Source organism: Lynx rufus, unplaced genomic scaffold (assembly GCF_022079265.1).
Source record: "Lynx rufus isolate CCGP_SWC_20201006 ecotype Redwood Valley unplaced genomic scaffold, mLynRuf1.p SCAF_9, whole genome shotgun sequence".
Lineage (NCBI taxonomy): Eukaryota > Metazoa > Chordata > Mammalia > Carnivora > Felidae > Lynx > Lynx rufus.
In genome coordinates this window covers 16,350,154-16,484,201 of record NW_025814897.1, presented here as the reverse complement: position 1 = coordinate 16,484,201, position 134,048 = coordinate 16,350,154, and the positions used below count along the sequence as shown (strand labels likewise).

Here is a 134,048-nt window from a genome sequence, read left to right as displayed (position 1 = left end):
GCCCGCAAAGAGAGGACTCTTAGGGCCGGGCGGTGGGGAGAGAGAGTGGCTGGGGAGGTGCCACCGGAGAGGGAAGAAGGAGCCCCAAACTAGCCTACACCAATTTCCATGCACCCAGTTTTGCCTCTGAGGTGAGCAGAGTGGGGAGTTGGCTATCAGGCGGTCGGATATTCGGACGTAGAGTTCAGAGGAAAGGAAGGAGCTTGAGACATAAATTTGGAACCAGTCAGGTGACATTTACAGCCCGGGAAGAGTGCAGACAGAGACGAGACGGACCGTGTGGCCCAAGACGCACCGGGGCTCAGAGGTTAGGGAAAGGTACTCACCCATGCAACCCTCACAACAACCTTCTGAGGAAATTACTTTTATCATCGTCATCTTACAAGTGATGAAGTTGAGGCACAAAGAAGTTTAAATAACTCGCCAAAAGCCACACAGCCGACAAGCGGCAGAACTGGGATTTGAACCAGCCAGTCTGGCTTCAACTGTCACATGCTTCGCCTCTGGGTTCTACGGGTGGGTCCTGTTGATGCCCACGTCTTACAGGTGGGGAAACTGAGGTTGAGGCGAAGTAATTTGCTAACACTGGTGGCGGAGCGGGGATATGAATTCTCTCGCGGGCTCTTTGAGAGATCTCTGCTTTTTAAATCACTCTGCCGTGTGATTTTTTTTTGAAAGCTGGGGAGAAAGCCTTCCACATCTCTCAGATTACAGCCTTTAAACAACTGCCTTTCCTGCTCGCACACAAGACTTTCTTGGCCTGGCGCTATGCTTGGAGAAATGGGATGCCAGGTCTGGATGCCAAGTCACCCTCACCCTCTGTCACCCTTCCCCCTCCCCTCTCCTAGTCAGGAAGCCCATGATTAGACATGGTTCCTAACTTCTGGAAGCTCAGGTCTCAAGGAAGTCCTATGGAATGGTGCTGCGTGGCCATCAGTCAGCTGCTGCGGTTTAGTGAAACAAAGAGATCGGGTCCAGACGGCGGTTCTCGAAGCCGGCTGTGTATCTGATTCACCCACCTGGGGATCGTTTGGATCCTGTCGTGCCCACAGCAGACCTATTGAATCAGACTCTTCTGGGGTGAGGCCCAGGCGTGTAAACAGTGGTTCTGACACACACCTTGGTTAAGAAACCCTGGATAATGTGATCTTAAGGTCTCCTCCTGGGTCTAGTGCTGTGAGGTTCTGGAGCCTTCCTCAAGTGAGACCACACCCCTTCGATGACTCTCTCCAGGCATAGCGCGAGGAGCACCACTGCATAGAAGGCAGGAAACCTGAGTTCTCTTTCCAGCCAGACCCATAACTCAGCTCCAAAAATTTGCTTCCGCTCTCTGGGCCTCAGTTTCCCTATCTGCCAGAACGATTTGTCGGGGGGAGTTTGCTCTAGATTAATTTATCCAGCAAGTGTTCATTGAGCAGATACTCTAGGCTAAGATGCACAATACACTGGGTCTAAGTCATGCGGAAAGGTAACATCACGGGGCGCCTGGGTGGCTCAGTTGGTTAAGCATCTGACTTTCGATCTCAGCTCAGGTCATGATCTCACCGTTTGTGAGACGGAGCCTGCTTGGGATTCTCTCTCTCTCTCTCTCTCTCTCTCTCTCTGTTCTGCTCGTGCTCATGCTCTCTCCCTTTCTCTCAAAATAAATAAGTAAACTTAAAAACAAAAAAGAAAGGTGACATCGCAAGGGTGAGGGTGGGAAGGGCGTTACTGCCTGGTTGCCCAGACTTCCAGGCAGGGGATGCCAGGGGACTGTTTTAGCACCTGCATGCGGTCCCCTCTCCCCAGACCCTGGCCCTGACCCTGGCTGCTCCAGCCGGCCTCCACAGTCACAAGGAAACCTGCTGGGTTCAGGAAGGAAACGGTATGCAAAACTGGTCAAATAAAAATCAGTAGCTTTTCTGGATAATCACAGTAGCCAGTTCTGAAATATTAGACTAAACCGTCTCGTTCAGAACAGCACGAACACAACCTTACTTTTCCAAGTACGGTCCCTAGCACGCCCGCAGCCGCGTCTGGGAGCTTGTTGGAAATGCAGGAACCCAGGCTCACCCCAGGCTGCTGCGTCTGCTGTTTAAGAAGATCCCCAGGGGACCGCATGTACATTAAAACTTGAGAAGCACTAAGCTCAAAGAAATCGTCTCAGAAAACCCTTAATAAGAAGAAACGTACGTGAGACGCGGATGAGGAGAAGCAGGTGACTCCCCTCACCTGTTGCTGAGACAGCACTCAGTCTGTTCCCGGATGCAGCGATGTGTTGGTATATAGACATCGGTTCTTTCCAACGCGGAACGTGTCGAGGTGATGTGTGAAATTCATCTGAAAGAATTCATGGATAAGGATGCTTCGGTTTGTTTCGTTTTGTTTTGGGTTTTCTCTGGTTTTCAAGAAAGTAAGTGTAATTAGATGGGATTTCCCCCTATTAGACAGAAACGGCGTTGAATAAGAATTCAGGCCTGGAGGAAGTTTGAATGCGGGGCCACTACTTCCTGGACGTGTCGCTCTTACAGACTGAATTGGGCCCCCCCCCCAAATTTACACACCGAAGCCTTCACCTTCGGTGCGACTGTACTTGGAGATGGGTTCTCCCCACTTGCCACGAGACCGCAGAGGAAAGGCCATGTGAGAACACAGTCAGGGAGAGCGATCAGTCATCTGCAAACCGAGGATAGACCTCTCACCAGAAACCAAACCCTTCTGGGACCTCAGAACCCTGATCTTGGATTTTCCAGGCTCCAGAACTGTGAGAAAAGAATTTTGCTTGTTTACGCCACACAGTCTGTGGTCTTTGGTTATTTATGGCGGCTGGAGTGGACTAGTATAGTCGCCTTGGGAAAGATCCTCAGTTTCTGAGTTCAGTAGAGTGGGGGAAAGAATACCATTTGTAGAACTGTTATGAATGTTTGATGAAACACTGTGTGTAAAGCACCCAGCACAGTGCTTGGCCCTTATGAGCTGTTCAACAAATGGCAAGTACGATGATAACGACCGAGGCCCTGGGACGAAAAGTCATAGAGATACCAGTGGAACCAAATAGATAACCTGGAAATGTACGTCAGTGTTTGTATAAAGCTCCAGGCGTCAAGAGAGGGACTATGTTTTTACTCACCATGTGTCATTTTTCCCCATGCCTACCATAGTATGGCCCATAGTCAAGGCTTACAAGTACTTGTTCACTGCCCGAACTAGAATTTAATACGTGCTAAAGAAGGACTCATGGGGCGCCTGGGTGGCTCAGTCGGTTGAGCATCCCACTTCGGCTCAGGTCACGATCTCGCGGTCCGTGAGCTCGAGCCCCGCGTCAGACTCTGGGCTGATGGCTCAGAGCCTGGAGCCTGCTTCCGATTCTGTGTCTCCCTCTCTCTCTGCCCCTCCCCGTTCATGCTCTGTCTCTCTCTGTCTCAAAAATAAATAAATGTTAAAAAAAAAATTAAAAAAAAAAAAAAGAAGGACTCATAAGTCAGTGGTGAAAGAAAAGACTATTTGAAGGATAGTCTTGGAATAAAACAATTAGATTTTATCATTTCATCCTATAAAGGGGCTTTCAAGCATAATTCAGTAAGAATTACGTGAGTTGTTGGGGCATCTGGGTGGCTCAGTCGGTTAAGCGTCCGACTTCGGCTCAGGTCACGATCTCACGGTTTGTGAGTTCGAGCCCCGCGTCGGGCTCTGTGCTGACAGCTCGGAGCCTGGAGCCTGCTTCGGATTCTGTGTCTCCCCCTCTCTCTGCCCCTCCCCTGCTCGCGCTCTGTGTCTGTCTCTCTCTCTCTCCTTCAAAAATAAACATTAAAAAAATTAAGGAAAAAAGAATTACGTGAGTTGTCTTAGCTCAGTAAATATGCTCAGAAACATAAATTCATAATTAAAGCAAAAGTTTGTGAAACAACTGTCATTTCAAAGCAAACGTTAATCCATCTTCCTTCTAGGAAAGCCGCTGGAGAGGACTTCTGGTGCTGCAAATGTGGAACAGAGCTCCTCTTCTGAAACGGGGCCGCCTGTGGCCCGTGGGCACGAACACCACTCCTCCGGTCAAAGCAAGTCAGCAGCCTGTGTGTAGGCAGAAAGGCATGTCTCCAGATTCTGTTTCCCTTTAAAAATACCTGATATAAAATATACTTTATGCAATAATGTTTAATGAACAATTACCATGTGCCACATACTAAGATAAGCACTTTACATGGATTTTCTCACTCAATCTTCCTAATATACACGATATTATCATTTTGATTCTATAAATGGGGAAACCGAGGTTCAGAGAGTTTAACAGAGGCAGCGCATTTAGCAAGTGGCAGAGCTGGGATCTGAGCCTCCCACAGACTCCAGACTGTGCCGAGCCTGCTTGGGATTCTCTCTCTCTCCCTCTCTCTCTGCCCCTCCCCCACTCACGTGTGCTCTCGTTCCCTCAAAATAAGTAAACGTTAAGAAAAAAACCCCACAGGGGCGCCTGGGTGGCGCAGTCGGTTAAGCGTCCGACTTCAGCCAGGTCACGATCTCGCGGTCCGGGAGTTCGAGCCCCGCGTCGGGCTCTGGGCTGATGGCTCGGAGCCTGGAGCCTGTTTCCGATTCTGTGTCTCCCTCTCTCTCTGCCCCTCCCCCGTTCATGCTCTGTCTCTCTCTGTCCCAAAAATAAATAAACGTTGAAAAAAAAAATTAAAAAAAAAAAAAAAAGAAAAAAAAAAAAAAAGAAAAAAACCCCACATTGTTAGCAGAGCACAAATGCTGCACGCGTCCTATCCCCTCCCCTTTGTGCTTTCTGAGAATCCAGGTGGGGACTCCCCCACCTCTCCTCCAAGTCAATAACACTACCTGTCTGCCCCAGCTCAGTGGTTACACTTCTATTGATGCTTCTTTTTTTTTAATTAATTAATTTATTTATTTTAAGTAATTGCTCCACGCAACGAGGGGCTCGAACTCATGACCCTGAAGTCAAGAGTCGCATGCTCCGCCGACTAAGCCAGCCAGGTGCTCCTACGGATGCTTCTTAACGTTATGTTTAAACTGTTGGTTCATATTTAGCTTGTGGTTGACACGAGCTGCCAGGTCTTTTTCATACGAGCTGCTGTCAGGCCGGTTCTTCCCAGCCTATGCTGCCAGTACTCGTGCAACCAATTAAAAACAAAGCAAAATGTTAAGACAGGTCATTCCGCCTTTAATTCTGTTTGATCCTGGTCTGCTGAAATCATGTCAGCTTGTATTCTTGTCACCTTTTACAATAATCCCCTCCCCTTCCATCCTTGTAACATCTGCAAAGCTGATGAGCATTAATGACTTTGTAGTTAATGAAAAATAGCTACAAAAATTCATTAGTGGTGAAAGAAAATGCAAAATAGAGCAAAAACCTTGTGGCACAATGCTATATATAACAGGGGTTCTCAGGGTGTGGTCTGGGAATCGTAGAGTCCCCTCAGACCCTTTCAGAGGGTCTGTGAGATGAAAACTATTTTCGAAATAATGCCAAACTATCTCTTTCACTCTTGTTTTATCAAGAATGAACTGTGGAGTCATCCAGAGGCTCTGTGATACGGGATATTGCAATAGACTATGCCGAATCAGTTATGAGAATCTAGCTGTCTTCTATGAGCCAGACGTTAAAGGGATTTACGAAAATAGAAAACAGAGCCATGCTTTCCCCCACTCGTCTTATCGTTTTGGAAAATAGTTACTCTTCATAAAAAGGTTATGTTCACATGCAAAAGTTTATTACTGGTATCTTAAAAGCAATTAGTAACTAAAGCATTGAACATTTTTTATTAATTTTAATTTCTTTTAAAAAAATTTTAAAAAGCTATTTATTTTGAGAGAGAGAGAGAGAGACAGAGCACAAGCAGGGGAGGGGCAGAGAATGAGTGGGGGAGGGGCAGAGAAAGAGGGGCGACACAGAATCCGAAGCAGCCTCCAGGCTCTGAGCTGTCAGCACAGAGCCCGACACGGGGCTCGAACCCACCAACTGCGAGGTCATGACCTGAGCCCAAGTCGAACGCTTAACCAACTGAGCCACCCAGGCGCCCCACCCTTGAATCTTTCAAGAACTCGTTGGTGCCACTAAGCTTCTCAATCCTTCCAGAAATGTGATACTGGCTTTAGTTTACTATTTTAGTATGTGGACACGGTTCTAGTGACTTGTACTTGGCCTTTTCTATCATCATCGTCTTTACTCCCTTGGTCAGAGGACCAATGTGGGGAGTCTACCAGTTGTTCAGGGTATACAGTCAGATACCTCCTGAGTATATCTGAGCTGCAATTCATACCCACCTGTACCTTCTGGAGCTGAGGAAATAACAATCGGATGGTTCTGGGAACCACTGGGCTTGCTGAGAGAGGGAGCCAAGCCGTAACTTTCGAAGATCATTTAACTTCCATAAGCCGCTACTCTGACAGATCACAGTGGCATTTTGAGTCTCCAGGGATTAGCATCAGTTCAGAGCCACGGTTCAGTAATCTCCCCCACATCTGGTGGTTTTCCCTTCCTAACGTCACCTGGTAAATGGCAGTACGGGAAGGGGCAGGAGGAACATTAACAGTGACTTTTCAGCAGTAGAGCAGGGGGTTGGGGTTTATGAACTGGGCCGAATCTAAGAATTGTGGAAGGACTCTCACTCTATTTTCAGAAGTCAGACTTCTGTTCACCGCGAGTACAGGTTCTGCGCTTATTCAAACCAAGGAAAGACTTTCAGTAGGCTGCCCAGGCATTTCTGCCCGAGGGACATGGGAGCCCCCAGCCAGTGCCGATGCTCTGCAGGCCAAATCACTCCGATGCCTGCTTTGGCCCTGCTGTCCTTTACAGCCGCCACGCTGACTTTGTCTTAGTTACTAAATGCCTGCACTTGACTCCCAACACCCTGGTATCCCATCGTCCCCGTTGGATCAATTCAGAGAGCCCATTTTGATGACTGCATTTCCCATGATTATGCTTTGCTTTTAGAGAAGAGCCACCACAGAGCCCTTCAGTGACGCTGGTGTTCTCACTAATGCAATTTCTCTGCTGAAGGGAGTGTCCTCGGGATCTTACCGAGGAGTACGTGAAGCTGGCTTCACATAAATCCATTCTCACATTCTGGATGCCTTTCTCTTCCATATTGGATGTTCTGATTCTGTGCTTCCGATTCTGTGTCCTCTCTCTCTGCCTGCCCCTCCTCTGCTCATGCTCTGTCTCTCTCTCTCTCTCTGGAAAATAAATATTAAAAATTTAAAAAAGCAAATGATTAGAGTCATTCCCAGCCAACCTGAACAAATATATTAAATTTAGAATCTCTGCTTAGTGCACCCATATTAATACGTTCAGCCCAATCCAAAACTATATTCCTTTCATCCTGATCCAACACCTTTAGGATCTATTCTCATACATATTCCCTAGGTTTCTGTCAATATAAATTGGCATTTGAGGGGTCTTGATTCAAGGTAAAGAGAATCATATGTGGTGCCTGGGTGGCTCCAGTCAGTTTAGCATCTGCCTCTTAATCTCAACTCAGGTATTGATCTCACCTGATCTCAGCTCAGGTCTTGATCTCAGGTTCGTGAGTTTAAGCCCCAGGGTGGGCTTTGCACTGGGCGTGAAGCCTACTTTAAAAAAAGGTGGGGCAGTGCCTGGTTGGCTCAGTCAGTTAAGCACCCGACTCTTGATTTTGGCTCAAGCTGTGATCTCACAGTTGTGAGATCAAGGCCCTAGTTGGGCTCCGTGCTGGGAGCCTGCTTAGTATTCTCTCTCTCTCTCCCTCTCTCTCTCTCCCTCTGCCCCATCCCCCCTCAAAATAAGTAAATAAACATTTTTAAAAATCTTATTTTTAATTTTAAGATTTTAAACGTTTAGTTATTTTTGAGAGAGAGAGAGAGAGAGCGCGAGCAGGGGAGGGGCAGAGAGAGAGAGGGAGACACAGAATCCGAAGCAGGGTCCGAGCTCTGAGCTGTCGGCACAGAGCCCAACGCGGGGCTCAAACCTACGAACCGTGGGATCGTGACCTGAGCCGAGGTCGGATGCTTAATGGACTGAGCCACCCAGGCGCCCTAAAAGGTTTCTTTTTAAGGTAAAGAGAATTGTTGTACTACTTGTGTGACTTTTCAGTAAGGCTGAAGTTACGTCAAAACAAAAAGTGAAACACCAAAGAAACTGACAAGCTCTCAATATTCTTGTGATGTGTGTGGTGTTTTCTCCTGGGCCACACTACAGCCTGCTGTCACTTGAATCTGGTTACATATCTAAAAGAGGTGGTAGGGTTACGTTCCAGGGGGATCAGCAGTCCCCTGGAAGGCAACTACCTTGGGGAAGCCATTATAGCTTTTTCAGATAAGGGAGGATTAACTATACTTTCACTGCTGAAGGAAGGTGAGCAGAATGTGGAGTTTAAGGTCTCCAGCTTCATCAGAATCTGTCCATATGTCCCCTAAGATTCAGGTTCTTATTCCTTCCAAGTAAATGTCTTATTTTTAACATGAGACCCTACTAGGTTATTCAATATTTATTGGAGGTCAGTTCTCTGAAAGTAGAAATTTAGAGTTTGGTTACGAGAAATCTTTACCCTAAGGCTACAAGAGATAAGAGTTTCTTTTAGGGTAGTCAAAGGATTTTTTTTTTTTTTTTTTTGGTCCTTTTCCCAGATCTTAAGCTGGGAATTTAAAGCCCTAAGCTCATCATTTTCTTTCTCCAAACTCTCCAGCATACTTAGAAGCAACCAACAAGGCTAGTTATGCTATTTCAACTGAAATGTTCTATGGCAGCAAATATTTGGTTACACAAAGGCTTGGCTTCTGTAAGTATTTATCATAGATGACTACAGGTAAGAATTTAAGTGACTGTTTTGCCACCAAATGCCATGGAATACCAATGTCCCCTTTACCACTGGCGATCGTCATTAATACATTTAAATTTAATCAGATCAGGGTGTCTGGGTGGGTCAGTTGGTCGAGCGTCTGACTCAGGCCATGATCTCACAGTTTCTTGGGCTCAAGCCCCGTGTCTGACTCTGTGCTGGCAATTCGGAGCCTGCTTGGGATTCTCTCTCTCCCTCTCCCTCTCTCTCCCTCTGCCCCTCCCCTGCTTGCACTGTCTCTCTCAAAATAAATAAACTTAAAATTAAAAAAAAAAAAATCAGATCAGAGAACCAATTCCAGACTCCCATCTTGAAGATTCTGTTTCCCTGAGACCACAGCCCGTACCAATAGGCATAGCAGTCAAGGAGGCAGAGACACTATGAATTGTGAGAGGAGTTGTTTCTATCAGAAACACCGTTGCGGAAGGAGCAGGGGAAGTGAAGGACAAGCAGAGAAGTCAGGGAATCAGGAGTCACCCATATGGGACGTCAGGCACATCTCCCTGACATGGGACCGTGATGAGAAAGCTCATGCAGCCACCACCTTTGCAGACCCACCAGCAAATACGTGGAAGTGGGCCTGGGCCACTGTTGGCTAACGGGGTCAGCGGCTGGGAAGACTTTCTGCACACTAATCAGAGCAAAACAGGACAAGCTTGAGCTCACTAACACTTGTGTTTGCAACTGTCACCACAGCTAACCACAATGACCTTCAGAAATAATACTTACTGCTTCATTTCTGCCTTGCAAATCTCATGCACATTCCTCTTTTGACCTACTCTGACCTGAAACCGTCCAGGGGAGGAGCTTCTGGCAAACAGAATTCCAGCTTCACCAAGTTCTCCTAGCACAAACCGATGCCGCCATGTGCAGTGTGTGAGTCTGGCCTGGACCCTGGGTTGGAAGAGAAAACAACCCTCGAAAGATGTCTTGGCGAAATCGGGATGATTTTTTCACTTTCGTCTTTTTTTTTTTTTTTTAAGTTTATTTATTTATTTTGAGAGAGAAGGGAAGTGTGTGCACACGCGCGGGGAAGGGGCAGACAGCGGGAGAGAGAGAATCGCGAGCAGGCTCCACGCTGTCAGCACGCAGCCCGCCATGGGGCCCGATCTCACGAACCGTGAGATCACAACCTGAGCCGGAATCAGGAGTCAGACGCTCAACCGACTGAGCCATCCAGGCACGCCTGGGATGATTTTTTTATATGGATTAGCTGTTAGGTAATCAAAAGGAGTGAATGTTAATTTTTATGCTTGAAAATGGCGTCATGGTTATGCAAAATGTCATGTTTAGGAGTTGGGTACTTAAACATTTAGGGGTGAAGTTTCAGAGGGTTTAGCATTTGCGTATCTGGTTGTTTTTGCTTGCTAAGTGAATATGGCAAAATGTTAACAGCTGTTGAATCTAGGTGGTAGATCATTTCAACCTAGGGAAAATAGGGAAAATGAAAGACTGCTGTTGAATCTGACCTCTAGAGGCTTTTCCTGCCTGCCTCTTCTCTCCTCCTACCACTTATATTTAACCTGTTGCTCTCCACACATCCCCAGGTATACCTCTGAGGCATTTATCATACTGCACTTTAATTGCTTTGTGTTCTGGTCTCTCTCCCCCTCTAAACTTCAAAGTCTTTGATTTTTTATTTTTACTTTTACATTTATTTATTTTTGAGAGACAGAGCACAAGTGGGGGAGGGGCAGAGAGAGAGGGAGACATAGAGTCCGAAGCAGGCTCCAGGCTCTGAGCTGTCAGCACAGAGCCCAACGCGGGGCTCGAACTCATGAACTGCGAGATCATGGCCTGAGCCGAAATCAGGTGTTTAACCGACTGAGCCACCCAGGCACCCCCGCCCCCCTTTTTTTAATGCATCATTTTTATACAGGCTACATAGTAATTCATTGCATGGATACATAAAACCAGTAACTTGAACAAAAAAGAGATTTGACACATCCAGTGATCAAGGGAGTAAGAAGAGCTCAGCCTTAGGACACCTGGGTGGCTCAGTAGGTTAAGCGTCCAACTTCAGCTCAGGTCATGATCTCACAGTTCGTAGGTTCGAGCCCGGCGTCGGGATCTGTGATGACAGCTCAGAGCCTGGAGCCTGCTTGGGATTGTGTCTCCTTCTCTCTCTGCCCTTGCCCCTCCCCAACTTGTTCTCTCTTTCTCTGTCAAAAATAAATAAATAAACATTAAAAAAAAAAAAAGAGCTCAGCCTTGAACTATGGGAAGAAGTCAGAGTACAGTGGCAAGTAAGGGACTCTACCAAAGAAGGGACTTTACTTCTGGCCTATTTATAGCATAGAAAACAGTGACCCAAGAGTGAAATCGAGTTGAGCCAACTGATAAATGTGAGACCTTCCCACTAGATTAACTTAGTCAGAGAGCCCTGAAGCAGCCAATGCAGATTGCATACAGCCACAACCACCAGGAACAAGTGAAAGCAGCAAGTGCATGGGCCACATTGATCTTGGAGGAGAAAGTCCCACAGGTTTCCCAGTGACAAGAGAAAGTTACCCAACCAAGTGCTGATGAAATCCTACCAGAAGATGTTTCGAGGTCCATCACGGCTCATCCTCAGCACCCCAGCCGCTTTCGCTTTCCCTATCCTCTTCTCCTATACAGAGACAAGACTGTTTTGCCCTGTTGCCCTATCTCCTTTCTGAGAGTCCTCACCCAGCCTAACAATTCCATCTTATTTCCTTCTTAATTTCTCATAACCCCCATGTGTTCCACTCAGACCGCCAGTGTCAACAGAAAGATGATGTTCTGCATAGAAACTATTAAAATGGGCTGTACTGTCTTGATGGCCTCTACCGATTCCAAAACACAGCAAGAACCTGTCCATGCCCATTTATCTTCACCGCCATGTGAGAAGTGGGTGTTCGTGGCTCTGTCTGCTGCTCAGGCCAAGTATTCTTGTAAATAAAATAAATATAAATAAGCTTAGAGGCACAACTTGCTTGACAGAAATCCAGTGAGTGGTGATTCAAGAAGTAACAAGGTTTGTAGTCAAAGTTAAGTCCTTCAACTGGCAACTTCAATCTGGGATTCTGTGTGGTGCCAGGAAATCTGAACGTTGCGTTATTTGAATACTACTCAATAACGTTCATTGGTGCTTTTTTTTTTTTTTTGCTCATTGGTGCTTTTTAAAACGTTTGAATATTCGCTGTGGGTTATGGTCGTTTGTAAATACTTGCACAGAAGAAATGCAAAGAGAGGAGATGTGAATGTTGCAGAATAAATACACTGACACGAAATCAGAAACTGATCTAAAACCAGAATTTGCAAAAGTAATACCAATTTCAACACTAAAACCAAATTGTTATAAATGGAAATGAGCTTGTATGAAGCAACATGAACCCTAATGCCTAACTTACAAATGCTTTTGGGTGCGTTTTTAGCAATTCAACTGATATCAGTGCAAACACAAGCAATTTCTTTTCTACCTGGAATATCTGTCATTAAACAAAAATTGCGACTATTAGGGCAATTAATGCTTTGTGTGTTTAAAATTTTCGTTTTAAGAATGCTATCTTATTTATTTTTTAATAATTTTTTAAAAGTTTTTATTTATTTATTATTGAGAGAGAGAGAGCACAAGCTGCGGAGAAGCAGAGAGAGGGGACACAGAATCCAAAGCAGGCTCCAGGCTCTAAGCTGTCAGCACAGAGCCGCACATGGGCTCAAACCCACAGACGTGAAATCATGACCTGAACCGAAGTTCAGACACTTAACTGACTGAGCCACCCACGTGCCCCAAGAATGCTACCTTTTAAATACTAAATATTTGTAGCATCCTCCTTCAATTTTTTACACAGTTTTTATTTGGCATTTCTTTTGTGTTAACTTTTTAGATTGTCTCTTAGGACTTTCTATCAACAAATGACTATATCAAGTACAGATCATGTTTCCATGTTATTGAAATATATAATATTTTTGGGGCGCCTGGGTGGCTCAGTCGGTTAAGCGTCCGACTTCAGCTCAGGTCACGATCTCGCGGTCCGTGAGTTCGAGCCCCGCGTCGGGCTCTGGGCTGATGGCTCAGGGACTGGAGCCTGCTTCCGATTCTGTGTCTCCCTCTCTCTCTCTGCCCCCCGCCCCCCCGTTCATGCTCTGTCTCTCTCTGTCTCAAAAATAAACGTTAAAAAAAATTAAAAAAAAAGAAATATATAATATTTTTTTAAAAAGACTTTTAAATTCTATTTATTTATTTATTTAAGGCTCCACGACCAATGTGGGGCTTGAACTCACAACTCTAAGATCAAGAAGCACATGCTGTACTGACTGAGCCAGCTAGGCGCCCCGAAATATAGAATCTTGTCACAATTTGTTGGTTTACGATAATGATAAATGTGCATTTATTACATTGCTTTTTTTTTTTTTTTAAGTTTATTTGAGAGAGAGAGAGAGAAAGACAGCACTCAAGTGGGGGAGAGAGAGAATCCTAAGCAGGCTCCAGGCTCTGCTCGGAGCTCCATGTGGCCCAATCCTGGGATCCTAAGCCTGGGATCATGACCTGAATGGAAATCAAGAGTCGGACGCTCAGCTGACTGAGACATCCACGTACCCCTACATTGCTTTTTTAAGTTTTAATTTATTTTAATTAATTAATTTTTTAAATATTTATTTTTGAGTGAGTGCAAGCAGGGGAGGGGCAGAGAGAGAGAGGGAGGGAGGATCCAAAGTGGGCTCTGCGCTGACAGCAGAGAGGCTGATGTGGGGCTTGAACTCACGAACCCTGAGATCATTACCTGAGCCGAAGTCGGACGCTTAACCGACTGAGCCACCCAGGCACCCGGTACATTGTTTTTTTTTTATAGCAAGCCTCTGAAACTTTTAGTAGACACCTATCACAGAAAACTGGTGCACTGTTTATTATCATGATCACTTATTATTGTTGTTACTTAAGATTTTTTTTTGTTTTTTTAAGTAATGTCTACACCCAACATGGAGCTCAAACTCACAACCCTGAGATCAAGAATCACATGCTCTACTGACTGAGTCAGCCAGGCGCCCCAATCATTCACTATTACTTAAAACATGCAAAGGGCTCCTGTGTGGCTCAGTCACTTTAGTGTCCAATTTCTGCTCAGGTCATGACCTTGTGGTTCATGGGTCAAACCCCACGTTGGGCTCTGTTCTGACAGCTCAGAGCCTGGAGCCTGCTTCAGATTCTACGTCTCCCTCTCTCTCTGCCCCTCTGCCACTTGAGCTCTGTCTGTCTCTCTCTCTCAAATGAATAAAATTTTTTAAAAAATTTTAAAGAATATAAACCATGTAAATAAAGTGTTATAAAAAATACAGAATTGCTGGGGTGCTGGGTGGCTCTGTTGGTTAAGCGCCTAACTTCGGCTCAGGTCATGATCTCACGGTTTGTGGGTTCGAGTCCCATGCCGGGCTCTGTGCTGACAGCCCAGAGCCTGAAACCTGCTTTGGATTCTGTGTCTCCCTCTCTCTCTGTCCCTCCCCCACTCACGCTCTGTCTCTCAAAAATGAATAAACGTTAAAACAAAACACAGAATTGCTTATAATATCAAGAATTTCTAGGAATTTCTATTCCTTTTTTTTTTAATTTTTTAATGTTTACTTATTTAATTTGAGAGACACAGAGACAGCACGAGTGGGGGAGGGGCAGAGAGAGAGGGAGAGAGAGAATCCCAAGCAGGCTACGCAGCACTGTCAGCGCAGAGCCCAATACGGGGCTCGAACACTGGAAATCGCGAGATCATGACCTAACCCAAAACCAAGAGTTGGATGCTTAACTGACTGAGACATCCAGGCACCCCAGGAATTTCTATTTCTTATTCCGGAATCCTGAGGATCGGCTCTAAGGTAATTTTTTTTTTTCCCCTAGGGGAAAGTGCGAACGCAGTCCCCCACTACCACAAATTATGCGGTAGAGTTTCCCACATTTGGGGAAATCGCAGAGGTCAGCACACCCGGAGTGCAATGGATAAGCCTTGCCCTGGGAAAACCACCTTCGTGATGATCATGGTATCTCCCCTGCCAGGTAAGTATCTAAGATAATTTTTGAAGCTGGTCATGGGCACGTAGTAGGTCCTAATACTATTGTATCTGTTGTCATATGTGTTTACATTTTTCCGTAATGAGTAAAACAAAACTGGATCATGCTACATTCCTGCCCAAACTCTACCAATGGCTTTCTAGTGCCCTTAGGATAAAAGGCAACCGTGTAATCGCCCTTTAAAGCTTTCATAGTTTTTGACCCTCCCACCTCCCTGGCTCCAGAGCGTCTCACTTTCCCACTACTTTCCAGCAACACTTGCCTGCTCTCAGTTCCTCAAACTCAGCAAACACTTTCCTAACTCAAGCCCATGCTGCTCACCTCGAATAGTCTTCCTGTCATTATTTCCTAGGCTAACTCTTACTCGTCTTTCAATGGGAGTTCCTCTTGGAGGCCTCCTTGGATGGCTTCCTCCCCCCTTCCACCACCCAATCTAAATTAAGAATCTGGCACAATTCCTTCATAGCGCTTCCCACAGTTTGTAGTTATATTCATGCACTTACTGGTTTAGTGACTATCACCCTCACTATATGGTAAAGGCAGGGAGTTTTTCTCACCCTCTGTTTTGTCTGCACCTAGTACACATGGTCCAAAATAGGGCCACAGTAAATACTAGTTTGAACAATCCCAGCTGTCAAGGGAGGTAGATAGATAGCCATTAGGAATTACAGCCAAATTCTTCTTAGTGAATATATGACTCTCAGTGATCACCAATTTTTTTTTTTTTTTTTTTTTTTTGTATCACTCACAAACCTACCTAAGAATCTCACCCAAGATCAACAATGAGCTTGCTACTTGCTGTTTCTGGAGGCTACCTTTCTTCCTAGCAGCTTTCATTAAATCTAAAATGGATCCTCCAAGGTTGGCAATGGAAGGAAAATAAGCATAGGAGATGTAAGAGACATAGTAACCAACTGCAATTTGCCTAGACTTTCACATCTGACTCTGGTCCCAAGATTTAGGGTTTGTCTGTTTGTTTTTTCCATATTACTATAGTTTATTGTTTACCTTGGGTCAAGATTTAGTTTTTGGTGCAAATACAAGGGAGGATTTCACTACAGACCCTACAGATATTAAAAAGACAACAATGGAACATTATGAAAAATTTTACACCAATAAAAATTTAAAAACTTGATGAAATGGATACATTCCTTGAAGGACACTAATGATCACAACTGACTCAAGAAGAAATGAAATACCTAAAGAGTCCTATATCAATTAAATAAATTGGATTGGTAATGAAAAATCTTCCCTTAGGCCCAGATGGCTTCATTGTTAACAATATACTAGCAAACTGAATTCAGCAGTACATAAAAAGGATAACATGGCCTTCCCAAGTGGGTTTATCCTAGGAATGAAAGATGGTTTAACATTGGAAAATCAATTAATGTAATTTATCATATTAACAGAATAAAGGAGAAAAACCATATGATTATTTCGATAGATACAGAAAAAGCATTTGGCCAAATCTGAAACCATTTTATAACAACAACAACAAAACTCTCTCTAAGGTTTCTTTTGTCCAAGATTCATTTTGTGTATAGCCTAGCTTCCATGCTTTTCACTGTGTACCCAGGTTCTCCCCCACTGCCTATCCTGAAGAAGTCAACACTCAACCTTAAGCAAATATTTGGGTGCCTATGATGGGTTAGGCAATGTTCTAGGAGCTAAAGATACAGTTATGCACAAGCAGATGAAGTCCCTGCCATACAGAGCTTGCATTCTTTGAAACAGGTTTCATTTTATTAAAGGTTCTGGGAGAACTTCCATTCTCACCTTCCCCATGTCGCTTATGATAAATCTGTATGTGTGCCTATCTTCAAAACTTCTCTTCGGGGCACCTGGGTGGCTCAGTTGGTTGGGTGTCCGACTTGGGCTCAGGTCATGATCTCACGGTCTGTGAGTTCGAGCCCCGTGTTGGGCTCTGGGCTGTCAGTTCAGAGCCTGGAGCCTGCTTCAGATTCTGTGTCTCCCTCTCTCTCTGCCCCTCCCCCACTCACGCTCTGTCTCTATCAAAAAATGAATAAACATTAAGAAATTTAAAAAAAACCTTCTCTTCCCCAATTCTCCATAATTCTCACAGATTATAGGATAAATAATGACTACACCTACAAGTTCTTTCAGGGCCCTAAGACGTAACTTATCTGGGCTCTGGAGTCTTGGACTCCTTTAAAATACGCAGAGGCTCGCTTATGATCTTTCCCACATCTTGGACTTCACACTGAACTCCATTCTCCTTGAGGGAACCCTAAATAGGAGAGGCACCCTTTTCTCTCGGTCACTTGTAAATCTGGCATCCTATGTCCAAGTGCTAAATTAACAATTATCTTCTTGCTCTAAACATTAAAAAAAAAAAAAACAACCTTATTGAAATATGATTCACTTACCATTTAAGGTGTATAATTTAGTGTTTTTTAATTATATTTACAGGGCTGTGAAGCCATCACAACAATCTTATTTTAGAACATTTATCACTGTCCTTAGCTGTTTTTCTCAAGCCTCAGTCTGGCACACGACTCCCTCACTAGCTTCAGCCTGATGCGCACAGCCTCTAAGATGTAACTTTAAAAAAATTTTTTTGTTTGTTTTTGAGAGACAGAGAGAGAGAGAAAGCATGAATGCGGGAGGGGCAGAGAGAGAGAGAGAGAGAGAGAGAGAGAGAGGGAGACACAGAATCAGAAGCAAGCTCCAGGCTCCAAGATTGTCAGCACAGAAGCTGGACTTGAACTCATGAACTGTGAGATCATGATTCCTAACCGTCTGAGTCACCCAGGCACCCCACTAAGATGTATCTTTGAACTTGACCTTCTTCTGTTTTCTTCTCTCTGCCCTTAGTGGGTGATATTTCTACAACATCCATCCCACCTTCCCCACCTTGGATACCGGCATGCACATTTGGGGCTCTAGCTCCTGGGGAGGGGTGCTCCAGACTACACTGCACTTGAAGTCCTTACTTCCTTTGTACTTTTCAGGTAAATGAGCTAATAAATTTCCTTAACTCTTTAAGCCAGTTTGCATTGGATTTATTGTTAAACTGATTTGGGATCCTACTAGGATTCATTTATTATTTTTTCACAGTTTATTGAGATATAATTTACATATATACAACCCATATATTTAAAGTATATACACAAATCAATGTTTTTTAGTATATTCAGAGTTGTGCAACCATCACCAAAATCAATTTTAAAATATTTTCATCATCCCCAAAAGATATCCTGTACCCAGGAACAGTTAGTCTCTATTTCTCCCCATATTAGACTTCTGAGCTCCAGAACTGTAAGACAATACATTGTTTTGTTTTTTAAAGATTTTATTTTTAAGTAATCTCTGTACCCAACATGGGGCTTGAACTCACAACTTCATGATCAACAGTCACACGCTCCACTGACTGAGTCAGCCAGGTGCTCTGATAAATTGGTATTGTTTTAACCCACTAAGTTTGTGGTATTTTAATTATGGCAGCAATAAGAAATGAATAAAGAAGTTCTTATTAGACATCTGTATATCTTCTTTGGAGAAATGTTTACACGAATCTTTGTCCATTTTTCATCTGAATTATTAATCTTTTTGTTGAGTTGTAAGAGTTCTTTGTATATTTTGGGTACAATTCCCTTATCAGATATATGATTTGCAAATATTTCCCCACATTATGTGTGTTGTCTTTTCACTTTCTAGGTCATGTTCTTTGAAGTACAAAAAATATTTAATTTTGATGAAGTCTAATCTGTCCCTTTTTCTTTTGTTGTCTGTGCTTTTGGTGTCTTATTTAAGAAGGTTTCGGGGCGCCTGGGTGGCGCAGTCGGTTAAGCGTCCGACTTCAGCCAGGTCACGATCTCGCGGTCCGTGAGTTCGAGCCCCGCGTCAGGCTCTGGGCTGATGGCTCAGAGCCTGGAGCCTGTTTCCAGTTCTGTGTCTCCCTCTCTCTCTGCCCCTCCCCCGTTCATGCTCTGTCTCTCTCTGTCCCAAAAATAAATAAACATTGAAAAAAAAGAAGGTTTCGCCTAACGTAAGGTCGTGAAGATTTACTTCTATGTTTTCTTGCAAGAATTTTATAGTTTTAGCTTTTACAATTAGGTCCATGATCGAGTTTAGTTAATTTTTATGCATGATGTGAGGAAGGGGTCCAGCTTCACTCTTTTGCATGTGGATATCCAGTTGTCCCAGTACCATTTATTGAATAGACCATTATTCCCCCTTGAATTTTCTTAATGCCCTATTGAAAATCAATTGACCATAAATGGAACAATTTATTTCTGGCCTTTCTAATCTCTTCTGCCAATAGGTCTATTCTCATGCCAAGACTGCACGTCTTGATTTCTGTAGCCAATTATTTTCAAATAAAAATTTTATTATAAAGACAATATATTATCAGTATAGAACATTAGAGGGAAAAGGGAAGAAGAAGGAAAAGGAAAAATTGCCAGTGATTCCAATACCCCAAGACAACCACTGTTAATAAGTCAGTATATTTTATCCCCTTCCTTGCTTCTGTGTTTTGGGGTTTTCTTTTTTAACGTATTTGAGATTATAACATATATATGATTTGGTATTTTTCTCTTTTTACTTAACACCGCAATAAGAGCATTTCCCCATGTTACTAGAAACTTGACTAAAGCTCTCATCTGATGGCTGCATTAATGTTCTATTGTGGGAGGATACTGAAATGTATTCAACCCATCTCTTCTTTTTTGACATCTAAGTTGTTTCCAGCTTCTTTTTCAGTCTTATAAACAACACTGGATCTTTGTGAATAAAGTTTTTAATCTATTTTGGATCATTTTCTTGGGATAATTGGAAAGGAACGGAGTGATGCGCATCACTAGATTGTCCCTCTCAAAGTAGTATCAATGTATACAATCCCTAGCAGAGCATGGCGGTGGCCCCTCCACTGCATACTTGTCGGCTCTGGATATTCTTGTTTTTCTTTTCTTTTTTTAACTTTGCAAGTTCGATAGATAAAAAATGGTACCTGGTTTTTAAAATTTGCATTTCTTTTGTTATTAGTGAACTTGAACATTTTCCCACGTGTCTTTTAGCCCTGTATATTTCCTCTTTTGTGAACTGTTCAAGTTCGTTTACTTTTCATTGGGGTGCTTGTCTAATTCTGACTGATTGCTGTGGATCCTGACTTTCCTATCAGTAACCAGTTCTTACCACACCTGGGTCGTTTGTTCAGAACATCCAGAAAGGGGCTTTCTGAATAAAGGGGATATTAAAGAATATATAGATGTCTGGAAAGGGACTCTTCTTTTTTTTTTTTTTTAATTTTTTTTTCAACGTTTTTTATTTATTTTTGGGACAGAGAGAGACAGAGCATGAACGGGGGAGGGGCAGAGAGAGAGGGAGACACAGAATCGGAAACAGGCTCCAGGCTCTGAGCCGTCAGCCCAGAGCCCGACGCGGGGCTCAAACTCACCGGCCGCGAGATCGTGACCTGGCTGAAGTCGGACGCTTAACCGACTGCGCCACCCAGGCGCCCCGGGACTCTTCTTTAGAATGTGGAGGGATGAAAAAATGGGGTCAGAGGAGAAGCATCATTTCTGAAAGGGATGACCAGCTCCAATGGCCAGAAAAGTCAACAAAGGTAGCCCTGAGCAAAGCACTAAGGTCTTGAGAATTTCCATACGGGCACTTGGCTAGCACAGTAGGTGGAGCATGTGGCTCTTAATCTTGGGTTGTGAGTTCAAGCCCCATATTTGGGTGTAGTGATTGCTTAAATAAATAAACTTAAAAAAAAATCTCCAAGTTTAAGTTCCCAATGTCTTACATATAACCTTGAACTTAAGCTTCTCAGGGCTTTCATAAGAGCTAAGTGGTCTTATATGTGGGAAAAACTTCCAGGGGGTATGTTGGGGACATTGCAGAAGTTATGGGAAGCCATTATCTATCCATGTCCAACACAGGAAAACACAGTCTAACCTTAAGCGGTCTCAGGACAGCTGTGGGTTCGTATCAGTAAGGACTAGCCAACTGTCAGAGGTGGGGGTCTGGGGAACAGACCATTGTAAAAATCTGTACAAGTCCCTTTGGTTACTTTGTAGGAGGAAGATTATAATGCCTTGATAACTCTTTGTCTGTAATAGATATGTCCTAATAGAGAATGGGATGGGCTAAGTAATTTGGATTCCAGCTAGTCCATGGAAGGTGATGTAAGGTGAAAATGTATGATCTCATGGGGCCATGACATCATCCAGCCATTTCTGAATTAGACAAGCCCATTAACATGCAGGGATTCTGGGTATGAGTGGGAATCCCATAAAAGTCACACTACAGGCCTGAAGGTACGTGGGGGAATACCAGACCGGAACTTGACATTTCATACAGCATCCCAGGCAGGACCTTTTCAAAGAAACAAGAACTGAAATGTATCTTGAACGAGCATGCAAAGCAGGCCGCTATTTCAGTCTGAATCATGAGCAGAGGCCACAGTGGGCCATCTGAAACTGAGTGGCAAAAGAAAACTGAACGCTAAGGCATAAGCTGCATGTAATAAAGAATTGAAACTCTCCAGGCAACTGGTCAGTTCCAGGCATTAGCTGTGCTGGGAACCAGGCCAGGAAGCTGAATTTTAAAGCATTTTCTTCCTGGCTAGGGCCCTGCAACAGTGATATTCTACCTCCTCACCCCACCCCCACCCTTGGATTCCTGCAGTCCCCTGGCCTGTCAAAGGACTACAGGACAACGCGGCTCTTCCCACGGCTTTGCCTTGTACTGCAGTGTCCTCCTGTCACCTGCTGCTCTGCCCCTCCCCCGCAGCCCAGGGTCACAGCAGCCTGCAGCGCTGACAAGGAGCCAGCATCACCGGGACCCAGACGGCAGAGGTGTGGGTGAGGTGGCCGGCCACATCATCTGTGACCGGAGGGTTTGTGTTCTCTGCAGTCCGGCAATGCGAGGACCTGCCAGTGACCCTCAAGTATGTCCTGCGTTCTTTGGCCTTTGGGAAGTCAACGGCTGTCGTGAAAACAAAGCAAAGCCATTTCTGATGGGAAATCATTTCCGGCTTCCTTCTCTCCTGCCTTGTTTCTACCTGGTCATCTTCCTCCCGTCCCTCATAACTCCTGTGTGTCTCTGCTTCTGGAAAGGCCTTTCTGAACCCTTAAGACCCACTTCTTCAGGCTTCAGGTCATCTCTGCTATGATCGCCAAATAATTTTCCCTCAGGGCTCAGCTTTCTCCTAACCAGGGAAGCCGAAGGAGTGTTTAGAGAAAGTAAATAGAATTTAATATTAGCTTAAGTCACACATAGGTCTTCCGTACATGGTAGATGCTCTGTACAGAATGTATTTAACTTAATTGAAAGCAAATATAAAACGCCACCACACTTGAGAGCCAAAGCAACTTTAATTCTTTTCTAAGATTTATTTATTTTGAGAGAGAGAGAACATGAGCGGTGGAGGGGCAGAGAACTGAGAGAGAGAGAGAGAGAGAGAGAGAGAGAGAAAATCCCAAGCAGGCTCCAGGCTCCGCACTGTGGGTGCAGAGCCTGGCTTGGGGCTCAGTCTCACGAAACGTGAGATCGTGATCTGAGCCCAAATCAAGAGTTGGACACTTAACTGACTGAGCCACCCAGGCGCCCCTAATTTTTTTTTTTTTAAATTTTTTTTTTTTCAACGTTTATTTATTTTTGGGACAGAGAGAGACAGAGCATGAACGGGGGAGGGGCAGAGAGAGGGAGACACAGAATCGGAAACAGGCTCCAGGCTCTGAGCCATCAGCCCAGAGCCCGACGCGGGGCTCGAACTCACGGACCGCGAGATCGTGACCTGGCTGAAGTCGGACGCTTAACCGACTGCGCCACCCAGGCGCCCCCTTAATTTTCAAATGATGTATGCACACATAACTGACAACATCTCAGGATCTTGGTTTAGACAGATCTAAGCGGAAGGCGGCCTTTACCACTTACTAGTTGTGACCATGGACAAGTCACCGCGCTTCTCTGAATTGCCTTATTTTCTAAAATGAAGACAACAATAACAACACGTCCCACAGGGCTTTTGAGCGGATTAAATGTGACGCTCTGTGTAAATGAGCCCTTTGTTCGTGCTCATGAACAGTGAAGAGAGGGCAGCATTCTGCGTGTGCATGTTCTTTCCTAGGCTCTCTCTCTGAGCCTCTGCTTTTTGACCATGATCTCCGTGAGGGTGGGGCCAGGATGCACCCCCTGAAGGAGAGTGGTTGGCCAGCTGACTGATCCTATGTGCATAATCCCAAGAGAGCTCAGATACCGTCCCATGGTGTTTAGGACAGACTTGCGAGAAGGGCCTGGATCCTTAATTCTGAGTCAGAGGATTAATATCTGCGGAATGAACCAAGCATGATACGTCAGGCCATGATGCGTAGTTGTGAAGCTTTAGGAAACTCGTTCATTTATTTATTTGTTTATTCACCCTAACATTTACGGCACCTCCGTTGCGTCTGAGGCTACAGTGTTGAAACACAGGCGTGGTCTCTTTCCACCTAAGCTTACGGTTTAATGATTTAACCTAATCACTAATGGGCGATCAATAATGAGGCAATTAATTAGCATTCATTGAAAAACCATTCAATTCAACTGTGCGAAGGAACATCGTATTTTATGAAGCAAAACCACGACCCCTAAAGCTTAGCTCTTGGAGGAGAAGATCTAGAGAGGAAGAACTGGCTGACCACACATGCCTGCACCTGTCCTAGGTTCCCCTGTCTTCAGGTTTCCTGTCTTTGCTGTCCCGTCGCCAATCCTCTAGCCTAAACATAGATTTTAAAACGTTTGTTTGTAGATGAAATGGGATGGAGTCCTCAGCAAAAGATTTGACTAAAAATAAGGGAGACATCGTTGAAAGCAGTATGAAGCAATGCTGTGGCTTGGGAAATTGATAGTACCTACTAAAGCTCATCATAGACACATATATATGGGATGACCCAGCAACGCTGTTCCCAGGAGCACACCCCATGTGCATTTTTTTGTATACATCTGTTCACTAAAACCATATGCTAGGGTGTTAATAGCAGAGGTATCTGTAACAGCCAAATATTAGAAACAACCTAAACGTCCATTTGCAATAGAATAGACAAATTAGGGTATCTTCACGTGAGGGAACACTTAGTATACAGCACAAAGATGGGTAGTACATGCAGCAAGTGGGTGCATCTCAGCAACACAATGTTCAGCGAGGGAAAACCAGACACAGTAGGGGATATACTGTATGGTTCTACTCATCGAAAGTTCCAAATTAGGCGACACCAATCAGTGGTGTTTGAAATCAAGATAATAACTGTCTTTGAGGCTAGCGACTAGAAGGGGCGCAGGGACTCCTGGGGTACTCGTGGTATTCTATTTCTTTGATTTGGATGCTGGTTGCGTGGATGGAAATTCATCAAGGTATACACTTAGGATTTGTGCACTCTTCTATACGTATACTATGCTTCAACAAAATGTTTTTAAGAAAATAGTACAGAAAGGTCTGATCTCCTGATTGTCCTATAGCTGACTTACTCACAAGCTTGGTTTGAATGCTCTATAGCCCACTCTTGGACTGGACAAGTGCCCAAGCACTTTGCATATATATGTCCTGTTTTCTCAAGCCTTTGAACACATATTGGGAGCAGGCGTGGTCTTATCTTCCACCACCCAAGAGCTAATGTCTAGACAGCTTTCTCCTCTTGGTGGCTAAGCTTACTGTCTCCCTGGGTCTTCCAACCAGTTCCTGTGTCCCAACCGAGAGATATTCCAGAGCCCAGAAGATTGGTAAGACTGGTGAATAGGCGTATCTTTTGGGTGAGACCCCAGCCTCTGTAACTAAGAGAGGCACTGCCCCCAGCATAAACCCAATAATTAAATAATACGTTAGTAAAACAATAGTGATTGCGTTCATTCCGTAAGTTCTCTTCCCCTCCCCACCCCACCCCCACCCGCCCCTGAGAAAATAAGCTTCACGAGAACAGGGATTTGGTTTTATCCATAGTTTAATTGTGTTTGACTCATGGTGTTTAGGACAGACTCACTGCTGTAGTCCCAGCACCCAGAACAGTCCCTGGCACATAACAGGCACTCAATAAATATTTCTTGAATGAAATAACTATTTTCAAAGAAAAGCAGCATAGCACAGAGGATAAAAGCGTGTATTCTAGAATTAGATTGCTTAGGTCCAAATTCCAGCTCTGCCACTTGCTAGCTGTGAGGTGTTGGACAAACGATTTAATCTAGCCATGCCTCAGTTTCCTCACCTGTAAAATGGAAATAATGCTAATGTCTTCCTCTTAGGGTTACTGTGAAGTCCAAAGAACACATGTAAAGATAAATATGGAACAGTTTGGTGAACAGTATGTCGACAGTGGGCTTGTCTTATCTACACAGGAAAATTGAAGTCTTCTGTGACATACAATAGATTAAGTAACAAGAAGAGATGTTAAGAAAAACAAAATACATTAAATGAAGAAGACATTTTTTAAATGTTTACTTATTCTTGAGAGAGAGAGAGAGAGAGAGAAACAGAGTGTTAGTGGGGTAGTGGCAGAGAGAGAGGGAGAGAGAGAATCCCAAGCAGGCTCTGTACTGTCAGCACAGAGCCTGACACAGGGCTTGAACTCATGAACTCATGACCTGAGCCGAAATCAAGATTGCTTAACTGACTGAGCCACCCAGGTGCCCCTAAATGAAGAAGACTTATAAAATTATTAAAATTTGAGATCCCAGAAAGATGTTTTGTAGGTATAGACAGGCTGATTCTAAAACCGTATGAAAAGGCAAAGGAGTTAGAATCGCTAAAACATTTTGAAAAAAGAAGAAAGTGGGAGGAATCATTCTATCTCATGTTAAAGCTTATAGTATAGCTACAGATTCACTGCAAAGCTACAGTAATCAACACAGCGTGGACTGATAGACACATAGATCAATGGAACAGATGAGAGAACCCAGGAAGAGACTCCTACAAATATGGCCATATGAGTTTTCACAAAGAGACAAAAGCAATTCAAAAGAGGAATGACGGATGGGGCACCTGGGCAGCTCAGTCAGTTAAGCATCTGACTCTTGATTTCGGCTCACGTCATGATCTCATGGCTCATGAGTTTGAGCCCCCTGCCGGGCTCTGAGCTGACAGTGCGGAGCCTGCTTCGGGGGTTCTATCTCTCTTCCTCTCTCTTTGCCCCTTACCTGCTCTCACTCTCTCTCAAAATAAATATAAAGAAACTTAAAAGAAAAAGAAGAATGATTTTTTTTTTTTAACAAATGGCACTGGAGAAATTAGACATCCATAAGCACCAGAAGAAAAAAAAAACTTGACCTAAACCTCACATCGTGTGCAAAAAAGGTAATTCAAAATGGATCGTGAATTTATAATACGTGAGAAAAGTCAACCACTGAATGATGCCATTTGCATGACATTCTCAAAATGACCAAACTATAGAGATGGAGAAGTGGCGTTAGAGGACAGAGACTCTGTGTGTGTGTGTGTGTGTGCACGCGTGCATGTGTTGCTCACAAATGTAAGGGATAGCACAAGGGAATTCTGTTATGATAGAATAGTGCTTGGTCCTGATTGTGGTAGTGGTTCCACGAATCTGTACATGATTTAAAATTACATGGGACCTCACACACACAAGTGAATGCATGCAAAAAATGGCAAAAAAATGAGTAAGGTCTGTGGTCTAGTTAAAAATATTGTTCCAGACCTGGGTAGCTCAGTCAGTTAAGCGTCTGACTTCGGCTCAGGTCAGGATCTCACAACTCAGGAGTTCCAGCCCCATGTCGGGCTCTGTGCTGACAGCTGAGAGCCTGGAGCCTGCTTCAGATTCTGTCTCTCCCCTCTCTCTGCCCCTCTCCTGCTCACACTCTGTCTCTCTCCCTCTCAAAAATAAACATTAAAAAAGTTTTTAAAAAGTATTGTTCCAATGTCAATTTCTTGGCCACGTATTGCACTACAATTAGATAAGATGTTACTATTAGGGGAGGTTGGATGAAGGGCAAACAGAACTCTGTGAACTGTTGTTTCAGCTTTCTGTGAGTCTGTAACTATTTCAAAATAAAAAGTTTTTTTAAAATGTAGATCATTTCTCATAGCACTTGATACATAGTAAGTGCTCAGTAAACATTAACCATTATTCTTTTTCTTTTTTTTTTAATGTTTTATTTATTTTTGATACAGAGAGAGACAGAGCGTGAGCAGGGGAGGGGCAGAGAGAGAGAGAGAGCGAGACACAGAATCCGAAGCAGGCTCCAGGCTCTGAGCTGTCAGCACAGAGCCCGATGCGGGGCTCGAACCCACAAACCGGGAGATCATGACCTGAGCTGAAGTTGGACGCTTAACCGACTGAGCCACCCAGGTGCCCCTGAAACATTAAATCTACAAGTGATGCCTGGGGTGCCTGGGTGGCTCAGTTGACTGTTGATTTCAGCTAAGGTCACGATCTCATGGTTGTGAGTTGGAGCCCCGTGTCCGCTCTGTGCTGGGCATGGAGCCTGCTTAAGATTCTCTCTCTGCCCCCTCCCCCTTCTTTCTCTCAAAAAAAAAAAAAAAAAAAAAAAAAGAAAGAAAGAAAGAAAGAAAAAAAACCACAAAAAAACAAGTGATTTCTATAAAGCTAGTTCAAAGAAACTCTGTAACAGCCCCCCTAAAGTCCAGTAAAGGATGTTATAATTCAGAGATTTGCACTTCTCTTTATTTCTCCACCTGGCCTATTTCCTGTTTCTAAGGTACTTTGGTTGCCATGAAGACATAAACACAGCTAGTTTCCTCTAGATGGACTGCTGAATCCCACCCTGGGCTCTACCCCTCTGGTTTCCCTCATGACCATTCCCCCCTACATCACGGTTAGCCAATTGCCTTTGCCACTAACCTGCCCGCTTCCTCCACTCCCAACTTTCTCTCCCAATCTCCCCGTCCTGGTGAGTCGCACACTTTAGTGTGTGTATAGCTATGGGTATTTGCCCTCCCAATTTATAAATTCTGTGCGCAAACTCACCTCTCGCCACCGGGATTGACTCCTGCAAAGACTGTTTTTACTGAAGTATATTGATAAATGATAGATATAATAGATATTGATCTAAATTGGCCCAGTGTATATTGACTGGAGTTAGGAACACCTCAGATGTTGACCTTTTGTTTCCTATTAAATAGCTGCGTAAGGAAATAGTAATAAATTTTTATGAGTAGGAATATAAATAACACAGAGCATCAAGGAAGTGGTAAGATGTTTACAAGTTGGTACAAAATAATGATCCAAAACAATGAGTGACTTGGGTAAAATTAAGAATTGGGCTACTCTTGGGGTACCTGGGTGGCTCTGTAGGTTAAGCGTCCAGCTCTTGGTTCTGGCTCAGGTCACCATCTCACAGTTCATGGTTTCGAGCCCGCATCATGCTCTGCGCTGACAGCAAGGAGCCTGCTTGGGATTCTCTCTCTCTCCTTCTCTCTCTGCCCTCTGCTGCTCCCACTCTCCTCTGCCTCTTAAAATAAATAAATTTTAAAAACTTAAAAAAAAAAGAATTAGGTTACTCTGTAGCCCAAATACAAAGGAAATAGATTGAAGGGAACAGCCATAGTCTGGAAAACTCAGAAATGAGCTATGTAGTAACCATTCATTTTCTTTCTTTCTCCTTCTCTCTCTTCTTCTTCAGCTAGTCATAACTTGGGGACGATAGGTGATCACACACACTGCATGAAGTGCGGCATTCCTAATGGTATTCAGCAGCAGTACAGATCAACTGGGGAAGAGATTTCATTCTCTGTGCAGAAGCTCCTGGAATGTCCTGAAGCAGCAGGTGGATCTAATGTCAGAGCCATTTGTGAAGTGGGAAAAGGGGTAAAACGTTTCATCGACCGTGATAAGCATTATCAGCATGAAAATCCCTGTGTGGAGCACCTGCTTCTGCCTTGTGCTGCCAGGAGCAAATTCCACCAACAGGTGCCCTACGAATGATGAAATGGCAGACGAGAACTCAAAAGATTAAGCACAGATCTGCAGTGAGATGTGTTTACATCCTATATATAGGTAGAGCGAGTATATTTTTAGGGTAGCAAGTTCTGGCCAAATGAGCTGAACATGAAAACATGAGTATTGCTCTACTTCAGCAGACCCACCCAATGTAATATTTCATCTCTGAGAGTGGAACTGAAAACTTAATTATTATGTAGAGCTTTCTACATAAAGCTCTAATGTATGACTAATTTAATTTTCATTGTATGCTGTCTTGTAATAAATCTACACCATCTTCCCTACTGGATTGACTTTCCACTAGGACAGAGTCCCTGTTAAATCACCAGCTATCTGGGAACTTTGGGAAAAGTCACATTGGAGAGACAAGCTAAACACGGAGGCAAGCACTAACTTTTGTAAGTACGTAAAATTTTTCTAAATGGCCAAAAACATAATAAAATGTGTCAAACTATTTGTACACTAAATGTCTCAGAATGCTGCACTTCTCAAGTTTTTTATGTAGGATTTTTCCAGTTTTTCCTGTTAGTTTCCCTGTTACCGGCTCCCACTCTCTTTGCTCTTAGGATAGAGCTTACTTAGCACAGACCCTCTTCTCTTCTAACAGTTTCTTTCTTCTTTTTTTTAATGTTTATTTTATTTTTGAGAGGAAAAGAGAGAGAGAGAGAGAGAGAGATGGAGCACCAGCTGGAGAGGGGCAGAGAGAGAGGGAGACACAGAATCCAAAGCAGGCTCCAGGCTCCCAGCTGTCAGCTCAGAGCCTGACTCCAGGCTTGAACTCACGAACCTTGAGATCATGCCCTGAGCCAAAGTCAAATGCTTAACCAACCGAGCCTCCCAGATGCCCCCCCCAACAGTTTTTAATTGGCTTTGGGCAGATGATAAGTATTACTTACATGTGTACCACATTTCACCAATTATAAAGTGCTCATCCGGGGGCACCTCAGTCAGTTGAACGCTGACTCTTGCTTTTGGCTCAGGTCATGATCTCACTGTTCATGGCTTTGAGCCCCTTGTCGAGCTCTGCACTGACATCGAGGAGCCTGCTTGGGATTCTCTCTCTCAGCCCGCTCTCTCTCTGCCCCTCCCCCACTCACGTGCACATGCACACACGCTCTCTGTCTTTCTCTCAAAATAAACACACACACAAAATAAAATCTTAAAATAGTTTCAGTTGAATGTCTGTCATTTGTAACCGAAAGAGCTCTGCCAAATATAAACTTCACATCAACACTTTGAAGTAATAGGAATATTGTTACTGGCTTTACAGGTTGAAAAACTAATGACTGACTCCATAAATGAATATACTTCATTATATACAGAAAAAGAACTTCAACTCAGGCCTCACATTTCTTTTTTTTTTTTTTTAATTTTTTTTTTCAACGTTTATTTATTTTTGGGACAGAGAGAGACAGAGCATGAACGGGGGAGGGGCAGAGAGAGAGGGAGACACAGAATGGGAAACAGGCTCCAGGCTCTGAGCCATCAGCCCAGAGCCTGACGCGGGGCTCGAACTCACGGACCGCGAGATCGTGACCTGGCTGAAGTCGGACACTTAACCGACTGCGCCACCCAGGCACCCCAGGCCTCACATTTCTTAATCTAGAGCTTTTTTGGCTGCAATTCATTGTTTTTCTTTCTTTTTTCTTTTTCGTTCTTTTCTTTTCTTCCTTTCTTTTTTCTTTTCTTTCTTTCTTTCTTTTTTTTTTTTTTTTTGAGAAACAGGGAGACGGAGCATGAGCAGGGGAAGGGCAGAGAGAGATAGAGGGAGACACAGAATCCGAAGCAGGCTCCAGGCTCCGAGCTGTCAGCACAGAGCTCAGCCCCAGGAACTGTGAGACCATGACCTGAGCCAAAGTTGGACACCCAACCGACTGAGCCACCCAGGTACCTGTCTATAATTCATTGCTTTTCAAATAACCAAATGTATTAAAATGGCATATAAAGCAAGGGCTCTGAGAAAGGGCCCGCAGGTAAGACGTCGTGTCTAAATAAATATTCAATGCTTCATGAGCATTTGGGGAACAGATTTGCTGAGGTCAGACTCCGCCCTCTGCACCCACAGCATGCCAGAAAGTTTCAACATTCAATGAAAGATTCCAGCCAGCAGGGGCCCCAAGAGTGCACTGGGGGACAGATTTTCTAAAACAAAGACCTTCAAAACAAGTTTCAACAGTTTCAATTTGAACATCTTTGCTCCAACGGGTAAAGGTTTGTCTTTTCTTCTTTCCTTCCTTCCTTCCTTCCTTCCTTCCTTCCTTCCTTCCCTCCTTCCTTCCTTAATTCTTTCTTCCCTTTTTTCTATGTTTAAAAAGTCTACAAGACCTTACAAAAAACCAAAAATAGTAGTCTCTTGCTTCCTCTGCATTTTACTGCCTCATTTTCTACTCTTTTAATTGATTCCTTTATGTTTTCCAGCAGACCTTGAAAACACACTTCTGTTACTTACTAACTTTTCCGTTTTGGATATTATCTATTGGCTTCTCCATTACAGAAGATGAAAATGTATCTCTCTTTCATACACATCACCACCACCCATTTGTATGTCTCATCTCCCATTCCCCAATATAATTATATCCTAATTTTGGTTATTTAGTCTTAGGAAGGTCATTACGTCATTAAGACCATGTAAACGCTATTCACAACTGAGTCATGGTGAACTAGAATGCACTGTGATTGCTTTTCCTTTCTTGGAGAACTGACAGCTTCCCCAAAGTTTACACTCAGTTTGTTTGAATGCTTAGTTGTCTATGTACTCATTAATTCAGCCCCAAACTCTCCTCCAACTATGAAATCCTGACTCAAAACACTAGGTACTTTGGGTGTCCTCTTGCTTTCATTCTGGAGACATCTCTCCAGGAGCCATCTGACCCACTCTGGTCTGGACTGGCTGCTCTGGCCCTGATGCACAGCTGTCTTCCTGGGACCTCCATCCACTGTCACGCGGAGATTCCCTCCCACCACCTCTCCCTGTGTTGCATAGTCTCATCCCATGTTGTTCTCCTTGGTCTACTTCTTCATATCTAGTGAAAGATGGCCCTCAGCAGCTTCCTGAATAAAACATAGTTGGGAAATAAATTTTTACAGAACTTGCATGCTTGGAAATGCCTTTGCTTTTTTTTTTTTTTTTTAAGACTTTATTTTTAAGTAATCTCTACATCCAACATGGGGCTCGAACTTAGGACCCCAAGATCAACAGTCACATGTTCCACCAACTGAAGCCAGCCCAGTGCCCCCAAAATGTCTTTTCTTTCATACCTCATTGACAGTTTGGTTATATTGGGGTTTCATTGACAGTTTGGTTATATTGGGCAGAGAGAGAAGGAGACACAGAATCTGAAGCAGGCTCCAGATGGGGTTTCCATCAGAATCTTTTTTTTTAGTTTATTTATTTTGAGAGAGAGTGCTCATGCACAAGTGGGGGAAGGGCAGAGAGAGAGAGAGAGAGAGAGAGAGAGAATCCCAAGAAGGTTCTGTGCTGCCAACTGCTAACGCAGAGCCGGACATGAGGCTCGAACCCACAAACCATGAGATCATGACCTGAGTCCGAGATCAAGAGTCAAGACATCTAACCCACTGAGCCACCCAGGATCAGAATCTCAAAGGTTAAAGGTGTCCCTTCATTGTTTTTATAGCTTCCAGTGTGGCTGCTAACTGATCTAAAGTCATTTTGATTCAGGGTGCCTGAGTGGCTCCGTCGATTGGGCGTCAGACTTCAGCTCAGGTCATGATCTCACGGTCCGTGAGTTCAAGCCCCGCATCGGGCTCTGTGCTGACATCTCAGGGCCTGGAGCCTGCTTCGGATTCTGTGTCTCCCTCTCTCTGCCCCTCCCCTGCTCACACACACACTCTCTCTCTCTCTCTCTCTCAAAAATAAACATTAAAAAATTTTTTTTTAAAAACTCATTTTGATTCTTAAGCCTCTCTTTGTGGCCTACTTTAGATTAGTTTTGTTTTTCCCTTTCCAGGACCTCTTCTCTCTGCCGGTTTTCTTCCTTGATGATGTGCCTTCTTGTGAGCCTGTTTTCATTCACTGTTGTTGGCATACTAGATGGGACGTTTCAGTCTGAAAACTCACATCCTTTAATTGTAGGGAATGTTCTTTAATTATTCATTTGGTGATTTCCTCCCCTCTGATTTTTCTGTTCCTTTTTTTTCTTGAGTACCTTTTATTTACATGCTGGATCTCCTGGTCCAATCTAATTATCTTAGGACTTAGTTTGTTTTGTTTTCCCCCTCTATTTTCTATCTTTGCCTTTTCTCGCTGTAAGAGTTCCTCAGCTTTATCCTGCAAACTTTTCTCTTGAAAAGTTTTTTTTTTCAAGGTCTATTTTTTTTCAAGGTCTCCCCTACTGGGGCCTTTCTTCACGAGGATCTCCCAGATCCCTCTAAATTCCCACTCGAGGCTCAGCCCCCAGCGCCCCACCACTTGGCCTCCCGCAGGCTCTTAACTGGGGATGTCTGGAACAATCCGAATTAGCAGCCCCCCCCCCCCCTTCTCTGCATCTCCGGACAAAGGTTGTCACTCTGGGGAGGGCTCTGTATTTTTCCTCATCGGCTCCAACATCTCCAGTGGTCTTGGCCTCTGGAGTAGGTTGAGGGCGGGGGGGTGGTTGCCAGGAACTGCCATTTCCCCCTGGCAGCTGTCCCTGTCTTGCTGATGCCGCATCTGTTCCTGGATGGCTTGTTCTAACAAGTGTGGGTTCATTCCTTCCACACAAGTCGGCTGTCACCCCAGAGCCATAGTCCTTCTGGTGCCGGAGCTCCCCAAGGACAAGGTACGGGGAGTGTACCTGGGCTTGGAAGGGCTCCACCAACTTGGCACAGACCAGGATCTGGGACTCGTCAGATCAGATCCACGCTGAGTCCTCAGAGTCACTCCAGACTGAGTCATGTCATAGAGGACAACCTGCCCAACATTCTCAGCGTGCCTCAGAATTTGGTGGCACTGACTTCCCAGAAGTAAGAGATCCCACCTGGGCAGCATCCCAAATAATTGAGATGGATTTTTGAAGATCCCTGTCCGGGCGCAGTGTCGGCCTTGGGTCCCTGCTTTCTACCCGGCGGGATCACGTGTCGAGGGAGGGACAGGTTACTGATGGCCTTATTCCCCACTCCTACCTTCCCCACCCCCCCCACCCCCACCAAATCACCCTTATGCCTACCTGCTGTAGTCTTTGAAATCTTTATCATGTTTTTGTTTTTAATTTTTATTTATTTAAAAAAAATTTTTTTTACATTGATTTATTTTTGAGAAACAGGGTGAGATAAAGAGTGAGCGGGGGAGGGGCAGAGAGAAGGAGACACAGAATCTGAAGCAGGCTCCAGGCTCTGAGCAAGCGGTCAGCACAGAGCCTGATGCGGGGCTCGAACTCACGAACTGTGAGATCATGACCTGAGCCGAAGTCGGACCCTCAACCGACTGAGCCACCCAGGCGCCCCTCATTTTTATTTATTTTGAGACAGAGAGAGCGAGCGGGGGAGGGGCAGATAGAGAGGGAGACAGAATCCCAAGCAGGCTCCATGATGTCAGCACAGAGCTCCATGTGGGGCTTGAACCCACGAACAGTGAGATCACAACTTGAGGCGAAATCAAGAGTTGGAACTTAACCGACCGAGCCCCCAGGTGCCCCTATCCTGTTTCCAGTTTGTAAGAGTTCTTTCTTGTTTGCAAGTGTTTCTTTTTATAGTGCCTTGTTCTTGTTTCATTAATTTGATGGTTTCTCTTATCTCTGAGGTTATTGGTGGTACATTTTTTTTTTTTTTTGAGGGAGAGAGAGTGTGACTAGGCTGGGTGAGAGGGACAGAAAGAGAGAGAGAGAGAGAGAGAGAGAGAATCTTAAGGATACACAGGGCTCGATTCCACAACTCTGGGATCATGACCTGAACCAAAATAAAGAGTCAAATGCTCAACCGACTGAGCCACCCAGGTGTCCCATTAATGATAGATTTTTAATTTTTCTTTTTATTATGAAAGAAGTTTAAATTTCCAGATGATTCCAAGAAAAGTGAACTTTTTTCCATAATCATTTGAGAGTAAATTGCCAACACAATACCCATCATCTCCAGGACTAGTGCGTGTTTTCTCAAAAAGGGGCATTCTTCTACCTAATAAAATCACTAAAATTGACAAATTAATACTGACACATGACTGCCATCTAATCCACAGACCCCAGTCACATTTCTCCAATTGTCCCAATACTGTCCTTCATAATAACAGGATCCAATCCAGGACCATACTTCGCATTTGTTGTCATGTCTCTTTAGCCTCTTTCTTTTTTTTTTTTTTTTAATTTTTTTTTTTAACATTTATTTATTTTTGAGACAGAGAGAGACAGAGCATGAACGGGGGAGGGTCAGAGAGAGGGAGACACAGAATCGGAAACAGGCTCCGGGCTCTGAGCTGTCAGCACAGGGGCCCGATGCGGGGCTCGAACTCACCGACCGCGAGATCGTGACCTGAGCCGAAGTCGGCGCTCAACCGACTGAGCCACCCAGGCGCCCCTCTTTAGCCTCTTTCAATCTGGAACAATTATTCCTGTGTTTCTTCAACTTTCGTGACCTTGACACTTTTTTTTACAGGCCAATTATTTTGTAGAATGTCCCTCAGTTTGAGTTTCCTCGTGACTGAATTCAGGTTATGCAATTTTTAAAATTTTATTTATGTATTTTGAGAGAGAGAGCGCGCGAGCAGGGGAAGGGCAGAGAGAAAGAGAGAGGGAATCCGAAGCAGGCTCCTCATTGTCAGTGCAGAGCTTGATGCGGGGCTCGAACCCACGAACCAGGAGATCATGATCTGAGCTGAAGTCCAGAGTCAGCCGCTTAACGTACTGAGCCACCCAGGCGCCCCAGGTTATGCAATTTTTTTGTGAGGAATAGCAGAGAAGTGATGCTGTGTGTTTTTTATGGCCTCCTCTCAAGTGGTAACTGATTTCAATTTGCCCCATCATTGAGAATGTTAACTTTGATCACATGACTAAAGTGGTATTTGCTAGGTTTTTCCATTGTGAGGTCACTTTTTTGCCCTTTGTAATTAGTAAGAATTTTGCGGGGAGGTACTTTGAGACTATGCTTATATCCTGTTCCTCATCAAACTTTTACTCATTAATCTTAGTTTTTCTTGACTGAATGAATTTTTACCATGATGGTTGCCAAATGGTGATTTGTATTAGTTGTCATTCTACCGTAAGGAAACGATTTTCTCCCCATTTGTGTATTCATTTATTTATATAAGTATGGAATACAGTTTCCTATTTTGTTCAATGGATTATAAGCATTGACTATCATTCTTTATTTTGATGCTCAGATTTGGTTAGTGGTTAGCCCCTTCTGCATCATTTTGACATGTCTCCGCCATTCTTTAAGCACATCTTTACTTTCTGGCACAGAAAGATGGTCCGGGTTTATTTTGCACTTTCCCCATCTCAGTCCTGGAATCCATTATTTCTCCAAGGATCCCTGGTTCCTTTTGTGGAGAATGGTATTTAGAGACCAAGGTTTGGACACTAGGGGTGTTTAATCACTGGTGGAGTATTGCTATCTCCAAGTTCTCTTGGCAGATAAACCTAGAGAATATGTGTACATGTGCACATAGTACGTACAAGCATATACACACATTTGCATCTCTATTTATTTCTCTGCCCAACACTACAGTTTTTTACCTTTCCATGTTGGCAAATTTCTTCCTGTTCAGTGAAGGGAGGAAGGAAGACAGAGGGGAGGTGTTGGCTTATTGTTTGGTCACTTTACCGATCCGGCGAGGCTGTTTTGTGGAGGAAATGTCTAAAAGCAGTAACTTTAGGTCTCCTCTGTTCTACTTGCTCGGGAAACTAGACTTCCAGCTTTCTGCTGGGCTGAGGGAGGAGAGAGGTTCTGGGCACCTACATGCATAGTAAGCAGACTTCGAACCAATCTCTTGTTTGCAGTCCCTTCACCCCATGACTTCCCAAGGTTCCTGTGCCCTCAGCTCCTGAGCCTTTGGGAGTTCTGTGGTGAAAATCAAGTTGCTTCTTGGTTTTCTCTCGGACAGTTTGGGATACAGATTCCCTGGTTCTGCTAACACAGTTAACATTCATCCCCTCTCCTGTTCCCTTTGTCCTTTTTCTGTCATCTCAGTGGAGCTTTGAAAGGGTGGGGAGTTAAATGCCCATTTAATCTGGCAATTTACAGGAACTCCCATTCAAACTTCCAGGCTTCTAATGGCCTCCACGACTCTCTGCATCCAGGGCCAAAGACCCAGATGCAATTCTTTTCAGTCGCATATTCTTTTAATCCCTCACCCTTTCCTTCCCTTTGGCTCCTCTTATTCATTGACCTCCGGGCCATCTCTTTCACGGGGTCCTGTGGAATCCTCCTTGTAATAACAGCAATAACAATCATAATAAGGAAATCTTGACTTCTCCCTTGGCCTCACATCAAATTTATGCCCCAGGCCTATCGACCCTCCCTCTGGAAACTCTCGAGAATCTGCCACTGTCCCTCCACATCTGACCCCAGCTCACACCTTCACTTCTCACCCGGATCCCCTTCTGGTCGTCCTGCCTCTAGTCTAGCTCCATTCCACACATTCCAGTTTCTTTTTATGAATGTGACCATGGCTCTCTGCTGCATAAAATCCTTTCCCAAGTTCACGGTTTTAAAATTCGGATTGAATCCTTTCAGGTGAGTGAGTACTCTTGAAGTCTTTGCAGGTCCGCCACACCCTCTTGTCTCACATTCTTTTAGGGCACCTGCCCTCCCCTGAAGGCATCGGGGCTTTTAAACCCTGCTTTAATGACTTCCCACTGGTCTGGGGGAAAGTACAAACTCTTTAGCTGTCCCTTAAGACCCTTCAGGATCTGGCCCCTGCGTCCTCTATTCTCCAGCCAACCTATTCAACTCCATCATACCTCAGGTTTTTTTGTGTGTGCTCTTCTCACTCTCCCCTCCCATTCATCTGGCTATTTCTGACCCAGGTCTCAACTTAGGCATAATTGCCTTTGGGAAACCATGCCAGTTCTATGCCCCTCCTGCTGGCTCTCCTTGGGGACTCTATCTGTTTCCTCTGTAAGTGCACTTTATCACACGATATTATAATTATTTATTTATTGTTTTATTGTCGTAAGCCCAGAACGTATTTGACACCTACAGACCTTCGATAAATATTTCTTTTAAATATTTTCTAATTAATAAGTGCATCTGGGGTGCCGGGGTGGCTCAGTCAGTTGAGCATCTGACTTCGGCTCAGGTCATGATCTCACAGTTTGTGGGTTCGAGCCCCGTGTCAGGCTCTGCGCGGGCAGCTCAGAGCCTGGAGCCTGCTTCGGATTCCGTGTCTCCCTGTCTCTCTCTGCCCCTCCCCCACTCGTGCTCTATCTCCCTCTCTTTCTGAAAATAAATAGACGTTAAAAAAGTAAAAATAAATAAATAAATGCATTTTTTTTAATGTGGCTTACGACGAGTTAACCCTGGGGTAAGTTTTTATATATACATTAACTTGTCTTCACAACAGCTTAAGACATAGGTACTGTTGTCATAACCCTACTTGTCAATGTGAGGAATCAAATCTCAGAAATATAAAGTGGGGGCACCTGACTGGCCCAGTTGGTAGAGCATGCGATTCTTAGGGTCGTGAGTTCGAACCTCACGTTGGGCATGGAACCTACTTAAAAAGAATAAATACATTTTTAGAAATTAAAAAAAAAAAGAAATACGAAGCAACTTGCCCCAAAACATATAATTATTAAATGATCCAGGTCAAATACAGGTCTGTCTAACCCTGAAATCTGTGCTACCAATTATTTAGGTCACTACTACTTTAACCTAGTTCAGGAAGCAACCATCCTGTCCTTCTGGACTGAGACCTGGCCCCCCCCAGGCTCTTGTTCTCTCATAGTGCCCATGCCAGACCATTCGTTCTTTATTCTTTTTCATTTTAAGTAGGCTCCAAGCCCAACATGGGACTCAAACTCACAATCCTGAGATTAAGAGTCACGTGCTCTACCAACTGAGACAGACAGGTGTCCCAAAGACCATTCGTTCTTTAATGCCCAGGTGTGCACATGTTCAGAGGCTGGACAGCATTCTTGTGGTACCCCACAGCTTCTCCTTGGTAGGATTGGCAGATTTAGCAAACAGGGGTGCCTGGGTGGCTCAGTTGGTTAAGTGTCCAACTCTTTTTTTTTTTTTTTACATTTTTTTAAATGTTTATTTTTTCCTGAGACAGAGACAGAGCGTGAACAGGGGAGGGGCAGAGACAGAGGGAGACACAGAATCTGAAACAGGCTCCAGGCTCCGAGCCGTCAGCACAGAGCCCGACGCGGGGCTCAAACCCACGAACTGTGAGATCACGACCTGAGCCGAAGTCGGACGCCTAACCGACTGGGCCACCCAGGTGCCCAAGTGTCCAACTCTTGGTTTCAGCCGAAGTCATAATCTCACAGTTTGTGGGTTCGAGCCCGATGGTCAGCATGGAGCCTGCTTGGGATTTCTCTCTGCCCCTCCCCTGCTCATGCTCTCTCTCTCTCTTTCTCTTAAAGAAACATTTAAAAAGAGATTTAGGAAATAAAAATACAGGGAAGCCCATTAAACTTGAATTTCAGGTACACAACAAATTATTTTCTTGTACAAGTATGTCCCAATGCAATATTTTGAGGCATATGTATGCTAAACATTATTCTTTGTTTATCTAAAAGTCTACTTTAGTTGTGTATCATGTATTTTATTTGGCAACCCTGCACCACTGCTATTCCACCTCCTTTGAAAGGTCCCCTACTTTCAAAACATCCTACTTAGTGTCATCTGTTGATTCATTCATTCAACACATACCGAAAAGCCAGAGACTACGGGATGTGCTGTGATACAACACATTCCCTACAGGAAAGACAGAAATCGCTTCCTTACAGGTTGTTAGTCCTCTTGCTACTTTTTTTATGCATACTACCCTGAGCACATAAGCACACTCTAGCCTTTCATGCCTTTAAAATAATTGTCAACCCTGCTCTCCCTTCTCTGAATCACCCTATTTTTCTCCTCTACTCAGCCAAAATTCTTCTGTCTCCGCTCCCTCGCTTGCCATTCATTCGAAGGATGGGGTAAAGCTTAGTGATTAAGAGTACAGATTTTGTTGTCAGAACGCCTAGGTTTACATCCAAGCTGACTCTTGCTATTAGTAACCCAAAGTGCTTCATTTCTTTAAGCATCAATTTCCTTTCCTGTAAAAAGAGACAATTGCCTACCTCACTTCAGAGGGTTGCTGTGAGCATTAAATTAGATTATTCGCATGAAACACTTTGCACGTGCCTGGCACATAATAAGCATTCAATAAACATTCATATTATGCCACTAAAATCTATATTCTGCCTGGTTTGCTACTGGAAATGCCCTGGCCAAGGTTAGCGATGATCTTGAAGTTGCCACACCCAAAGGGTAGTTTTCGGTCTGCATCTTACTGGACTCTTGTGACTCTTGACACGACTTCTTCCTTGACATTCCCTCTCCCTGTGGCTGCTGGATCCCCACTTTCTCCTTGCTGTCCCCGACCTGTCTCTTCTAGGCCTTCTTTGCCGCATCCTCTTCCTCTGCCTGACTCCCCCAGCGTGCTCTTCCTTGAGTTTATCTTTTCTCCTCCTGCCTCAATTCCACTCACCTTTGCTGGGAGGTGATGTCCATCCTGTTGTTGAACTGCCATTTCTGTGAAGAATACATCTTTCCTATCTCCACTTCTGACCTCTCCCCTGACCTCCAGTTCCACATCTCCAGGTGGATGCCTACAATATACTGAATATTTGTGTCCCCCCCCCAAATTCATATGTTGCAACTCCCAATGTGATGGTATTTGGGTGGGGGGACCTTTGGAAGGTCATTAGGTCTTGGGGTTAGAGCTTCATGAATGGGGTTAGTGCCCTTCCTTAGAAAAAGATGCTAGGGAGCTAGATGGCTTTCTTTCCACCATGTGAGAAGTCAATGAGAAGTCAACTGTTGTCACAGCCAGGAGGAGAGCTCTCACCAAAACCTGACTATGCTGGTACCCTGATCTCAGACTTCTGGCCTCCAGACTGTGAGAAAGAAATTTCTGTGGCTGATGAGTCACCCAGTCTATGGCATTTTGTATTATAGCAGCCTGAACTGATTAAGACAATGCCCAAGAGGTACCTCAAATTCAGCACTCAACTTAACCATCTCTGAAGGTATTACTTACCATCTCCACCATGCAATTTGATCTGCTTCTTAGATTCCAACAGTGGCCGTCGCCTCGAACCTCATCAAGTCCACAGACCTAGAAACCTAGACATCATTCTTTCTCCTTTGTTCACCCTTCTTTCCCAAATCCAACCCATCTCCATGTTTTGTCGCTTAAGTTACTACTGATCTCCCAAACCTGCCTTCTCTTCCTAAGCCCTCATGCTTGGGTGGAGGATGGGTTAGAGGGACCAAGGAGAGGGTTAGGAGGTGTTTTCAACCATCTAAGTGAGAGACGATGTGGAACTTCCTAAGTGATCTTCTTGGTGCCTCCAAAATCCATCCCTATTTGGTTATCAGAGTAATATTCCTAATCTCCCCATAAGTCACCTTCATCTTCAAAATCTTCAATGGCTCCCCTTCACGTATAGGATAATGTAAACACTTCAATGCCTAATATAAGGACTGTTTATAGAGTGACTCCCGACCGGCTCTCCAGCCTCAGCTATTGCCACGTCTTTCCCCCCTACACATGTATACACCGAGGCTACTTGGGGTTTCCCACTCCCCACCCTAGTTCACTTGCTATTGACGGTGCCAGTAACCCTCTTCCATCTTGGCCCCTCTGACCAATCCCTACTCAACCTTCAAAATCCTGCTCTGAATTTCATCTTGAAACCTTTTCTGAAATACCGCACTCCTGCCTGCTTGTAGAGTTCATTATTCCCTCCTCAGTACTCCTTCCAGACTTAGTACATTTCTTCTTCTCCTTCTCCTCCTCCTCCTCCTCCCCCTCTTCCTCCTCCTTCTTCTTCTTCTTCTTCTTCTTCTTCTTCTTCTTCTTCTTCTTCACAGAAGCTTCGTACATTTTTTCATTAGAGCGCATCATTATATTATTCTTCATATGTCTATATGAAGAATATGTCTATATGTCTATATTTGCTACTACTAGAGTGTAAACTCCTTGAGGTCAGCTATCTGCCTTCATTCATATTCACTCCCCAGAGTCAAGTATAACTACTAGCACATGGTGGATGTCCAGTTAATGTTTATTAAACCAAGTTGCAATTCTTCATCGGTGAGGCATGAAGGAGGAGGAAGAGAGGATATGAAGAGAGAAGGAAGGTGGGAGCTAAGTCTGGAGAGGTTGGGAGAAGAAGGCACCTTGTGTGCCGATCTATGAAATTTAGATTTCACTCTGTGGAAAACCAGAACTAGCAGGGTCTTCAGGCTGGGGAGGGATTTGGACTTAAGAAGCCATTTCTAAGAGCATTGTGAAGGGGGGAGGACTGGCATATGAGAGGACTTTCTGAGGGCTACTGCAGTAATGCAGGCAATAGGTAATAAATGTGTACATCAAGATAATGGCAGTGGGTATAGACAAAAGAGCTAAGTTATAAATGGTATTTCTGAAGTAAGGTCATCGATTTAATTCAGAGGAGTAAGATAATGTGAGGAATGAGGGATAAGACCTCTAAGTTTCTGGCTTAGATGACTGGTGATACCGTTAAAAAAAAATATACGAGACAACAGGGGCAAAAGGGTTTGGGCAAAAGGGTTCAGACAGAATGAAGGGCTAGTGAGACAACCAGAATAATACATAGTCACCAAACGGTGGCACAAGGCTAGGGGCCACGTATCTGAGTGATTGCCAACACACTACAGCCTGGGGACCTCATGATTACGGGTGAGATAGTCTTCAAAGGAAGAAAGAGAATTAGGAAAAGTACAGTCCTGGGGGCCAAGAAAGGAAAATATGGAGAAATAGTGGGTATGCGACAATATCAAACGCCAAAAAGCAACATGTGCTAGTGTGTGTTTTGTAAAATCCCTCAGGAGGTTGGGTGGTATTCTGCTGGGAGTGAGAGAACAAAGAGAGGTATGGGCGATCCAGTTGGAAAGACCGCGTGTTAAACAAATTTGAATAAATTTCTTCTGTTCAGGATTTTACATTTAATGTGTGAATCCACCTTGTAATTTCCCAAAGGGAAACATTTTCATTTATTCACTTTGGTAAAAATGAAACATCTTTCATGTGCTGGAATTATGGGGCTGCTACAGTAACAGAACAGACAGGATTCCTGTCCTCCAGAACTTACATTCCTGGGGTGCCTGGGTGGCTTAGTCAGTTTAGCTGACGGCTCTTGATTTCGGCTCAGGTCACGACCTCACGGTTCGAGAGGTTGAGCCCCACAGTCGGGTTCGGCGCTGACAGCATAGAGCTTGCTTGGGATTCTCTCTCTCCCTCTCCCTCTCCCTCTGCCCCTCCCCTGCTCATGCTTTCTCTCTCTCAAAATAAAAACAAAAATAAAGAACTCACATTCCTCGGGACAGTCAGACATTAATTGAACAAATTAATTAACTGCCAGCGTGCTAAACGCCGCGGAGCTGAAGCACAGGGTACTTCCTACAAAAGCGTCTAATAGGACGAAGGTGACACACGTGTTCGCCAGGGGAGTTCAAGGAACTGGCGTTTCGCAGAACAAAATTGAGGAAATGTGGCCGCGGAAAGGTCAAGTAGGCTGGGAACCAGAGCATACGTCCTTGGATTTAACGATGAAAAGGAGTCATTGATGATGCTAGTGAGAGCCATTTCATACATTGATGAAGCCTCGACAGACAATCTACTCTTTGGCAGCCTAGGGGAAGAATAGGGCAGCAGCTGTAGGCAGAAGACTAAGTCGAGGGCAGGCCGTCTTTAGTCTGGGGAGTCTTCCACCAATTTGCAAGTTGAAAGAAAGGAATCAGAAGAACTAGACAGTTTGCAGTCAAAGATAATGAGGACACGTGTTCGTGTGTTCGCTTGTAAATATTTGTTTGCTGTATCCTTTGCTCCGGGGACTGTATTAGTCACGTATGGTACAGTGGCGAACAAAATACACGTGATCCCTGCTCTCCTGAAGCTTATATTCTTTTTTTAAAAAGTTTATTTATTTATTTTGGAGAGAGAGAGAGAGAGAGAGAGAGAGAGAGCATGTGCATACAAGCGGGGAAGAGGCAGAGAGACAACCCCAGGCAGGCTCCGTGCTGATAGCTGGACCCCACGAACCACGAGATCATGACCTGAGCTGAAATCACTCAGTGAGTCTGACACTTCACCAACTGAGCCACCCAGGTGCCCCTGAAGCTTATATACTAACAAATAGTAAACAAGTCAGCCGATGAAGATCTAATCATTAGAGCTACAAGGGGTGCCTGCCCGGCTTGGTTGAGCAGCGGACTCTTAACATCGGCTCAGGTTGTGGTCTTGCTATCGTGGGATCGAGCCCTGACTCAGGCTCTGCACTGAGTGTGGTGCCTGCCTTCCCTCTCCTGCTCCGCCCCCCCCCCCCCAAATAGATAAATGGTCATTTAAAAAAATCGGGAGGGAAATAAATCAGGTCCCGTGATGGAGGTCGGGGTGTGTGTGAGGGGACAGAGGTCTTTAAGGAATGCCATTTGCTTGGAGCTATGAAGAATAAGGAGCCAACTGTGTGAGGAGGGGTGGGGGGAGTGCTTTCGATAGAGACAATAGTAAGTACAAAAGCTTTGAGGTGGGAAAGAGGTTTGGGTGATCCAAGAACTTCCGAGGGCCACTGCAGCTGCAGCAAGGTGAGCTGATGTAGGAGGGGTAGGCAGGATTCAGATCACGTAGGTCCTTGTCGACCAGGGCAGGGTCGCTTCCCGATCGGGAAGCTACTGAAAATTGACGGCAGTGATGCAGAGTAGGGTCAGGCAAGAGGGAATAGAGAAGGAGTCCGGGCTAGGCGCTTACAGCAGTCAACAGGTCAACGAAAGACAACCCTGTGGCTGAGGGTGGAGGCAATGGGGTAATAAGGAGTAGACAGATACAGGAAATATTTCAAAGGTTGAACCCCTAGGCCTTGGGGATGGATTGGATATGGGAGATGAGGGGAAGATTGAGATAATATGCAGGCCTTCTGGAAGGATTATTTTTGAAGAGGAGACAAAAGGGAAAGTGCAGTTGACTCGAGAGCCCATTTAATAAACATTTACTGAGTGCCTTCCAAATGCCAGGCCATGTGCTGGGTGTCGGACATGCGGAGAAGACAAAAGCATGGGTAGAGCCAGTCCTTGTGGAAAGGCAAACCTACAACCAAACGAACTCTGATGCCACCTGATTTGCACAGTAAGAGAAATTTGCACAGTCGTGGCACAGAGGTGGGAGTGCTTCACGCTGCCTGGGGTACTGGAGGGAAGAGGCGTCAGGGAAGAAGGTAAGGCTAGGTTCTGTGGAAGGTGAGTGTAGAGGTGGGGAAGGGAAACTAAGGAATCCCAAGCTCTATGACCTTGATTTTTTTTGCATGAAGAAGGAGCCAGTCTTTTGCTACGCGTAGGCACTAGAAGACCTAAGAACTGCTGTATATTCTTGGCTGTGTTCTCCAGAGGTGGGGTGGCTGGATTTGTAGCTTCAGCATCCATCATGATGCCTTGGTTCTAGTCACAGGGCATTTCATCATCCAGAGATATCACTGAGGGCATGGGCATATTCCGCCCCCCCACCCCAATCTTAATTTCCCCCAAGTTACTCCTTATTATTCTATTATTCATTCAGCAGCATTTAATAAGCATTTACTGTGTACCTGGCATAGAATAAATGAATGAATAATGAATGAATGAATGCACAAAAGAATAAACGGTTAAATGAATGAACAAGAATTATAGTTTATCATTGACAGTAGGAACAAGATGTAACTGAAAATTTGAAAACAATTATATTTTTAGCCACCCTACCTTTAGCACTGAAACAGGTTTTGAAGCTGCCTAGATTACGCACTATAAAAATAGCTGTTGTTTATTGAGACTTGCAATGAGTCAGGCCCTATGCTAAACATTTTACATATGTTTCTCCTTTACTCTTCTTACAATCACCCCAGAGGCAGATGTATCAGCCTGATTATACAGATGAGAAAACAGGTTTCGGGAGGCTGAATGGCTTAATGGCTTACGCATTCAAACCCAGGTCTAATTATTCCAAAGTCAGATCTCAACACTAGGCATAGTTTTCATTCTTCCCCTACTTTTAAAAGACACTATGCTTTTGTATGAACATTACTTGAGCATTTGAACCTGTGCCCTTTTAGTTCCTGAAAATGTTAAGAGTGGAGATATCAAAAGCTCCTACTTTTGCTGGCTGGAAGAAGAGACGTGCATCCACAAATAGGGACAGTGATCTTTGATTCTAGTGCCACTGACTGTGGTCACCTACCCGATGTTTTCTACCATTGCCATCATTTCACTCTTTCCTGAAAATTAATTGCACCAGTGAGTACCGAGCATGTCAATATCAAGCAATTTATACAGATGATTAGTTCATAGTTCTGCTATGTGTACTGGAGAGTTATAAGACATGACACTTGCCTTCGGAGAGTTTCCAATTTAGCAAAAATCAGAAATAAGACCACAAAAACTCAATCAAAGACAACTAGCCAGTGTGTCCTTGGGGACTGAATTGTGTGTCTATAAACAAAGAATTTGGAAGACACGACATTTGACGTCATGTGGAACAAGGAAAAGTAAGATCTGTTGAGTCTTTTTTTAACCTAACACATTACGTGTTAGATATTATGTTACATTCTTCACATACATGATCTCATTTTAACGTATCATCCAATCCTATTCAATAAACACTTCCTGAGCTTCTACTACATTTACGCAAAATACCAGGGGCGCCAGGGTGGCTCAGTCAGTTGAGGGTTCTGACTCATGATCTCAGCTCAGGGTCATGAGTTCAAGCCCTGCGTTGGGCTCCATGCTGGGCATGAAGCCTACAAAAATCAATAAATAAACAGGGGCACCTGGGCAGCTCCTCGGTTAACATCCAACTCTTGATTTTGCCTTAGGTCATAATCTCATGGTTCCTAAGTTCAAGCCCCACATCAGCTTCTGAGCACGGAGGCTGCTTGAGATTCTCTGTCTCTCTCTCTCTCTATCTCTCTCTCTCTCTGCCCCTCCTGCATGTGCTCTCTAAATAAATAAATAAGTAAATAAACAAACTTTATAAAAAAAAATAAACCCAAATCAAAATACCTTACTAGGTGTTATTGGTGAAAGAAATATGAACATGACTTTGTTCCTGTCCTCAATGAATTCAGAAAATAGACATGGATACAAATACAAATGGCTATGATACAGGGCTATAAATACAGTGATTATATAATTTATTGGGCCACTTTTGAGAACCAACAGGATATTAAGAATTACTGAAGACAAACCCAAGCATAAACCCAAACTGTTCTGAACAAACCAGGTCGTATCACCTTACGAATGAAAGAGCTTAAAGTGAGGGGCGCCTGGGTGACTCAGTCGGTTGGGCGGTCGGCTTTGGCCCAGGTCATGGTTTCACAGCTCGTGGGTTTGAGCCCCATGTCGGGCTCTGTGCTGCCAGTTCAGAGCCTGCCTAAGGTCTGCTTTGGATTCTGTGTCTCCCTCTCTCTCTCTGTCCTTCCCCCGCTCGTGTTCTGTCTCTGTCTCTCTCAAAAATAAAAACGTTAAAAAAATTTTTTTAAAGGAAAGTTTAAAAAAGAAAGAAAGAAAGAAAGAAAGGAAAAAAAGAGCTTGAAGTGGTAGGAAGACAAAGGAGCAGTTGGGATGAATCAGGGAAGCCCGGGGACAGAAGTGGATTTGAGCTGGGCTTGCTGCAGGGGACAGCATAGGCAATAGGCATGTAAACAAAATAATTTCCAGTACCTTAAGGGGTAAACAGTGAGGCGGGGGTGGAGAGGAGGACTAAGGCATCTCAGAGGAGGTAACATTTAAGCTGACACTTGAATGATAAGAAGGATCAAGAAATTCAACGACAAAAGAAAAACAAGTCACAAGAATAGTCTTCTCCCAGCAGTGATCTTCAAGGTCAGTAGGGCCAGCCTCCCACTCATGGGGTTTGGTAATAATGAAGAAGCAGAAGTGGAAGGAAGTGATACCCCAGAGCAAGAATGGATGTCACCTAGCATAATGCCTGTTCCTAGGAGGCCCTCAGTAAATGCTTGTTCCTCCCTCCTCTCCCACTCAGCAGGTAATGAGAGTGAGAGAAGATTGTTTTTGTTTGTTGTTTAGGATGGAGAAAATGTTGGGCATGAACCCAGGTTATGGGGAAGAACCGGCAGCGAGGGAGATATTAAAAATGTAAAGGAGGGGCAGGCTCAGTCTATTGAACATCTGGGATTCCTGATTTCGGGTGGGATCATGGTCCCGGGTCCTGGGATCAAGCCCTGAGATTCTCTGCTTAAGATTCTCTCCCTCTGCCCCTCTCCCCCACTAGTGCGCACACTCTCTCTCTCTAAAACAAAATAAATAATGAAGAAAAAAAAAAAAAAGAAAAAAGCAAAGGAAAGGTGGTAACCAATGGGATATTTTATTTAAAAAGGATGGATGTCAGGGCCATGTTAGCCTTAGATAGGAGGCATGATACTTCATTGTCCTAGGTAGGAACAAATAGAAGTCTGCATGGGGGAGGTGGAAAGTTAATGAAACTTCTATGGTGAGGCTTTGATTTGAAGGTGGGCTTATGGATAGAAGGACAGATTTGGAATGCTGCTGTGGGGGAAAAAAAATACCCTTTAAGAACAGTGGTTGGTTCTCATCCTTGGCTGCATATTAGGATCTTCTTGGGAGACTTAAAAAAATGATGCTGGGTGCCCAACCGCAAGGATTCTGATATAATTCCTCTGGGATGGGGCCCAGGCACCAGTGTTTTTATAAAGTGGCTGTGTTGACGCTAATGAACAGCCGTGATTGAGAACCACCAGTAAGAGGCTTGCAGAGGGCTCAGCTGAGGTGTGGGAACAGGAATTTGTTGTTGAGCCAACAATCAGCTTGGTTACACGCCTCTCTCCAGCACCAACTATTCCTGGAGCAGAAGCTGTGAAATTAGAGCGTGGCACTTGTTTGAGGTTGGTAAGACGCTAAGCTGAAGAAGTGCGTGAGGATAGAGACCGGGGGGAAAAAGAATTGAACTGGCCAACCATAGGCTCTAATCTGATAGAATAAGAATAGATTCAGACGAAATCTAATAAAATAATAATAGCAATACCAAGCAATTTTTTTAAGTGCCATCTACCAACTACTAAAATAAGGGATTTATACAAATTCTCATTTACTCTTATACAGCTGTGGCTCCCATTATCCCCACTTTATACATGGGAAGGTGAAGCATAGAAGTTTCCCAGGGGAACTTGGCTGGCTGGCTCAGTCAGAAGAGCATGAGACTCTTGATCTCAGGGTTGTGAGTTCAAACCCATGTTGGGTGTAGAAATTACATAAATAAATAGATATTAAAAAAAAAAAAAGGAAACGTTCCCAAGTTTATAGAGTTAGTAAGTGTCAGAACTGGGATTTGAAACCATATCTGACTGACTCTGGAGCCTGAACTCTGGCTGGGCAGGAGCAACAAAGTGGGAAACTTGGGAGGACGGGAGCTTGTGACAATCTACTGGGTTCTGAATGGGACTTAGACCCAGAGGAAAGAAAATGAGAGGGTTTCCAAGGGCAACAATGAAAAGTGAGGGGATGGGTCTCATATCAAGAGACCAAGGCCCCTGATGTATCGGAGGAAGAATGGGAAACCAAATTGGATGGGCACATTGGCAGTCTCAATCTGTCAATGGCATATCTCCAGGTGGTAAAAAGAATCTAGGAGACACTAAAGGGTTATGTAGGGGATGGTTGACATGATAAAGAGCAATGTTTAAATTTCATCAACCAGATGAAGAGCTAGAAGGTCACCAGGGAGACTTCTGCACTGAAATATTGTTTTCTCCCCGTGTTCCTTGTCTTGTCCTGGTAGCCAGAGATGTTACTTACTCCAAACTTGGCACTCAGGGCTGAAGACATTGCCCACTCTTTAGCTATAAGATACCTTCCCAGGGCTCATACCTAAGATCACAGTCTATTTTCAAAGACCAATAAAAGGCTCTGCAAATTGACTAGTGTTAGGAAATCAGGGTGGGACACTTGTCACAAATGTTGCTACCCCTGCAAGAGAAGGTTATTCAGAAATATAATTTTGTTATAAGGTCCTGGGTACAAAGGAGGCATGGTACACATACTAATACCATGACAATTCCACAAGTTCGTCATGGACCCCCATCAACGTCACCTCTCAACAACCAACCACCCCTGAACTAATTCAAAAAGTACCCAAGGGGACCAACGCATCATAGATGGGGATGGTGTAGGTTCTTTCTTGATCTGATTAGACCAAATGAAATGTATACCTAAAGAACGAATTTTCAGTGTCTGCCCAGCCGCACATTATTTTCAAATTAGTGAATAAGTTCAAATTGTTGGTGCACAGTAATTTTAGGAGAACCGAAGAGGCAAAACAAATAGGTAGGATTCTCTGGGTGATGACCAAAACAATGCTGGGACCTGAGGCACCTAGGTGGCTCACTGAAGCGTCTGACTTCGGCTCAGGTTATGATCTCCTGGTTCATGGGTTCGAGCCCCACGTCGGTCTCTGTGCTGACAGCTCAGAGCCTAGCAGGCTTTGGGTTCTGTGTCTCCCTCTCTCTCTCTCTCTCTCTCTTCCCTTTCCCCGCTCACACTCTGTCTGTCTGTCTGTCTGTCTCTCTCAAAAATAAATAAGCATTAAAAAAAAAAATGTTGGGACCTGATGAGGCCGCAAGAAACCTGGTGAGCTGAGCTAGCTGGTTATGGTACCCTGGGAACGGGGAGATTTTTTTTCTGTCAGAGGGAATATGAATTCTGCAAACTAAAGCTGGCAGTTTGGGGGAAATGTGTTTAACCCACTCACTTCCCTCTCTGGTTGTCATCTTGCTTTCCTACTTTTCAACTTAAGTTTATCCTGGAAGTGGAGCATTTATCCCAACAAAATGTGCCTGGTGTGGTCTCTCAGTGATTAAAGACATCTGCTTAGTTTGCATTAACGTCTATGCGGTGCCTGGACCTCTCTGAGGGTATCTTTGCTAAGCATGGAGGAGGCTGATACTGCTTCATTTTCCTCGGGTGTATAAACTGAAGAAGCAATTTTTACCGGCTATGAGGCCAAAGAAAATGGGCCCATTCGCCTTTAGTCTTAGCCACTACCAGATGCTGCTTGAGCATATTTCGAGAAGAACTTTATCTGTTGAACCTTCTTTTGGAAAAATCAAAATATTAGCCCACAAACCATGTAAGAGGGAAAATGCTGTACTATAGAGCTTAGGCAGGTGTGATATAATCATTTTACCGAGACTATGGAATGGGCAAACATTTTTTCTTCTAAGTAATGAAGTAGCTTGAGTTAAAAAAAAAAAAGCCACATTTCCTTAAAAAAAAAAAAAAGGTATAGAAAGCTAAAATCATGAAATCTGTTTTAGCATGTTGAAAATATTTGGAGTTTTTTTAAGTGGGGGGTTGCCTGGCTGGCCCAGTCGGAGGAGCACGTGTGACTCTTGATCTCCGCGTAGTGAGTTTGAGCCCCAAGGTGGGTGTAAAAATTACTTAAATCAATAAACAAATAAACTTAAAAAGAAAAAGGAAACATTTGGGGTTTTTAAGAGAGCATCACAGATGTATATCTTCCAGGTTGAAATTACTTGGAATTCTAGATTCTAAATATTTTAAATTGAAGTCAAAATGAAATCATGTATAAATTAACCTGGGATTTTTTTTTCCTTCTAGGTATTTTTAGGTAAATAAATGAGGACAGGTCATGAGACTGGCAAAGAATATTTGCTGAGAGGACCCATTATGGTGATCAAATTCCAAGTAGCATTTTCTAGTTGTAGCTCATGACTTACAAAAAAAAAAAAAAAAAGAATTCTGTGTTTTAAACAGAGATGATGAAAACCTCAACTTTGTTTATGAATCTTTTTCTTTTTAAAAATATCTTTCCTACAGACCAGTTCTCTAGGAGCCGGCCAACAACGCAGGCCTAACACTTTTGCTAATGGTTTCATAGTTCGAAAGCCAATAAGTAGGGTATGGGGAAAACAAATGGAAATGGCCAAGACATCTTGGGAAGCACTTTACTACAATTAATAAGTGGCCTCATTGGGGACAACTTACCCTCCAGAAGCCATATTTATCTCAGATCACCCAAACTATTATATTCAATAGTAACTAAAAGTCCCAAGGACTGGATTTGTGTGTTTTTATTTTATTGTTTTTAAGTTTATTTTTAGTTATTATGAGAGAAACAGAGAGAGCAATCAGGGGAGGAGCAGAGAGAGAGAGAGAGACAGAGAGAGAGACAGAGAGAGAGACAGAGAGAGAGACAGAATCCCAAGCAGGCTTCACACTGTCAGCACAAAGCCTGACATGGGGCTTGAACTCGTGAACTGTGAGATCACGCTGAGCTGAAATCAAGAGTTTCAGTTGCTTAACCAGTTGAATCACCCAGGCGCCCCTTAAATACAATTTATAAATATAAGGATACTGTGTACATTATCATATAATTCATCTCTATTCCTAAAGTGTCACATTTTCACTAATCTGTTTGAACTGGGGAGAAAAAAAAAAAATATATATATATATACATATATGGAGATAGACTGGACCTACCAAACACTGAAATGGAACCCAGAAGAAGATCCAAGGATTCGTAACTTAATTCTGCACCATCTATGCTTCTTACCAGAACTGCAAAGGGCTGACATAAGTAAGTTGTAAGGATATCTGAGTATCTTACAAGAACATTATGCAGAATCATTAAAGGTTTTAGCCCTGGCAGGATTCCTAGGTGAGAAAGGGCAGCTATTTCATATTCCCTCCTCACTTTTGTTTTTTGTCATGACCTCAGCCAGACTCCTTTTGAAAGTAATCACTTATTTGTGAACACAAAACCTTTTCCTTTGCCTGGTCTCATTTCTTTTTCTTTCTTTCTTTCTTTCTTTCTTTCTTTCTTTCTTTCTTTCTTTCATGTTTCTTTGGTTTTGAGAGAGATACAGAGTGCAAGCAGGATAGGGTCAGAGAGAGAGGGAGACAGAATCTGAAGTGGGCTTCAGGCTCTGAGCTGTCAGCACAGAGCCTGATGCGGGGCTCAGACGCAGGAACGGTGAGATCATGACCTGACCTGAAGTCAGAGGCTTAAATGACTGAGCCATCCAGGCGCCCCTGGTCTCATTTCTTGAGTGGCCTGGGCAAAGAGACCCACCAGCAAGCAGTGGCTGGTTTTAAATTCTTAGGCTCCTCTCCCTCCTGCTTATTTTTGCCCTCCTTCCCTTCACATTCCTGCTACTTGGAAAGGCAGTGAGGCAAACAAGGCCTCACGCTTTAATATTTTATTAAGGAACAGGGGCACCTGGGTGGCTCAGTTCGTTAAGTGACCGTCTCTTGGTTTGGGCTCAGATCATGATCTCACTGGTTCCTGAGATCCAGCCCCCCACATCCCTGCTCTGCGCTGACCGAGCTGAGCCTGCTTGGGATGCTCTCTCTCTGTGTCCCTCTCTTTGTCCCTCCCCCAATTGTGCCACTCCCTCTCTCTCAAAATAAATAAATAAACATAAAAAAAAAAGGAACAACTTAGCCATTCTCTCCCTAGGACGGGCACAAGGTGCAGGGTTATTCCCTTGCATGAGTGGATGTTTTAAAATCTGGGTGGGAGATGACATTCTAAATTTAAATTTATAACAAAAAAGTTGTAAGGGGAACTTTCTTCGTGATCTCAAGAATAGGCTCTTTACACTTCTGTACTACCTTTCCATTGGCTGTGTGAAAATAAACAAAGACGACCAAAGGAGAACAGGCTATTTATTCACTGCTTGCTAAGCGAGGGAGCCGGCCACCTTCACTTAGTTTGGTACTCAACGGCAGGCAGGGAAAACGGGGAGGCTTGAGGTGTGCTCTGATTGGAGGTTGTTGGCCTGAGAAGCCGGAGGCAGGCTAACCGGAAGAGGCGCTGTTCTGTGATTGGTTTGGGGAACATATTTGGCTTTCTCTGATTGGCCCCGGGTTGGAAGCAGGGGCAAAAACCAGGGAAGCTGGCAGTCAGCGACCAAGCGCTGCTCGTTCTGGGCCCGTCACTGCAGAGGCTGTGGTCTGGCTTCCCAAGCCGGTTGCTGCAGAGGCGGAGGGTCGGAGTTCTGTTGTCGCACACGGTCTGGCCACTGTCCTGTACTGTCTCTCGGCTGGGGGAGACCCAGGTTTTTCTCTTCTCTTGACCTAGGAAGCTTCCCAGCTTCAAATTTTTGTTTTAGCTGGGACAAAATAGCGCTCCCGACGCATCAGGACACAAGTATTTATGGGCACAAATACTGGAATAGCTTCCTAGGGAGAGTCAGGCCTGGGGGAGAATCGCCCTCCGCCTTCTGGTTCCTACTTCCACCAGAAGTGACTCCTCAGCAGCTCTCCCTTCCCCTCGGGACAGGCCGGCTCCCCCCCCGCCGCGTCTCCCGGCCTGGCCTCCCGGGGCCAGGCAGGTCGCAGCCCCGGGCCCCCGCGCGCCCCCATCCCGCGTGCCCCTTCCGGTCCCCACTCCCGGGCGCGCGCCGACACCTCCGGGCCACTAGTTCCGCGCGTTCCTGGATGGAGGCGCGCCCGGAGGGGCTCGGACGCGACACCCCGGTCCTGCAGCAGCCTCCGCGGCCCGCGGGGGACGTCAGGTCAGCTCTCCTGTCCCCCAGCCGCGGCCCGGACGGCTCGTTCTCGGAACGAGTCCTTGCTCAGGAACAAGCAGCTCCTCCTCTGGTCACAACCCCCGACTTCCACTGCCAAGGGGCGAAGACAGGGTGGACTCTTCCCGGCCACCGTGTCCCCCTCATTTCTCCTCAGCTGTGGAAAAAGCCAGCCCCGCTTCCCGCTCAGAAAGGAACCCGTATTGCCCCCTCGAGTCTCCGTCCTCGGGGCCCCCATCTGTGTGAGAGCACGGCCGTCCATTTTCTCCTCAGGGAGGTTCCCCGGCCCGCGTTCCTCCGGCCGCGAAGCCGGGAGGCCGTGACTCCGAGGCTGGCGCGGCGGTGGCGGAGCTCTCGCCATCTTGTCTGTAGGAGGAGCCGCGGCCGCCGCCGCCGCCATGCGGACAGGCAGGGGGAGGGGGAGGCGAGGGGGAGGGGGCGGCGGGCGGGCGGGGGAGGGGCAGAGCAGCCGAGTTAGCTCAGCCCGGGCGGCGACTCTGGCGGCGCCATGAGAGCGGGCAGCGGCGGAGGTAGGGCTGGGCGGCCGGAGAGCCGGCGGGCGCGGGCGGCCCTGCGGAGCGGCCCCCGGAGCGGGGCGGGGGCGGGGGCGGGGGCGGGAGGAGGAGGCAGCGGCGAGGGGCCGAGTGGGGGCGGGAGGAGGTTTCCGAGGAGGAAGGAGCCGCCGCCATTTTGGGAGCTTCGAGTCAACAATAAAGGACCGAGGGTGCCGAGCGGGAGTGGCCTCGGTGGTAGGACTCGGGCCCGAGCCGCGGGGAGTGGGGTGAGGTGGTGGGGTCGAGGTCAGCGGTGCGGTCGGGGCCGCGAGAAGCCCCTCGGCTGGCGTGGGGGGCGCTCTGAGGCGGAGGCCTGAGGCCTGGCCGGGCCCCGGGGAGGAAGGCGGGCGGCGGACGGCTGCCGTGTGGGGTGGGGGCGCCTGAGAGGAGTCGAATATGGGAATGTCGTGCGCGGCGGGGTCCGGAGAGGGAGCGGGCGGAGTACGCGGAGGAGCTTTATGGAAGTCGAGGGGATGTGGGACCACAGGGGCGGCAAGGACTTAGGGGGATGGTGGAGGTTATAGGGTACGAGGCGGCCCTATAGGGGGCGGCAGGGATATGCAGTGTCGGAGGGCTGGCTTTGGAAGAGGACCCGCTGCTGTTTGGTTGGAATAAGGCCTCGTAGGTCGGTAACAAGAGACCGATTGTGGAGCCCCCGAGTCGTGGAGGAAAAGAGGGGCTTTCTGACTTTAAGGGTTTCTCTTTGGGGCCTTACAGGGGGAATCCCTATTGTTTTCTGTCCGCGGAGTTGGTTCCCTGCTCTTGTGGCGCAGATGCGATTACAGGGCCCCAACCCCTTTGTGTTGATGGTCACAGGGGGCTCACTTGAAGTGTGTGAGGATTTTTTTGGGGGGGGGGAGGCGTACGGGGGGAGCGAGAAATTATTGCCCCACTATTACGGGGCTCAAATCACTGGCTTGTTTCTTTTCCTTAGCGCTCGCCCCCTTTTCTCTTCCACGGTCCCCTCTTCCCCTCAGAATAAAACAGTCACTCCAACTTGGAGACCAAGCTTAGAGAAGCTGCGCCGCATTTGCAAACAAAAGCTCTTGTCTGAGATGACGATACTGTTTTGGGTGTGAAACTGTCAATTGCTAACTACAATCTGGGAAGCGCTGTAATTAACTCGGCAAGGGGCTCCTCCCAGCTAGTCTACGTTTCGTTCGTATTTTTGAAAATGTAGAATGTAACTTGCAAGGCTAAATTGGGAAGGGGTAGGAGGATTATTTCCTTCTCTGAGACATAAAGCTGCAGTGCAGGTTTTGGTTCAAGTAAGAAGGGAGTACTAGTTACATTTTGGATCTAGGGAGATAGGAGGTCTTACGTGCTGGAGGGACAATAATGATATCTTTTAATCTTTAGAGGCTGCCCTCTTCATCCTCTTAACTGCTTCGCAAGCGAACAAGTCTTGTGTGAACTCCGTGATATTGTTGATCATAATATAAACCTGTCAATACAGGAAACTGTTTAATGCCTTGAAATGCTATTAACCACGGTCTGCATAAGGGATCAGATTCTAAGAGACTTAGAATAGACAGCTTTGTATATGTAATAATCAGGATTTGCTTGTCAGCAACTTTATTTACAATTTTTAAAAAAGACATAACCAGTTGTCTTTTAGAAAAGTTCTATTGTTTTTGCATCCTTGGTGTTTGGCCAGAAAATCAACACCAATCAATAAGCTGGTGTATTTTTGGTAAGAAATATGAAGGAGTTTAAAAAGAACCCAAGAGAGTAGTCCTTTATTTTCTGGCCTTTGTAAATTGTTTTATTTACTACATTGTAAAATAAGAGTTCGATTTGGGAAATAATTAAAAATGGCAGTTTGGCCAGTTCTTTTTTATTTTTATTTTTTTTTTTTTAAATTTTTTTTTTTTCAACGTTTATTTATTTTTGGGACAGAGAGAGACAGAGCATGAACCGGGGAGGGGCAGAGAGAGAGGGAGACACAGAATCAGAAACAGGCTCTGAGCCATCAGCCCAGAGCCTGACGCGGGGCTCGAACTCACGGAGTGCGAGATCGTGACCTGGCTGAAGTCGGACGCTTAACCGACTGCGCCACCCAGGCGCCCCTGGCCAGTTCTTTTTTAAAACAACTATTAATTAGTACTCTGGATTTCTTGGAAAGTTTGGTTAAAGTTACTAGTGTATTTTAGTTTTTACCACATTTTTTTCAACAGGCAATTTCCTTTTTGTGTTTTTATAGATAAGTATATTTAATAACAAAGGAAATATTTCAAGTTAGGATATACTTTTTGAAAAGTGTTATTGGCAATGTATGTGGCTAATAGTTTTTTAGTATTCAAATTTTATTAAGCTGGCTAAAGATTTTCTTGGCTCTTTCTCAAGCAAAAGATTGTGACATACAGACGTGTGTCTCTTGACTACTTCAGCTATAGTTTTAAAGGGCAAAACCTAAGAGAAAAAAGAAAATTTATTTTTCTTCATGAAATTCAACTTCTATGGTTGAAATTCATAAAGGCACAAATGTGGGGTTTTCTTCCTGAAAGCATAAAGTCAAAACCTCAATTTCAAGAATTCTCAGTTGCTGTCAGAAGTAGGGGAAAAAAATTAATACATTGTCTTGCCTTGTTCTAAGATGTGTATTGTAAATTTTACTAATTTTACAATTAGCAAAATTGTGTGATACTTCTTTGAGTTGTAATGCAATTAAGTGTGATGAATCATTGACTTTTAGAGGTGTCAGGGACTTTTAAAGAATTCATGAGGGAGGAAACTGAAGGGAAGATATTATCATTTGACAACTAATGCTAATTTAATCACAATGTCTTTTTACCTAATCATCTTTGGGTTGCTTTGAACTGACAATTTAAAATGTTTGAGATTGGTCTCATTTGGCCTGGTTTTTGAGGCAGTTAATCTTTGTGTGTCTCTCGTAGCATGGTTAGTTTTGGTCTAAGTGGATCTATATTTTTAATTCTTTAATAGAGTGATTTCCTCTAAAGGGGTTGTTTAAAAGGGAAAGTTTCTAACTTTCCTGTGTTTGCTAATTAAACTTTCTCTTTGTTTCAGATTGAAGTGAGTGAATTCAGATACATAACTCAACCTTGTTAGAGGGCTTTTTAAAAAATAAAAAGTTGATTCGGTGCATGAGAGCAAGTTACTGCTGCTTACCGTTCAGAGACTTACAGGTGCTTGCCTGCATTGCAATAAAGGACTCATATATTGAGCAAGACTTATATTTATCTCTTCGTTTTGGAGAGCCTAATAAACTGTTATTACAGTTTCTCTACTGACTTTCAAAAGTTTTGAAGTTTGAAAGAGACACCTTTACAATTAATACAGCATGAGCACGGCCAGAACAGAGAACCCTGTTATAATGGGTCTTTCCAGTCAAAATGGTCAGCTGAGGGGCCCTGTGAAGCCCAGTGGTGGCCCCGGAGGAGGGGGCACACAGACACAGCAACAGATGAACCAGCTGAAAAATACCAACACAATCAATAATGGCACTCAGCAGCAAGCACAGAGTATGACCACCACTATTAAGTAAGTGTTAGAATAAATCAACACGCTTGGGAGACCAAGGAGATTTCTTTTTGTTACTTTGTTGACTACTTTATACCTTATTTAACCATTTTGATTGCAAATAGAGGACAGATGGCTTTGTATTATGGGCAGTGGGTATTTGCAATGGAATAATGTATTTTTGTCGTAATTAATACAGGCTTGTTAAATAACAGACACAGATGATATATATTAATTTTGTATACATTACTTTTTGAAACATTTCTGGCTTTCATAATTAGCTCAGATTCATCTTGTTTTTGCCAGTATGGCTTTTTCCCTAGTGTTGTAACTGTACCTTACCCTAGATGAAGTGGCAGTTAGAGCCAATTTCAAGTTTTAAATTTAAAGACTTGTCCAGCCTTCTGAGTCATACTTACTGAGAGGAAATTTATCCATAACTTTTTTTTAAGATAATGTTACTTTATTTTTTTTTTAAGATTATGTTACCTGTAGTTTAGTTTTGTTTTATAAGCTTTCTCGTTTTACACATATACAATATTACAAGCTGTTATGTATCATAGGGAACTCAAGATTTTGAACTCATGGAAATGTACATCTCTGAATAGTCCCAATTCCCTTTGTTGACTCTTAAAAACTTAGGAGCCTCATCTTACCACAGAATAATTTTTTCTTTTAAATCTGCTATTTGTCATCTAAGTGTACACTTTAAATTATTTGAATGATAACTATCACTCTAGAGATTCAGTTAATAGACTAGAGATTCAGTTAGTTCGACTCTTGACCCCACTTCATGTTTGGCTTTATTAAGATTCTAGTCGTAGAGATTGATTTACTCTTGAAATCTTCGTATGATGAAACTGCTTCACTGAACTAAAGTGTATGTATTACTACAACCTAGATCTTCTCCGTACCTAAGAAGCACTTCTAAAGAAAAGTAGCCCTTGAATATCATAGAGATGGTTACTGGTATGTGATTTGCTAGTGACCTGTAGAAATTAACTTCCAATGGAATTGATTTGGTCATTGAGAGAATTGGCATCAATACATGTTGTTATTTCTTGTGCATATTTTATGATTTTTAAGGTGAATGCTTTAGTATAGAAATCAAAAATATTTTCTAAATTGTAGTTTCTCTTGACAAAATATGAATAGGTTAGCAAAATTTAGGACATCTTTAAAAAAAATTTTTTTAATGTTTATTTTTGAGAGAGAGGGAGACAGAGCATGAGTTATGGAGGAGCAGAGAGGGAGACACAGCATCTGAAGCAGGTTCCAGATTCTGAGCTGTCAGCACAGAGCCCGACGTGGGGCTCAAACTCACGAACTTTTGTGACCTGAGCTGAAGTCAGGCGCTTAACCAGCTGAGCCACCCAGGAGCTCCTAGGCTATTTTTAAACATAAAGCTGTATTATTTCATTATTTTCTACTTAAATTCTGGCTTGAGACAACAGTAGATTTTGCTTTCTCTCTTTTGCTCATCCTGGGATTAATGGTTTCTTTTTAATTCTGGGTTCTTTTTTTTTTTTTTTTTAATGTTTATTTTTAAGAGAGAGAGAGCCGGGGGAGGGGCAGAGAGAGAGGGAGACACAGAATCCGAAACAGGCCCCAGGCTCTGAACTGTCAGCACAGAGCCTGACGCGGAGCTCAAACTCAAGAACCACAAGTTCATGACCTGACCTGAAGTAGAAAGCTTAACCGACTGAGCCACCCAGGCGCCCCTAATGTTTGTTTGTTTTTGAGAGTGAGTGAGCAGGAGAGGGGCAGAGAGGAAGGGAGACAGAGGATCTAGAGGATCTGAAGCAGGCTCCCGTGACAATAGAGAGCCCAGTATGGGGCTCAAACTCCAGAACTATGAGATCATGACCTGAGCCGAAGTTGGATGCTTAACCAACTAGCCACCCAGGTGCCCCTAATTCTTTAGGTTCCTTAAATCTCAGTTTGTCCTCTTCCTGTGAAGCTTTCTAGATCCCATCACTGTCTTCAGAAATCTTCTAATACTTATCTTTATCACTTATTTTCTCTTTTTAAATAGTTTGGGTTTTTTCTCTCCTAAGATTATAAGTTCCATGTGGTAAGATTTTCCATTGTATTTCTGCATTTTTATTCACTTTACATTGAATTTGACAGCGGCAAGTTAGCCTACTAGGATGTACAACTAAATTTTTTGTTCAAAAACCTTGGTGTGTTTTGTAGGCAGAGGTGAAAGACTTTGGTACCCTTGGAATTAGTAGCAAATAGTTACCTGTGTTACAGTATCTTAAATTACATGGGACCTAGCTTTAAGGAAAATGGCTCATCTTTCTAAATCAAGACTCTTGAGATGTTTTGAGGGCTCTGATTATATAAGAATTGCTGTAATGAAATCAGTGAAAACTTTTGTGTATTTTATAAAGATGACACAGTGGAAAGCATTGTCTGCTTTATTGACATTTTTTTTCCCTATTAGATGCTTTGGGTGTAATTTGAAGTTTTCACCTGAGCAAAAGGGAAATTTGTTTTACATGTTTCTCTTTCATGATTTCAAACATTCTCAGTAAAATAGATTGGGAGTTGTTCATTAACAGCTAACGCTGACTTCTTATTTTGCCAGGCACTGTGCTGAGTGCTTTATATAAATTATTTGCTATAATAATTATTATTTTTAATGTTTGTTTATTTTTGAGAGAGAGAGAGACAGAACATGAGCAGGAGAGGAGCAGAGAGAGAGAGGGAAACACAGAATCTGAAACAGCCTCTAGGCTCTGAGCTATCAGCACAGAGCCCAACGCGGGGCTTGAACTCACAAACCGTGAGGTCATGACCTGAGCCAAAGCCGGGCGCTCAGCCAACTGAGCCACTCAGGCGCCCCATAATTTTTTTTTTTTTTTTGATGGTTATTTTGAGAGCGCATGCAGGAATGGGGAAGGGCAGAGAGAGAGGGAGAGAGAGAATCCCAAGCAGGCTCTGCACTGTCAGCGCAAGCCAGACACAGGGCTTGATCTGAGGAGCCATGAGATCATGACCTGAGCTGAAATCAAGAGTCTGACACTTACCCGACTGAGCCACCCAGGCATCCCCATTTGATATAATTCTTAACCCACTTTATATAGGAGAGAATTAGAGGCTTAGAAAGGTAACTGCTGCAAATCACAGAAATAATAAATAGTAGAGTCAGGGCTTGACCTGGTTTGAAACCTAAAGTTTTGAAACTTTAGAGCCCTTAGTTTTAACTAGTCATCAGAAGTTAGAAACTCAGATGCTAACTTACAGGAGACTGTGCCAAATGAGACGGTACTTACTTGTTCTGACTAAAGGAGTCTGCTGCTTGATTTAAACTCCCAGTTATTAAGCTCTTTCAAACTGTTGACATGCAGAAGTTTGGAACTAGTGTTGAAGCTTCCAGTTTTTTCAAGAAAAGCCAGAATGTGGACTTTTATATGAAATCTTTTAATGTTTAAATGTTGGCAACTAATTTAAATGAAAACACACTATGTACATCAAACAAAACACATGGGTTACCAGTTTTGAGAACAGTTGTACTGTATATTACACTGCTGCTCTTAAGAGGATGGATGCCCAGGGGTGCCTGGGTGGCTCAGTATATTAAGCATCTAACTCTTGATTTCGGCCCAGGTCATGATTCTGGAATCATGGAATTGAGCCCTGTGTTGGGCTTTGCGCTCAGTGTGGAGCCTGCTCAGGATTCTCTCTTTCTCTCCCTCCCTCTGTCCATCTCCCTGGCCCGGGTACTCTCTGTCCAAAAAAAGTGGGGGTGGGGGGGTGGTTAAGTGCCTTATTCCCTTCTTTTTATTTATTTTTTTATTTCTTAGGTTTTATTCATTTAAGTAATCTCTATACCCAACTTGGGGCTCAAACTTATGACCCTGAGATCAAAGAGTCACATGTCCTTCCAGCTGAGCCACCCACAGTACCCCTGCCTGTTCCCTTCTATTTTTGATTTTTTTTAAATCCTCTCTAGATTGTTGTTCTTTTGTAAGAAGAGCGGTTTTTCTAAAGCTGTTTATGTCTGTTAACCGTATTCTGAAGTAAATAGCACTACATTAAACTTACTGTTTATTATAATTATGGTGAATCATCTTTGTATTATTAGAAGAGTGATGCTGTGGGGGCGCCTGGGTGGCTCATTCGGTTGAGTGTCCGACTTCGCCTCAGGTCATGATCTTGCAGTCCGTGAGTTCGAGCCCCACGTTGGGCTCTGTGCTGACAGCTCAGAGCCTGGAGCCTGCTTCAGATTCTGTGTCTCCCTCCCTCTGCCCCTTCCCCGCTCATGCTCTGTCTCTCAAAAATGAATAAACGTTAAAAAATAAAAAAGAAAAGGGTGATGCTGTGAATTCTCATGCTTCAATTTTACTGTATTCTCTGTAGACCTGGTGATGACTGGAAAAAGACTTTAAAACTCCCTCCAAAGGATCTAAGAATCAAAACTTCGGTAAGTTGGTTGTAAAATTCAAGTGGAAAAATGGTGTGGAAACTCTAAAAATGAGGTAGTTACTTAACAATAGGCATTGTGTATTTACTCTGAAATAGGTTGAAATGGTTGAAATTATATAGATTATATATGATGAATTGCCAAAATTTTTCACTGTTTGGAGGAATTCTATTAATACAGTAATGTGTGTCTGTATGTTAAATACTGTGTTTACACGTGTGTATTTTATCTAACTTACAGAGTACTTTCATGATTTGCAAGGCATTTTCTCAAAATTCTCTTTTGCTCCCACCGACATAGTAAGATTCAGGTTAGGTATTAACCCTGTTTCGTGGATGAGAACAAGGAAGGTTGAAAGGTTAGTTCTCTTAGCACAGTGTTCCCAGCTAGGGGTGATTTTTGTCCCTTAGGGGTCATTTAGCAGTAGCTAGAGACATTTTTGGTTAACTCAGCTGGTTAAACTCAACTGGGGGGATGCTACAGGACATCCCCTTACAACAGAGAATTTTCTGGCCCAAATGTCAATAGTGCTAAGTGTGAGAAACCTTTATTTAGGATAGGATATTTGTAGGCAGTGAGTGGGAGTTAAGGTTTGACTTCACATCTTGTGATTTGTAAAAATAACAGTATTCTACCAGTCCTCAGAAGAATATGACCGTAGGGTGGCCTTTCCCCAAAACAATTTATTTTATTTTTTAAATGGTTATGTCTTTATTTTGAGAGAGAGAGAGAGAGAGAGAGAGAATATGAATCCCAAGCAGGCTCTGTGCTGTCAGTGCTGAGCCCGACACAGGGGCCGAACTCATGAACCTGTGAGATCACGACTTGAGCTGAAATCAAGAGTTAGCTGCTTAACCCACTGAGCTATCCAGGCACCACTCCCCAAAACAATTTTCATTTTATTTTATTCTTTAAATTTAATGTTTATTCTTGAGAGAGAGAGACAGAGCATGAGTTGGGGGGTGGGGGTGCAAAGAGAGAGGAAGACACAGAGTCTGAAGCAGGCTCCAGGCTCTGAGCTGTCTGCACAGGGTGTGACATGGGGCTAGAGGAACCGTGAGATCATGACCTGAGCCAAAGTCAGCCGCTTAACCAACTGAGCCACCCGGGCACCCCCCACCCCAAAACAATTTTTAAACGATTTGTGTGTGTGTTAAAGAGTAGTTATTTATTCTTTAGGAATTATTCTTTAGGAATACTTGAAATATTGATCGAGACAAGCAATTTGCATATATTTATATTTTAAATGGGGTAGATAAAAAATTAGTCCCTGAAACAAATTTTCTTAAGCATACTAGCTACCTAAGGAACACAGTTGTACTTTATTATTTTGTTGTTGTTTTATTTTTGTTTGTCTGAGTAGGATGTGACCTCCACAAAAGGAAATGAGTTTGAAGATTACTGTTTGAAACGGGAGTTACTGATGGGAATTTTTGAAATGGGCTGGGAAAAGCCATCTCCTATTCAGGTATGTTTCTTGTTTTTATCCATATAAAATATTGTGAGTTAAGCAATCCATACTTTTTGATCTGTGTGGGTGATACAGTTATCCAAAACTTTTGTGTGTGTGTATACACATAGGCACTTTTTATGAGCCTTTTAAGGATAAGTCACAGAATCATGGCCCATTGCCTCTAAAATTTCAGTGTGTATTTCCTGAGAATAGGACTTTTTTTTTTTTTTTTTTTTAAATAAGCTCTGTGCCCAGCGTGCAGCTTAAACTCACAACCCTGAGATGAAGAGTAACCTGTTTACCAACTGTGCCAGCCAGGCGCCCCTAGGTGCCTGTGAGTAACTGTAGTATACTTACCTTTGGTCAGTTTAATGCAGTATTTTTATCTCATCTGTCATTTGTATTCTGATTTTTAATTGACTCTAAAATATCCTTTGTAGGATTTTTTTTCTTTTCTGTACAGGATGCATCCTAGGATCAGGTTTTTCATATTATGAACCTGTATTACATATAGTTAGTTACATTTCTTTAACGTTTTACAGTTGTGAGCATTTCCCTAGTCTTTTTTTTTTTTTAATGTAGAACATTCCTCATTTGGGGTTTGTCTCCTGTCTGTATGTGATGAGACTCAAGCTATGCATTCTTAGCCAGGGGACTGTAGAAGTCACGTTGTAGCCATCTCAAGCTACCTCATTGGGAGGTATATACAGTGTCCATCTGTTTCTCAATGGTGAATTTAATTTTGGTTACCCTCTCAAGGTGGTGCCTTAATTTTTTTTTTAAAGTTTTTATTTTGAGAGAGAGAGTGTGTGCACATGCGTGAGCAGGGAAGGGGCACAGAGAGGAGAGAGAGAATCCCAAGCAGGCTCCATGCTGTGAGTGTGGAGCCCAGTACAGGGCTCAATCTCACTGTGAGATCATGACCTGAGCTGAAATCAAGTTGGACGCTTAACTGACTGAGCCACCCAGGCACCCCTAATTAACTGTTTTTTCCCCCTTCCCTTAAAACTAATAAGCAGTCTATGGGGAGCCTTTAAGACCATGCAGGTATCTTACTCTTCCATCAAAATTTCCCCTTAGTCTTAGTATCCATTGTTGATTCTTGCATACTTTAATCTTTACTCTGGTGGGTAATGATGGATTTCCAATGGTAGTGCTCCTTGCACGTTTGGCCTTGTGAAGAAGAGCCTTCCCATATCTTTTCATGTAGCTATATGTTATCAGTGTGGACACATGAATTTTTTTTCCCCTGGTGGTATTTTTGTGGCCAAATTGTCCCATATTTGGCTATGGTGAGCTCCTTCAAGCTGGTTTCTGTGTTTTTGTAATATCCCCCCACTCCCCCCCCCTGCTTTTTTTCTGATAGACTATCTTTTTGGAGCAATTTTAAGTTCATAGCAATTGAGCAGAAAAGGTATTTCCCATAAACCCTGGTGCCTACTCATGCATAACCTCTCATTTTCAACATCCCTCACATGAGTGATATATTTATTATAACTAAGGAACCTCTCTTAACCTTACCTAAAGTTTGTAGTGTGTTTATAGTATGCATTAGTGTTCACTCTTGGTGGTGTACTTTCTATAGTATGCTGTACAAATGTATACTGACATGTACCCATCACTGTAGTATCACACATAGTAGTTTTACTGCCCTAAAAATCCTCTGTGCTCTGCCTGTCCACTCCTCACTATCCCCTCTTTTTCCTTGAGTACTTCCTTTTTGGTATATCATGGTGTCAAGCTTATCTGCACCTATGGTATCCCAGCCTTGGAATCAGTCATTTCTCCAGGGAACCCTGATTGTCAGTGGGACAGCAGTATTAGAGACTTACATCTGAGTACTGAGTGCACTGTTTGCTCCTTGACTCTTTAGGTGGAAATGTGTATGTGCACACACATACATGTAGGCCTAAACATGCATGTTAATTGACAGTGTTGGTTCCAGGCTGTAGTAAAGACAAACCCTGTGACAATGAGCACTTTTTCGTTGAGCAAACATATACTGAGTGACCCAGAAAATGTTAGACACTGGAGATACTGTGATGAACAAGACAGATAGGGTTCCTGCCCTCACAGCCAGGTGGATGAGACTACTAACTGTACAGATAATTTCAGTGTGCTGTGATGAGCCCTCTTCTAGTTGAAATTGTGTATATGTGTAGCCATTAAAAGAAGATGGAATGACCTGGAAGAAGTGATCCATATTCTAAGCCAGAGACACTGGGATAGCGATTGCCTAGAGATTCTAAACTTTGTGTGCCTTTGTGGACGAACTAAAGAGGTTTATTATGGTTGGAGAAAGTATCAAGATAAGGTTATATATCATCAGACAATTTGAGTACATACATTAAAAATACTTCGGAATTTATTTTTATATAATGTAGTTCATGTTAATCCATTTTATCTACAGGGATGAAAGTTTTAGGAGTCTTCTGTTATAGGGACTGTATCATTCAACTTTGTATCTCCAGTATTCAGGTGCATGGCAGGAAATGGGCCTTCTGATACTCAGTAGTATTTATTTAGAAAGTTGTGAAATTATGGTTGATGTGTCCACATGCAACCTTGGTCTGTAGAACTATTGAACAGCACTAGCTTTGCAGTCAGACTGTCCAGGTTGAATTCCCAACTCCCCTCCTTTCTAAGTTGATTATTTGAGGTATCTCTCTAATCATCAGTTTCCTGGCCTGTAAAATTGATACAACAGCATATATGATATATATTATAGAGTTGTTGTGAAGGTTAAGTGAGGTCATTCATGTTAGTATGCTTGGTATAGTGCCTCATAGATGTTGAATGCTCTATAATTGGTATGGGTTGTTGTTCCATAGACTTGTTTTATGAACAAAAGAAATGGGGGGAGGCAGGAAGGAATAAACGCCCCTGCCTTCCTCAAAAAGAAAAAAAAAAAGAGACAGTGGTTCATTTAGGAGACTGAATTCTTAATGGAGCCTTGCTGGCTCCTGTTTCCCACCTAATGCAGGGCTTGGTCTCACAAACCGTGAGATCATGACCTGAGCGGAAATCAAGAGTTGGATACTAAACCAACTGAGCCACCAAGGCACCCCTAAAATTGACATTGTTGTTCGCATCTGAGTATTAATATAACATAGAGATAGTTATCTCTCTAGCCACTTAACTAGTCTCACATCTAGCTTTCTCTGTAAAATAAAAATAAGTAATCTTCCTGACAGGGTTTTTGTGAGAATCAAATGCAATTTGTAAACAAAATATATATTTTTTAATGTTTATTTATTTTGGGGAGATAGAGTGGGGGAGGGGTATAGGGAGAGGTAGACACAGAATCTGAAGCAGGCTCCAGGCTCTGAGCTGTCAGCACAGAGCCCCACGTGGGACTCGAACCCACAAAGCATGGGATCGTGACCTGGGCCGAAGTAAGACACTCAACTGACTAAGCCACCCAGGTACCCCTGTAAACAAACTATTTTGACATAGCAAAGCAGTGTACAGATACAAAGTATTATTTTAGATACCTGGGACCACCATTCCCATTGTCTTTTTCTTCACTATTGTTTTGCCTGAGAATCTGTGGAAAATACAAGATGGTCCTTAGAATTAATTCAGTTTAACAAACCATAAATATTAAGATTTTGAAACAAAGAAATTTAGAAACCCTCTAGTAAAATCTAACCTCATGACTGGATGTCTTCTATTCATTCTGTTCTTACCTACTTTTCTCTCCTTGTTTTCCAGTTGTTTTTAAGGTGTTCTATAATACTTAGTTTTACAATGTTGTCCAGACATTTTTTCCCCAAATACAAAAGCCTTTTGGATCAGATGGGTGTCATCTGCATTTGAATCTTTTTTTAAGAGATGGTGACTTTGTTGGCTGTAAGATTATTGGACAATGAAGCACTTAAAATTACATCCTCAAAAAAGATTGTACCCTGACAGTCTGGAACCATATATACTACAGATTGCTTCCACACATCTTTCTTTGGTGCAACCATCTGTGACTCTAGTTCTAGTTCTGAATGCTATCCCCCAGAGCTAGCATAACTGTGCCTTTCTAAAGGCATAGCTTTATAGGAGCACAGACTTCTTTGGAAGGCCTAAGAATCTACTGTTTTATTCTGCTTAACATTGTGAAGCCTTACAGAGTCAACTCTTGAACAACAAGGGTTTGAACTGCATGGATCCACTTATACACAGATTTTTTTTCAGTATTGTAAATGTGTTTTCCTTAGAACTTTCTTAGTATTTTCTCTAGCTTTATTTATTTACATATAACGTACAAAATGTGTTGATTGTTTACCTTACCAATATCAGGCTTCCAGTCAACGGTAGGCTGTTCGTAGTTGTAGAGGAGTCAAAAGTTATTTATACATGGATTTTTGAGTCTGCCGCGATGCAGAGGGGTGGAACGGGAGGGAGGGTAACAGTGCCTGTAATTCCCTCGTTCAAGGGTCAACTGTTTACTTCGAGATGGTTGAAAATGACAGCTCTTACTGCTTCCAGACCCTACGTACAACCTTTGAAGACTTTTTAGGTAATGACGAAATGGCAAGTAGTCCATTATTGAGGGAAACATGGAAGTTCCTTATTGTTGGCAACAAAATTTCTCAACGATTTTGAGAAATTATTTTGTCAACGAGGTCTAATAAAAATTGATAGTTTATTGATAGCTAGGAATTATAGCATCCTTAATCCTTTGCAAATCATTCCTTTTGCTAATGTAGATTTCTTATGACTCTAGGAATTGGTTTCCTAACTTTGCAGAAAAGTGTTTAAAAGTATTTCCTCATTGGTTACGGTGGCAAAATTGGAGTGTGTTCCTAAGTTAGAGATATTTTTGAAATTATTATCTTCCATATCCTTTTTTTTGGTAGCACTAGATACCTATGAGAACCATTGCCGTTGTCTATGACCATACCACCCTGAACATGCCTGATCTCATCTGATTTCAGAAGCTAAGCAGGTTTGGGCCTGGTTACTACTTGGATGGGAGAACCATTGCCATCTTCTCCACCATAGTCATACTATCTTTTCCCCTGAGATTAATATTGTTAAGGTCCCTAGCACTAGGAGGTAAAAAGAAGCAGCTACTCCAAAAGCAGCTAATTGGGCAATTTTCAGTTTTTTTAGGTAAGACACTTTTGTCAAATGCCTCTCAGTATTAGGAAATTGGGAAGTATACTGTGCTTTGGTTGTAGGCAGCAGAAACCAACTTGGGCTAACTTAAGCAAAGGGAAATTTCTTGAAAGAGTATCAGAGGAGTTCACAAGAGTGAGAAAAATCTGGAGAAACACACTTGGAATAGAACAAGAACTGAGGCAGCTGTGAAGGGCTTAGAAAGCTACAAATTGTTATAGGATGTACTTTAACAATTTAAATTCTAAGAAGGGAGCATGGAGCTGGTCTGGCTTCAGTTGATGTCTCCTCTTTGGCCAGAGTGTCCGGTGGGGAGATGCAGTTCCTCAGATGGAAGTTAGGGTGCTACTGGGAAAGGGAAAATGAATCCTAGGGTAACCAAAACACAACGAATACTTAGTGGATAAGTCCCTAGACCTTACAGTGGAACATGGACTTGGGGAGATAAGGTGGCAAAATCAGACCTCAGATTGTAGGGTTGTCATGGGTTTTTTGATAACTTGATTGAGATACAAATCCCATATCACAGAATTCACACATTTAAAGCATATAATTCAGTGGGTTAGTATATTCACAGTTGTGCAACTGTTACTGCAATCAATTTTAGAAAATTTTCATCACCTCAAAAAGAAGCTGCTTTAGCAGTCTCCCTTCATTTTCCCCTAGCCCTAACCAGCCACTAATCTTAGTGTCTCCATGGATTTGCCTGTTCCCCACATTTCATCTAGATGGAATGCTAGCATATGTGGTTTTTTGTGAGTGGCTTCTTTGACTTAGCATTTTTTAGGGTTCATCCATGTTGTAACATGTATCAGTCCTTGCCTTTGTATTGCTGAATAATAATTCTGTTGTATGGCTATACTACATTTGGTTTATCAGTCGACAGGGTTTTTTTTCTGCTATTAGCTATTTTGAATAATGCTACTGTGAACATTCATGGACACGTTTTTGTGTGGAGAGGTTTTCATTATAAAACAAAGTACCTAACTTGAAAGGATATAAATAATATAAAGTATCTGAGTGCCGGACACACAGTAAGTTTTTAAAGTTTTTTGTTTCCTTCCTTCTTTCTTTTCTCCCTGGTAGCTCCCATGATTTCCTCTTGGGTTTCAAAGCTGTCTGAACCTGACTTGAATTCTCTTTCTTCATATTACCTGATCTTCCTAGGAAACAGTGGTGAGAGACGGTGTGGATGTATTGAATTCCCTGCTTGCTAATCATAATGGTTACCATATGGGGCAAATATATGTGTATCTTAAAGACTAGTTTACTTGGTTTAAAAAACAAAAAAACTTTAAACAGTTTCTGTAGACTGTAAGCCCTTATCAGAGAGTGCAGGGGAACAGAAGTCAGTGCCTTAATCCAAGTTAAAAGGTGAACCCAAAATGGGAATTAGGATACCCCTAAGCTAATTCTGACCTGCCTCACTTTATTAAAAGTTTTATTCTTTTAAAGAACCTAACTCCAGGGCTGCTTGGGTGGCTTGGGTCAGTTAAGTGTCCAACTCTTGATCTCAGCTCAGGTCTTGATCTTAAGGTCGTGAATTCAAGCTCCGTGTTGGGCTCAGGACTGGGTGTGAAGCCTGCTTAAACAAATAAAATAATAAAGAAAAATAAAGAACCTGACTCAGGATGTCACTGGGAGACCCTTTTATCCTGCTCTAGAACTGAGTAGTGTGCATGTAGCCTATTTAAAAACTGTAGAAGGTAGGGCACCTGACTGGCTCAGTTGGAGAGCATGCATCTGTTGATTTCGGGGTTGTGAGTTCGAGCCCCATATTGGGGGTAGAGAATGAATGAATGAATGAATGAATAAATAAATAAATTGAACCGTGGAGGTAATAGGGCTTAAATAAATAAATAAATAAATAAATAAATAAATAAATAAATAAATAAATAAATAAATAAAATGAACCGTGGAGGTAATAGGCCTCCAGAGCAACTGAAGATTAACAGAGTTGACTCAAAGTAGGAGGAGATTAAGACCAAAGAGTCAAAGCCAAGGATTTTTCTTTGACCTGCTTTACTGTGATAAGCAGAGTGCTTAATGCTGGTTGTAGGAAGAGAGGGTAACAGAGTATTGTCATTGGACCATTTTTTACGTTGTTTTGGCAGCTGTGTTTCTTTTTCTGATAATATGGAACCCATCTGACTCCTGTGATGGGTTCTAGGTAGAATGAGTACCACAGTGGAAAAAAATGCAAGTAATGATGTTTATTACTTAAATGTTTGTATAATAACTTTAAAGTGCTAGAGATACTTCTTTTGGTTATTAGCTCAGGCATAGAAATGTTAAAGTGGCAATAAATCTCTTTCCTAATTTATTTTCCTAGTTTTTTGGTTTTAGAAATTAAAATTTTTAGTTTTAGAAATGGAAGTGTTCTGCTTCCTCCCTGTTGATACCTATTCTCATTTTTAAATTTCTCTCTGTATATGAATAATTTTCAGTAATTTTGGGGAGGCCTTTGCTGTTTAGGTGATTTGTCCAAATAGGAAATGTTATCTTTACAAAATACACTTGACACAGTAAGCTAAATGTGAAAGTGAAAAGTCAGTCTCTGATGTGACCATCGATGGAGATAACTGGAATAGAATTGGGCCTCCAGTTGAGCACGCTTCAGGACAGAGAAGTTGCATGTGAAAACATTGACATTGTGAACTTATGTAATAAAATCAAATAGGAACTAAAGTTAAACTTTCTAGCTGATTCCTATTTTTTGCAAGGATGGGCTGCCCAAGGCACAATTTTTCATTGTGTTTAAATTTAAATTGGCTTCCTAGTCTCAAAACGTACAGTCTTACCTTTGTATTCTTTGTATCACTTCTTCTCCAGTTTTTAATTGTGAGATGTCCTTTGCTTTTTTTGTTTATTCAAGTCTTATTTGTGTGTCAGCCCAGGTTCCTCCTTTTCGTTTGTTGTTTTCTTTGTTTAGATGCCCAGCTTCCTTAGGCATACACATTCTTGCACGTACAAATTCACATATACAGTTTGTATTACATTGGGATACAGTTTATACTGTACGCAGTTCTGATCAGTATTGGTTGGCAATGTTGATGACATTGGCTGGTAATTTACCTCTGCCTATTCTTGTAAAATGCAAATGTGAGACACTTTAAAGTTGTACCAAAGAGGTATACCTTCAGTGCATTTAAAGAATAGTTTCCTTATTAATAGTTTTTATTCATGAGTAATTTTCATTTTCTTGTCTCTTAGGAGGAGAGCATTCCCATTGCTTTATCTGGTAGGGATATCTTAGCTAGAGCAAAAAATGGAACAGGCAAGAGCGGTGCCTACCTCATTCCCTTACTTGAACGGCTAGACCTGAAGAAGGACAATATACAAGGTTAGTTTTGTTTTGTTTTTTTTAAGTTTATTTATTTATTTTGAGAGAGAGCACAAGCTGGGGAGGAACAGAGAGGGAGAAAGAGCGAATCCCAAGCAGGCTCTGCACTGCCAGCGCACAGCCCAATGAGGGGCTCAAAAGTCATGAAGTGTGAGATCATGACCTGAGTGGAAATCAAGAGCTGGAGGCTCAACTGACTGAGCCACCCAGGTGTCCCAGTTAGTTGTTTGTTTAAACTAAAAACTGCAGTTTGTACCTTGGAGCTATGTGGAAGATGTTACCATCTTTTTTTTAGTCAGAATTTATATAATCTGGAGTTAGTATTTACCTATCCTTTCACAGCTTGGGGCCCAGTTGTCTTACAAAATATCCAGCTTTTGGAAAGATTTCTAGTTTTCAGAAGAGTTTTACATATTACACAGTTTTGATAACATTCCAGTGAAATAGGCAAAATAAGCATTATTGCCTTATAGATAGGAAAGCTAAGATCATGAGAAGTTATCTGACATTGCTACTTAGAAATTATGGAACTGAGTTGTTTCTTGTGGCACCTGTGTGTCTGCAAGAGCTCATGAACTTTTTCTTCTGTATAAAGCCTTGTGGTTTTGGAATTTTAAGAGCTTAGGAAGTAGAGAAGAAAGAAATTTCCATAGTTGTACGCAGAGCAAGCTAATAGAGTTAATTTTTTTTTTTTTTTTAGTTTATTTTTAAGAGAAACAGAACGCAAGTGGGGGAGGGGCAGAGAGAGATGGAGACACAGAATCCAAACCAGGCTCCAGGCTCTGAGCTGTCAGCACAGAGCCGGATGCAGGACTCGAATTTACAAGCCATGAGATGATGACGTGAGCCGAAGTCAGACACTCCACCAACTGAGCCACCCAGGCATCCCATAATTTTTGACCTCTAAAGCTTTTTCTTAAATTTTCATAAATTGGTCTTGATCTATAATGATCATTTTTTCCATTTTCTCTTTACCTACTTTCATGTGATTTAAATGGAACCTGGGCAGCAAGAGTTTTCTATTCAGGTGTTTAGACTAGTGAATCTTTTGGTGAAAAATTAATAAACTTTGGGCTAGTTTTTACCAACTCAAAGAACCCTTTAAAGGTTTGTAACTAAGGAGTACCAGGTTTATATAGCAGTGCTGCTGAGGAAAAGTCTGAATCTGCAATACTGTAATAGGTGGGTTTTTTTGGTTGTTTTGTTTTGTTTTGTTTTTTGTTTGTTTTTTGGGTAAAGGAAATTTACTTCCTTGACTTTTCAGAATCAGGCCTATTATGATTCAATTTTCTGTAGCTTATTAAAAACTCTTAAAATAGGTTTTCTTTTTTTCTGTTTTCCAGCAATGGTGATTGTTCCCACTAGAGAACTTGCTCTACAGGTCAGTCAAATTTGCATCCAGGTCAGCAAACACATGGGAGGGGCCAAAGTGATGGCAACCACAGGAGGAACCAATTTACGGGATGACATAATGAGGCTTGATGACACAGGTAGGAAATGATTGCTCTAAGGTGGCCTGGCTCTAAGTGGAATTACAGACACAGGTGTTTCCTTTTAAACTTACTAAAAATTGTTTTTGAGAATTAAGGACCAGAAACATTGCAGTAGAAAAATGAGTAAAGGAAATGACCATTTCATTCGAGAAAAAAGACAAATTGATATTAATTGGAAGGATATTCAGCCTTCCTGGTAATTTTTTTAATGTAAATGAAAACAGCAATTTGATACTATGCCTGTCCAATTGGCAAGACTAAGAAATAATAGTAACCAATAATAAAAGTTTGAGAAGAAACAGGCTATCTTTGTAGCATGGGGGTATAAATTGATACAATCTTTACGGTGAGCAGTTTGTGATTATGTTTTGAAATTAGGAGTGTATATATTCAAGAATCTTTCCTGAAGAAATAGGCAAATGCAGGGTCAGGTTAGTGCAGTATGGTTTGTAGTACTAAAAAAATTGGAACATCCTAAACGTTAGTGGAGATTGGCTAAATACATCGGGGTGTAGTCTGAATGGAATTCCCCAAAGCTGTTAAAAAATTAAGCTGAACTGTATTCATTTTCATTAAGAGTTCTCCAGGATACATCATTAAGTGAAAAAAGATAACAAAACACCAAGCATGAAATTAACTTATATAAAATTATACATAAAGTTTGAGCCAGAATCTTATATATGGTTGTCATCTGGTAAATTACTTACTATGTGCTTCATACTGCACAGTTACTTAAAATGTCTCATTTCATCTTTGTAATAATCTTCTGAAGGCCATTCCTCTAGATTAGAGGGAAGCAACTGTACCAAAAGCCTGGTATGCCTTTGTTATTCATTGGGGATTGTTTTAATACAAGTATGCCCCTTATTTGGAGCAGGTGATTTGGGAATCTGTTAGCTCACCCCACGTAGAAGTGAAACAAGTATTTTCTGGCCAACCTAAGATGAAATGAAAATCCATATCCTAAAACACGTCTTTGCCTGTTTGTATTATTCCTACCTTTACAACAGTGTTTCTGATAAAATATGTATGATAAATCTTTATTGTATCATGTTTGCCTAAGCTAAAATTAATGAGAATACATATTTTCTAATTTTGTGTAGTGCATGTGGTGATAGCTACCCCTGGAAGAATCCTGGATCTTATCAAGAAAGGAGTAGCAAAAGTTGATCATGTCCAGATGATAGTGTTGGATGAGGTAATGTCTCTTTATTTGGAAAGTATTATTTTGTGCTTTGTTTAGAACTGTCAGTGAATGAAGCAAAAGCTCTTTGTGTTTGTGAACCTTTAATAAATGCATGACTCTTGTCAATTCAAACTAATTTGCTTATAAAACCCATTTAACTTTTTATTTGTTTTTTTGTTTTTTTGTTTTTTTTTTTGAGACAGAGCATGAACGGGGGAGGGGCAGAGAGAGAGGGAGACACAGAATCGGAAACAGGCTCCAGGCTCCGAGCCATCAGCCCAGAGCCTGACGCGGGGCTCGAACTCACGGACCGCGAGATCGTGACCTGGCTGAAGTCGGACGCTTAACCGACTGCGCCACCCAGGCGCCCCCCATTTAACTTTTTAAAGGCAATAGGTGATAGGTATTTATAGGAAAAGTTCAGCCTTGGGTCTTTTTCTTAGGGATGCCAGATAGTTTGTAAGTTTTGTTTTTATTTTTCAAGAAAAGTAATTGTTGAATACCTTAAAGCCAAATTCATTCTAAGTCTCTTTCCAATCAGTAATACGTCTTAAAAGACATGTAATGTCTCTCACCCCTCGTTTAGTATGTCCTCTTTTCTTTTTCTTTCTTTCTTTTCTTTCTTTCTTTCGTTCTTTCGTTCTTTCTTTCTTTCATTCTTTCGTTCTTTCTTTTTTTAAGTTTATCTATTTTGAGAAAGAGCAAGTGAGAGTCCCAAGCAGGCTCCGTGCAGGGCTCAATCTCACAAACCGTGAGATCAGTCAAGATGCTTAACTGACTGAACTACCCAGATGCCCCTAGTATGTCCTTTGTACTGTTTGGTTTTTCATCTCCAGTATATGTGTTACCTCACCAGGTTGTAAGTGCCTTTTAAGAACTTACTCTGGCTCTGCATTTGTGGGATCTGGCAGTGTTTTTGTATATAAAGTCTATGGGTGTTAATGTTTTTGAAATAAAGTTGCTTTCCTATTTGATTTGTGTCTTAGATAACTAGATCAGGTTATTGTAGTCTATCAGACAGGTTTTTTTATCTTTGAGTAAGGAGAGAGAATGTTTATTAATGACTATTGGCTAGCAATAAGTACTGAACATGTTTCTTCATTTACTTTTTACACCAACCCTGTAAGGTAGGTATCCTATAAAGTAGTTAACAATAAGTGAAATTTCTAATTTTAAAGTTGTGGACTGAAGTATTGGGTGTAAATAACCTGCCAATATAGCTAAAAAGTCAAAGAGACTAGATTTCAACTCAGGTAATTTGACTCTGCAGATTGTACTCTCAGCCATGTACTGTCTCTCATGGAAATCACATTAAAGTTCTGTTATGGGGGACGCTTAGGTGGCTCAGCATCTGACTTTTGATTTTGGCTTAAGTCATGACCTCACAGTGAGACAGAGCCCCAAGTGGGGCTCTGCACTGAGCATGGAGCCTGCTTGGGATTCTCTTGCTGCCCCTCCCACGCATGCACATTTTTCTCTCTCACTGTCTCTCAAACTAAATTAAAACTCTGTTCTAGGATTTTTTTTGCCTATCTAGAATATGGTATTATAGATTATCCACCTTCTGAATCCCTGGGACTGTGTCTTGGTGCCATCGGACTGGATGATGTTAGAGAACTTACTGTTTTACAACCAGGAGTATTACATGAATGCTCTTGGATGATGCCTTACTAACCAAAGACCTTAAACACTAATTGTTTTTGAAATTGTCTTTTCTGTGTACTGCAGGCAGATAAGTTGCTGTCACAGGATTTTGTGCAGATAATGGAGGATATTATTCTCACGCTACCTAAAAACAGACAGATTTTATTATACTCCGCTACTTTTCCTCTTAGTGTACAGAAGTTCATGGTGAGTATAAATCTACATGGAAGCAGTGCCATTCTGTTGCCCACAAGTATACCTTTATTCATAATTACATCCTGTAATCAGTCTCTACGTTATGCTGATTGTTTCAAGTTGTTGGCTTTTTCGTCAGCTGATCAGTTAAGATTTGTTGTGCATAAATTAACTTATTTTTTTAGTTGTAATAGTAATTTGATTAAATTATTCACTTAGCGTTTGGTGTCAGGCTGACATATAATCATTGATACTGGATAAATTGATTATAGTGTGATCCTATATACAAAGCACAAAATAGAAACTTAGCTACATATCTGAATGTTAGATCTTCCATTATATGGTAACTTGTTTCCATCATAGATTATGTATACTTTGAAGAGAAGAGATCTGCATCCCTTTAAAGCGATAGTTTTATCAGAAAATTGTAGGGTATATTTTGAGTTCCAGAGATACACTCTGCTTTCATTGAATTATATGACTCTTCTTTTTTTCAGAATTCCCATTTGCAGAAACCCTATGAGATTAACCTGATGGAGGAACTAACTTTGAAGGGAGTAACCCAGTACTATGCCTATGTAACTGAGCGCCAAAAAGTACACTGCCTCAACACACTTTTCTCCAGGGTAAGTAATGGGCTTCAGCTACTGAATATTATAACCCCAATTAAACAGTTGTGTCTATTTTTCCTACCATTTTCAATGTAAAAAACAGTCCACAGCTTTTTCTTAAAAGGTAGTTTGGGTTGTTGATCTGAAGTTGATACAGTATGATGTCAAAGGTACTTTTAATTAAATCCTAAAATAATTTGACCTTGATTTTATAGTTGCTCTCATTATCTGCATATTCTGTATTTGCAAATTTGGCTGCTCCCCAAAATTTATTTGTAACTTGTGATCAATACGCACGTGCTACTGAAGTCATTTGTGGATACTAGTAGTACAATGGAAAATAACAGCAGTTGTGCATAATCCCAACTGAGATTGAACAAGGTGACACACTGCCTTCTTATTTCAGCTCTCATACTTGTCTTTCTTGTAGTCTGTGCCACATTAATGCCACATTTTTTGCATTTTAATGTTTTGGTTTTTGTTTATTTCATGGTTTTATTTATTTATTTATTTATTTATTTATTAACATTTATTTATTTTTGAGACAGAGCATGAACGGGGGAGGGGCAGAGAGAGAGGGAGACACAGAATCTGAAACAGGCTCCAGGGTCTGAGCTGTCAGCACAGAGCCCGACGCGGGGCCTGAACTCACAAACCGCGAGATCATGACCTGAGCCGAAGTCGGACGCTTAACCGTCTGAGCCACCCAGGCGCCCCTGTTTCACAGTTTTAAATGGCTCCTAAGCTTAGTGCTCTCCGTCGCTCCTAAGCACAAGAAAACTGATGTGCCTTGCAGAGAAAATGTGTATTGAATAAACTCTTTACAGCCAGGCAGGAGTTACACTGTTGGCCATGAGTAAATAAGGGGTCTTTGAATAGCAACACACATAAGATTATCTGTTGATGGATTGGTGAAAAAGATGTGACTAGAGGCTCACAGGAACCTAATCCTTTATCTCTCCTGGGAGCAGTGGTTTTGTATTCACGTGTTCAGTATTTTTTGTTTTTTTTTCACATATCCAGTGTTTGTGGCAACTTTATAGAACATAATTATTGCATATAATGAGAATTGAATGTGTTTTAGTCTTGATGATTTTTACAATTTTGCATCTCTGTTGTGTCATGAGATTCTAAGTCTTAGACCGTATTTTTAACATCTATCGGTCACTATTTTCAAGATTTGGCAAAGTAAAATGAAGGTTTTTGTTTTTCTTTCTCGTATTTTTTTTTTTTTTTCCCTTTAGCTTCAGATAAACCAGTCGATCATTTTCTGTAACTCCTCTCAGCGAGTTGAATTGCTAGCCAAGAAGATTTCTCAACTGGGTTATTCTTGCTTCTATATCCATGCTAAAATGAGGCAGGTGAGTATAAAACTGGAACTTGTGTGCAGATTTTTAAAATCTTTTTCTAAGTATTTCTTGGATTCTGTTTTTTGTTTTAATGCTCCTCCATATGTCCTAAACATAAGAATGAATTATTCCTTAGTAAGCAAGGGACCTTTCATTGTGACCTCCGTGGTTCAGTTTTCTGGCTATAAAACATGGTATACGCACTCTTCCCTCACAAGGTTGTTAGGAAGATGGAGATAGTTTATAAATGAGTTTATAAATGAGTAACTATTGTAAACTATTGAGCATGATACAAATATGAGATTTTACTCCCTTTCCCAGGTAATGCAGATTTGCACTGTTTAATACAGTAACCACTAGTCACATGTGGCAATTAAAGGAGTTAAAATTAAAGTTTAAAATTTAGTTCCTCTGTCACACTAACCACATTTTAAGTGCCATGTTACATGTGACTAGCAACTACAGTTTTAGAAAGTACAGATATAGAACACTTCCATCATTGCAGAAGGTTCTATTGGATAACACTGCTCTAGATTTTTAATTTATGTACCTCAGCCCTTATGTTTTTCTTCACTGTTTGCCTTAAGGGCACAATCTCTAAATTTTAGAACTAAATCAGGAGTTTAAAGAAACGCAGAACTATAAAAATAAGATTTTTGTGTGTGTGCTAATTAAACATTGTGAAATTTTGTGAAAGAAAGCAGTTCCTGTAGACTAACAGATTAAGAGCTTAAGTTAATCAGCACACATAGGTTTTCAAAGCAGCTTGAAAATGGATCAGATATCATCATGTGGACCCTAATATTAGAAATTGTCACAGGAAATGAATGTATTAAGGTGTAGAGAATATTTCCAACTGGAAAAATGTTGCTTTGAATGAAAGGAAAGATGAGTTTGCCAGATGATAGATTTATTTCACTTTTTTTAGAGTCATTATGTATGTGTTTTCATTTTTTTTTTTTTTAATTTTTTTTTTCAACGTTTATTTATTTTTGGGACAGAGAGAGACAGAGCATGAACGGGGGAAGGGCAGAGAGAGAGGGAGACACAGAATTGGAAAGAGGCTCCAGGCTCTGAGCCATCAGCCCAGAGCCTGACGCGGGGCTCGAACTCACGGACCGCGAGATCGCGACCTGGCTGAAGTCGGACGCTTAACCGACTGCGCCACCCAGGCGCCCCTGTGTTTTCATTTTTGTATTTTTAAATTTTTTTTTTTTCAACGTTTATTTATTTTTGGGACAGAGAGAGACAGAGCATGAACAGGGGAGGGGCAGAGAGAGAGGGAGACACAGAATCGGAAACAGGCTCCAGGCTCCGAGCCATCAGCCCAGAGCCTGACGCGGGGCTCGAACTCACGGACCGCGAGATCGTGACCTGGCTGAAGTCGGACGCTTAACCCGACTGCGCCACCCAGGCGCCCCTCATTTTTGTATTTTAATTGAAAAGTAAATTTCTGTTTTTGCATACAGGTAACTCAAAAGACAAGTAGTAGATGTTTAGATCAGGCCAAACTTCTGTCATTTTCTGTTTGAAACATTTAAAAAATATATACACAAAAACATGGTGAAAATTGTTGCTTAAAACCCAGCAAAAAAAAGATAAAAAATACCCTTAAGAGTTAAGATAAATGGTACATGAAGATACATATTAAAATATGTTTTAGTTGCTTATTAATTCCCGTGGGAAACTAATATATGGTTAACTTTTTTATCTTTTGTTTTTAACTTAGGGGTTTTGAATTGGCTCCTCTCTCATTTGTGTAAATTTCGGGTATACTAAACTGTTTGGATAGGAGAAATTAATGATAGGAAAATTAGGGTTATGTGTATGAGATTTAAACAAACCAAGTGCATTACTTTGTTCCTAGGAACATCGAAATCGTGTATTTCATGATTTCCGAAATGGCTTATGCCGCAATCTTGTTTGCACTGGTAAGTATTTCCGTATTTACCCCTTGGTTTTCTCTTTAGTTCTGCTCTGCTTTCTCTATCCATATCTTCCATCAGAGTCTGTGACAGAGTTCAGCTCACCCTAATACCATTTCTGGAATTTCTGAAGTTGAAATGAGCTTAATTCCTGAAACTAGTTTCCATATCTGAAACTACAGAACACTTGTTGGCGCTCATACCTCATCTCTGTCTTTTAAACAGTTGTGGAATTTGTGTGTTTTCTGAATAACCTTAGCATACAGGAATGAGATGTATGTAGTACATGCAAAATAAATTAACATTAAGAAACTATGTTTTGGAAATTATTTACTGTGGCCTCTTAATTTTTTTGACAGAAACAGACTAGTCTATATTTTGGTGTATATTTAGTGTACTGAACTTCAACTCGGGAGCCAGGTGGACATTCAGAACAGACAATGAGTATCCTTCCATCTCTACACTGGAAGTACAATCTTAGTATTGGTATGAGATTAATCATCTAAACTAGGCTTCTGGGTAGAGAAGAATCTGGATTTAAAAAGAAATTTTTTTTTAGTGCTTAATTTTGAGAGAGAGAGACAGCAGGGGAGGGGCAGACAGAGAGGGAGACACAGAATCTGGAGCAGGCTCCAGGCTCCAAGCTATCAGCACAGAACGTGATGTGGAGCCTGAACCCACAAATCAGGCGGCCCAAGGATTTTTTTCTGTAATTGAGGTACACATACACAGAGAAATACAGTAATTGTAAGGATATCATTCAGTGACTTTTTTTTACATATAAAAAATTTTTTTTAATGTTTATTTATTTTAGAGACAGAGCACAAGTGAGGGAGGGGCAGAGAGAGCCAGAGACAGAATCAGAAGCAGGCTGCAGGCTCTGAGCTGTCAGCACAGAGCCTGATGCGGGGCTCGAACCCACGAACCACGAAATCATGATCTGAGCCACAGTCAGACACTCAACCGACTGAGCCATCCAGGCACCCCTCAGTGACTTTTTGCATATGTATACACCCATGCAACTATCATCCACATCAAAATGCAGAGTAGTTCACAGTTTGAATTTGTTAAAATGCTGCTCTAGAAATAAACTCCAAATCTTTACTAACGGAATATTGAATTTGCTAATCTACAAGAACCAAAAAAAGACTATCAGGTATCCTTGGTGCTTCCAGTTTACCTTTTTCTGTCTTATATCTAACAATACAGCTGTGAATTAATACATGTATGTTTACTTTGCCAGCAATTCTAACCTTTATATTGAAATAAATGGAAAGGATTTTAGACTTCTAGAATTTTTATTTTTATTTAAAAAAATTTTTTAATGTTGGTTTGTTTTTGAGAGAGAGAAAGAGAGCGTGAGCAGGGGAGGGGCAGAGAGAGAGGCTGACACAAAATTGAAGCATAGACTTTTAGAATTTTAAGATTAGGGTTCAAGTCCTACCCTTTTTAACCTGTAATCATATGACCTTGGACAAGTCATGCTTTTCTTTTATGCCTTTTTTTTAATCTGTAAAATGAGAATGCTTTAAACCAAATTCTGAACAAATATGTGTTTTATTTATTCAAAAATAGTTTTTGATATTCAACCAATATTCTGCCAGGTATTTAGTTAGTTGGTGCTGGAAAAATATTACTCCTCAGTTTTATGTCTATTTTACCATAATTAAAAATTTTCAGATATATACACACATACTCCCTGCCCTTGGGGAACCTGTAATGTAGAAAAGGAACTAGTTCACTGGTGAAATGTTGAGAGTTGTTAAGCAAATTCAGCATGTGCAGACAGAAAACAGAAGAGTGTTTAATGTCATTAAGTAAGTACTGAATAACGTATGTGTACAAAGTGTATAAATACATGCGAAGTATCACTCTTTATTTCAAGGACCAATGGTTTAATCAGAGATAAAAAAGATAAACAACCTTGAGAGTCTAAAGCAGCCCTGCAACCTTTTTCTTTAAAGTGCCAGATAGTAGGTATTTTAGACCTCGTATACCATAAGGTCTCTGAAACAAGTTAGCTCTGCCATTCTAGCTTAAAAACACCCTTAAACAGTACATAAACACACAGGCATGGTCCTGTGGCAGTAAAACTTTATTAAAACAGGCTTCGGGTTGGGTCTTCAAGGGGGTAAAGGTAATTTGCAAATGTGAGGTGTTTGTAGGAAAAAAGTCCTAAATTTTCATAGGAAAGGAAATTAATTAGCTGTGGTGATCTGAGAAGAGCTGGAATTTTAACTGGCTTCATAAACTATATAAAAGTTTTAGACTTGAATAAGGAGTTTTCAGTTAGGGGACTGGTATAAAACATGATCCATAGAGGGCTTCAAGAACATGCATTTAAGGAAAGATAAGTGGATGAATTTCATGGAGGGGGTTTGAGGACATGTGTTAGAGAAGTATATTAGGATCAACACGTGTAGGGTGGAGGACCTTGTATGTCAATCTTACATTTTATCCAGAGGCAAATTAATGAGTTACAAATTCAAAGCGGTATTTTGGAAACAGTAGTCACCATTGTGGATTATTTTGGAGTGTGGAACTGATAGAAGCCCTAAAACCTAGTTATTAGTCTATTGTAATTGTTTCTACTTGTAGTTTTCATAGCCTAAATTAGCCTAGTAATTGGGGAACTAGAAAAGAGAAGGTGTGGCCTTGGCGCTAACCTCAGACTTGTAAATCACTTAGAATGAGATGAATGAATTCTAAAAGTGTAAGTAATTACTCTTAGTGGCTTATCTCTTCTTTTCAAAGTATTCTTGGTTAATCCATTTTGATCTTGTATTGAATACTAAAAATTACTGGTTACTCCTGAGACTCATTTATAATGAGTTTGTAGCTTAACAGTCATTCTGATCTCTTCCTGCATTTGCAGTTACCTTACACCGTTTCAAAAAAAAAATTTATGGGACTTAGGAAAAGGTAACTTGGATAGCAGAAAATTATTTATGATAATGTGCAGTAAAGATAATGCTAGTAATTTGCAAGTACATTTAAAATACCTAATGAATTAGAACTTAGGTTGCACTAGAAAGACATGTTAAAGAGTATTGTGGTACCAAGAAACATGCTTAAATTGAAAGATATAATGGAGATTCTCTCTTTCTTTTTTAAGATTTGTTTACCCGAGGTATTGATATACAAGCTGTGAATGTGGTAATAAACTTTGACTTCCCAAAGCTGGCAGAGACCTATCTCCATCGTATTGGAAGATCAGGTGAGGAAAAGGAAGATGTTCTTCTTCTTTTTTTTTTTTTTTTTAATGTTTGTTTATTTTTGAGACAGAGAGAGACAGAGTATGAACAGGGGAGGGTCAGAGAGAGGGAGACACAGAATCCGAAACAGGCTCCGGGCTCCGAGCTGTCAGCACAGAGCCCAATGCGGGGCTCGAACCCACGGACCGCGAGATCATGACCTGGGCCGAAGTCGGACGCTCAACTGACTGAGCCACCCAGGCACCCCAGGAAGGTGTTCTTCATGGAAGTGTTTTGAGAAGTGTAATCACTAAATTCTGTTCTTTTGTGAAATAGAGTATACTAGCAGTGAGAACAGTGAATTAAAACTAATTTAGTTGTTTGATATTTAAAACTGATTTCTATTCTAGAGCATTTAAGAAAAGTTAAAATAACTTTATATGTGCTTAAGGTGAGGGAAAATTTAAGCATATATATATATATAAAGCATGAGAGGCATGCTTTTCTCAGGTGGTGCAAACTACTGTTGATGTTTTGTGGCAACTTTTGACATAAATGAGCATCTGTTTTGTCATTTGAAAAAGGTAAATGAGGGTACTACTTAGGGCATGAAACAAAGTTGTAATGTGTGTATGAGACCGTAAGTGGTTTCATACACTCACAGTGGCAGTGAACAAAAACAGTCCTGTATGGTTTTGCCACTAATAGACTTGCGTGCACACATTGATTCTCATATTTAACTCATTTTTATTAAAAACTGTTTTTCTTTAGGTCGCTTTGGTCATCTTGGCTTAGCCATCAACTTGATCACATATGATGATCGCTTCAACCTGAAAAGTATTGAGGAGCAGCTGGGAACAGAAATTAAACCGATCCCAAGCAACATTGACAAGAGTCTGTATGTGGCAGAATACCATAGCGAGCCTGTAGAAGATGAGAAACCTTAACAAGCATGTGCGTACCTGACAGAACAATAGCTAAGTGAGTGTAATGTTTAAAGAAAAGAAAGAAACCAAAGTCCTCTTTCCTGGGGAAAATCTGATGTGGCGCTACATATAATAACAATGATAGAGTAAAACACCGGTTGGCATAAATAACTAAACTGGGACCTGTTGCTTGGGTGAAGTTGTGGTCTCATTAGAGAATCTGTAAATGCTGTTCTTGAATGCAGTCTTCCTGTGTAATGTGATATATGAGGAGTACTTAAGACAAATCCGTACTTCCAAAATAATGAAAGCAAAGAATCTTTTTTAGCGGTTTGAATATGAAAATATTTCTTGTCTTTCCTTTATCACTCAGTCATCTCTCTGTTGTTAGCATCACTCTTAATTTCTACTGGCCACCTTAATAAATCAGGTTAAATTTTTTTTTTTTTATGTTTATTTTTGAGAGTGTGTGCATGTGAGCAGGGGAGGGGCAGAGAGAGAGGGAGACCCAGAATCTGAGGCAGGCTCCAGGCTGTCAGCACAGAGTCCGACATGGGGCTCAAACTCATGAACCGAGTGAGATCATGACCTGGCCCTAAGTTGGCCGCTTAATTGAGCCACCCAGGCACCTCCTTAATAAATCAGGTTAAATTACCTACACTGCCTCATTGCCAAATGTGTAATCAGGCTGTGAGGATAATTGTCTTTTTTTTAACTGCCCACTCTGGTTTCCTGCACCATTTCATTTCATTGTTTGATGACTATCAACTATCAGGCTCTAATACTGATGCTCAAAAGAAAGCTCAACATAAAGGAATATAGGCTATTTTGCAGGGTTTTTTGTAAGGAAAATCTGATTTGAGAGATGATTGTTTCCAAATTAGCAATAAACCTTTTACCTGTTATTTTTAAGTTTCTAAGATCCTCTCTTCGCTTTAGTCTTTCTTTCCCCTCCCCTCCTTAATTGAAATGTCAAACACAAAGCCCTCAGGCAAACCTAAAAGTAGGCAATGTTTGCTGGTGTATTGGTAGGCTGTTGAGTTCGTGGAAGGTTAAAAAAAAAAAAAAAATCTTGATTTTATTTGTTTTGGATACCAGAACTTTCAGGCTCTCATTCTATCTCTGGGATGCCTAGCAGAAATTCCTTCATCCTAAATGGATTCTGTGGGAGGCATAGGCTCAGTAGAAGCTACTAAGAGCATTTGGGATGGAGATTGTGAAAAAGTAGGTACCCTAGTTCGTTGCTTTCACAAAAGTTAATTTTAGGTTTCTTCCTTCTTTCTTTAGGCTTTGACAAACTACAGAAGGCTCGTTTGGATCTGTGACACATCGTTTGGGGGGGATGCTCTTCTCTTTGTGGGTTTTTCATCTTCTTTTATTTTGGAACTATGAAGACTTAAAAGAGCTCAGACATTTTTTCTTTTTTTAACTGGTGAAGAGAAAAAGCTGAAAAGAAGGAATTTACCTTTTTTGTTCCACTTGTTTGCACTGTGTGCTGACTGAACATTAGTTGCACTAACTGCTGGTTTTTAAAAAATGTTTTCTGGGGAAGGGGGACAAGGAAGGAGGAGAAAGAAGAGAAGGGGAGAAACCCTAAAAAGAGAAGAATCTTGATGAACACACAAGCTTGTCTACAATTTCAAAATTCTCCAACAGCTGACTCTTGAGTGCATTTCAACTTCTCCCTAATTACTCATCCGTTTTTTAAGCCTGAAGAGCTTATTACTTATTTGTGCGAAGTGCCTTATGCTATGAGACCATTCAGAGTATCATCTTTTAGACACAGCCCAAGGAATCAACATAGTAATTCTTTGCTTTTTTTCTTTTTTCTTTTTCCTATCTTTTAAAAATTTTTTGTCTTTTCATTTTGGTTTCAAGTTGAAGTCTCTCCCTTCCCTTTTTACCCAGTACTCAAGCCCAGGGCTGGAAGATGAAACATATTAGTAATGTTAAACACCATTTTCTTTTTGTTTATGTGGAGGAGTTGATATGCAACTGCAGTTCATCCGCACTGTAAATACATGTATTTAAAAAAAAAAAAACAATCCCAAGTAAAAATTTCTTCTGGGCTGAGTAGATTCCAACATCATCGCTCCCAAAGGAAAGAGCAGTCTATCATTGCAGGAGCCATATGACACGCCTTTGTGCTCTATAGCAGAACACTAAAGACTGGTTTACATACGCTTCCATTAGCAGTTATGGCACTTGATGTGTAGACATGTCAGAGCCTTGACCCTCTTTCCTCTGTGGCAGAGCGTGTCCCATAGAAAATTGGGTGTGTATACTTGTATAAACTTTGTAAATAAGTTTTTTTCTGGGTTCATATATATATATACATATATATATATTTTTTTTTTGGATGAAGGTTGCTGGGATTAAGGGGATTAGAGTGATTATGGGAGCAGCTAAAGATGAGAGGGGCTCAGTTTTCCGCAACACTAAATTCTAAAAAGTACTTTTGGCCTCTTGCTGTAGAGAGCAGACCTCTGTGGGGACCCTGTGTTGGAAGAGGGACCCAGAAGTCTGGGATTCACTGTTTGCTGCCACACTGTATCATCTGATACCTTTGGAGAACACCTGCGAGAGAGCAAGGAAACTTCAAAAACCTCTGATTCAAGATGCTAGTTCTGAGAAGCTCTCTCTGATTGTGCTTCTTCCCCCTTCTTAAAAAAAGTTTGAGGAACTTTTCAAGCTCAGCAAAAGGGGACAAAGATTAATCTCCCTTGCAGTGTGGGGATTCAGTTGAGTGGCAGTGTCTGAGCAGTGTATGTACAAAGCATGGATTTGCATTTCAGAATACTAGCCAGTACCAGCTTTGGTAACGTTAGCAGTTCTGGAGCTTACTTTCTGTGGATCACTTCCTATACTCTGTAAGTGTGTTGCCCTCCGCCCACCTTGATACATAAACTTCCAGGAATGGGCAACTCCTGAGAGCTGTTAACTTTCACGCTACAGAAAGCTGCTTGCCATCCTCTTGCTTTGTGACAAGAATTATCTGTCATTTTGCATTGTAAATTGCTGGCAAATGCTTTACAGTTAATAGTGTTGCTTTAAATTGTGCCCCTCCCAACATGCTTGATGTTTGGCCTGATCTCCAGGCAAAAGGAGTGAGATGAATCAAAACCAGTGAACTTTTTTTTTTTTAATGTTTTTAATTCCCTTTTAACCCAGTGTACTAGGTCAGTCAGGAGGCATCTAGGGTTTTAAAAAAAAGCAAAAAAATAATATGAAAAAAATCTGATTTCCATACTGCATTTTTTTCCAGACCCTAAAATATTACAAGATAAATCCTGCATACGCTTTCATGCTTAACTCATCTGGGTAAAGAAATCAATTATTCAAAGTTGCTTTTTTTTTTTTGACTCTTGCCTAGTTCTAAGCAAAACTATTTGTGACTCACCCAAAACTCCTTAGGATCAAAATCCTGCAGATGCCTCCTGATCAGACATAGCCCTAACTCCTTAAAAAAACTGTAGCAAGAGCTGCACAGTACAAACCCCAAAAAGAATAAGCTCAAATATTTGGTATCCAAGCTATGTTCTTTCCAGCCAATGTTGGTTACTAAATACAAACCTTAATTAAGGAATCCTTTTCTTCCGGGGAGGGGTGGGGGGAGGGAATTTACAAGGCATCAACTTTTGACCAAAAAATCTTGTCCTTGTACTGATGCAGCTCTCTCTTTCTCCCCCGCCTCTGGCGAGATAAGAGGGATCATTCATTATAGAAGAAAAGCTTGTAAATGCAAATTGGTATCTCGCTAGAGAGTGTGTGGGTGACAACAAACCGCGCAGTCTCCTTTGCCATCCTCAGACTGTGCCTGGTGCCACATGCCTGTGGGTCCCTCTTAAAGCACAGACTTAACTGAAAGTATTACTGAAGTATATAGCCTCTGATGAGGAGTGGCACTTAAACTATCTGGGACACCACTATTGGACACAGTCCTGTAGAGGCAGCTGTCCAGTTTTGGTGCTTGACTCTTGAATAGGAATTGCTAAATGGAAAGATGCTCTAAAGACTAGGTCAAAGCCTAGTCTCTTTTTTTTTTTTTTTTTTAACACCCCCCCCCCCCGCCCCCCGTGCTATTAAGGGGTATTGTTACTGGAAATTGTTTTTGTGTTCTTTCCAATATTGGCTGTTTTAAGTAATGGCGGTATTTTTTTTCCAGTGGTTCATTTGAATGAGACTTCCCTATTTTTAATACTTAAATTATGTCCAACTCATGGTTTTGCCTGTGGTGTAGTAGTTGTGTAATGGTTTATGGATCGTTACACACCTTGATGCCTCTGGGCCTGTTTAGTTTTTCTCTTCCCGTATATTTTGATGGAGAAACTTTCTTGGCTTTCCTTTGGGAATGGAATAAACTTATTCTAAAATGATCTCCCATGGGAAGAAGTTAAGGGAGAAGGAAATCTAAATATGTCTCTTCATTATTTTCAAGTTGGTCCCAGCATCATCATATGGGTGGGCCCCAGTGGCTGGAGGGAGGGGGGAGGCAATTGGTTATCAATATTACTTTTTTCAGAATGAGATGGGAGCATCTTTCCTTTGCTGTGTGCTTTGTGTTTGATACCATCATGCTTGGGTCAGAACCAGACAATTCAGCACAAAGCCTTGAGTGTAAATTGGTTGGAATCAAAACATCTCATTCTGATCACTTTGTTTAGTTTTTTTTTTTTTTTCTTTTTCTTTTCTTTTCTTTTTTTTTTTTTAATAGGGGTGGGAGGGAGGTTACTATGCCCCAAAAGGGAGGGTGTCTGCACTAAGGATTTAGAAACACTTTGGAAGCTCATAACCTCATCAGAAATGACCTTTAGCCACACTCCTGACCTTATAGATGAGTAAAAAAAGATGAAATAATTTTGGGGGAACTAAGCCATGTTATTTTAATTTGCTACTTTTTTCAACGTTCTGTGTATGTTAAAAATTGTTACTGTGGAATCATTTTGTGACAAAACACTTTTGTCCAGCAAAATTTTGGCTTCATGGGAGCTGAAGTCAGTCAACTTTTAGGTGAACTTAAGTGGACTTTGGTGAGCTTGTATCCTACTTTATATCCTTAAGAATTGCTTTTTAAAACTCCCAAAGAAAAATCTCTGGTCTAAAAACTCATCTTTGGGGTAAAGAGTTAAGTGTCCAAAGGTTATAAGAGTTCATGAGGTTAGAGGGAGCTAGCCTGGCACCTGGACTCTGCCCCTCCACAGCTGACAGATTCTAGCAGAAGTGTGTTTAAATTCTCCAGTAGACAATACTGGGCAGGGAAAGGGAGGGGGTAGGGGCTGGGTTATTAAGATACAGGCTACTGTATTTTAACCAGTGGTTGTGTGGGAGGGGTGCCTGGAGAAAACAAAGTCACTTCCCTTTTTTGAAACAAAACTAAAACTTGAAAAAATATTTTTTTGTTCAGTAAAAATGGAATGGAATTCTAATGTCCCTAGCCACAAGGGACCAGTTCCACTGAGAAGTGAACAGTGGGGACTCAAAATTTTGAAAACATTCGGGGAAAGGGAAAATTGGCTTTTTGTTAATTGGCAAATGTTCCAGTGGGACTCTGTTTTTGTTGGGATGTGTTATGTTGTATGTACACATATATGGACCAGAGTCTCTGCTGAGTTTAGAAGGTTCAGAAAAAAATGGTTGATAAAATCTTGGTTTTTGTTAATTTATCTCAATAAAAGCCCACTGGAACTCCAAATGTGTGTGTGTGTATGTATGTGTGTGTGTGTGTGTTTAGGAATGCTTGCATTTGAGAACATTTTACTAAAGTAATTCACATGATGTGGCGTTAAGACATTCCCAGCACTACTTCTGTGAGCCCAGTTGAATAAAATCTGAGTGGGCACCCTCATTCAGCGTAGAAAACGTCTACCATCTTCATTTCAGTTTTTCAGTTCTCGTTACCTAAACTGAACCAAGATAGTAATCATTTGGAGAGATGTTAGTCCGGGCTACATGGAAGTGAGGTATCAGATGTTTCAGTAAGCTAAACATACCCACGAAGTTCACTTAGCAGTGAATCTAACGGTATGAACAGAATTTGTATGTTTAGAAGCACAAAACACTGATGAGAGAAATCAAAGACCTAAATGAGAAATTTAGATACTTACAGCTGAACACACAACTTTGTCCCAACCTCCAAAAAAATAGGTATAACTCACAAAAAGTGTGCAAGAATTGTATGCCAAAAGCTGCAAAAATGCTGATGAAAGAAATTTGAGGTGTGCTGTGTTCATGGAATGCCATAACAATTTTGAAAAAATTGAAGGGCTTATTACCTGATTTGAAAACTCAGCTACAGCAAAGTTGTAAATCTACTTCTTTCACTACAATACAGTGTGTGTGAGGAAATGTAGGGGGACATGACATCAACCTTCCCATCTAAAGAGCAAAGATAAAATTGTAAAAGTGCCACCAACAGAGACTTGAAACATTGGTTGTTCCTACCATATCTTTCAACACCTGTGCATTTGGTTTATGCAGAAGACAAATGGATTATAGAGATTGATAGTGGATTATGATGACTTCAACTGCTATCCCACAAGTGCTTTTTTGTTTTTTTCTGGAGAAAATCACATCCTCTTAGGCCTGGTATGTAGCTATTGATGTGTTGAATACTTCCCGGGTCCCCCCCCCCCCCCCCCCATAGCAAAGACCAGCAATACAACTGGCAGAACCAGCAATACGACTTCGTTGTCCTACGTCAGGGCTCTATTACGCTCTTACTGGTCTACACAGACTTTGGTCACCTGAATTCTACAGGATATCATGCTGGCCCACTATATTATGGATGTGATGAGGATATATAGCATCTACCTAGATGCTTTAATAAAAAAGCATGCTAGAGGATAGGAAATAGATTTAACAAAACAGCATGGACCTGCGTCAGTGGAATTCTAGGGATCCATAGGACCACGGTATGTTGCAATATCCCTTTCCAGGTGAAGGACAAATTGCTACATCGGGCCTCTCCTACCGCCAAGAAAGGGGCATAATGTCCAGTGGGCCTCTTTGGATTTTGAAGGTAATATATACTTTGGGTGTGTCACTTTAACTTATTTGCTGAGAAATCTGAATTGTTGCCTTTTTTTTTTTTAACGTTTATTTACCCTTGAGAGACAGAGTTGAGAGAAGCAGAGAAAGGGAGGAGACACAGAATCTGAAGTAGGCTCCAGGCTGTCAGCACAGAGCCCGACATGGGGCTCGAACTCACAAACCGTGAGATCATGACCTGAGCTGAAGTCGGACACTTAAGCGACTGAGCCACCCAGGTGCCCCTGAATTGTTGCCATTTTTAAGTGTGGCCCAGAACGAGAAGGCTCTGCACCAGGTCCAAGCTGCAGTACAGGTGGCTCTTAGACTGTATGATCGAGCAGATCCAGTGACCTTGAAGTACCTATGGCAGGGATGCTTGTACAGAGCCTTTGGCAGACTCCTTTAGGATTTTGAAGAAAAGCTATGTCATCCTGTGACAAAAACTACTCCCCCCTTTGAGAAACAGTTTCTAGCTTGCTATTGGGCCGTAGGAAGGACTGAATGCTGACCACCAAGCATTACCAAGTTACCTGAATTGCCCATCATGAATTGGATGTTGCCTGCAAGCCATCAGGCAAGTTTGGGTTCTGCTGGTCCAACAGTCTTAGCTCCCAAGAGAGGAATGCCCCTCCAGAGAACTCGGCAGAAGTCCCGTTAAACTGGAAATTGAGATTGCCACATGGGCTTCTGCCTACTTTGGGCTTCTTATGCTAATAAACCAACGGGCTGCTTTGTGGCGATTGATCCAGATTTGAAAGGGGCAAATTGGGTTGTGATCACACAAAGAAGGTAAGGAAGAATATGAACGGAATGCGGCAGATTTTCTGGGGCTACTCTTAATTTTACCATATAATGTGACAAAAAGTGGAAAACCACAACTTAGTACAGGCTGGACTAGTACTAGCCCAGACCCTTCAGGAATGAAGGTCTGGGTCATTCCTCCAGGCAAGGGATCAGGACTATCAAAGGTCCTTGCAGAGGGCAAAGAAAATATGGAATGGGTGGTGGAAGAAGGAAGAAAGAAATTATAGATACCATTTATGACCACATGACCACTTGTAGAAATGAGTATAATAGTTATATTTCTTACTATAAGCTTACTAGGTATGTATTAACTAATTCTTTTTCTCTCTTCTCATTCTACCATCTAAGATGTATCAATAAAGATTAGAGGGAATTTTGACCTACTTTAGAAAAGGCTTGAACATCATCTGAAGATAATGTGACATAAGAATTTGTATCCTTGGGGCACCTGGGGTAGCTCAGTCAGCTAAGTGTCTGACTCTTGGTTCGGCTCACGTCTATTTCTCACAGTTTGTGTGGGTTTGAGCCCTGCATCATCGTGCTCTGTGCTGATAGTGCAGAGCCTGCTTCGGATTCTCTCTCTCTCTCTCTCTCTCTCTCTCTCTCTCTCTCTCTCTCTTTTTCTCAAAATAGAAAACAAGAATTTGTATCCTCTTTTGGGAAAAGAGTATGCTTTTGATTTTTTGATGAACAATGGAGTATGTTAACCAGAAACATGATTTTGCTGTTTATTTGGAAGTTAACTATGGTTAAAAGAAGTGTGACTGAATGTCAGATTAACATAGGGTGGAGGGTTGTGGTTTTGTAAATTGTTTGCTGGGCTAATCTGGACCTGCCTTTCCCAGAATCCCCTTCCCTGTTTGGCTAGGGATCAGAGTTGGCCCAAAGAAAATTTGCACAAGATCTGGGAGGTGGGACTGAAGCAGCTGGCATTAACAATATAAAGGTCATCATGGTCAGAGGTGATAGGTGCCAGAAAGTTCTAGTTTCCCCTTGTTCTTTTTCCTTGTTGTGCATCCTTCTTCTTGTTTCTCCCTTGTCCAACTCTCCTTCCTTATTGCTAGTTCTGCTAAAGAAGCAATCCCAGACCCGTTACCAGACCACTCTGCTGTGAATTCACAGAGTGTAGCTATGAAGAGACAACAGCCTTCCATCGTCTACTCCAGTCCCCTCTGTGATCCCATTCCAGCAGCTGATGTGCCTCACTTCCACATTTCCCTGAAAGCACTAACTTGCTCACCAGGGCTAGTGTTGAAGAGGGCCTATGAGTGATTCCCCCCCCCCCCGCTGGTTTTCCAACACTGTTATTTGAACCATTACTTCTCCAGTCTCTTCTCCAATATGTGAAGCAGTGACTCTCAGACTTCAACCTGCAACTGTATCACCTGGAGGGCTTATTAACACTCGTTTGCTGAGTCTCACCTTCAGAGCTTCTGGGTCAGTAGGGCTGTGGTGGGGCCTCAATATTTACATTTCTTTTCTTTTTTTAAATGTTTTTATTTATTTTTGAGAAAGAGAGGGACAGAGTGCGAATGGAGGAGGGGCAGAAAGAGAGGGAGTCGCAGAATCCGAGGCAGGCTCCAGGCTCGGAGGTGTCAGCACAGAGCCTGACACGGGGCTCAAAGTCGTGAACCATGAGATCATGACCTGGGCCCAAGTCGGATGCTTAACCAACTGAGCCACCCAGGCACCCCTGGATATTTACATTTCTAACAGACTCTCAGGTAATGCTGCTTCTTGATGCTGTTGGTTTAATGACTGCACTTTGAGAACACTGGAGTAAAATCTAATTCTTATAATAAACTCTTTATAATATCTATTGTAGTTCTGCATTCCTTGACTTAATTCTGGCCAACATAGAACCCCAGAGCACATAGGGGAAGAACAGAAATTAAAAACTATTAACGTGCAACTAGGGACATGCCAGTGACCACTGGGGAGCAGGACTGCTATCTTCCACTTCCTGCCAATGACCAACAACCAACGATACACAATATATGAAGCGACAGTTTTCAACACCGCTGGACACCGGCCAATGAAAGGCAGTGAAACTGGAAGATGAGAAAGATGAGATGAGCCAGCTTGCTGATTGTAGTATGGTTATGATCACCCAGCTTACTGCCCTGAAAGAGTTCCCCAGCTGTGATGTGGAAAAGGGAACCCAGGTGGAGCCCAACAAACTGAGTTGAGGAAACAGAGCTGATTCTGAGAAGATGAAACAGATCAAGTTTGCAGGGCAGAGTACCAGAAAGGAGAGAGCTGCACAGGAGAAGAACTCCAGAGATGTGCAGAGGGTCCCCTTGAGTATTTGGCTGGGTATTGATCAGCCCAAGAATGTGCAGAAACTAGCTGAGGCAGAAGAAAACCACTCAAAAGGATTAGAGGGAAGAGTGCCCAGCATTCACATGGGGTTGGGAATAGTGCCCCTTCCCACCACGCAGACCAGAAAACCTCATGATCTGAGGGGTAGGGGATAGAGTACTCAGAAAGTAGTGGGACATAACTAGACTTAGAATGAGCATGGATATGGTCCCGCTATCACAAATCTTAAAAAGCAAGACCTGAGAGAATCAAACACTTTCCAAATAACTCACCCCAGAAGAAGTTCAAGAATATTTATAGGAATATAAAAACTGTAGCACCCAACAAAGTGAGATTCATAATATCTAGAAGCTGATTTTTAAAAAAAGCATGCAAAAAAGCAGAAAAGTAAAACCCAGAATAAGGAGAATTATCAGTCCGTCAGAATTGACTCATATTAGAGTTACCAGACAAGGACATTAAAACAATTATAAGTCTGTCCCAGATGGTCCAAAACATAAGAGACAGAAGAAGTTAAAAACAAAAACAAAAACCATGCAAACTTCTAGAGGTGAAAACTACAATGTCTGAGATGAAAAATATACTGAACAGATTGACAGCAGATTAGACACTGCAGAAAAAAAAAAAAGATGAGTAACCTTGAAGACACAACAATAGAAGCTATCCAAAATGTCTCAATAAACCCCAAGCACAAGAAATATGGAGAAAACTATAAGGTATATCACAATCAAATCGCTCAAAACTAATGATAAAGGAAAATCTTACAAGCAGCCAGAAACACACACACACACACACACACACACACACACACACACTATGTGCAGAGGAGCAAAGATAAAAATGAGAGTAGAATTCTTATCAGAAAGAATTCAAGTGAGAAGTCAGTAGAGCAACATTTAAAGTACTGAAAGAAAAAAAAACCATTGACCTTGAATTCTATACCCATTAAAATACATTTCAAAAATGAAGGCTAAATAAAATATTTTCAGACATACAGAAGCTAAAAGAATTCATTATCACCAGACCCACAACATAAGAAATGTTAAAGGAGAAGCCAAAATGATATAAAATCATGTGGAAATATGGATCTACAGAAAGGAAATAAAAATCTCTAAAAAGGGTAATTTACATGGGTAAACATGACATTCTTATTATTTTAATACCTTTGAAAGATAATATAGACGCCTGGGTGGCTCAGTCAATTGAGTGTCTGACTCTTTTTTTTTAATTTTTTTAAGTTTACTTATTTATTTTGAGAGAGAGGAAATGAGTGTAAGCTGGGGAAGGGCAGAGAGCAAGGGAGAGAGAGAATCCCAAGCAGGCTCTGCACTGTCAGCACAGAGCCTGATGTGGGGCTCGAACTCACAAACCATGAGATCATGACCTGTGCCAAAACCAAGAGTCAGACACTCTAAAAAACAAATAATCCAGTGAAGAAATGGGCAAAAGACATGAATAGACACTTCTCCAAAGAAGACATCCAGATGGCCAACCGACAGAGGAAAAAATGCTCCACATCACTCATCATCAGGGAAATACAAATCAAAACCACCATGAGATATCACCTTACACCTGTCAGAATGGCTAACATGAACAACTCAGGCAACAACAGATGTTGGCGAGGACGCGGAGAAAGAGGATCTCTTTTGCACTGCTGGTGAGAATGCAAGCTGGTGCAACCACTCTGGAAAACAGTATGGAGGTTCCTCAAAAAAATTAAAAATAGAACTACCCTACGACCCAGCAATTGCACTACTAGGTATTTATCCAAGGGATACAGGTGTGCTGTTTCGAAGGGACACATGCACCTCAATGTTTATAGCAGCACTATCAACAATAGCCAAAGTATGGAAAGAGCTCAAATGCCCATCGATGGATGAATGGATAAAGAAGATGTGGTGTGTATATACAATGGAGTATTACTCGGCAATCAAAAAGAATGAAATCTTGCCATTTACAACTATGTGGGTGGAACTAAAGGGTATTATGCTAAGCGAAATTAGTCAGAGAAAGACAAATATCATATGACTTCACTCATATGAGGACTTTAAGGCACAGAACAGATGAACACAGGGAAGGGAAGCAAAAATAATATAAAAAACAGGGAGGGGGACAAGACATAAGAGATTCTTAAATGTGGAGAACAAACAGAGGGTTATGGGAGGGGGTGTGGGAGGGGGGAGGGGCTAAATGGGTCAGGGGCCTTAAGGAAACTACCCCTGAAATCATTGTTCCACTATATGCTAATTTGGATGTAAATTTAAAAATATAAATAATGTTTTTAAAAAAAGAGTCAGACACTTAACCAACGGACCCATCCAGGGGCCCGGAGCATCTGACTCCTGATTTTGGCTTGGGTCATGATCCCACGGTTATGATATCAAGCAAGCCCTGCATCTGGCCATGCCGAGCATGGAGCCTACTTGGGTTTCTACCTCTCCTTGTGTCCCTCTCCTCTGCTCTCATTCTCTCTCTCTCCCTCCCTCCCTCCCTCCCTCTCAAAATAAATCAATAAACACTGACAAGCACAACCTCGGTCAGGTGATCAAGGTCAGGATCATGTGAAAGGTCATGTTGATATTATGTACTGTGATACGACATGATGAGAATGGCACTTCACCTCTTGTGGTTCTTCCTCTCTCAAAGCCATGACCCGAGTATAACCATGAGAAAAATACCAGACACCTCAAATTAAGGGACATTCTACAAAATACTTGGCCAGTACCCCCAAAACAGTAAAGGTTGCAAACAAACAAACAACAACAACAAAAAAAAACAACGACAACCACAACAAAAGACAAGGAAAGTCTGGGGCACCTGGCTGGCTCAGTTGGTAGAGCATGCTACTCTTGATCTCTGGCTCATGAGTTGGAGTCCCACGTTGGGTGTAGAGTTTACTTAAAAAAATAAATTAGAGGGGCACCTGGGTGGCTCAGTCGGTTGGGCGGCCGACTTCGGCTCAGGTCATGATCTCGCGGTCCGTGAGTTCTAGCCCCGCGTCGGGCTCTGTGCTGACAGCTCAGAGCCTGGAGCCTGCTTCATATTCTGTGTCTCCCTCTCTCTGACCCTCCCCTGTTCATGCTCTGTCTCTCCCTGTCTCAAAAATAAATAAACGTTAAAAAAAATTTTTTTTTTAAATTACATTAAGGGCACCTGGGTGACTCTAGTCGGTTAAGCGTCCAGCTTTGGCTCAGGTCATGATCTCACAGTTCGAGAGTTCGAGCCCTGTGTCGGGCTCTGTGCTGACAGCTCAGAGCCTGGAGCCTACTTCCAGTTCTGTGTCTCCTTCTCTCTCTGCCCCTTCCCCGCTTTTGCTCTCTCTCCCTCTCTCAAAAATAAATAAACATTAAAAAAAAAAAAAGTAAATTACATTAAATAAAAACAAAAACAAAAAACAAGGAAAGTCTGAGAAACTGTTGAACCCAAGAGGAACCTAGGGAAACATTCCTACTAAATACAAACTGGTATCCTGGATGGTATCTTGGAAAAAAAGAGGGATAAGTGAGAAACTGAGGAAATCTGAGTATAGACTTTAGTTACTAATAATGTATCAGTATTGGTTTATCAATTGTGACAAATATGCCATATGAATGTAAAACGTTAGTAATAGGGGAAGCTGGGTATAGAGTGTATGGAAAGTCTCTGTATTATCTTTGTAACTTCTCTGTAAATCTAAAATGATTCTAAAATTAAGTGTTTTTTGTTTTTAACTGAAAAGCCTCGCAAATGCCTCTCTCTTGGAATTAGGTGGGTGTGGGGAGACTTTCAAATTCTAAGGCCAATGAAATCTCTCAAAGTCTTAATAAACAAATTCCTGAGCCTCCAAATTCCCCTAAATGCACCCCCTGACACATGCTTTCCCAACCTTCCTTAACCCTGCCCTGCCAAGAAGTAAACTTTTCTCTACATAAAAGCTTTTATTTTTTTATTTTATTTTTTTTATTTAAAAAATTTTTTTTTCCATTTATTTATTTTTTGAGAGACATAGAGAGACAGAGCACAAGTGGGGGAGGGGCAGAGAGAGAAGGAGACACGGAATCCGAAGCAGACTCCAGGCTCTGAGCTGTCAGCACAGACCCCGATGCGGGGCTCGAACTCACAAACTGTGAGATCATGACCTGAGCCGAAGTCAGATGCTTAACCGACTGGGCCACCCAGTCGCCCCAAAGCTTTTATTTTTTTAATGTTTCCTTATTTTAAAAAAATTTATTTAAGTTTGTTCATTTTTGAGGGGGGGGGGGGGAGACAGAGTGTAAGTGGGGGAGGGGCAGACACAGAATCCAAAGCAGGCTCCAGGCTGTTAGCACAGAGCCCGACATGGGACTTGAACTCGCGAACTGCGGGATCATGAGCTGACGTCAGATGTTCAACCGACTGAGCCACCCAGGCACCCCTGTGTAAAGGCTTTTAAATGGCCGTGTCCCAAGAGCTAATTATCTCACAAGCTGCTATGACTCTCCTCAGCCTCCACCTCTCATCGCCCCTCGGCCAATGATGACCATCAGACCCCAAAATAACTCAGTGAGAGAGGCAGAAGGCCTGGTTATACACCAAAGAGTTACAATGTCTTGCTAATCTGTATTAGCAAGAATCTGGGGGGGTACACATGGGAGTGAATTCTAGGCATATCAGACCGAAAGGGATAGAATATAAGACTTGATCCAGCCACGTCCGTTGATACGGGTGCAGCCACCAATGGTTTGACCGAAGCAGACTTGAGTAGTATTCGTAATTTGCTAAATTGGCTAATGAAAGCGTGGACCTGCTTAGTGGGGGTTCCGAGAGTAGCAATACCAACACCACTCTAGAAGTTGTTAGAAATGCAGAATCACCGACCCCAACCCAGACCTCCCAAATCTGAAACCGTGGGGAAGGGGCCCAGCAATGTGTGTTGCAAGCCCTTCAGGTGATTGTGATGGACAGTGAAGGTTGAGAACCACGGGCCTGCAATCCCTGAGGTCGAAATGCCAGGTCTTCCCCAGCATAAGGTCATCAGGAAAGAATTCCTAAGGCTCCAGGTAATGAGTTATGTTGGAACTGGATCCAACTTGGATTCCCTGGGAGAGCTGAAAGACTCACGCTTCGTTAAGGTGTCAGTTGGTGAGGCGAGGGCCAGCCTCCTCGAAGTACCCTGTGATGGCCACTGGAGGTGACAGCAGGTGCTGGGATCGGTTCCCTAATTTCAGCGGGAATAATGGAGACTCATTGGCAAAGGCCAGCTGCTTAACCATCAGAGACAAGGTAAGCCTCGTTACCACAGGGAGCCCCGGAGCCGAGGTGGTGTGAGAGAGTCTCAGGCTGACGCAGAACTGGAGGAGGGCTCTGTTCCAGGGCAAGATGGCGGCGATGCAGGAAGGCCCTGAACTCACCTCCTCCGCGGACACACCAACTCTACACTGACTTGAGAGCAAGTCCTCCTGAGGAAGAACTGAGGGCTGACAGAACACCTTCTGCTTAAAAAAAGGTAGGGAGACCACACCGAGAAGGGCAAGAGAGCAGGAGGCAAGTAAGGAAGGGAACCCCACTCCAAGCTGTGAACTGCAGCTGGGAGGAATAGGACTGAGGGACCCAACCTGGGGCACAGAAGAAAAGCTGCAGTTTAAAAGGGCAACAACTGGGGCGCCTGGGTGGCTCAGTCTGTTAAGTGTCTGACTTCAGCTCAGGTCATGATCTCACAGTTGGTGGGTTCGAGCTCCGCTTCGGGTTCTGTGCTGACAGCTCAGATCCCGGAGCCTGCTTCTGATTCTGTGTCTCTGTCTCTCTCTCTCTGTCCCTCCCTTGCTCGTGCTTGCTCGCTCTCTCTCTCCTTTCAAAAAATTTAAAAAAATAATAATAAAATAAAATGTCAAAAATGCTGATTCCTCACCGAGAACTATGAAATTAAAAGCTCTGGGGCGGCACCTGGTTGGTTCCCTCAGTGGAGCGTGCGACTCTTGATCTCAGGGTCGTGAGTTCAAGCCCCACACTGGGGGTAGAGATTACTGAAAAGAATAAAATCTTTAAAATAAATGAAACAAAAGCTCTGAGAGTAGGCATGAAAATCTGCCTTGAATAACAAATTCTGTGTAACCTTATGCTTGCTAAAGTTTTTAAAGAGCGACCTGATATTAGACCAGCAGATTTTAAATTCCTTAAGGTTGCTCTGTGCATGTACCAATTTGTAATGAAGTGTGTGTGGTGGGGTTGGGGAGGGAGGGTTGGGGCAGCAGGAGTGCCGAAGGTTGATAGATCCCATAGTCTGGACATTAGTTATGAAAACGAATTTTATTTTTTTTTTTTAATTTTTTTTTCAACATTTATTTATTTTTGGGACAGAGAGAGACAGAGCATGAACGGGGGAGGGGCAGAGAGAGAGGGAGACACAGAATCGGAAACAGGCTCCAGGCTCTGAGCCATCAGCCCAGAGCCCGACGCGGGGCTCGAACTCAGGGACCGCGAGATCGTGACCTGGCTGAAGTCGGACGCCCAACCGACTGCGCCACCCAGGCGCCCCATATTTTTTTTATTATTATTTTTTTTTAGTGTTTATTTATAATTGACAGAGAGAGACAGAGCATGAGTGGGAGAGGAGCAGAGAGAGAGGGAGACACAGAATCTAAAGCAGGCTCCAGGCTCTGAACGGTCAGCACAGAGCCTGATGCGGGGCTCGAACTCACGGGCAGCAAGATCATGACCTGAGCCGAAGTCGGACGCTCAACCGACTGAGCCACCCAGGTGCCCCCGAAAATGAATTTTCTTAAGGGTGGAGAGTGTGGCGATCAGATGGGGTGATAGAGAGACCATAGACCACATAAAAATGAGTATGAGTGACCGAGGTGCTTGATGGCTGTGGTTTCACTGTCTAAGTCCCTCTGGGAAATGAACCCTGTTACGGTGGTAGTTTTCAGAAACTATTATGAGAAATAAACTAGGTAGACTGACACATATAATGTAAAACATGTATTTAAATTTGATCAACTTCTAAAAGATAAAAATTGGTATTTTTAGGAGTGCCGTATCTTTTTCAAGCTCAGGTATCTCATGACTCATTATTTTGGGTAATTTTTACCACCACCCATCACTCTCAAACCAATATGTACCTTGAACTGAAGCCTGTAACCACGAGGTTAAACAATTTGAATAAACTAACCATTTGTCTTTAAAACTAAATAAAGAAAAATAAAATAAAATAGAACCGGAGGACATAATATAGACAATCCGATGTGCCGTCAGGAAGACAAAGCTTCGGGACTAAAGGACTGGTTTCCAGTAAATGTCTGATTTGAAGAAAATAGGTAGCGTTGGAATTTTCTTGGGTGATGACGGGCTGATGAGAGGATGTCTCCTATCGATCTCGGGAGCTTTTGCTAGAGGCAGGAAGAGGAGATGACCCAGGTTGGGCTGGTCTCACCAAGTGGGCTGAATTGAGGTTTGCTTGGGTGACTGATCTGATCTGCTTAGGAAAATGTCAAAGGCTCCTCTCCATTTGTTGTTTTATTTTAACGGGCTCTAACTGAGCTCCCCCCTCTCTGTAGTCCCTGCCCATGAGTACAGCCAAACCCTCAACAGACTCACCAGCAGCTCGCTGTTTGCTTGCCCTCAACTGCAATTCCTCTGCTATTCCCGAATACACTGTTGTCCTGGCTTACCTCAGATTACCTCTTTATTTGGGTCAACAATGGTCATCGAGTGTTTTGAACCGTGTGGATCTGTGGTCGTGGGCAGATGACCACAGCGTCTCTACTAACACTACAACCTTCTCGAGTGCTGCCGAACGACACCTAATGCCTCGGGGTGTTCCTCCATGACCGGGTAACGGACGGAGGAGGACCGTGCCGTGAAGGTCAATTCCAGCAAGCCTGGAATTGGCCTGAGCTGTTGGTTTAGCTAAAGTATTTGCATGGCACCGATCCTTGGTGAAGGCATGAAAAATAACGATTAATGGTATTGCTTTACAACTATGGCTCTCGTGACTTTCAGGGAGGTTGGTACTGGTTGTTAGCACTGTTGACTGATTACAGGGAGATTAGCTTTTTGTGCCCAGTCTCACTGAGACCCCTGGGAGATTCTGGTTTCGTGAAAACTGTGGGAACCCAAAAATTAAGGCAACCAAGGACTCAGATCCCGCAAACGTGAAGATTTGGGTCACCCTGCTTGGTCAAGAACCCTATCCCGAAAAGTGCCAGCAGAGGTGAAAGGGAATGGAAGTGAGAAGAAGGCATCTAGGGTTACCTTGGCCTTGGGGCCAGCCATAGGAGTGGAGACCGTCGCGTCCCTATTTCGTGAGCTGTTCTTGTTTCTTTTTCTCCCTTTAGCCCGTTACTCTATCTGAGGAACACTGGTGATTTCGGCTGAGAGTATGACCAGCTAACATTACCCCACGGTGGTATGATAGCTGGTGAGAAATGGCGGGTCCGCTATGTAGGAGAGACAAGATGTTCACCTGGGAAAAGGCCTAGGGTGGATGCTGAGGGGTCAAAGAGGTAGCCTGTGCCGTTTACATTTCTTTGTCCTTTAGAACCACCTCCGCCCCTGCCACCTTCTCCACTCAGCCCTCTGCCCCAGGAGGCCGCCCTTGTGGCCCACGTCCAGTATCTTCTGTGTCCTGGTGGAGCCCCACAGGAGATCGGAGACAGAGGCAGAGGTCAGGTGGCTTACTTCCTCTTGTGATCAACCACGATCATGTCTTCTCTCACGGGCCTTGTGGTGCCTTTCTCTCCCTGCGGAGGCCAGTGGCCATTCCCTCCCTCGTCCCTTCCCGCATCATGGTGGCAATGCTTGGCTGCTACCGAACTTGGATTGCTGCCCTATCCTTTGTGGTTCCCTGACACCCACATCGTTTTTGTAAATAAACCCTCCTCAAATTATCCTATTTTGAATGTGCCATCTGTTTCCTGTCGGGAGACTGGCTGATGCAGTGGGTTTTCTGCCAAAATTACCCTGCTAACAGTTTCATTATTTGAACTTCAACTCGTGGTGTCCTGACATTTCCCCCCACGCCCTTATAGGGGAGCTGTTTTGAGCCCCCTGGGAGGGTCTGCTGCCCCATAGCAGGCAAAAGGGTGAAATAATACAGTGCAAGCACCCAGCACGATGTCTGTACAGGCAGACTCAATAAATCCTAGAAGAATCCCCCCACCTCCCACCGCCCTACCCGGCTCCACACTGCAGACGAGGTTCGTGGGGTTTGGCCTCTTTCGTTCCGTCATGCATTGTTAGCAATTTGAGTAGGGGAGGGGGTTAAATGAGCCATTTTGCCAAAAATGACTACGTTACTGAATGACGATTTTATTGTTCAATTCGTAAATTTTAATGCATTTGCAAAAGGCAAGAAGGGAAAACACGTAATTTAAGTCATTTGGAAGCAAAACTGGGCTGTAGGCAGGGCAAACCCAGTCTCACCAGGCAAGCAGACTTCCTACCAAGTTAATGACACTTAAGCTCCAGGGCCCCTCGCGCACATGAGGCCCCTTGATGGTCCGAGCCCTCCAAATTGTTTCGGCTTCAGGCCCCACAAAACCTGGAGATCCCCCCTGCGGGGAAGATACTACATTCTGTGTCCTCCCTGGGGCACACTGAAATTCTGTTTGGGGCACTGTCAGCTCACACCAACAGAAGCCACATGCGTCCTGGATGAATCCAACCAGAATAGGGGCCTCTGGCAGATGTGTGCCATGCCGTGCGACAGGCACTCTTCCCCAGCTTCTACGGGGGCAGGGCCCGGGGCCGCAGGCACGCACCTTCCAGAACGCTGGCAGTTATCTGACTTCCCAGTGAGAACTCATACATCTCAACAACCATTCCCCACGACCTCTGACAACCGCTGCTTTACTTTATGGCACAAGAGTTGTCCTCAGCTACGCGACCCCCCCCACCCCCTCCCACCCCCCTCCACCCCCCCACCCCCCCTCCCCCACCCCCCACCCCGGGCCAAAGGCCTCAACTCTTTGTTATTCAAAAAGAATGTCACGGGTGGGGGGGGCACCTGGGTGGCTCAGTGGATTAAGCGTCCTACTCTTGGTCTTGGCTCGCTCAGGTCATGATCTCACGGTTTGTGAGATCAAGCCCCGGGTCAGGCTCTGTGCTGACAGTGTGGAACCTGCTTGGGATTCTCTCTCTCCCTCAGTCTCTGCCCCTCCCCTACTCACTCTGTCTCTCTCAAAATAAATTTTAAAAAAATTTTAACTCTCTGTTTAAAAAAAGTTAGAGTATAATTATGGGAAACCGACGTATGCCTACCAACTAGCCTTGTCCTCTTTCCTTCATATTTTGTTTTTAGAATGGAAACATCCCAGATGCAACTGAAGCATTCTTTCTACTCATGCCTACTGGGATGTCTGCCCCCCTCAGTGTAACTGCTCTCCTCCTTTCGCAATTTACCATTCTCACGCGTGTCTTTATGCTTTTGCTGTATACACCTACAAGCTATGTATAGTATTGCTTTGCATGTTATTTTTATTGTGGGAAAATATACATAACGTACAGTTTACCGTTTCCACCATTTTTAAGTGTATGTTTCAGTAGTATTAAGTTGCATTCACAGTGTTGTGCAACCATCACCATTCTCCGTCCGTAGACCTGTTTCATCTTTCCAAACGGAAAATCTGTGCCCATTGAACTCCGATCCCCTTCCCTACAGCCCCTGGCAACCATCATTCGATTCTACTATCTGTCACTGGGAATTTATGGTTCTTTATGTAAGTGGGATTACACAACGTTTGCCTTTCTGTGTCTGGCTTATTTCACTTAGCATAATGCCCTCACTGTCCATCCAGGTTGTCGCAAGATTTCATTCTTTCTTACGGCCGAGTGAGAGTCCCAGGCATTCTCAAGGTCAAAGGATTCACAGATGTTAGGCTTTTGATACAGATTAGATTACAGTCTTTTTTTTTTTTTAATGTTTATTTATTATTTTGAGAGAGAGACGGGTCGGGGAGAGCGCACGCAGGAGAGGCGCAGCGAGAAGGGGAGAGAGAGAATCCCGAGCAGGCACCACACTGTCAACACAGAGCCTGACGTGGGACTTGAATTCACAAACGGTGAGATCATGACCTGAGCCGAAGTTGGACGCTTAACCGACTGAGCCACCCAGGCGCCCCCAGTCTGAGTCAGTCTTGAGGCTGGCCTTCCAGTCTGGACTCACCATGTTTACGGATCACTGATGACCTGGAAGAATTCCAGAGGATGATAGAGGTCAGTACAGGCTCTGGAGTCCGTGGTAGGTTCAAATCCCAGCCCTGCCACTTGCTAAAGGTGCTACCTCTGCACGAGTTACTTAAACTCTCTGAACCTCAGTTTCCCCATGAACCGACCTGGGGCTCGAACCCATGAACCGTGAGATCGTGACCTGCGCTGAAACCAAGAGTCGGACACTTGACCGATGGAGCCACCCAGGGGCCCTATACTCTAAATTTTGTAATACGCTTTGAGTTTTTCATAATCTGAAGGAACAAGATATTATGTATGCCTGGTAAGTAGGAGTCATTCAGAGACCCGACCTTAAGAATAAGCTCCCACAGGGAGCTCAGCTCCAACTGGATGGCTCATTTGGTTAAGCGTCCGACTTTGGCTCAGGTCATGATCTCACAGTTCGTGGGTTCGAGCCCCGCGTCGGGCTCTGTGCGGACAGCTCGGAGCCTGGAGCCTGCTTCGGATTCTGTGTCTCCCTCTCTCTCTTCCCCTCCCATGCTCATGCTCTGTCTCTCAATAATAAATAATAATAAAAATTTAAAAAGTTAAGAATAAGCGCCTACCCTCCTCACATGGCCTGAGCAGCCTCCACTTATTTGCCAAGTCTGGAGCAGAGCCTGGAAGTTGTAACGTCAGAACATCCTTCCAGGCCCACCCTCTCCAGGCTGGCCAAAGCACATCCTTCTTGCAAGAACCCCGGGGAATTGGAGGACAGAGAAACCGCTGGAGGAATCCAAGCTACCGACAAGCTGTGAGCTAAAAGACGCCTTCTGTGGGGAAATGCGGAAACGTTACTTGCCAGTGGGCGGCCTCACAGCATGCAAGCCTCACCTCATGAGAGCTTGTAGGGACTGGGTCAGGGGGTCTGGAGTCGATTTCCACACTGATGAGGCTGTGAGGAAGGTGGTCGATGTCAGGGCTTAGCCTTCCCCGTGAGGAATGATGAGAACCTTCCCACGTGAGCCTGAGCCTGAGACAGAGGTGTTGACTACGATGAATCCCCATGTTTCCGACAAGGGTTTCCACCTCGTGTGTCGAGCTGAAGGCCTCTGCAGGGGGGCTGGCTCTGAGGAGCCCCTCTTGTCCCTCCTCACTGCCATGCAGATGGCTGTGCCAAGAGGCTCACCTGGACTCCAGCCCAAGGACAGTCTGACTGTGTTGCCGTGAGGCCTGCCTTGACGCTGGTCTTTGCCTCTCTGAGCACCAGTGGTCCTCGTCTGTGAGGCTCAGGTGGTTGCTGGCGCCCTACCTCAGGCCACAGATTTGTGTCATACGAGGCTCAGAGCATGAAGGGTCCCGAAGGAGCAGCCCTGCGGTGACTGGCTGACAAGGAGGTCCTCCAGTGGAGGCCTGGCCTTAAATGCACCTTCTCGGACGCCTGGGAAATGCTTGTGCAACGTCAGACCTGCCTGGTGGAGTGGAGAGCACGGTCTCTCCCCCGGCCTTGGGCTGCTGGGATGGAGTTAACTGGGGCGTCTCCACCCATTACCAAATAGGCACTACCCTTGGCTGGCTCCCTGCGTGCCTGAAACGCGTCCTCTCTAATTCTTACAACGACCTCTAGAAGAGATACCATCCGCACTTCACAAATGAAGATACTGAGGCTCAAAGAGGGACCATCGGCTCGCCTGCACTCATGCCACAAATGTGGCAGAACCAAGGTCAGTATCTCCGAGACCCCCACTCAGAGGCAGCCTCTGTCAGCGGTCAAAGGCGGCTGGTGGGGGGGCGAGGGCGGGGCTCAGGCGCAGGTGCCGGGAGCCCCCCCCCCCACCTCTCCCCAGGCCCAGCTCATGGCTAGCACCGAGCTTGCAGGGGGAGTGGGCGGGCCACCGAGGCGGCGGCGGCAGTCACGCACAGCTGTCGCTTTAAAGGCGAACTTGTTCCTCGCCTGCCCTTTTGTTTTTTTTAACGCCTCACCACAATAGAAACTGCTTACCTGCAGGTGTGCCGCTATTCTAAGAGCTCCAGCCCGGTGGCTTCTTCGCGTTGGGGTGGATCAGTCAACCCAGCTGCCGCCTGCTCGCCGGGAGGCTGCTACGCTCCCAGCGCCGGCCGCCACAGGCCCTTTGCCCTCCTGTCCAAGTGGGCCAGACCAAGCAGGCCGATGGACTCTCGCGTAAACGTCCAACTGATTTTATTACGAACTAAAGCACCATACAGGAAAGTGCGTAAAACACCTTGGCCAGGGTACAGATGGTTGTAAAGCAAACAGCTGGTAATCGGGACATGAAATGGAACTCACAGCACCCCGGAAGCTGGACCTGTTACTTTCCAGCTGGCAGTCACTCCCCAGGTTGGCCTTCCTGCTCCTGGAGACTCCAGGAATTGTTTGCACGCATGCTAGTGAGAAGTCCAGGGGCCTGGAGCTGATTGCCGCGAGACAAGGCTGTGAGGAAGGTGGTCCATGCACCTGCTCGGCCTCACCTGATACATATGGATCCAGGTGGGTAGGTAGACAGACAGACTGACACACAGATGGATCGGCCTGCCCCTCCCACCTGAGATTAGGCCAGGCAGGCAGGAGCCCCACGATATCGCTGGGACATTAGAACATGGTTGGACGCGTGATGGGAATGAAGGAAACTATAGTGACCGAAAGGCCTCAGCAGAAGGACCTGTTAGAGGCTTTAATCGGCCACTAGCGACAAAAAACTGAGAACCGGTGGCTTAAACAACTGAGGGGTTTGTTTTCCTCATACATATAATGGGGTCCAGGGCTCTCATGACTCAAAGGCGCCACTGACAACAGTCTCCAACTTTCTGCCCCGCCATCTTCAGTGTGTGGTTTTCAGCCTCACGAAGGCTTTCAGCTTTCACCGTCTCGTGGTCGCAGGGTGGCTGGCCTCTGCCATTCCTAGGACTTCATCCGTGCTGAAGGCGGGCAGGAAGCGGAAGGGCAAAGGGCAAAGGCAGCTGAGTCTTTCCCCTTTCAAGAAGCCTCTTCCAGTGACCTCCACTTCTCATTTGTCAGAACTGCCTTCTTGGCCACCCCTAACTACAGGGGAGCCTGGGAAATGAACTTTGAAAAAGGGCTGGTCACATTGCTATCCTGAGGATAGACACTGAGAAGGAAGCTGGGAGTGCTTCCTCAAAGAAATACTTTGGAGCCATGAGGCAGTAAGAACCACCCCCCACCCCCACCCCCACCCCCGCCAGCTGCTTCCCAGGTTCGGTGGGTCCAGTAAGTAGCAGCCGGACTTCTGATCGGTGAGGGTGCAAGTCTGGGCCCAGAGCTGAATTACTGAGGATTTAGAAAAGGCTAAGCTGCCTCTCGGGTCCCTTTCTCGGTCCTTCTCCTACACAGCCTGCAGCCTCACTACAAAATCAAAGCTGAATAAATACTTTAAAGTGTTGTCTCCCCACCGATGAGGCTGCTTGTAAATGCGTTAAGCGGAACTAAGTGGTAAAGCTTGAGTGAGGGCATTCCAGAAGGTCAAAGCCAAGACACCCCGAGGGCGGCCAGAGGCTGCATCCTTGTGGGCTGAGGCCCGATCCAGACCCAGAGAAGAACAATCAGAGCATTATGTTTATCGACTATCCATAGTTATTCTATAGATGTTTTCTTTTTTTATTATTATTATTTTTAATGCTTATTTATTTTTGAAAGAGAGAGAGCGAGCATGTGGGGGGGAGGGGCAGAGGGAGAGGCACAGAATCCGAAGCAGACTCCAGGCTCTGAGCTGTCAGCACAGAGCCCCACGTGCGGATGGAACTCGTGACCACAAGATCATGACCTGAGCCGAAGTCGGACGCTCAACCGATTGAGCCACCCAGGCGCCCATCTATAGATGTTTTCTAAGCGTGACAGTATTGGGGTTTTTTTTTTTTTTTGAAGTTTTTATTTATTTATTTAATTTGAGAGAGAGAGAGGGAGGGAGGGAGGGAGGGAGGGAGAGAGAATGAGTGGGGAAGGGGCAGAGAGAGGGAAAGAGAATCCCAAGCAGGCTGTGCACTATCAGGGGCTCAATCTCACAAACTGTGAGATCACGGTCTGAGCCAAAATCAAGAGTCGGATGGTTAAATGACCGAGTCACCCAGGTGCCCCGTGACAGTATTATTCTTTTACTTTTTGATTTGTAAGAGATCTCTACATAGTAAGGATCTCAATACATACCGAGTATCTCAATATAAAGGGGCACTGACGGTCAAGAGTCAACAATGCAGGCTGAGGTTTAACTGGACCAAAGGGCCCTGAATGCTTCGGGGAGAACGGGGTGCCGTAGTCGGGTCAAATCTCCTCCTTACCGTTCCTCACACCCACAAGGAACCATCCCCAGTCAGAATTTGGGACATTGAGACATTTAAAAATTGGGATATTTTGCATCAAAATATCGGGTCCCACCCTACTTCAAAAAATCAGAAGTTCTAGGGGCGCCTGCGTGGCTCAGCCGGTTGAGCGTCCGGCTTCAGCTCAGGTCATGATCTCACAGTTCGTGAGTTCGAGCCCCGCATCGGGCTCTGTGCTGACAGCTCGGAGCCTGGAGCCTGCTTTGGATTCTGTGTCTCCCTCTCTCTCTGCTCCTCCCCCGCTCATGCTCTGTCTCTCTCTCTCTCTCCTTCAAAAATAAATAAAAACATCAAAAAAAATTTTTTTTTATTTTTTTTTTAAAGTTTTTTTTTTCAACGTTTTTTATTTATTTTTGGGACAGAGAGAGACAGAGCATGAACGGGGGAGGGGCAGAGAGAGAGGGAGACACAGAATCGGAAACAGGCTCCAGGCTCCGAGCCATCAGCCCAGAGCCTGACGCGGGGCTCGAACTCACGGACAGCAAGATCGTGACCTGGCTGAAGTCGGATGCTTAACCGACTGCGCCACCCAGGCGCCCCCAAAATTTTTTTTTTTAAATCAGAAGATCTAGCAAATAAGGAGCCCACATTCCCTTGTGTCAACCACCTTCTGAGGCGGAGAGCTTCTTTATAGAGTAAAGTGCATTTTCTCACCCTAGTTCTCCTAACTCCCCAAGATGATGGTCTTGTACTGTTAGTTCCCTTGCCCCCACATATTTCTGCACATTTGTGTTACTAGAATTGGAGTTTGCGGGGCGCCTGGGTGGCTCAGTTGGTTAAGCATCCGACTTCGGCTCAGGTCATGATCTCACGGTCCATGAGTTCAAGCCCCGCGTCAGGCTCTGTGCTGACAGCTCAGAGCCTGGAGCCTGTTTCAGATTCTGTGTCTCCCTCTCTCTCTGACCCTCCCCTGTTCATGCTCTGTCTCTCTCTGTCTCAAAAATAAATAAACGTTTAAAAAAAAAAATTTAGAATTGGAGTTTGCAACCCCTAATGGAGAACAAAGCCTTCAATTTATGTAGCAATGGCCTAGGATGATAGAGTGAGTGGCCCAGGGCACAGGGCCTGTAATGGCATAGTCAGGTCTTCAGTCAGGGTCTCCTGGGACCCGGTTCTGACTTAAAGCATCTCTCATGGACACTTACAAACACTGCTAATCACATTGCTTACAGGGCCATGAGTTGGGAGCACTGAATTTTGTTGACACTGAGCTGTGGTTGTGAGACTCCTGGCCGGGCAGGGAGATGCCCAGGAGTCTGGGTGCGGTGGGAGCCCCTGACCCTGTTCCCACGGGGAGAGGAAGTCACAGTGGTTGAGGTGAGAACAAGAGGTTGCCCTGGGTGGGCAGAGGCGGGCAGAGGCAGCCACAGGCAGCTGCAGCAGGCTGGTGCCTGGGCCCAGATGCGCCCTTTTCACCCTTTCTGCAAAAATTGCTGCCATGTGCAGAAATAGAGAAACGTGCAGTGTCTGAGAGCCAGTGCCCAGGAGTCGTCCCCCGCCCTCCCGTGTATGCAGGCGGCCCTCGTGACACAGGCCCAGCCCGACCACGCATATGTTTCAGGCAACTCGGGGTTAAAAAGAAAGAGAGAGAGGTGTTTTTGGTCCGCAGATGGCTGTGGTTTGAGCAGGAGTGCAGAGGGAGGGGCCGAGAGGCTCCTTGTCTTGCTCCAGGCCTTGGCGAGCAGGTCGGTCTTGCCTTGGGAGGAGGGCAGGGGGACCCTGCAATGCAGGCTGGTGGCCATGCTACAGAGGAGAAAAGCCCCCACCGTGGTCTTCCTGGTCTGTCGTCCTGTCCTCCATATCCTCACTCTGCCAGCTCTCCTTCTCCTCTGGCCTGGACAGAGCTCACCCACAGCGGTCCTCTCTTCGTGCCACTGCCCGCGATCCTGGTGGTGCCCTGTCTGCTGTCTCTGTCCTCTGGGGCCTCTCCTTCCCCAGGGACGGCCCAGCAGAGGGGGACGCAGCCACTGCATGGCCAGTACCTTGGGGCAAGTTTCCTCTGCAGCCTTCATGTGGTCGCTACACAGCCTGGCCAGGTAGGAAGGAGCTGGGAGAGAACTGCGCCAGGGGGGGGGCCACGCTGTTCCCCTGGCTCCCATTGGCACTGCTTTTCTGACAACACAGGCACCCACCCCCTCGGCATCACCATCCGAGACGTGGGGCTAAGTCACTGGCCCTCAAACCAGAGTGAACGATGAGAGACTGAGAGGCTAGCGGGGCAACTCCTTACCTGGGTCCCCCATAAGGGACAGAATAGTGATTCAGGATGTAGCTCTTCCCCACCCCCCACCCCGAGCTCACAGAGACGTTCCTGTGCTCGGTCCAGAAGTCCAGTTCCAAAGCTAGGGTCCCCATGTTGTCCCTGGGGTGGAGCCAGATACCGCCTTAGCCCAGGCACGCCCCCTCAGTCCCGCCCTGGGAGGTCTCAGGGACGGGGGCCTGCAGGGTAGCAGGGGGCCGGGGAGCCTACCTCAGGAAGGCGGTATCGTTGGTGTGAGCCACGTAGGAGTGCATCATGAGAGTCAGCGGGGGGGCTGGCTCCACCGCAGGGAGTACACGCGGGCCCCGTTGGGGACATGTCCACAGCTGCCGAGAAGGAGGCCTGCTGAGGGGCATCTGCCCAGCGGCCAAGGCCAAGGCCAATCCAGCGCCAAGCCCGTCCCCTCTTACAGTCGCACCAGGTCCAGGAAGTTCTGCAGCATGCCCTTCACGGTCTCGGGCATCTCAGAGAGGAGCAGCCCCCCCCCCCATCACCCAGTAGGAGTCCCTGGGGAAAGGGGCAGCTCAGGCACCCACCCTTCCACCCCCCCGCCCCCCCCTGCCCTGCACACCCAGGCCAGTCAGGGTGCCCTACCCTGCTCAGGACAGCCCGCCGGCCCCGGGCTCCCCCACTCCCGCCCTAAAGCCCCGGCCGCTCACCAGTAGTAGAATTCGACAAAGCGCCCACCAGGCACAACGAAGGGGTGTTCTGAGTAGAGCAGAGAGAACTGCTCGGGGTGGCTGAGGACCTCTGGCTTCACCTGCAGTCAGGAGAGAGGGCACAGGGAGCCCAGGACCCCCACGGTGTGGAGTCCGGAAGAGGCCGGGAGGTGGGGGGGGTGGGGGGGCCCTGGCAGCTGCGGCTTTGGAGCCAGGGAGCCAGAGCACGAGTTCTGGCTCTGCTGCTGGTCAGCCGGGTACGGCTGAGGTCAAGGCCTGAGCTGCGGGAGCCTGGTCTGCTCGGCCCCACGTGGGGGCCTCTGGAGTCCTGGCTAACCCAGCCCGGCCCTGGCAGGTGCTCACCAAACAATGGCCATTATCAGGACCGGCCAGGGGGACCACGTCCTCCACTCCCCTGGCCTCGTCTCTGGGGCCACCACCAAGCCAGGCCCAGAGACTCAGGGCCCGCATCCTCTGACCCAGGCGTGGAGTGTGAAAATGAACGAAAGGAAACCTCATTCACAACCTCCGGGAGGCTGGCAGGTGAAGCCCTCCTGCCCTGACTCTTTGTCAAGTGCAGATCCCAACTAGCAAGTGGATGCTGCCTTACTCTCCCAGCCCAAGGGGTAGGTTTCTTCCTCCCCAGCAACAGCCCAGCCAATGAGAGGCTGTCACAGCTCAGCCAATGAAAAGCCGCCGTACTCAGAACGCCCCAGTTTACCGCAAAGGGCTTGTTGTTCGCGGCAGCCTTCCCAATGCCCCCCTTCCTCCGCAAAGCAGCGTTCCTGTTCTGCGTTCTGCTGACTTGCCCACGGTTTTCCTGTGGTTTACTCAGCCCAGATGGCCGTTCTCTGCTGTTCCTAAACGAACCCCTTTTTGCTGGTGAAGGAACTGGCAGTTTTATTTGTAAGGAGAAAGGAAACCCCAAACTGCTTTCCCAATGAGACAGGCGTACATGAACGTGGCCTCGGGAGAGCAACTGTAGGACCAGAGTAGAGATGGCTGCCTCCTTCAAGTACTTTCTCTGTTCATGGCCTCCTGGTTCTGTCCCAGTGAGTGTGGTTTCAGTGGGAGAGCGGTGGGCTGTCAGTTATTTTGAGGGGCGTCGTGGAACAGAGCTGGGTTTGCTCCTGTGGGGCTGGGTGGGGAAGGGTCCTGGAGCACCACTCTGTGCCAGCGGGTGCCAGGGCCCCGGGGGCCGGCTGGGAGGACAGGTGCTGTGCAGCCTCGGGCAAACCTCTGCCCTCTCTGAGCCTCAGACAAAGGAGAGAAAGTACATAACAGACAGTGCTGACCACAGGCCACAATCAGCAGTGGAAAATATTTCTGAGCCGAGGCCTAGCTGATTAGCTCAGGGAAGGTAGAGCCCAGCTGGGGAGTGAGCAATTAGAGGTATAAGAAGCAGGTCTGCGTGAGTTTACCTGGGAGGAGGCTGGTAAGGGCTTCAGGGAGGCAATGAGGAGTTAGAAGTAAACTTTCCCCTTCTACCGCCTCCCCCCGTCAATTTCTTTCTAGAAAACTGCAGTAGAATACAAGGGTATGCACTTTCTATCTAAACTAGTTCCAAGAATATGCCTCCAAAGCTATGAATTACTGAAATTTGCAGAAATAGCACTGGGCTGTTTTGAAAGCCATCCTATGAGATGAGGAAAAAGATACCTGGTTTGACTATGAGCTTGAACATGGAAAGACTTTGGACTTTTATCCATTCAGCCACACTTCTTTCTGAGACAGTTGCTTTTCTGTCCCAGGAGTCATGGGCAAGGCTCTGAAATATCTGGAGGTGAGGGGGGGCAGGGGCAGCAGGGCGGGCTGGTATACTGGGAGCAGAACCACCTGCTCTCTCCCTGACTCTGAGCTAGTGACCTCCACTCCTTCCTGCTCCACCCCTGTGCCTGAGCCTGCAGGTCCCGCCGGAGCCACCAGGGGGCGGCAGTGAGCCAAGAAGAGAAAGTCCAGGAAGGGGACCATCTGGCTTTAGGAGGGCCCGGCCCCTTGGCTCCTCATCCAGTCCCCACCCACGGTCCGAGAAATGTCTGGAACCTTCTAGGACAGCCAGATCTTGACCTACCAGTACGGGATCCCGACCTCCCTCCAGAAGACAGGCCAGCAGTGGGACTTCCCCAGTGCCTGGGCCCCCTTGCAGGACCTGGTCATCAGAGGTAGGGAGGCAGCAGTGGGACACATCCCAGGGCCTGCCCTCCTCGCATCTAGAGGGTCAGCCCCCTGGTACTGGGGAGGCGTGAACGGAGGATGTGAGGTCTTTCTCTGGCTCTTCTGTTCTCATGGCTTCCCCCTCAGCAGACATTTGTGCCTGCCCCCACCTGTCCAGGGAACCAGCCCTCCTTTCTCTCTCCAAACCCAGGCCCTGGGGAAAGAGCACGTTGGCTTTTCACGTGGTTTCGAGATGGAGGTCTTGAGGCTTGGGCCTCTTTCCCTCCTTGAGGAGAGTAAGGTTCAGGCCTATGCTCCCTCTGGGTTGGGGACTCAGGTGGCTCAGGGTCCTGCCTGGGGCGGGGTGGGGTCTAGGTCTGGCCAAGTGTCCTTCACCTCGGGCCCAGGAAGTGGCTTTCCAGCTGGCTCAGAACTGGATCCGAACCAACTTTGAGGTCTACTCCAGAAAGTCAGCCATGTATGAGAAGGTGAGCTGCTCCTGAGCCCTGACCCTCCTGGGCCTCCTCCCCATGGGGAGATGGGGGAATTGCCAGGCTTTGCAAAGCCCGGGGACAGTGGTGACACCCGGTGGCCATTCTTGGGCACTGCAGGCCAGGGCAGCTTCTCCCACAGGGGCTCCCATTTCTGGCTTTCCCTAGAGGGCTGAGGTGAGGGGGCGCGGGGGTGGGGTGGGTAGTGCCTGACCTTAGGGCCTGTCCTTTTGTTCCCAGTATGACATCAGCAACGGTGGTCAGCCAGGTGGTGGAGGGGAGTATGAAGTTCAGGTGAGTGGGCCCACATCCCGTAGGAACTACAGGGCTCTGCTGTCCCCACAACTGGCCATGACCTCCGCTGTCTGGGCCTGTTTCCTCCTGTGGATGTGGGTCCACAGGGAGGAGCCTGCCTGGAGCTCCTTTGTCCTCCTGGGGTTAGGCAGTTCTAGAGCCCCTGGGTGGAGATCTCACGCCCCCTGAAATAGGGCTTGAGGGCCTTCCCCAGAGATCCTGCCCCACTAGCCATTCCTCTCTCCAGGAGGGCTTTGGCTGGACCAGTGGAGTGGTCCTGATGCTCCTGGACCGCTACGGCGACCGACTGGCTATGGCAATGAGCCAGAGAAACCAGGGCCCCATCTTCCTGGACCTCACGTAATTAGCAGGGAGAGTGCGGATCGAAGCACAACTAAAAGTAAAATGAGGTGAGGGGGCTGCTAGGGGCCAGCGGAGGGCACAGCAGTGCAGAGGGATGCAGAGGGAAGGCGTCTGTGAGGAGGAGAGGTTTGGACAGAATCGTGGATGGAACCGTCTCTGTGCAGATCTGGAAGACCATCCAGGCACAGAAAGGGCAGTGTGAAGGCTCTGAGGTCACGTTCAAGGGTCAGGAAGAAGGCTGGGGCAGGGGTGGGAACAGAGGAGGACCAGGGCTTGGGCGCCAGTGGTAGGACCAGAAAGGTGAGAAGTGGTTCAGTCTGGGATGTATTTTGAGGGTGGAGCCAATGATCGTGGAATATAAAGGGAAGGGGGTTGCCTGGGATGATGCAGAGATTTTTGTTCTGAGCAATTGCTCTACCCTCCCAGCCAATCCTTGGCCACAGTGCAGTGGGGTCAAGGTAGTGACCTAGAAGTCATGGGATGGGTCCTTATCCCCCTGGAACATCAATAAGGAGGAAATCTTGTTTTGTGGCGACACGTAGCTCTCCTACCCTCATACCCCCTCCCATAACCCACACAACCTGGCTTCACAAACACATATATTCCAAATGCTGTATTGTTCCGTGGAGATGCTTACGAATTCTGAAAATCACCCAGCCCCAGGGTCCCAGCTGCCATGGGCCCCAAGTGCTGTGAAGGAGGGCCCGGAGGTGGGATCAGAACAAACATCAAACACTGTTTTCCTGAACTGTCCTTTCCAAAGGAGTCCGAATTTAAATGTGTTAGTCTAGATCATTTTATGCCCCTGGGAACTTTGGAAAACAATACAGACATAATGACACTTCTTTTATCAGCTCTGTGTGCTCAGGGAAAGAGAGGAAGAGAGGCCTGCTAAGACCACTGTCATCCCAGGGTGAGAGTGTGTGTAAAAGTTGAACTGAAGGGAGTAATAGTTCTGTTAATAGCCGGAGCCTTCAGTGCCCCTTTAATGGATAGAACACTAGACAGAAATCAATAAGGAAATAGGAGACCAAAACTGTAAAATAGCTAGACCTAAGATATATAGAACTCTGTACCCAACAATAGTAGAAAACATATTCTTCTCAAATGTACGCAGAACATTCTCCAGGATCAGATCATATGTTAGGCCACAAAACAAGTCTCAGAAATTTTTATTTTATTTAAAAAAATTTTTTAATGTTTATGGGGCGCCTGGGTGGCTCAGTCGGTTGAGCGTCCAACTTCAGCTCAGGTCATGATCTCGCAGTTCGTGAGTTTCAAGCCCTGCATTGGGCTCTGTGTTGACAGCCTGGAGCCTGCTTCGGATTCTGTGTCTCCCTGTCTCTCTGCCCCTCCCGTGCTCATGCTCTGTCTCTCAATAATAAATAAACGTTTATTTTTGAGAGAGAGAGAGCGTGAGCTGAGAAGGGGCAGAGAGAGGGGGAGACACAGAATCCGAAGTAGACTCCTGGCTCTGAGCTGTCAGCACAGAGCCTGATGCAGTGATCAAACTCAGGAACTGTGAGATCATGACCTGAGCTGAAGTTGGACACTTAACTGACTGAGCCACCCAGGTGCCCCATAAGCAAATTTTTAAAGATATGTCCCTCTCTCTCTCTCTCTCTCTCTCTCTCTCACACACACACACACACACACACACACACACACACACACACACACACATTCTATTGTTTGTTTCTCTGGAGAATCCTAATACAGTCCAAGACCAATGTCTTCCTTGGCTGACTCTACCACACATCGAAAGAATTAACACCACCCCTTCTCAAGATCTTCCAAAATGGAAGAGGAGGAAACATTCCTAACTCCTCCTAGAGACCAGCAATGCCTAATGCGTATACCGTGTCAGGATATCACGTGAAAAGAAAATTACAGTCCAATATCTTTTATGCATGTGATGGAACATCCTCGACAATCACCTCTGCTATTCAACGTTGTACCAGAAGTTCTAGCAGAACAACAGAACAAGAACAAGAAAAAAAAAGCATGCAAATTGGAAAGGAAGAGCATATCTATTCCCAGATGACATGATTCTGTATATAGAAAATCCCAAGGATCCACAGGAAGGCTGCTGGGTCTAATAAACAGATTCAGCAAAGCTGCAGACGCAAATCACCAGTCAAAAAAATCAGTTGTGTCTCCACACATCTGCCAAGAACAACCTGAAAAGGAAATTTGAGAAGCAATCCCATGTGCAAAAACAGCTAAAAAATAAAATACCTAGGAATAAATTCCATTTACATTAAGTGTCTGGAATAGGTAAATTTATAGACACAGAAAGTTGAATAGTGGCTTCCAGGGGCCATGGGAAGAGAGGACTTACTGCCTGATGGTTACAGAATGTATCTTTGGGATGATAATTTTTTTAATGTTTTATTTATTTTTGAGAGAGAGAGAGACAGAGACAGAGTGCAAGCAGGGGAGGAGCAGAGAGAGAGGGAGACACAGAATCCAAAGCAGGCTCCAGGCTCCAAGCTGTCAGCACAGAGCGTGACGTGAGGCTTGAACCCACGAACCCCAAGATCATGACCTGGGCTGAAGTCGGACGCTTAACCAACCAAGCCACCCAGGCACCCCTCTTTGGGATGATAAAAAAAATAGTTTTGAAAATAAAGAGTGGCAATAGTTTTGAAATATTGTGAATGTAATATAAATTGAATTATACACTTTAAAATGGCTGAAATGGCAGATTTTATGTGATATCTGTTTTAACCACAAGAAAAACACTTATAAAAAGGAAGGAAGGAAGCATGTAGCATCTGGAGGCAGGATGGAAGGGGGCACGCTACCAGGGCAGTGGAGAGGGACAGGGCCCTTTTGTCGTGTGACAGATACTGTTCTCAGGCACCACAACTGACCTCCTGGACAGTGAGGCTGAGTCCTAAAGGGAGGGTCACGCAGTCACTAATCTCAAATGGTGACAGGTTTCCAGAGTATATCTTCCCATGTGCCCTTCCCCCCCCACCCCCACCCCAATGTCATTTCAGACCCAAGCCATCGATCCACACGTGGGATGGAAACTTGAGCCATTCTGTTTGAGATGTTAAAGGAAAAGGTAACTCTCTGCCGTGGTGATCTTGGAGCCACCAGAGCGATTGGCATCTGGGTCACAGATGTGGGACCAACTTGTGCCCCAGACACCGGGGCACCCCAGTCACCCACCACCACCCCACCACATGAGGGAAGGGCTTGAGCAGGTGGCACCCGCTGAGACTAAGAAACGAAGAGGAAAAGTCCACAGTGGGGAGCAGGGGTCAGCTTCTGCAAGCTGAGCCGGGACAGCAAGGCCGCGCAGACCTGACATACAGCGCCCAGGGTGGCCACGCCTCAGTTGTGGACTTTGGCAGCCCTGGTAGGCAGGTGAGTCAGCCTGCGCCCCTGCAAGCAAGAGGTACCTGGGCTTACTCCTTGGCTGAGGCCACAGTCACCATGCCTGGGAGGGCCTTCATGCTGTGCCAGCTGCTTCTGCTGGGGCTGGGGTCCCAGGGTGCCCTGCCCCCGCCCTGTGACAGGTAGGAGTGGGGAAGGAGGTTGGGGTGGGATCTCAGGCGCTGAGGGTCAGTCCTTCCGAGGGAAGGGGAGGGAAGGATGTCAGCTTTCCTTGTGTAGCAGGCTGGGGGAAGAGGGTGCTGCCTCCCCGACCCAGGCACCTGCTGGCCAGTGTCCTCCCTCCCCTCAACCCCTCCCTCCAGGCTCTTCCCCAAACCATGCTCTTCTCAGGGTTGTTCTGGGAAACTCTCTGCCCAGCTTCCCTAGCCTGGAGGTGAGCAGCAGTGTAAGGACCTGAAAAGTGCTCCTAAGTTTGACCTCTGTGACCTAGAGCAGGTCAGAGTTCTTTGTAGAGCCATAGCTCCCATTTCCCAAATAAGAGACCTAAGTGGCCCTGTCCTGCCTCCTAGACTCACAGGGCCTCATCCTTTTCTCATTTCAATGGCTCTCTTGCGCTCTCATGATGTCTCAGGCTGTGGCAGCAAACGAGAGAATCGAGATCCCCATCTTCCTGGACCTTACATAATTAGCAGGGAGAGTGCGGATCGAAGCACAACTAAAAGTAAAATGAAGTGAGGGGGCTGCTCGGGGCCAGCAGAGGGCACAGCAGTGCAGAGGGATGCAGGGAGAAGGCGTCTGTGAGGAGACGTTTGAACAGAATCGTAGATGGAACCGTCTCTGTGCAGATCTGGAAGACCGTCCAGGCACAGAAACGGCAGTGAGGAGGCTCTGAGGTCATTGTTCAAGGATCAGGAAGAAGGCTGGGGCAGGGGTGGGAACAGAGGAGGACCAGGGTTTGGGCGCCAGTGGTAGGACCAGAAAGGTGAGAAGTGGTTCAGTCTGGGATGTATTTTGAAGGTGGAGCCGATGATCGTGGAATATAAAGGGAAGGGGATTACCTGGGATGATGCAGAGATTTTTGTCCTGAGCAATTGTAATAAGGATTTCAGAGAGGCTGTGTGATCAAGAGTTTTGCCAAGTGCGAGGCTGGTTGCCAAAAGTGTGGAAAGAAGACTGTGTCAGGGGTCAGTAAGACCACCCACGGCTTTGGCGATTTGCTAGTACTCACCACACAGTTACATCTATGGTTACAGTCTATTCCAGTGAAAGGATGCAGATTAAAATTGGGAAAGGCAACAGGCACATAGGGCAGAGTCCCGGAGAGAAGAGACATGAGATCCAGTTGTCCTCTGCCGGTGGACTTGTATGAACAGCATTTACTTTTTCCAGCAGCACGTGTGACAACCTGCGTGAAGTATGGCCAACCAGGAAGCTCCCCTGGGTCTTGTGTTCAGGGCTTTCACTGGGGTTCAGTTATAGAGGCTTGGAGTATCTGTATGTCTGACCTTAATTACTCAGTCTCCAGGCCTCTAAGTCAGAGGGATACTGGGTGGCTCTCAGTCCCCACCATAAATCACATTATTAGTATAAAATATCTGGTGTGGCTCAAGGCCCCACATAAAGATTTATCAGACAGAAATCCAGTAGGTTATGGCTTATTTCTCAGGAGCTGGGCACACGCTGTGCTGACTTTGAAATGTGTAGGGTGGGAACACAGCAAACCCATTAAGTCAACTTTTTGCTGCACAAGCTACTTGTTCTACAATGAATAATGTATTTAGTCTTTGTCTTGGGTTCCTGGGATATGGCCTCTAAGCTCTTGGGATTTCCCAAGGGATAGGAGAGTCTTTGGTATTCATGGTGGGTGCTGATAGTTTACATTAATGGGGTAACTCGTGGTGAGCCCCTGGGTGGTCATGCTGATGAGATGTCTCAGGCCATGCCAGAGAGATGGACCATGTGATTGGAAGGTTGGGGCTGTGGGTCACAGGATATCAACTTGACCTCCTGACCTCTGAGGGCGGAGGGGGCTGAAGATTGAGTTCAGTCACATGACCAGTGATTGAACCAATGGTGTGTATAAAAACTCTAGACACCAAAGCTCGGGGGAGTGTCCTGTTGGGTGAACACTTTGATGTGCCAGGAGGGTGGTATGTCTGGGTTCTTTGAGGTGAAGACAGGGAAGGTCTGCATTCAGGACAATCCTGGACCTCTTTCTCCGTGTGTCTTTATTTGGCTGATCCTGATTTGTATCTTTAGAATAAAACTGTAATAATAAGGATAGGGCTGACTCTGTGAGTCATTCTAGCACATTATTGAACCTGATGGGTTTAGGGAACCTCCAAATTTGTAACCAGTTGGTCAGAAGTAGTGGAAGCCTGGGAAGCCCTGAACTTGGAGCCCCAGCTGAGGGCAGTCTTGTTGGGGACTGTGCCCGCGGCCTGAGCTAGTTGGTTAGTACTGAGATTAGATTGCAATACTGTCGTCAATGTGACAAAACGTGTCATTTGCTAGAATGACCTCGATTCACTGGAACAGGTGGCTCGGGAAAAGCAAGACGAAAGGACAGGGGATGAGGACCCTTTGATTCCTGGGTGGCTGCCAGGTCACCCGTGGTTTGGAACAGCAGCTGTATTGGGATCAGTTCCTGGAGGTGAAAGTTGTCAGTGGAATTTAGAAATGATGGTCCAGGGCCCAGGGTGTTGTCTCACTGGATGCCTAAGGAAATGCGGAATAATAAGGGGAAAAAATGCGATCCTTTTGTTACTATTATCCTCTAATGGCAAACATGAGAGTGAGAGATGGGCCAGGCTTTGCTTCTGGCCAGTCCAAACCATAGCCTCTCGTCTCAGGGCCCCCGCCTAAGGAATGTGTTGGGGAAGATCCTGATTCTGGCTGGCCTAGGTGTGGCCCTGGACTCAGAGTCATTTCCAAAGGGGAAAAAAATAATTCTAAAATGACAAAGAATGAAGATTAGACTGATTCCCAAGAGAGTAGGATAGATAGAGGGGAGAGAGCCAGTGGGCCCATCCCAGCAGGGCAGAGTCTTTAAATAGTTATTAAGAAGTGGGGTGTGGGACACCTGGGCTGCTCAGTCAGTTAAGCGTCTCTTGGTTTTGGCTCAGGTTTTTATCACGTGGTTCATGGGATCGAGCCCCGCATCGGGCTCTGTGCTGACAGTGTAGAGCCTGCCTGGGATTCTCTCTCTCCCTTTGCCCCTCTTCCTCCCTCCCTCCCTCCCCCCCCCTCCCTCTCCCTCCCTCTCTCCCTCTCTCTCAAATAAATAAACTTTAAATTTTATTTTTTTTTATTTATTTTTTTTTTCAACGTTTATTTATTTTTGGGACAGAGAGAGACAGAGCATGAACGGGGGAGGGGCAGAGAGAGAGGGAGACACAGAATCGGAAACAGGCTCCAGGCTCTGAGCCTTCAGCCCAGAGCCCGACGCGGGGCTCGAACTCACGGACCGCGAGATCGTGACCTGGCTGAAGTCGGACGCTTAACCGACTGCGCCACCCAGGCGCCCCATCAAATAAATAAACTTTAAAAAAGATGGGGTGAATAAAGCAGCTGTGGCTACAGTCCAAAGAAAGTTGTTAATGCAGCACTTAGAAATTGAGTGGACCGATTGGACCTGCTGCACACCCCCCCCGCAAGATACGAGGGACCTAAACCCATCTCCATTTACCCTACTCTGGAGGAATTCAGAAAACTGCAAGGCAAAGCAGGTAATGAGAAAGCTGACCTCCAATCCACTGAGGCAGTGGCCGCACAAGTTAAGATAAAGATTGGTGACAGTGTCAGGGTCCCTTAGCTCTGTCCCCTGCCTGGGAGTGGGCAAAATGGTCAGAGGGTATGGAAGGTCCTGGAGTCTGTGACATGGGGTCCCATGCGCCGCGGTAGCAGGAGCACTGGTGAGTCATATTCGGAGGACGTGAAAATGCGAGCCTTGGCGATCAAGGTGAATGCTTGGATGGAAAGTGCAATGTTCAGACAGACTTTACGTTGGGGGGTTGTTTCTCCTTCCCCTGAATGCTGTCTCGCAATGGCTTCCACATCTGACCGGGGAACACTTGCCCTGAGCAGTATCGTAAAATGAAAACCTGTTGGCAAAGCCACGGTTAGGAACACAAGGGTGAAAGAGACTATGGGGAAAGTGCCGTTGGTGTGTTTGAATAGTTTTCATGCGAAGTGATTGTATCTGTTTTGCCTGAATGTGTTACAGGGGTGGATGTTGTGTCTGAGTGGGGAGTGTTTCCACTCTCTAGGATTATAAAGCAAAAGGCATATACATCTGCCATCATGCTACTGCTTGCTGTATTCATTGGACATTCTCAATGGGCGCCAGGAAGACTGCCTGAGGTCACACAGATCACATCCTTCTGTGGAGCATAGGCTGCAGTTATAGTGGAAGTCTTGGGGCCCCTCCCAGCCGGCCAGACTTTGGGCTAGAGGATGTCCGTTTGAGAGGCAATTACTAACTTGCTATCAGACGTTAATTCAGACCTCCTCTCTTAAAGGACGGAAGATAATCTTAAAACCTGACATGCCCGTAACATCTTGGGTGGTGTTGGAAACACGAGGTAAGACGGAGGGCAGTGCCCAGCAGGGTTCCGTAACGCCATGGAAGTGGTTCATGCAGGAGCGTGCTGCTAGGGGAATGTAAGGTTAACTCCATGTGCTCGAGAGCAGATAGATGCCCTTCTCCCAGAACTGACTCTGGAACCACCTGAGGAGCTCTGGATTTTTTTTTTAAGTTTATTTATTTATTTTGAGAGAAAGCACGTGTGCATGCGAATGGGGGAGGGGCAGAGAGAGAGAGAGAGAGAGGGAGAGAGAGAGAGAATCCCAAGCAGGCTCCACGCTGTCAATGCAGAGCCTGATGCGAGGCTCTCGATCTTACAGACCATGAAATCATGACGTGAGCCGAAATCAAGAGTTGGATGCTTAACCGCCTGCCACCCAGGTGCCCCAAGGGGCTCTGGATACTATTGCCACTGGGAAAGTGCCCTATAAACAGCTCTTGATTGACCAACAGAGAGCTGCTTGGTTCGTGGACGGTCGTTCCGAGGTGAATGAACCGCAGCGAAAGGCTGCCGTTCTGACCAGAGACGACAAAACCAGATCAGCTTGGTGGGCTGAACTGCGTGCTGTTTGCCACTGTGTTTGGGCCTTTACCTGTGCTTAGTCAGAGACCCCCGTCCTTGCCGCACGGCCAGGCAGAAGGGCAATGGGAACATGGTCTGTAGAAACAGTGCCCTGTGTGGCACGGTCCTACGGAAGTCACTATGGGAATTTGCGGGGTTCCCGGAGGTAGAACCCGCCGATGCCCATCAGAAAACCCCCTTCCTATGGGGTGCCTGGGTGGCTCAGTCGGTTAAGGGTCCGACTTCAGCTCAGGCCATGATCTCACGGCTTGCGAGTTTGGGCCCCTCATCGGGCTCTGTGCTGACAGCTCGGAGCCTGGAGCCTGCTTCGGATTCCGTGCCTCCCTCTCTCTCTGCCCCTCTCCTGCTCGTGCTCTGTCTCTGTCTTTCAAAAATGAATAAAAACGTCAAGGAAAAAAAAAAAAAAACCTCCCTTCCTAGACTGGAAAGTGACCAGAGCCAGCAAGCAGGTGTCCCAGTGCGTTCCCATGAGGTGGCCATTTGGGTTCACGGACCGAGGGGACGTCGGGAGTTTGCAGCGATGCAGAGGTGGGCCAAATCTGGATACCTTGCACTCGCACCCCCTGAGGCACAAAATGCCGATAAGAGCTGTTCTGTCAACCAGAGAGATGGGCTCCACGAGGCTGTGGGGCAGATTCCCTGGAGGGAAGGACACCCGTGGAGCTGGCCAGTGAGACTGATGCTGGCAGACCCGGCACGATCAGACCGTGACCCTGAACTGGGTGTAGCTGTGAATGCTCCAAATACTGTAAAAAGGACCAGAACAGAAGAGACTGTAGCAGTTTGGACCACTGAGTTACATTTTTTCAGACAGGGAACACACTTTCATCCTCCGAGTGATGGTCTGATAGAGAGCTGGGATGGACAGTTACAACGTTGGTTGTCGGAAACGGGGAGACAGACAGGAAGGGCCGGCCGACACGGCTTCACAAGTGTGTGCTCAGCACTCACCGTGAGGGGGTCCCGGGAGGGTGGCTACCAGCCGGACTGCTCTGCTTTTCGGGGGACTCTAGGGAAGAGGGGTGCAGAGGAGGCTGGTATGCCCATGCGATTCTTCCATAGGAGGGAGACGGTGGTATGACGACGCTTTTTTCTTTCTTCCCCACATTTCTTCATCCTTCTTTTCTCCACCCGATGCAGAGATCCCAGGACCAAGGCAGCAGCTCCCACGTGTCCGAAGTAGGGATGATTCCTAAGCAAGAAAATGTAACTATACCCTTCAACTGTTATGTCCTCATTTCTAAGGGCCTGATGGGGGGTGTTGTGCCTTCCCATCTGGCTAAATGGGGGTCGTCTCTGAATGCGGCTGTATTCGGGAACAGGGTAGGAATGACCCAGCCAAAGCGCACCTGTGTGGCACCTGTGCGTGGGAGAGGACTGCGGGGAGGCACTTGCTGCACTAACGTTGCTGCCTGCAACCTGGCCCAGCACAGCAGCTGAACGTAGTGTCCTTTCCAAAGGTTGAAAAGTTTGGATATAAGAAACAGTAGCCGCAGGTAAAGAAATGAGTGAGTGGATTGATAATAATGCAATGAAGGAAACCCACTATTACATTAACACTTTAATTTTTTTTAAGTTTATTTATTTTGAGAGAGAGAGAGCCCTTTTCGGCGGGGTGGGGGGTGGGGGGAGAGAGAGGGAGAGACAGAATCCCAAGCAGGCTCTGCGCTGCCAGCACAGAACCCGATGCGGGACTCTAACTCACGAACCGTGAGATCATGACCTGAGCCAAAGCCAAAATCAAGTTGGGCACTGAACTGACTGAGCCACCGAGGCGCCCCTACGTTAACACTTTAAAAGAGGCTCAGAGCAAGAAGTGATGCTGTTCTCAGTTCAAAAGGGTGAATGTGGGGCGCCTGGGTGGCTCAGTCGGTTGGGCATCTGACTTCGGCTCAGGTCATGATCTCGCAGTTCGTGGGTTTGAGCCCCACACCGGGCTCTGTGCTGACAGCTCAGAGCCTGGAGCCTGCTTTGGGTTCTGTCTCCCTCTCTCTCTGCCCCTCCCCTGCTCACACTCTGTCTCTGTCTCTCAAAAATAAACATTTTAAAAATTAAAAAAAATTTTTTTATAAAGGGTGAATGTACATATTGCTGAAATCACTCCTGCCCTGGAACCTGACAAGATCAAACGGAAGCCTGCAAACCTGAGTGGCCTCGCCAGGAAACATTTTGGCCGTAAGATACGATGATGGAGTAGACTAATTATTCATGACTATATGAGACTTTAGTAGTATGCCAACATCTTCGACCTTCTTTTCAGGTTATATCTACCATAGTACGATATGGTGAAACACTAATGTTGTTGGTTAGATTATAATATTAATCTTGATGGTCAAATGTATTGGTAAGTTGAGTTAAAAGCCTCCTATCCCTACCCTAGCTCTAAATGTTAGGTATATTCGTGCTGATACTATTGCTTTATCTATTACATAAATGCTACACCAAATGTAGATGCTCAAACAGGTAGGAATATTTTGCTAAAACGGACCCTTTGCCAAAGATCAGAGGGTAGTCTGCTGTGTAACAAAGAACGTGGCAGTCCTTCGACCCATTTTCCTGCAATGTAACCTCTGAGCTCTTGGAATTTCCCAAGTGATGGGAGAGTCTTGGGCATTTGGGTGGGCTCTGATAGTTTACATTAATGAGGTGACTCATGGTGAGCCCTTAGATGGTCATACTAATGAGGTGTCTCAGGATGGGGGCAGACTGTGCCAGAAAGACTGACCATATGATTAGAGGGTTGGAACTTTGGGTCATGTGATATCAGCCCAACCTCTGGGGAGGAGAAGGTGGCCAGGGATTGAGCTCAATCGCATGGCCAGTGATTCAGTCAATCATGCCCATGTGGTAGAAACCTAATAAAAACTCTGGACACCAAGGCTCAATGGAGTATCCTATTTGGTGAACACACTGAAGTGCCAGGAGGGTGATAAATCATGATTCCACAGGGAGAGGACACAGAAGCTCCGTGGGGAGAGGACACAGAAGCTCCGTGTTGAGGACCCTCCCTATGTGTCTTGTGAAAGTGAACTGAGCGAGGACAGTTTTATTAGAGACTCTGCTCTTAGGCATCCAGAGTCTGCACTAACTCAAGATGGTCAGCATCAGAAGTTAAATCTGTCCACCACCCCTCTGCCCCTCGGCTTGGGCTTTCTTATAGCATAATTGTCATATTTGAGCAGCTGCATGTATTTATTTATATTTTTTAATGTTTATTATTTTTGAGACAGCATGAGTGAGGAGGGGCAGAAGGAGAGGGAGACAGAATCCAAAGCAGGCTCCAGGCTCTGAGCTGTTAGCACAGAGCCCAATGTGGGGCTTGACCCGTGAACCACAAGGTCATGACCTAAGCCAAAGTCGGATACTTAACCGACTGAGCCACCCAGGCATCCTCCAGCATCTGCATTTAGTATAGCAATTATGTAACAGGTATAGCAGTATATCGGCATGAGTGTGCCTAACCTTTGGAGGAGTCAGTGCAGACTAGGGACAGACTGAAAGAAACAACTATTTTAATTTTCTTTTTTTTTGAACGTTTATTTATTTTTGGGACAGAGAGAGACAGAGCATGAACGGGGGAGGGACAGAGAGAGAGGGAGACACAGAATCGGAAACAGGCTCCAGGCTCCGAACCATCAGCCCAGAGCCTGACGCGGGGCTCGAACTCACGGACCGCGAGATCGTGACCTGGCTGAAGTCGGACGCTTAACCGACTGCGCCACCCAGGCGCCCCTAGAAACAACTATTTTAACAACCAGCCTATAACACCTTTACATACGTTTTTGTATATTTGTACTGATTTGATTACTCATTTCCTTCCTTGATCTGCCACTATTTGTATCTTAGGTAAACTTGTGCAGAACTACTTAGCATAGAAATTAGCTCAATCCAGTTCTTCCTCAGGCCAGGCATTTCCCACTGGTCTCCCATTCTGAGGAGGCTTTAACTCAATGTCCCAACATACTCGGTCATCAGTATCAGTGTGACCATGTGGCTAATTTACATAAGGTGGTTGAATCGTACCGATAATACCAGTATTATACCATATCCTGGTATGGTCACAGTACAATTTGGTTTCATTACAGAACAAATCTGGAAGAATTACAGAGGTATTCTCTGTTCCTTCTCATTGGACTCAAACCTTGCCCTTATACCAGATATTATTATGGACAGGCATCATTACAAATAGCCATGATTTTATTATTTATTATAACAAACTATTATCTGTTATTTCCGGGTTCCAAGTCCATTGGAGGCAAAGCCAGTCACCCTGTCTCTGTTCATAGGCATCTCAGGACAGGACCCGCCTCCTTCCTATGGGAGGACCTGGGTGGTATTCAGAATAGTTCCTATCCCTGATGATTGTACTACAGGGTATGTCTTCTTCCGATCTATTCTTGGAGCAAGGGCAGTCATAGTGCATCGAGTGTCCAGAGAACGAGGTTGTCAGGCCTCTAAATTCCCAGAGACGTGGCCCTTGAGCCTCAGTAGCTACAATGGAAGGCCACTGATGCATGTGTACATTGGGTCCCATCAGCATTAAAATAGTCCAGAGGCCCTGTTGGGTGAGGGTACAGGCCCTTTCCCAGTGCTGGATCCTGGCATCATCCGGCATTGTGTGTTGCCTTGCCCTGATCCATTTCACTAAAGCCTCATCGTCTACCTGGTCTGACTCCCATCCTTCGCTTCCCTCCTGGAAGAGAGAACTCCTTCTTATCTGCTTATTCTAGTTAATAAGTATTTTTCCTCTGCCTCTCCTCATTAAAAGCAAATTCAGTTTGTTCAACAGTGGGGGACCTATATCCCCCAAAGCTCTTTTATGCCTCATGGTCCAAAGTTGTTTAATCTACTATGCATGTTGTTGCCATTAGATAATAAAAGCCTGAGTGCAGCTCAGATATGGTGGGTTAGATAAGTGGTAGTCATGCCTAGATGCAATTTATTTTGAGTATGCCATAAGGCCTCCCATAACCTTTCTCATCCCTGATGGGGCTATTCCCCAGGGGAATTTAGACACACTGTATGATGCCTACTGCTTTAATCCCACAAGAAACCCATTTATTCTCTCCTGTTTAATAGCTTTCTGTTCACAAAAACAAGGGTGATCTGCATTTGTGCTTATAGCACACTGCACGTGCTACTCTGTTTTGTCCATTGACATCAGGGGCCTTTCCAAGTATTTGATTATCAAGGTTTATGTTACACAGCAATTAATCTGCCAAGAGTTGTAAACCACACAGTCTAAAGGCCCAGTGGGGAGTTGTTCTGGGAAATTCCTCCCCAACTGATATCCTTCGTAGTAAGTGTAATCTAAAAACTTGAAGTCAGGGGCGCCTGGGTGGCGCAGTCGGTTAAGCGTCCGACTTCAGCCAGGTCACGATCTCACGGTCTGTGAGTTCGAGCCCCGCGTCAGGCTCTGGGCTGATGGTTCGGAGCCTGGAGCCTGTTTCCGATTCTGTGTCTCCCTCTCTCTCTGCCCCTCCCCCGTTCATGCTCTGTCTCTGTCTGTCCCAAAAATAAATAAAAACGTTGGAAAAAAAAAATTAAAAAATAAATAAATAAATAAATAAAAACTTGAAGTCAGAAGATGTTAGCACGTCACTAGAGTTCCCTTCAGTCATCAGCAGCCCAGCTCATTATCATATCCTAAAACCAGAATGCCTCCCAGAGAGATTCCAGTCACGTCTGCAGGCTTCCATTCAACTTCGTCAGGTTCCAAAGGCAGCGTGGTCATGGCAGACTCATGGCCTCACCCTCCCAGGCATCTGATACAACTGTGCTAAGGACAGTGTTAACCTCTTGCTCTCTCCAGGCACTAATGTCATGCTAGATTTCCCATTTTCATTGAATATCCATTTACTCACCTCTCTGCCCTCATCTGCCATGTCTCCTTCTTTCCAGTTGTCTTCTTATCCATTTTATTACCCTTTTGATTGAAGTGTTTAGTCCATTGACATTTAGAATGGGTACTGAAGTATATGAATTTATTGCCATCATGTTGCCTGTAGAGTTGGAGATTCTGGTGGATCTTCTCTGGTCCTTTCTAGTCTTTGTTGCTTTTGGTCTTTTTTTTTTTTTTTTTTTTGTCTTTTCTCCCCTCACAGAGTCCCTCTTAAAGTTTCGTGCAGGGCTGGTTTAGTGCTCATGAACTTCTTTAGTTTTTGTCTGGGGAAACTTTTTATCTCTCCTTCTATTTTGAATGACACCCTTGCTGGATAAAGAATTCTTGGTTGCGTGTTTTTCTGATTCAGCACGTTGAATATATCCTGCCTCTCTTTTCTGGCCTGCCAAGTTTCTGTGCATAGGTCTGCTGCAAACCTGATCTGTCTTCCCTTGTAGGTTAAGGACTCTTCTTCCCTTGCTGCTTTCACGATTCTTTTCTTGCCTGAGTATTTTGTGAATTTGACTACGATATGCCTTGTTGATGGTTGATTTTTGTTGAATCCAATGGGAGTTCTCTGTGCTTCCTGGATTTTGATGTCTGTGTCTTTCCCCAGATTAGGAAAGTTTTCCACTATGATTTGCTCACATAAACTTTCTGCCCCTTTTTCTCATCTTCTGGGACTCCTGTGATTCGGATGTTATCCCTTTTTAATGAGTCACTGAGTTCTCTAAGTCTTATATCGTACTCTTTTGCCTTAGTTTCCCTCTTTTTTTTTCTGCTTCATTGTTCTCCAGAAGTTTGTCCTCTATGTCACTGATTTTCTGCCCTCCTTCATCCATCCTTGCCACCCTGGCATCCATTTGAGATTGCATCTCAGTTATAGCATTTTTAATTTCATCCTGACTAGATTTTACTTATTTTATCTCTACAGAAAGGGAGTCTATGCTTTTTTTCAACCCCAGCTAGTACTCTTATTATTGTGATTCTAAATTCTGGTTCAGACATCTTGTTTGTATCTGTGTTGATTAAGTCCCTGGCTGTTATTTACCTTCTTTCCATTTCTCATTGATTTTCACTAAACTTTTCAACCTTTGAAGAGACATTAGGTTTGGCCACTGTACTTATCCAGATTGCCAACAGCAATACCAGTCTTGCTAGTGCCTTCCCTAGTTTCCTCTCATCTGTTCAGGATAGAGTTACAAGGCCCAGAATGAGTGGCTATTCCCACCACTAGAGAGTATAGCTGCATTCATTGTTAGCCCCCAGTTAGCCAGATGAGCTATGGGCACAAGTCGCCCCACCAGGCCCTTGGGAATTCTGACATAAAGATTTGAAAAGATGGACACCTGGGTGGCTCAGTTGGTTAAGCATCCAACTCTTGATTTCAGCTCAGGTCGTGATATCATGAATGGTGAGTTCAAGCCCTGCGTCAGGCTCTGTGCTGACAACTCGGGCCTGCTTGGGATTCTCTGTCTCCCTCACTCTCTTTCCCTGTCCCCCCTGCTCAAAATAAAGAAATAAATATTTTTTTAAAAAGATTTGAAAAGATAGCTACAGTTTCTTGCTCAGGGATCATTCATGCTTCTGGCACCACATGGCAGTCTGGTCCACTGTGTAGGCAAAAGGTAAGTTGAGATGGTGTGGGAAAGAATTGTATAGACCCACCAGCAACCTCTCCACCCATCCCCCAGAAAACCAGAGGAATATATCCAGTGGGGACCCTCCTCTGGCCCTCATCCCATGCTGAGTGTGAGCACACACTTGTGACGCTATGTAAGCCAGCCCCTCATGCTTTTATTTCTCTCCATTTTAATTTTTAATGTTTTATTCATTTTTGAGAGAGACAGTATGAGAGGGAAAGGGAGACACAGAAACCGAAGAAGGCTCCAGGCTCTGAGCTGTCAGCACAGATCCCGATGTGGGGCTCAAACTCATAAACTGTGAGTCATGACCTGAGCTAAAGTCAGATGCTTATCCAACTGAGCCACCCAGGTGCCTCGATTTCTCCCTGTTTTACTATTTTTTTTAAGTTTTTAATGTTTATTTTTGAAGGAGAGAGACAACATGAGCGGGAGAGGGGCAGAGAGAGAGGGAGACACAGAATCCGAAGCAGGCTCCAGGATCTGAGCTATCAGCACAGAGCCCGACATGGGGCTTGAACTCAAAATCTGTGAGATCATGACCTGAGTGAAGTCAGTCGCCCAACCGACTGAGCAACCCAGGCACCCCTTCCCATTTTAAACAAGAAAAGTTTCATTTGCCTGTTCTGATTCTGTATGGAGCCACCACTCCGAAGGTGATAAGCCACATGATGTGTCCATTTGACATGATCTCTCGGTCCATTGTTGGGACTGTGTGCTGACCAAATTGGCACAGTATCTTCTGTTCTGATGTAGTATTTTAAGCATATTCCTCTATAATCAGGTATGTAAAGCCTACTTTATCATGCCCCTTGAATT

The 134,048-nt window shown here is 44.4% G+C and overlaps 1 protein-coding gene, 1 long non-coding RNA gene and 2 other non-coding genes across 7 annotated transcripts; 2 read left to right on the top strand and 2 right to left on the bottom strand.

Annotated features, from left to right (window-relative positions):
- Nucleotides 1–14,652: 14,652 nt before the first annotated feature.
- Nucleotides 14,653–14,819, bottom strand: LOC124506599 (U1 spliceosomal RNA). Its single transcript, XR_006960846.1, has one exon. It is a non-coding gene; the product is annotated as a U1 spliceosomal RNA (small nuclear RNA).
- A 40,105-nt stretch (nucleotides 14,820–54,924) lies between these two features.
- Nucleotides 54,925–91,046, top strand: DDX6 (DEAD-box helicase 6). 4 transcript variants are annotated; one of them, XM_047070033.1, is made up of 14 exons: nucleotides 54,925–54,984; nucleotides 58,039–58,512; nucleotides 62,860–62,923; nucleotides 64,287–64,391; nucleotides 72,702–72,831; nucleotides 74,175–74,321; nucleotides 75,428–75,522; nucleotides 77,239–77,361; nucleotides 77,847–77,975; nucleotides 79,205–79,321; nucleotides 81,177–81,240; nucleotides 84,350–84,451; nucleotides 85,200–85,409; nucleotides 86,642–91,046. In XM_047070033.1, the coding sequence occupies exons 2-13, from the start codon at nucleotides 58,313–58,315 to the stop codon at nucleotides 85,373–85,375; spliced, it is 1,452 nt and encodes a 483-aa protein (XP_046925989.1). In that variant the 5' UTR covers nucleotides 54,925–54,984; nucleotides 58,039–58,312; the 3' UTR covers nucleotides 85,376–85,409; nucleotides 86,642–91,046. The 4 variants fall into 4 exon arrangements, with proteins under 4 accessions (XP_046925989.1, XP_046925991.1, XP_046925988.1 ...); XM_047070035.1 differs by lacking the exon at nucleotides 54,925–54,984 and adding an exon at nucleotides 55,098–55,203 and having other exon boundaries at nucleotides 85,200–85,382; XM_047070032.1 differs by lacking the exon at nucleotides 54,925–54,984 and adding an exon at nucleotides 55,098–55,203.
- On the bottom strand, nucleotides 82,132–82,216 carry TRNAH-GUG (transfer RNA histidin (anticodon GUG)). Its single transcript has one exon. It is a non-coding gene; the product is annotated as a tRNA-His (tRNA).
- A 25,385-nt stretch (nucleotides 91,047–116,431) lies between the features above and the next one.
- Nucleotides 116,432–119,625, top strand: LOC124505792 (uncharacterized). Its single transcript, XR_006960711.1, has 4 exons — nucleotides 116,432–116,529; nucleotides 116,773–116,826; nucleotides 117,074–117,236; nucleotides 118,909–119,625. It is a non-coding gene; the product is annotated as an uncharacterized LOC124505792 (long non-coding RNA).
- Nucleotides 119,626–134,048: the final 14,423 nt, after the last annotated feature.

Coding starts and splice junctions, on each gene's coding strand:
- DDX6 (XM_047070033.1), top strand. CDS start 58,313: ATGAGCACGGCCAGAACAGAGAACCCTGTTATAATGGGTCTTTCCAGT. Junction 64,392..72,701: donor AAAAGCCATCTCCTATTCAG/GTATGTTTCTTG, acceptor CTTGTCTCTTAG/GAGGAGAGCATTCCCATTGC. Junction 84,452..85,199: donor CCATCGTATTGGAAGATCAG/GTGAGGAAAAGG, acceptor GTTTTTCTTTAG/GTCGCTTTGGTCATCTTGGC.